The sequence below is a fragment of the Sorex fumeus genome, unplaced genomic scaffold (genome assembly GCF_029834395.1).
Source record: "Sorex fumeus unplaced genomic scaffold, SorFum_2.1 ptg000001l, whole genome shotgun sequence".
Classification (NCBI taxonomy): Eukaryota; Metazoa; Chordata; class Mammalia; order Eulipotyphla; family Soricidae; genus Sorex; species Sorex fumeus.
The window spans coordinates 7,637,356-7,781,534 of record NW_026606058.1 but is presented as its reverse complement, the minus strand read 5'-3'; the positions used below and the strand labels follow the sequence as shown (position 1 = coordinate 7,781,534).

Sequence of the window (144,179 nt, the reverse complement as noted above, 5' to 3'; positions counted from 1 at the left end):
GAAAGGTCGGACTATAGCTGAATCTCACAAAGACAATATTTATGAGAAAGTTTTTTTTCCTGACGTTTCATTTGCTCTCAACGGAATGACCATCTCCGAATGCAACACTTATGTGTACCTAGGCCAAGAAGTCAACATGACAAATGACCTGGCACCTGAGCTGCGCAGGAGGAAGAGAGCAGCTTGGAATGCCTTCAAGAGCGTCGAAGAAATAGCTAAGAAGATGAAGAACCTCCGGCTCCGGGCACATCTCTTTGATTCCACTGTTCTTCCTGCATTACATACGCCTCAGAGACCTGTGCCCTACGAAAACAGGATGAGAATGCTATTCGGGTCTTCTAAAGAGAAATCGAAAGAGCTATGCTTGGAGTATCACACTTCACTCAAATAAGAGAAAGAATTCAGAGTTCCAACCTCCATCGATGGTCAAGAATCAGGGATGCTGTCTCGTTTGCCAAGGCATTGAAAATCAGATGAGCTGGACACGTAATGAGATTTGGAGATGACCACTGCACTAGAGTCATTCAAAAGATTGTGTGGCCGCCCACCTACGAGATGGTCAGATTTCTTTGTCAATACCCTGAACGATTGGTTTGAGGCTCTTCCTAAAAGGAGCAGATGCCACTGGGCTACACTTGCATGTGACAGGGACGAATGGAGACATTACTGGCACCCGCTCGAGCAAATTGATGAGTAATGGGGTGTCAAGTGATCAAGTGCTTGCTATGAATAATATGAGGTGTCATGTGGCTGCAAAAGTGGCCATATGCCCCTGGAATTCTAAAATTTTTAAATATTTGGGGTCCAGATGCCTACCTCTGGTATGCTGCTCTCTTGATAGATTCATTTGTGAGTCTCTGAATCATTGCGTCAATGCGCTTAAATGGCTCTCAGAGGCAGTTTGTGGGCGTGACTGCCAGGAAACCAGAAGGATGGGGAAATGGGGGAGGTCACCCATCCCCGACTCCATGAAGCCTGGAGTTTTCAGTCACTGGTCCCGCATACCCAAGTTTTTCAGTGGATTTATTCTCATGTGTGAGAGGCTTGGGATGAGCCTGTAGGTCAGAGCCATGAGCGTGGCAGCAATTGGGTTCTGGAGGTTTGCAGCTGCCGGGATTCATTTGAGGCAGGCGGAGGGACACACCTGCCCCCTCCGAGGTGCCCTGGTGAAATCAGCCTGGCATGTGGTGGGGAGACATCTCTGTAGCGTGCTGCTCTCCTCCGAGATTCATTTGTGACTCTAAATCATGGTCTTTAGTGCACTTAAATGGCCTGCTTTTGATCTCTTTTGAGATTTACTTATGGGTGTCTGAAGCAAGGCTGATAAATGAGTTATGAGTTTGTATAGTTGAGTTGGAGGTGGTTTGTGGGTTTGACTCCCACATACCTAACTTTTGGCTGTTTAATTTCTTGGGAAACTTGGTCCCAAGTCGTTGGGGTCAGGCCAGAAGCACAGCGGTAATTTTGGGGTATCAGGAAGCCTGAAGGCACTGTCAGGCTGTTGATGCACTTGCCTCCCATGTACAGGTCAACTTACTGGGCAAAACCGTACCCCCATCTGATGGTTTTTTGTTTTCAGTTGTTCTTTGTTTTGGTTTGGTTTATTGGTTTTGGGACCACACCTGGCAATTCTCAGGGATTGCTCTAGGCTGTGCACTCAGGAATAACTTCTGGCAGTGCTTGGGGGACCATTGGGGTGCCAGGGATTGAACCCAGGTTGGCTGCATGCAATAGTACAGCCTTACTGCCATACTATTGCTGATAGCTTGGATATTTTGAATTGAGCTGAAGGGTCGGATATAAAATATGAGATGCCAGTGCCTTAGACTGATGTCTGCTCTCTGACTTGTCTCTAAAATAGGGTGCCAGCCCAGATGTAGAAGGGAGCACCAAATTGGGGGTGTTGGGAGGATCCCCCTAGGATGGGAGAAGCATGCTGAAAGTAGACTCTAGACCGAAGATGATTGCCACTCAATGCCTCTTTTACAGGCCACAGCACCCAAAAGTAGAGAGAGAACAAAAGGGAATGCCCTGCCACAGAGGCAGGGTGGGATGGGGGGATGAGGGGTGGGAGGGATACTGGGATCCGTGGTGGTGGGAAATGGGCACTGGTGGAGGGATGGGTATTTGATCATTGTATAATTGAAACCCAAGCACAAAAATGTGTAAGTCTGCAACTGTACCTCATGGTGTTTCACTAATAAAAAAAAAAACACCGAAAAAAATTAATTCTATAGATGACCCTGTTAATAAAAGAAAAAATTACGATGACACCAAAGAAATAAAACAATAAAATAGGGTGCCAGATGAAATCTAACTGGGTCAGGCAGGTTGTGTTGATTTGCCAGGCCCTTATTCTGTCACATCTGCTGTTTGGTTTACATATACTCTTGGCTGTGTTGTTGCCTGATTTAGGATCTGTTGCAACAAGAGAGCTCAAAACAGTTATGAAATTTCCCTACTCCTCCTCCCCCAAAACTATTCTGGTTGACTTCTGAAATGCTGTACTAAGAAATATGTCAGGCACCTCTGTATCAGTGGCTCACTGTAGGGTTTTTCCTCATTTTATGCTTGGGCCATGAGTCCTTCGAGAATGCAGGATCTTCTGCAGAATACTTTTCTGCGGCTACACTCTCATGGATTTCAGAGAGATTGTGGACTGCAAACCGTCAAGCTGAGAACCTGTGTCCAATAAAAACAACATTATTCTCTTTACAGGCATGCATAGCACTTGCAACTCCAGAAAATGCTAGAAGCTGACAAAAAAATGGCTCTGGAAACTGACAAAAATGGCAAGTGTGGCATTCACACTGCGAATCAAGTGTGGATAGTGTCCCCTGCCTGAACACTATCCCTTCCTTGTTGAGAGTCACCATCAGTTCCGGGATGAAATCTGTGCTCTGTGGGTGCCTCACGCAACACAGACATGTGCTGCACCCTTGACTAGAATGGACAGTAACAGCTGAGAGCTTTGGTTTCTAAGCAGAAGAGAAAATGAGCTATTCTCTGTGTAATGTGCTGAGAGTCTGCCTTTCTGGATATCCTCAGAGTGTCTCAGAGAAGGATGTTACCTTTGAAACGTCTCTGTTTGAAAGTAATTCTGTTACTTTGAACATTTATCTCATTGGGATGACGTCTTCATAAATTACCCGTGTATGGTTTTCCTTTTCATCTACACAGACAACCACCTCTTATTCCCCTTTGAAGATCATTCTGGAGATGATCTAAACCTGGTGGATGCATCTCATCTCCACAGTTAGCCGTCCCCTAAGATAAACGAGTCCTTTCGCAGGGATGCTGTAGCCAGGACCAAGTCTGGACCAAGATCAGACTTTCTTCCCTTTTGTCCTAAATGTTGAGTTTTGAGGCTGTTGATGAAATCAAGCGAACACCGGTGGTGGCAGTATTTTCCCGAGAATTTTTTAAGAATATGGAAGTGAGGACAGTGGACACAAGATTCTGATTCTGACTTTGGACGCATCAGCAATTCCCCCAACAGAAATAAAGAGTCAGAAGCATCAAACCACAGATTCTTTATTTTTTCCTTCTCTCTCCTCCTGCTCCATTCCCTTGGGGCTCTGTTCAGATTAAGCATTTGTAACTGTTCCTGCTTTGACATACTTCGTAAAACAGGCTGTTCCTTCTGTGGGTATCTAACATTTTACTATTATCTTCTTAGAACTGACAAAATTATAATCAACCTTATGTTTTTTAAAAAATTCAAAATTGCTTTTTAAATCTTAATTAAACTTTGTAAGTTTTGGGTATAAGTACAAAGATTCATAAGGCAGTATAAAATAGAAGAAATATATCACCATCTCGTCTCATCTGGGATCAGAAGTATCTGTGTCTCCTGACCACAGCACTTTTCTATAATTCCTAACATATGAAGTAAATTCCAGACATGTCATTTAACCTGTAAATATTCCACTGTGTATCTCTTAAAGATACACACTTTCTGTAGACTTGATCCCAGTAGCAACACCTTTTTGAAAATGAACAATTTCTTTATACTAAACCAGTAACATTAAACATGTAATCACTGTGTCATAGCTCAGTTATCTTATCATTTGTTTCTGGTGTCTGTTTATTTGAGGACGAGGTTGCTGGATCCCTCTTAAGTGTTTTGACCAAGAAATATTCCTGCCTACTATTTATTTCCTTGCCATATTTTTGGTTATTGCTTGTGGAAGAAACCGGATCAAGTATCTTCCAGTTTCCTATGATCTGGTTTGTGTTAATAAGCCTTAAATGAGAGTAGCACAAGTATATAATCTTTACAGAGATGTTTTAAAGTGCATGTAAATGTTTTACTATGTTGACACCCATCTCACTAAGGAGTTTAAATTTTAATCAGTCAGGACATCTCTACACTTTTTTTTTTTATTAGTGAAACACCATGAGGTACACTTGTAGACTTACAGATTTTTGTGCTTGGGTTTCAGTTATACAGTGATCAAGTACCCAACCCTCCACCAGCTGCCATCCTCCACCACCACGGGTTCAAGAATCCCTCCCACCTCCCATCCTCCCCCATTCCACCCTGCCTCTGTGGCAGGTCATTCCCTTTTGTTCTCTCTCTCCTTTTGGGTCCTGTGGTTTGCAAGAGAGGCATTGAGTGGCAGTCATGTTTGGTCTATAGTCTACTTTCAGCATGCTTCTCCCATCCTGGGAGGATCCTCCTAACACCCTTTATTTGGTGCTCCCTTCTCTAGCTGAGCTTCCTTTTCCCCTAGCACGTGTGGCTGGCCTCCAAGTCAAGGAGCAAAATTCCTGGTACTAATCTCGGCCACTCCTGGGTGTTAGTCTCCCATTTTGATTCCTACATTTTTATTCCTGCTCCCTGTCATAGGAAGACACCTTGGCAGGTGACATGCCTTACTCACTGCTGAAACAAGCTGGGCTGGGACATGCCAGTCATTCTTCATCAGAAATGCCAAACAGTTATTTTGGGCAGAGAAAGAATTGGATGAACAGTTTTTTCTGTTGGCTGTACAATGAGAAACTGGGGCGGGTGGATGTATGCCCCAACCTTTTGCTCCCAGGGCTCCTCTATTTGTTGCAATGAACATTCTTTTGAAGAGTCACAGATCACAGAAGCAGCTTGCTTGGAAAAGACTCCCTGAGGTCACCTGGCCCATATGCTTGACATAGGATTCCAGCATCAACTCTCCCAGAACAAAACCCTTAATAACTCCCACATCACACGTAGCCCCACCCCTGTGCATCCTAAGACAATTTGTTTGTTTGCCCTTCAGTGAAATTGGCGATTAACTTGCATCTCTTTCTGCTGGTTGTGGGGGACAGACAGTGCCTGAATGCTCATGTCTGTGTATTTTTCTAATCGAAACTTTTCTCAAATCTTCTCTACTGACCTTTACTGTGCTTATACCTTGAGACCCCATTCAACTCTTCATATGTACTAAGGCTTTCAATGAAAAAAAAAATAGATATTTTATGGATTTGCTTGAGCGGGCCCAGTAACGTCTCCATTGGAGACTTTGTTGTTACTGTGTCTGGCATATCGAATACTCTCGGTAGCTTGCCGGGCTCTCCGAGAGGGGCGGAGGAATCGAACTCGGGTTGGCTATGTTGGCCGCTTGTAAGGCGAACGCCCTACCGCTGTGCTATCTTGGTGTTTGATGGTATGATTGCAAAATTGTGTGTGTGTGTGTGTGTGTGTGTGTGTGTGTGTGTGTGTGTGTTTGGAGGTAGGGTGGGATAAGCTAGGGAGGTTTTGAAACCTCTCAGGAGTGACCACTGGTAGTGCTCAGGGTACCATATGTGGTGTCAGGATTTGAACTGGGGTTAGGACCTTAACCTTCTATCTCTCTGTCCTTGCAGACTTTTCATTAACTACAGTGTATCTTATGCTTAATCTTATGCATTAATATGGCAGGGCCTGTAGGTACACAGATATTTGGTCAAGCATTTTGAGTGGTTTTTGTCATAATTTTTAGATGCGATTAAACAACTTGGTGGTTGTGCACTGAATCAGATTGCCATCTCTCATGTGATGGGCCTTGTTCCATTGAATGCCTTAATATCATTAACTGAATGATCTCCCTGAGCACGGGGAAATTTTCTAGCAGATAATTTTCCTGCACACCAACTGTGGCATCTGCTCTTCTGGGATTTCATCCCGCCGGTGGCCCCCCTTTCGATTTTGAACTTGCTCGTTTCCATAGCACACAAGTCAGTGCTTTTCACTAGATCTCATTCTCTATATGCATCCTTCTTCTTGAGTCTCTTTAGTATCCTGTCAAATAGTGTGCAATAGAGACAAAAAGACTGGAATGTCTCTGCTCCTGACTTATTTGAGTGACTCTTTTTGTGGTTTATAACAAGGAAATGGAACAGCTGGTGATAGCATCAGAACATTAAATTTTGTCTACAATTATTCTAGCTAACTGCCTTTTCAAGCTCCCTCCCCAATTCAGTTTCCTGCCTCTAGGAGGACCCTGAGCTGAGTCCAGATCCAGGAAATATAGAGGTTGACTATTCGAGCCAACTGCTAAGGAGTTCTCCTGAGGACTTCCCAGGGGCTCTGGAAAGCTGAGCTTGTCATGCCAGGAGTGGTAGCAGCACGACTACAAGCACAGTGGAGGAACAGAATGATTTGCGGATGGAATGATTTGCCAGGCATCAAGTAGAACACTCAGTTAAGAACGTGTATGAGTGGGGCTGGAGTGATACCACAGCGGGTAGGGTGTTTGCCTTGCACGCGGCCAACCCAGGTTCAATTCTCAGCATCCCATATGGTCCCCAGAGCACCGCTAGGAGTAAGTCCTGAGTGCATCGCTGGGTGCGACCCCCCGCCCAAAAAAAAAAGTGTATGAGTGAAAGCTTGCATGAAAACCGTTAGCTTCTGTGCTTTCTCATTTGAGAGCAGATGGTGCAGCTTGGAGGGCGCTTAGAATCTGTCTCTGCATTGCAGTAAGTCTTGTTTGGTGTGGGAGGAGTAGGGTGCTGGCAAGGGCTGGGAGGGTCCCTCATCAAGCTGAATATCCCTGACCCAGCCCATAGGACATGTGTGACCCCAAGGACATGCATGTTCTCCTAGACCACCGAGATTACTGGTCTCAGACTAGCTCTGGCGGATGCGGCTCTAAATTGGTTTTCTATGGCCTCAATTTTGAACTTTCTCTGTTGTCAACTTGAATTCCCCTCTCCAGGTGAAAAAGCAGTTGCCAGCAAGGAAAAGCCTGTGTTCTTTTAGCTGTTTTTAGCTGGAGAGTGGTCAGTGCGTAGCAGCAGGCATCCGGAAGCTTTCTCTGTTGGAAACAAATGTTCATTTCATGCAGCACTCCGTGGGATATTTGGGGTTTGGAAGGTTGGGAAGGTTGGCATGCGTGCCTGCCTGCGAAGCCAGCTGCACCCTTTGGATAGGGACACCTTCTCCTCATGCCCTGGAGGCATCCCCTGCAAAGAAGGTGAGGTGCATTCTTCCCTCCCCCGCTGGGTTCTTTGTGATCACAGTCTCACCAAGAGGTGGCAGGACCCTGACCGCTTCTCCACTTGCCCTGGGAGGCTCTCTTGACTGTGTACTTAGCTACAGCTGAAGATTGACAAATGATTAACCCCCCGGTTAATCCCTGGTTAGACCCCAGCCACGGTCATGAGTTTAGTCTTTTGAACCACAGACTTAAATTGTTTTTCCAGCCTTTCTCCCCAGTCCGAGGGTCCTGCTCCCGGACTGGGCTCTGGAGAGACTCCCCTGGGAGAGGAGTGTGCATGCTGGGGGCGTGGGAAGGGCAGGGAGGAAGCCCAGGCTGCTGGGGGAGGACAGAGCCGGGAGCAATGAGGTAAGGGCCAGAGCATGGGAGAGGAGGCCGGAAGGGAGCTGCTGCCCAAGCAGGGTGAGTGGAAACTACTGCTGCCCGGGGCCCTGGCCACTTCCTTCCCCTGTCCTGAGAGCGGGGCTGGGCACATGACTCTCCCATGTGGAACCCTGCAGGGTGGGTGGACATTGGGCTGGGGATAAAAGGGGGCTTGTCCTGGGATAGCTGGGTGCAGAGAGATGCTGGTCCTGACTGGGCCTCGGAGCTCTGCCACTTGGATCAGGACTTGCCGAGGCTTGGTTTTCTTCACATGTGAAACCCAGTTGATTACCTGTCTTGCCTGCAGGAGTTGCTGGAGTCCAGTGGGAAGGGTTTGCACCCCAACACTGTAAGATAGGGTTACCAGAGGCCCACAGGGCCTGCTCCAGCCCTTCATTCATGCCAGGAGGGGATGACAGCATGGGATCCTATCAGCCTTGCCTGTTGGCTCCGAAAAGGCAGCCTGGTTTATGGGTTGGCCACTGGGCAAGAAAGGAGCCCTGTCCACTCTTCTACCTATCCAGTCCTTTATTTGTTTTTATTTGGGGGGGTGGGGCACACCTAGTGATGCTTAGGGCTTCCTCCTGGCTCCACTCAGGGATCACTCGTGATGAGGCTTGGGGGGGCCATAGGGTTTGCTGGGGAAGGGACCCAGCTAGGCAAGTGCCCTACCTGCTGCGCCCTCTCTCTGAGCTTAGAGATTGACCAACTTGGTTCTGTCTCCAGTCTCCATTTGTCTAAATCAAGCCCAGGAAGATGGGCTGAGAGATAAGCTCTTATCTGCTGCAAAGCTTCACAGCAGGTCCGGTTGAATCCCCGAAGCAGGGGGCTCTTGCTCTCTGTAAGGGGCTGGTCGGTTTTTGCAGGAGGGCAAACGTGGCAGCAGACCATCAGCAGAAGGTGCCCTGTTACTCACTTCACTTCCTTCCCCCCCCTACTCCCTTTTACTCCCTCCCTCCTTCCGTCTAACATGCGTCATCACATTTATTTCCACTCTGAAGCAGTACCTTCTATCTAATCTGATTAGTCTTTCAAATGGGATTGAGTTTGTCCTCTAGGCTACTTGTGTATTCAAAAAATAAATTATGAAAGGCCGCGATGACTCTCTCTCTCTCACCGCCTGCATTTGGTGGTCTCATGCCACTTCCCCCACCCCGGGAAGGCCGGTGGCAATGAAGGAGGGATGAAGGAGGGATGAAGGAGGGAACGAGGGCCTGATAGATATCAATTGCAGTTTATTCCATTCCCATCTCCTTTCTCTTCCTCCTCTAGATCCCAGTTCCCCGAACCCCCTCATCCTCCACTTGAGTCCGGCTCCTTCATACTTCTCCTTCCTGATTCTGGATTCTGCCTCCCCTTTCTGCCTCCCCCAACCCACTCTTACCACCTCAGTTAAATCCCAAAAGCATGAGGGGGTGGGGTAATAATTACACGGAGGAATGGTCATACAGTCAACAGAGGTAAAGTCCTTCCCTCAGGGGAAGCTCCTTCTATTCTCATTCAGTAAAACGACCCTCCCAAGAGGGAAATTCCATCTATGGGTGCATTTCTCCTTTCCTTAGTCCAGCAAACATACACTCATAATAGTCATTTTGTATGGACACAGTAAGAGATACATTAAGCTTATAGGATTGCTCTCCTGGGGCATCTCGCCGTAGTTCTCAAACTACAGTGCTCAGGCTAGATTAGTCTTTCCGAACCCTAGCAGGGTCCTAATCTTGTCATTACTTTTGGATCATGACAGAATTTGTCCATGACCATGCTCTTAACTTCACTGTCACTGTCACTGTCCTCCCATTGTCCATCGATTTGCTCGAGTGGGCCCAGTAACATTGTAAGACTTGTTACTGTGTTTGGCATATCGAGTAAGTACATCATGGGTAGCTTGCCAGACTTTGCCTAGTGGGCGAGATACTCTCAGTAACTTGCCGGGCTCTCCGAGAGGGGAGGAGAAATCGAACTCGGGTCGGCTCTGTTGGCTGTGTACAAGGCAAACACCCTAGCTGCTCTGCTATCGCTCCAACTCTTGCTCTTAACTTAAGTATTGTGGTGCTTGGGCCTGGCCCATTTAGATGCCATGGTAGTTCACAGCTTTCCCTGGGTTCTCAGTTCCTCGTCGAGATTCTGCCTTTGATGTGCTAGGTACTAAGGGCAACTGAGGCTTAAGTCAAGAAAGCAGATGCCCAGGAGTGAATATTGTTTGGAGTCAATTAACTCCCAAGTTACAAAAGTATAATATTAATGTCTTCCTGTGTCTATGCAAAAATGGCATTGCTTTAAAATAAACTATGCAAAAGACATAAGGAGAGGAGAATTGTCTACAATTATTCTAGCAAACTGCCTTTCAAGCCCCCTCCCCATTTCAGTTTCATATTTCTCTCATGAATGCAAGTCAAGTGTCCTTAGAAGGATCTGACCTTACAAGTTTGATTAGGAGAAAAAGGTTGGGGAAGAGAGCAAAGAGAAGTTACAGATAAGCAAAGGAATGGGAGTGACTTGGGAGCACTGTGATAGGTGTGACCCGATAAACTTCTAAGCTCCCTGTGGCAAGGGAGAAAGCATAAGCCGATGTTAAACCTAAAATGTTTAGAGCTATATTCCAACAGGCACAGAGCATTCTAGTGACTTATTCAACAAAGCGTTCAACAAAATTCTTTTCTGATGGGGCTTGGGGAGAGGAAGAAAGGACAGAGGCATGTCAAGCTAATAAAAAATGACTGGAATTTGAGCACTTTTTCTTGGTCACACCCTGGTGGGTTCTGCACCCAAGAGAGAAGGCTTGGTGATGGAGGGGTTGGGTGGAAAGGAGGGCATTTGAGAGTAATCAGCTGTGGTGCTAATTGAAGAATAAATAAGCCTGACTGAAAAAAAAAAGTCTCAGGAAACTGATAATGGCAACTCCCTGGAGAAGCGAGCAGAAAACATGAATATACTCAAAACTAGCCTCACCACTCAGCAGAAGCCCAGAGGTTCAGATGCTCACTGAGAGTCACACAGCATAGTAAACCATGTTGCTCCCTATGATGGCTACTTCCCAGGCAGAACTAATCTCCTCTGTCTGTGTCCTCCTGTACACATTTATCCTCTGAGGGGAGGAGAGTGCCTTTATGGATTGTGTAACTCATGGTTTATCTTGCTCCCTGTTCCATTTTAGACCTGAATTCTGTATACGGAATCGATTGGCTACACACCAATGTGAAATTAAGCCTTTCTCCCTTGCTCTAGTCTTCCTAGGCAGCTAGTCCTGACCCGGTTCTTATATCAACTTGTTAGTTATTAATAAATGATTTAGTGACTGAGTCAGGGAAGCTTTGCTGTACTTGTCAAACACCATTATTAATGAATATGTGTCTGTCACTTTAGGAGAGACTTGCACGTGTGTGTGTGTGTGTGTGCGTGTGTGTAGTGGAAGGAATGCTTCCCAAGTATGCTCAGTGGTGCTCTGAGGTCTCTGGGGCTGTATCCAAGATGTGTGTGTGGTGGTGGTGGGCAGGGGTGGGGGTGGAGGGGAAAGGGGGATTGGAGGTGGGTGGGGCATTTGGTACTGGGGATTGAACCAGGGTCATTCCTAACCTCTCTGCTGTTTCCCTCACTCCAAATATCTGGATGTTTTAAGTCAAGAGTTTGGCTAAACTTTTATTACTCTGTGTGTGTGTGTGTGTGTGTGTGTGTGTGTGTGTGTGTGGCAGGATGGTGGGATGGTGGTGGTGTTCACTGATGTGTGAGCTGCTTTTATAAACATTAATCTTATAGAGAGCCAGCCTTGTTTTATTTTTTATAGGGATCACCTGCTAGTGACACTTGGGTCGGCAGCATCCCTGTTTAGGGATGCAGAGCCTGAGAACTGGCCAGGTTAAATAACTTGCAGAAGGTGAAATAACTCACAAGAATTTGAACCGAGTTCAGCGCAGCCATGGTATCAGCACGATGCCCTGCTGCCTGGTCCTGAGCCTTGCTTAGGGAAACTGCTAAGGATTGAACTTGGCTGAGAGAGAGGCTGGAACAAAATGTGCCTTGATAACTACTAACTGACACATCAGTTATGCCACAGTGTCTCTGAAAAGTCAAGTCTTTGAGAGGGAAAGCATCACAGTTTCCTGCCCTGTCTTCCTTTCTGTTGCTCATAGCATAACCAGAGGGCTTCCTTTCTTGATAAAATACAGAAAAGGAAAACACAGGTGGCTTGTTTGCTCTTGTAGGTGTGCACAAAAAGGAAAGGTCCTCCCAATCAATACACTAGAATGTAGGCTTTATACTGCAGGGGCTTAACCCGTGTTCTGCCGTTTCAGAGTGGGAAACCTTGAGTTAGTCACTTAATCTCTAGACCCGTTTCATCATCTGTAAAGTTCAATGTAATTCCCTGCTTTATTTATTTTCATTTTCTGGTTAAATGTGAGAGTTCTAGAGATGACCAAAAGATGTTTAACGGTTTAATACCTATTTTTATTTTCCATTTTCAACTCGTGTATACGTGTATAAATATATGCTGCTGTGCAAATAAAATGTTGTTTTGGGAGCTGGAGTGATCGTACAGTGGGCAGGGCACTTGCCTTGCATGAGGCTGTTCAGGTTCAATCCCCAGCGTCCCACATGGTCCCCCATACACCCATGCCTGTTCAGGTCCCTCATGGAATGTCCGTGAGTGCAGAGCCAGGAGTAAGCCTTGAGCATTGCTGGGTGTAGTCCCAAAACCAAAAGGAAAAAAAAAATGTTATTTTCAAACTAGCTAGTTTTCATCTAATAATATATCAAGACTGCCTCTCCTTACCTAGAATAGCCTTCTTGTCTCCTTGAATGCTGCCTGGAGCCCAGGACGTGGTGGCACAGGAATGGAACTGAATCCTTATGTTACTGGGGTTGCATTGTCACGCACAATGCTTCTTTAAGACGGATTTGACGCCATGTCATGAATGGTGTCTCTATAGGTGATAGACCATGGGCTATTTTCTAGTTTTTCTCCCCTGTCCCTCCCAGGTGTGGATTCGGATCTGCTCTCTCTGAAGGTGCAGAACTCCCTTAATGCTGCTCGTGGGCCCACTCTGAACTCCAGCCCTCGGTGGGGAGCTCAGATTCTGGCTCACGCCTTCTCTCTTTCCCCTTAAATTTAGAGAAAATCATGTTTCCTTATTTGATTTCACTATTCTATATGATCTCTTGGCTCCCAAGAAATCGCCAACCAGGATTGCTAACTACTGAAGTACTAAGAAAATGTTGTTTCCTGCTTAAAAAATCTGGTGTCAGGGCCAGAGAGATAGTACAGAGGGCACAGTACTTGTCTTGCATGCAGCCGACCAGAGTTTAATCGCCAGCACCTCATATTGTGTCCTGGCCCTTGCCAGAAGTGATCCTTGAGTGCAGAGCCAGGATGAAGCTCTGAGCATAGCTGCGCGTGAATCCAAGACAAAACAAAACCAAAAAATCTGATGCTGAGAGATAAATAGTATAGTGGTTAGGGCACATGCCTAGTAAGCATATATGACCTGCATTCAATGTTCAGCACCACGTGGTCTCGAGCACGTCTGGGTTACAGGCGTCACCAGTTTTTCATCCTTGGGCTGTTGCATCAAACCAATGGTCTGGTTGGCTGAGAATCACAGGTAGAGCCCCCGGGCCTCCTAAGCACTTCTTGGGTGCTCCACCCTACCCCCCCCCCCCCCAAATATCTTAGTGATGAACCTATCTTCCTTGCTTCCCAGGTTAGATCTTTCAGGGTGGTTGAACTGAAGCCACCTAGGCACCATTCTGGACCTTATCCCCTGCCAATTCCCATTTTAGATTTGAGTTTCTGGTGACACATTTGAGTTTCCGATTTCTTGGCATGACTGATGTAATATTCCTCTTGGTGGTCTAAGATTGACAAAAGAAAAGAAAATAGCCAAACCCATTGATTCTTTGCCTCACCCAACCACTCTGCAGTTTTCAGCTCTAAGCAGGCCAGCAAGTTAGGGTGTTAACATGCTCCTCTGACCCCACAGCCCTCACTGGATGCGTCATACAGACAGACACGGGGAGCCTACGCTCCAGCAGGCAAGAGTGAGGGGGATGGGAAGGAATTCAAGGTCAGTGGGAGATGGGAGAGATTTTTGTGGGAGAGATTTCTTGGACGGTTATAGCTTTAAGGGGACTTTCTCTTAGCGCCAAATAGGAAAAACCCTGAGTGTCTACAACCTGGTGTTTGAAACAGTTTACATTCTCAGAGAACTCAGCTGCATAGCGGGGCATTGTTGACAGACCAACTGTGGACACAACCGTCTTCCTGTGATGTTTGAGCACAGGATTGAGTTTTTACTCTAATCTCAGGCCTATCCTGTTTCCAAGAAAGGTTGTAAATGTGCTATTCAGGGCCAGGAGTCAGCCAGAATTTTTTTTTTGGGGGGGGGCAAGTGTGGTCTGGAAGTGTGTAGGAGTGGTATTAGTTCTGGGATTTAGAAATAATATGTCCATTGTACATTATGTTTGCTCTGTGGTACTGTCCTCCCGTTGTTCATTGATTTGCTCGAGCGGGCCCAGTAACGTCTCCATCCTGAGACTTCTTGTTACTGTGTTTGGCATATTGAATACGCAACGGGGAGCTTGCCAGGCTTTGCCATGCAGGCGAAATACTCTTAGTAGCTTGCCAGGCTCTGAGAGGGGACGTGGAATTGAACCCGGACCCATCGGGTCGGCCGCGTGCAAGGCAAACGCCCTACCGCTGTGCTATTGCTCCAGCCCTATTTCTAAAATTCAAAGTGTTCATTATTTTTCTGTTTTTGTTCCCCTAAAGTGCTTTTATTTTAATTTGGTTTAGTTAAGTAAAATAGTTTTAAAGAAATTTACTCTGAGGGTTGGAGAGATAGTACAGAGGGTAAGATCCTTGCCTTGCACACAGTCAACCAGGGTTCAATCCCTAGAACCCCATTCGGTTCTTCCCAGCATCTCCAGAAGTTATTTCTGAGTGCAGAGCCAGGAGTAAGTTCTGAGCATCACCACTGTGCCCCTTGCTCTCCCTCCCCCCAAAAAAAGTAGTGATGGGGAGAAAGAAAATTTATTCAGAGAAATGTGAGGGGAGAGAAAGAGGATATGTATGGACCTCTCAAGAGGGGGAAAAGTCTAGACTGGCTTTTGGGAGAAGGCTATATATCATTTCTCCAAACCATCTTGGCCTGGAGCTCTCTGCGTGCATAGTTAATCTGCGTGTTGTTACTGGGAAAACCTTGGGCTCTGAATGGTCCTTTCCTATTTTTATCATGACCTTTTAGATTCTCCTGTAAAGTGCGTTTTTACTGCTTCCTCTCGGTGCCCTCCCTTGAGAAGGTTAAATGCTCTCCTGGCAGTGATGAGGACACAGGCAGTGAGAGGCTAATTGGCTTGCCCTGGGCTTTGGTGTGACTGCCGCTGTCCTGCCTGCTGTCTGCTCTGCAGAGCCCAACTCCCAGCTCTCAGCAGAAGATGGGGCTTCTTGTTCACTCCAGCGCCCAGAACGGGGCTTCTGATTCAGTCCTGTTCTTGCAACTGCAGTTTCAGTGCTGCCTAACGAGAGTCATTTCAAAATCCTGATGTAAGACCCTTCACCTCTAAACTATCTCACTGCCTTGAACTGAGCTGCTCGAGTGATGGGTGACAAGTCAATTACTTTCGGTACAGTTGCTTTATCGTGGCGGGTCCTTTAGATTTAAAATGTCAACCTGACCTCTACAAAAGGTTTAGAAATCGGATATCATTTCCCTCCTACAGTTCACATATCCAGGGGCTGAACAGGGGTAGAGAAATAGGCTGCCAAAGCATGGAAACATACAATAGACCATAGTCCAGGAATCCTGACTGCTGCCTCAGAATGAATTGTCACTATTCCTTCATCACCCGGAACAGCCTCCTGTGCACTTGATTCAACCTTGCAGTGAGGGGCTGGAGATTCGCTGCCTGGGCTTGGAATCTGTACATGGATCTGGATGGCACATGCTTTTCATGGGAATCCCAGCCCCCTATAGTGAGGGCTCAAGGCCAGACTGGCATGGCCTTCCTGTGTGTTACCTGCTCCAGGGATCCACACACTCATCTCCCTTGTATGGCTCTTTTCTTACTAGATGGAACAAGAAGGTCAACGGAAAGTGTGTGAAGTTCAGGATTCAGAAGACAAAGGAACAGGTTCCGGTGGTGAGAACTTTGAGGAGAGAGAAGAGGACCCAGAAGGAGAAATGGGCCCAAATGCACACACTGCAGACCAGACAGGCGCCAGCCCACAGGCTTCGAGAGAGGGCTCAGTGGAAAGGGCTCTGGAGTCTGGCATCTGCACAGGTGAGCACTGGAATTCCCATGAAAGTTGCCCCGTTCATTTTGAACTGCGCCAGTTCAGTGAAAATGTGGCACTACTTGGGTCTGCAGTGCAGGGGGGTTGGGGGAGACTTCAGGGCCACTCCTGGAGGGGTTGGAGGAACCATGTGGTGCTGGTGATCAAACCAGGGTGAGCCACATGGGAAGGCAAACGCTGTAACCTCTATACTGTCTCTGTGGTCTCAACAAGAGGGCATCTTAAACTTTGGCACTGTCAACTCCTTTTCTCACCTGAGACATTTTGACTTGACCCCAGGCATATGAACTTAGCATATCAATCAAACGGTTACTGACAATAAACCATGCATTTTGCTATTTTATTTTTATTTATATTTTATTGAATCACAGTGAGGTATAGTTACCACGTTGTTCATGAATGGGCTTTAGTCATATAATGTTCCAACACCTATCCTTTCACTAGTGGACATTTCTCACCACCAGTGTCCCCATGAATCATGCATTTTGAAGCGATTTTTTTCTTGAAGCGAATTTTTCAACCCCTCCCATTCAGTTTCGCAGCTCCATCCGATCAGGACCCACAGTTTCACTGCCACCGTGTAAGATTGTTGTCTTTGTGTGGGTGGTTCTGCTGGTGAGGAGGGCAGCTCTCTGGGCCTGTCCTGGATACAGAATTCTGTCAGTGACCTCTGGAGCCTGTATGACAGCCTGCCCGCTGGGTGGGCGGGGTGGTTTGAGCTGCTGCAGAGTTCTAAGTAGACACCTCCAGATATTTTTAGTCACGAACTTCATCTCTATGTGTAGACATGGTAAACTCAGTGGTAAATGAATCGCTCAGGTTTCCTGTGGCTCATTGACCCATTTCCACATTGGGGAAAGTGCCCACAACCTTTACTATATCTAGACCTGGAAAGTATAAACTCTGGGTCTCCACTCCTTTCTTGGTTCTCTCTTTTGGCATTCCTTGCTTTGTTTTGCCCTGGGCATGTCTAGGACGCAGAAATGAGCTGAAACTTTCGCCAGGACTTCAAGGTAACATTCCTTCCCTGTGACACATCCCAGACGTCCTGGTGCCCCCTCCCCCCCTGCAGTGACCAGTGTGTGGTCTCTGCTATCTCAGAAACTTTCTGGAATGCTCTCAGCTTGGAGGAGAACAGGTGTGTTATGAGTCAGCTGTAGACTCTGTGCTCACTTCCCCGTTCCCTGAAAGGCTCCCAGCCCATTCATGGTGAAGCATTCCAACTGGAGTATATTCAGCTTGTTCAGTAGAACTTAAACGGTTCCAGACTAACCAATTGGCTTTGTAAAAACCAGTGCAGGGGTGGACACGGTGGAGCCGTAGCACGAAGGGCTCTTGCCTTGCACGCTGCCAACCTGTGTTGATTCTGGCGTCCCATCTGATCCCCCAAGCCCGCCAGGGGTAATTCCTGAGTGCGCAGCCAGGAGTAACCCCTGAGCATCACTGAGTGCGGCCAAAAAGGGGTAAAAAAAAAAAAAGAGCAGGGATGCTAGACAGGACCCACGGCCTTTTTTGGTGGTTGGCTGCAGTGGCCCTGCCTTTTAGGCCACGAAAGCGTGGAAGGTATGGGTAACTCCGAGAGCGGGCAAATCTTCGAAGTGCCGCTGCACCCGGCCCAGAACTGACCCTGTGACGCCGCCAAGACGGGTCTGCCAAGGAGGCCTCAGGTGCCGTGGGCGCAGCAGAGAGCCATCCACCCGAAGGAGGAAGGCAGAGGGGCGAGCGTCCCCCAGCACCCAGAGCACCCCCGCCCCGCCTGCGTGTCTCCCTAGCAAGGAGGCCTGGTGGGAAAGAGACTGGGGTCTTGGGGCAGCCTCGGAGGGGCCCCCCCGAGCACGGCCTGATGCTCCTGTGCCTTTTTCCTTGCAGAGGGGTCTCCGAGTGAAGCAGGGGCCGCGGCCCGTGAGCGCGATCAGGACCCCCTCGAAGTGTTCCCCGGCTGCCCAGAGCCCGACCGCGCCGCCCGGAGCCCCCGGAGCCCCCCGAGCGAGGAGGAGGAGGAGGAGGAGGAGGAGGAGGGGGCGCATCCGCCCCCCGCCGTGCTGCCCTGGAGGCGCCACCTGGCCCTGGGCAGCGGCCGGCCCCGGGGCGAGCGGCCCGCGCACCGCCGCTTCCGCCGGCCGCACCCGCCCGTGGCCGCCGCCGTGGACCTGGGCGACCTGGACAGCCTGGTGGCCAGCCTCATGGACGCGCCCACCATCTGCCCGGACTGCGGCGAGAGCTTCAGCCCGGGCGCCGCGTTCCTGCAGCACCGGTGGCGCGCGCACCGGCTGGCCCAGGCGGCGGGCGGCGGCCCGGGGGGCGCGGGGCCGGGGGGCTTCCCGGCGGCGGCGGCGGCCAGGCCGGCGCGGGACAAGCCGTTCCGCTGCGGCGAGTGCGGCAAGGGCTTCAGCCGCAACACCTACCTGAGCAACCACCTGCGCCTGCACTCGGGCGAGCGGCCCAACCTGTGCGCCGACTGCGGCAAGAGCTTCAGCTGGCGCGCCGACCTGCTCAAGCACCGGCGCCTGCACACGGGCGAGAAGCCGTACCCGTGCCCGGACTGCGGCCAGGCCTTCAGCCTCAGCTCGCACCTGCTGAGCCACCGGCGGGCGCACGCGGCGGCGGCCGGCGGCGGCGCCCCGGGGCCCGCGGCGCCGCGGCCCTTCGCGTGCGCGCAGTGCGGCAAAGGGTTCGCGCGCCGCTCGCACCTGGCCAACCACCAGCGCATCCACACGGGCGAGAAGCCGCACGGCTGCGGCGAGTGCGGCAAGCGCTTCAGCTGGCGCTCGGACCTGGTCAAGCACCAGCGCGTGCACACGGGCGAGAAGCCCTACATGTGCTCCGAGTGCGGCGAGACCTTCAGCGTCAGCTCGCACCTGTTCACGCACAAGCGCACGCACTCGGGCGAGCGGCCCTACGTGTGCCGCGAGTGCGGCAAGGGCTTCGGCCGCAACTCGCACCTGGTCAACCACCTGCGCGTGCACACGGGCGAGAAGCCCTTCGGCTGCGCGCAGTGCGGCAAGCGCTTCGGCGACTTCTCCACGCTCACGCAGCACCAGCGCACGCACACGGGCGAGAAGCCCTACACGTGCCTCGAGTGCGGCAAGAGCTTCATCCAGAGCTCGCATCTCATCCGCCACCGCCGCATCCACACGGGCAACAAGCCGCACAAGTGCGCCGGCTGCGGCAAGGCGTTCCGCTACAAGACGCACCTGGCGCAGCACCAGAAGCTGCACCTGTGCTAGGGCCGGCCGGCGCGAGGTCTTGGGTCGGTCGGATGCCGCGGGGAGCAGCGGGCCCGGGCCGGAGGGACGATTGCGAGGGACGATTGCAAGCCTTCCCGTGGTGGTGGTGGTGGTGGTGGTGGTGGTGGTGGAGGTGGAGACGGGGTGTCCTAAAGGGGAAGCGAGCGCCAGCAGGAGTCGTTCTTTCGGGGGTGCTGGATGTGACCGGTCTCTCGCCCCCAGCCCCAAGCTGAGAAATGCTCATTGCATGAGCTGGTGACTTGTGGACTATTCCACACCGCCCCCGGGCAGAGCACGGAGGAGCAAGAGTCTTGAGGAGAGGGAGTTTGCGGGGTGGGGAGGACCGGGAAGGGGCTGCCTGCTCCGTCTGGGATGCCGTCCCAAGAGACGGTGTGCCAGGAGCGATAGCGCTCAGGTCCAGCGCAAGTCAAGGCCCAGTCTACACCCCCGGAGCCTGGCTTCAAGTGTTAAGCCAGTGACGGACCCCGCGTACCCACAGAGGTAGGGGGACGTTGTCAGGATGTTGAATACGCTCTTCCCGCTCGCTCAGTGGCAGCTGCTAATTTGGAGGCTCCGGGGCAAACTGGGCAGGCAAACTCTCACCCTCGCTTGAAAGGTGACACATCTTGAGATTTGGAAATTTACTCATAACTGGTTCTCTTAGGGAATTCCGGTCCTGGGTGTCGGCTCTTCTTTCCTTTAAAGTACTCAGCTTCATGCTGTGTGAAGGTGTCTTTGCGGAAGATCAGCCCCTGGCACCTGGTGGCCACTGAGCCCAGGATTTCCTGGTGGTCTCACTTAAGTGCAACTAGATGTGGTGATCCGGCTGTCTGGCTTCCCTTTCTCCAGCCTGGTGCATTTTCCCATCTGAACCCTAACCGTTGCCCTAGTGAGCTGCACCATAAGGCAACTGGCTTGGTGTTTTGCTGGCCAAGTGTGAGCAGTCCAAGAAGGCCCATCAGTGTTCACACATTGGGGAACAGTTCTCCCTTGTCTCTCACTTCCTTTCACTCTCTCTCTTTCCCCATTTGTAGTTGTGGGGGAGACCATTGACTCTCCAGCTCAATCCATGTCGATACTAGCTCTGGTCTGAGTAGAAATCGCTTTTCCTACGCGGGGAGGCACCTTATAATTCCCACGGCTTTTTACACAGAGAGGGCTCCAGTCAGGAGAGGTGGAAATGCAGATTGCCAAAATAGCACAAGCAATGAATGTCTCTGGTTGTACAACTGCCAAAAAGCACTTTTATGTTTGCAAAGTGCTTTATGTGTTTGAAGGATTCCTCTTTGTTCCTTACATCTTTGTAAGGCAGATCAGTGTTATGTTGTCTCCCCTGTCTTAGGGAAGGCCTGGGGGGACAAGGGGGTTGCAGGCTGTTCTGCAGTGATGGATTGTCTGACCTTTTGTGCCCTCCAGCTCAGCTGCTAGGAAGACTTACCTGTCGTGTTTTATAGGATAAGAGTGGGACACTGGAAATGTTTATGCTTGATAGAAAGTTTAAGACTAGTCAGAGGGCCAAAGATGTCCTTGCTGACAAAGCTGGTCTTTGTCATGTAGCTCGAGTGTTGGCTAGAGAGATGTTCTATTTCTAGTTGGGGGCTGTAGTTAGAAGACTCTTGTATAGATTCAGTGACTTGTGCCCGAATCCCTCCTAGGGTAGCCTTTAGAAGTTAGCGTTGTGGGGATAGGGATTGTTTTCTTCACTGGTGAGTGTTACCTTGTATTTTCCGTGGAAGCCTCTTCACAAACCGTTGGACACACTTGAAGAGAAAAAACAAAGAAATCAGCTACCACAAAACCACAAAGATTGTTTTTACACTTCTAGACAATTTTTCTGTGGATCCTGGTAATTTTATACTTGATCATTGTAGCAAAAATCCTCTCTGAGGACTTTAGGGGGAAAGCATGTTTTTGTCATTATAAAAACAATTCAGATTTGGAAAATTGCAGGCTTGTATGATGCCTGTTGCTCTTGCTTTTTATTCAGTTTCTTGTTATTGATCAATGCATATAGATTTTCAAATACAGTTTTAGAAGACACTGATTCCTTTTTATTTTATTTTAATCCTAAATAATGTGAGTGATGAGTTTATTCTGATTCCTAAAAGTCTAAACACAAAGCATTTAAGACTCAAGTGAAAATAATACAGCCGCTTTTTATTCCTTTGTGGGTTGTTTTTGTTTTTTTCCCCAGACATCTACCTCTTCTAGCTGTTTTAAGTTAGCTCAAGTGTATGCCTGAGAATTCTCATTCTGTTTCTGATCATTCTGGTTGATTAGCCCTTTGGGGGTTATTTGGCCTGGTGGTGCCATTACTATACTGTTGCACAGTGTCTGCATCAAGTATGTTCAGTATCAGCAGCTTCTGAAAAAGGGTTTCATGTAAAGAGAAGATTGACGCTCTTGTAAGGTAACAGTGTGAGTGGACATTTTTGCATTTCATTGATGTCTCTGTATTGCCATGAATAAGATAAAAGAGTCTTTTATCTTTTATACTACTCCAGCATTCCTTCTGTGAAGTACATCTCCCCCACTGTCCCGTCCCCCGACTCCCAACACAGTACATTTGAAATGTGATAACAGGGGCTAGAGAGATACTATGGTGCGCAGGTGCTTGTCTTGTGGGCAGCCAACCTGAGTTCAGTCCCCAGAACCCCACAGGATCCCCTGAGCCCAGTTAGGAGTTATTCCTGAGTGAAGAACCAGAAGTAACCCCTCAGCATCACTGGTGTGACCCCAAAACAAAAAAAATAAATGTGACTCCATTTTTACTTAAAATTCTTCAGGGAACATATTTGCAGTAAATTAAATGCTTTCAGGAACTGTTTCTTGTGTCTAGTTTTAGAAAAAACTCTTGAGTGTGGTTCACCCTTAAACATGTAAATCTGAAAACTCCTTTCACCAAAACCTCAATGGTGGTGAAGGCAAGTGTTTTGGTTGTTTCCAGTTGGGGGAAACCAGGGGAGGTGGTTGTGGTGGTGGGAGTATTGTCCAGGGCAGGAGCCATTACCCAAGAAGAACTGGAGCCATTGAAGGTAGGTTTAATGGCAGAGTTACACCTTGAGTTCTGAGCTGAAGGCGAAGAGAAGACATGAGCCTTGTGCCACATGGGCTCTTCGAGATGAAGAGGCGGTACATGTGTGAAAAGTACAAATGGAGAATCTGTTCATAGACAATCTGAGCTGTGTTTCTGACGTGTGTGCACATTTCCCTTCATTGTAAAGTTATGTCACAGTTGTTTGTTAAAATGGTGAATAATTTAATGATCCTAAAAGTGACAGGTTTGGTGTGAGTGTGTGCCTGTGTTTGTAAGCCTTTGCCTTATTTTTCTGGTGGCATTATTTAATGATGGTCTGTTGGACAGCAGCCTGGTGTCCAAATGCAGAGTGTTTGTCATTAAATTCATATCAGTCTTTTAAATCCATGTCATTCTTTATTTGTCACTCATCCGTGCGTGGAAGCTGTGTTCCAGTAGAGCAGGGGTCAGCAAACTACCAGACCCAGCCTGCCTGTTTTTGTAAACAAAGTTTTATTGGGATACCGTCCTAGCCATGTGGCTACAACTGACCTGACCTCTAGCTACTTTCTTACCAAAGCAGTGAGGTTGTGTAGCTGTGACACAAGATACATGACCCACAGTTTGCTGAGATGTTTGCTGCCTGGGTCTTTAGAGGAAGTTTGCTGAGTCCTGTGTCAGAATGTTCGGACGCCCTACTACACCGTCTTAGAGTTTATTCTAAATAGTGTGTCCATGCTGCTTAATAATCCTGTGCACCCTACTGCGTTAGTATAGTTTTGAAATATTGGGAACGTGTTCATATTATCAGGTTGTGTGTTTTCCAAAAATGTGCACCTTCATTCCTTGTAAGTCAATGTGTGAGAAATTTTGGTGGGAGGCAGGGGTTGGTTCAAGGGGAGGGAGGCAGCCTTCGGTCTCATCCCTCATCTTAGGGCATATTCCTGATGTCTGTATTCTGGGATAGGACTCAAGGCCCTGAATTGGCTCCCCACCACCTGCAGATGGCTCCCTCACCCCTCAGCCCCCCCGCCCAGTGCCCCAGGCCCCAGAACACCACCAGATGTGCCCTTTCCCAGATGTGCATACTAGAATCACATAGGTGTGATATATAAAACATATGCATTTTCCCGTGTTCTCAGAAAGCTAGTTTTTGTCATGTCAGTAATGCAACAAATAAGAATGAAAGAATTTATTGCTTAAGATAAAGCTTAAGCTACTTTTGCTTAAGATACTAGTTGATGGGTTTCAGCCTAACCTCATGGAAGCAGAAAGACAGTGGCCTCTAAAGAAGGGCTTCTTAAGGAATCAAAAAGAGGAAGCATGAAAAGCACTTTTTTCTTTAATTTTGATCACCGCAATGACTTTGCTTTGTGAATGTCCACAAACTCTCTCCCTACTTCACAGAGAATGCCAATGCTGGTCATGCCTGGAGAGAGAGAGAGAGAGAGAGAGAGAGAGAGAGAGAGAGAGAGAGAGAGAGAGAGAGAGTGTGTGTTGCTGCCTGTACTCACAGCACCCTCCCTCCCTCCACCTGATTCTTCCAGTTTGAGGCAACTACCAGACTATGTTCATGAAATGCCTGTTCATGGTTCCTGGGAAACCTTTAGGTGTCCCTGGGAAAGAATATGAAGTCAAGCATTTTGTTTGTTTTGGGGTAACACCTGGCTAGTGCTCTGGGCTTACTCCTGGCTTTGCACTCAGGGATCACTCCTGGAGGTCGTTGGGGTCTATTGGGAGTGTTGGGAATTAAACCCAGCTCAGTACATTGGAGGCTAGTGCCTTATCCTCTGTACTATCAGCCCCCGAAGTCAAGCATTTGAAATACTTGTTCAGTGCCCTGTGCGGACCCACCTGTGGTTTTGGGGGCTACCCCAGGGAGAAGTGCCTGCCTTAATTTGTTATTGAACCGAGCCTCTGTTTTTGTTTCCAGCTAGAGAAGCTCTCTGCGGTCAACTTTGGAACTTTCTGGGCCTGCATACTGTCAGCATACAGTGGCCTTACTGTTCACTGCAACATAGGATTACCTTGAGAGTTGGTTTTAGTTTTCTGTTTGTTAATTCTGTTTTGTTTGGGGGCCACACCCAGCAGTGCTCAGGGCTTTCTCCTGAGTGAACTCAGAGATCACTCCTGACAGATGGGGCGGGGGCACCATATTGCCAGGGATGGAACCCAGGTTGGCCACATATGAGGCAAGTGTCCTACACACTGTACTATTGCTCCAACCCCTGGGGCTTTTAAAAACTTTTGGAGATTTATTATTGGTCTGGGGTGGGGCACAGTTGCATGCCATTTTATGAAGACTTTCCAGATAATTGAGATAGACAATCAGGGTTGAGAAATCCAAGACCAGGGAGGACCAAATCTAGGACCTGCTTTCTTATTACTTCCCACTGGTAAGTAAAACTGCTAAGCCTCAACTCTTCTGCTAAAGGGTATTCAGCTGGGATGGGGAAGCTTCTTTTCCATCAGAAGTCAATTGGGTATTTACATCATTTTCAGGCCATACAGTACAGAGTGTTGAACTGTGGGCAGCTGTCCAGAAGCATCCATGTTTATCCCCGCATATGCCAAATACAGTAACAACAAGTCCCACAATGGAAAGGTTACTGGGACCCGCTCAAGCAAATAGATGAACAGGAGATCAGTGCTACAGTGCCACAGTCCCAGGGCAAGACATGCTACAGCCTGTAAGCTAGACATTCCAGACCTCTGATATGAATGAAGGGCATTGAAAAGGTGCATCTGGCTTTGCTGCCCGACCACTCCTGGTCAGTCCACCTGTCACCAACACCTGTATAGCTCTGGGTAAGGGCCAGGGAAAGGGCCTGTCTTTGCTCTTCATCAGGTGAATTAGCCAGATGGGCACTACCGACTTCCCTTCTCACCTTCCTCATCCATAGCCTGTCTGCCTTTCCATCTATTTACTTCATCTTCCTTTCCTCCCTGGGCCCTCTCAGCTCAAGCATTACTCCATTTCTCTGTGAATCTGGTGCTCAGGTTATTTCCTGGTGGGAAGTACAAGGAGCATCCCCACCAGTCTGCACTGAACAGCTGAGGGAGTGTTGGCTCTGAATGTCTGCAGATTACAGTTCCCCACTGCCTGCTGATGTTTCCAAGGTCACCCCTGCTAACCCAAAGCACATTCATTCCAGTGGTTTCAGTTTTCAACTGCCCCAGTGGAATCCAGGCCACTTTTCACAGCCCTCTCTACCTAGTTTTCGCCCTCATACAGCAGCCAGGATATTTTGGGAACAAACCAGTAAGGCAGATGGCAGGAAGCTTTGAGTACTGAGTTGTCCTAGTGCTTGAGCAGGTTGGCAAAAGAATCATTGCATAGGCAATGCTCAGCACACGTATTCGGAGGAGTTTCATGTAAGTGAAAAGATTCATGGGCACCATGCCTCACCCGTTACTGGAGAACAGGAACTCACTGACAGTAGTGCAATGCAATTATTTCTCCACAGAAAATACTCCCTTGCGATACAATCCTTGACCCATGAAGGTTGGTGTGGTTTTTCTGCAGACGTGTTCTAGAATGCCCTGTGTATTTTTCTTATCAACGGGCAGCCTCCCTCTGCCCAAAATTGTGGCTCATTGAGCACAGAAACCCTCAGAGGTTCTATCCATAAACTAATTGATGCTGCTGTACTCAGTTGGTGCTGATGTCTTATGGTAGAGGTATGAGAGAAACATGTGCCCGTGTGTTCCAACTCTGGGGGAGGCATGCTCATTTTCTTTCCTGCCTAACATCTAACCTAACTTCCTTGTGGTGAATCATTTTGCAAACTCCAAGTGTGACTTTAGGGATGTAGCCCCTGATTTGGTGGGGGAAGGGAAGGGAGGTGAAAAGGAGAAGCATTTTCCTACCAAGGTTTTGGATTTCTCTGCTAGGACCTTTACAACTAAGAGCCAGACTCAACACTACTGTTAACTGCAAAAAGTTTGCTTTTTCTGGCTTTGGTGGATGAGAGAAGGAGGCAGTGCATGATGCTCGAGGGACTCATAAGACAAAGAACTGCTCAAGGCCATGGTTAGACATTTCTTTTGCTGGGTGTAGTATTAGGAAGTGTTTAAGTAAAATCAGAACCTTTCCAGATAAAGAACACTTCAAGGTGTTTGCAGAAGCCCCTCTACTGCTCTGTGGGTTGAAGTGAATAGACATGGTAGGAGGCATGACGACAACAGTGAAGACACATAGCCTGAGTAGGCCCTGGGATGACTTGCTGCTGTCATAGTCAGACCCAATGGGCAGACTTGAGCTTGGCCTCCTGTACCCAGGAGAAAGATGCATGTGTGAGGTGTTGGGAGAAGAGCTAATAAAATGAAATCAGAAAGGTTCTCAGAAGGTTTAGGGGTCATTCAAAGTAAGCAAGGTAGTCACAGGGTACCTGTCTTTCCAAATTCTCCCTAGCTGTCTAGGAGGACAGAAGTAATACCCATGAGAACTGTGCCCTCCTGAATTTTCAGATACCACAGTAAAGAGACAGAAGGGATGGGAGGTCTAGACATGTCTAGCAGGGTCTGCAGCACTGGAGAGCAGGTGGGCAGAGTCCTGGAGTCTACTGCTCAGGGTTTGAGTCAGGCTCAGATTCCTTTGGGTTCCTGTTTCCTCTGTAGAAGGGATTGCCACTGTTTACTCCTCCTACTCGAATGTCTAGTGAGTGTCAAAAAACTTAACACATACTGGGAAACACCCACGGCTCAATGTAAGAATGGCATGAGAACTCATTTAAGGTAGCATTGGATTCTGCAGTCACATCTATCTTGGAATTTTCCAAGAAGACAAGATCTGGGAGGCTCCTGGGTAGTATGAGGCAATGATCCATCACAACTAGGGGAGTGTTTTGCCCTCTATGGAGGAGGGTCCAAGTGTGAGTAGACCTGAGACAGGACTTGCATGACTTCCAATATAGGTGAGCATGGTGGCTAACTTCCTATTGTTTTGCAAACACTAATAACTGAGCAACCATCACTTTAAACCATTCTCAGTTTGGGCTTCATACAAAAACCACTGGAGAAGACTGTTCCCCTGAAAATGAGCTAGAGATTCACATTCCCAATGTCGTTGGGAACAGGATTTAGAAACGGCCCACAACCTTCATTTTACAGGTAAGAAGACATCTAGGAAAGCAAAGGGATTGGTATACTTCTGACAGAAAATTGAAAGAGAATCTGGAATATTTAATATTATTTATGGAGATGGTCTATTTTTTTGGTGGGGTGGGGGCATGCCCAACTGTGTTCAGGACTTAGTAATGGCTCTAGGCTCAAGGATCACTCTCGGTGGGGTCAGGGAACCATTTGCGGTGCTGAGAATCAAACCCTATTCAGCCACATACAGGGCAAGCACCCAACTTACAAGCACAGTACTATTCCTTCTACTTGACCCCTACTTCTTTTTGGAGGGGGGGGGGCTGAGGGCATACTCTGTGGTGCTTAGAGGTTAGTCATGGATCTACACTCAGAAATCACTCCTGGTTGGTTCATGGGACCATATGGAAAGATGGATATTGAACATGGGTCATCTGCATGCAAGGCAAGTGCCTCGCCTGCTATTCCATCACTCTGGCCCTGCCCCTCTGCATTTTTTTTACATTATTTTCAATAGAATAATCATGATTCGGTTCAGTCATACCATGGTCTTATACCCTTCCTTTCACCAGAGAAAGGAAGTCCCTGGTTTCCCTCCCACTTCCCCCCAGGGCCCCTCTTCCTTATGTGAGAGAGTGCCTCTCTTTCTTTCTGCCCTTCCCTTCCTCAGACCCCCAGGAACATTTGTTTCTTTGCCTCTAAGACCTGCCAGCCTCTATTCCTGAGTCACGGGAGGGCTGGCATGGGAGGCCACCTCAGAAGGCCTGGGCAGTCGACCTGCTTAAATTCTGCGCTCTGCCCTTATTCCTGCCTGCCCCCGTAAGGGATCTAGGGAAGGTCAGTGGTATAATGCCAGTCTTGCAGAACTAAGACTGAAGGTTCAATTGCAGGCACCACTCCAAACGCCATCCTAGCAGCACCACCTCCAGTTATCATCACAACCAAAAAGGGGAAGGAAGAAGAAAACCAAACCCAGCATGCCCAAGTAGGAAGGAAGACTTTCCTGACTCGGTCCCTTCTGCCTCCTCTTCCCCTCTCTCAACACACACTCCTCAGGCCCTGTACGGGGGCATGGAGGCTGCCTATGTCTCACTTAGAGTTACTTGTGCCAGACAACCATGACTCTACTGCCCCAAGTACTTCCCTCCCAGCCAAGACTTCCTCTCATTAAGAATGTTGTCTTCCTTACTTCAGTCCCTACGTTTTGATTGTTTGGCTCTGGAAGAAACACAGGTACCAAGGTGTACATGGGTAAGATCTCTACCGTACCTGACAGGGTAGAGGTGGAGAGACAGACAAGGAGCCTCACAGGCCCTGTGGCAGGTGCCTGGGGGAGGGAGGCCCTGGCCAGACGCTCCCTGGGGAGCGCTGCTTGAAGCATGAGGGGTACTGGCTGCTGGACACTGCCAGGTCCAGCTGGAATGTGCTGCAGTCGGGAGGGGCCCTGCGTAGAGGAGTCTTGGTGTGGCCGGAATGTGTTCAGAGGATGTTTGGTTATAGGGCAGAAGTCGCAGTGCCGTTCCCACCCCATCCCATCTCACTTCTGTCTGATTCAAAGTCTGAGCGTCCTGGCCCCCAGGTCCAAAAATTTTTCTCTTTGATTTGCCCAGGGGATTCTTGTGTCATAGGAAGGAGTGATCTGGGGTCTCACCTTGCTTCCCGAGAGGAACTCATTTCACTTTAGGGTGTCTGCATTCTCATTTGTGAAAGGAGGGAAGGTTAATTGCCAACGGTCAAAATCTGGAGACTCCGAGGCCTTTTTCAGTTCTAAACAGAACCCCAAAGCTCTTGCTCCCCTCTGGAGCAGGGAGGAAGCAGCCCTGCATACTGTGACTGAGTGAGAGTTGTTTCACTCCTGCTGAGAGATGCTATCATCATGACAGGCAAGGCTTTGGTGCAAACTGAAATGTAGGGTTTCCGGATAGTACATGAAGCCAAGCATGGGGCCTGAGTGTTCACAGGCTCCCTGCCCATGAAGTCACCAGCTCATAATTATGCCAAGGGTTTTAATAGACTCAAGTTGGTTAAGGAAGAGTCTGGATCCAGGCTCTAGAAGGGATACTCCTACCTTTATTTAACACACTGCCACTGGCATTGCCAACTTGTGTTAATGAAACTGAACTCAAGTGTGAGTCACTCTTCATGTGGTCCTTGCCAGAGTCTACAAAACTTGGCCTTGGTCCCTACTAGGATGATGTCAGGCCTGCAGCCCACCTCTGTCCCCCACCCCCTGTCATCACTGGCACTGATTTGGACAGACTGACTTTATTTTTTATTTTTTTTGCCATTCTATATATAATTATTTTATTTATTTATTTTTAAATCATTTTAATTGAATCACCATGAGGTACAGTTACAGACTTACAAACTTCCATGCTTCTGTTTCAGTCATACAATGATCGAGTACCCATGCCTCCACCAATGCCCATTCTCCACCACCAATGATCACAGTATCCCTCCCACCCCCTCACCCCCATCCCTCCACCACCTCTGCCTCTGTGGCAGGACGTTTGTTTCTTTTCTCTCTCTCTCTCCTTTGGGGTGTTATGGTTTGCAATAGAGGTATTGAGTGGCCTTCATGTTCGGTCTATACAGACTGACTTTAGTGGTGCACCTTCTTCAGTATTGTGAGAAAAATCTTCACGAGTTAAGAGGGGAGCTTCAGGTTTCTAGAACAGACTGGTAACTATTCCACAATCTGCAAGTGGCCCTGGGCCTCCTGCCCTTGGGGATAGAATGACCTCTCCAGTTTCTGTTATCCCTCCCTTCCCCGCTACACTCTGTTATAATGAGCCTCTTTCATGCCTTCAGACCCTGATTCTATGCCCACTTGTTAACTTGTGAGGGATCTTGGACCACAATAAAGGAAAATAACTCACAAGTTTCCCCAGAATCCCTGGGTGCTTTAAGAAGTACTTATTGTAGCTAGAAGAATTATGTGGCTCTCACCTTGGGTCATTTAAGGAAGGAAGGGAGGAGGATATTTCCTTTTGAATTCAGTTCTTAAAATTGACTTTCATTTTTGTTGTTGTTATATAAAAAATATCCAAGCATTACCTTGTTTCAGATTTCATAGATAACACCCTATGTGATTTCTTCTTTTCCCGATTCTTATAATGATGTTCTGACTTTTTCAGGCTCATTTGTACCTTGAAAAGATTTGTTAGTTTTTCAGCCTTGCTTTTAATTCCTTCTGACTTCTTTCCCTCCTCATCACAGCAGTTCAGCTTGTGACTTTGTCTGTTTACCTATCCATCTAGTCTCCTGTCTGTCTGTCCATCCACCTGTCTATCCACATCTTCCCCACCAGTGTGCCCATTTTGTCTCAAGTATTGTAAATAAGGCGTTAGATAGTAAATACGAAATTTAAACGGAAATATTGGCAGGAAAGGGGGTGAACTCTAAGAAGAAACAACATGCATTGGCATGGGAATACGTCAAAACCTGATCATGCAGGAAGCACCCACCTCTTGTTGGAGCAGAAAGTTGGAGAATATGACGATAGCAAATGAATTAGTTGGAATTTAGTCTGGTGAGGTGGGCAGATGCCAGGTTTTTGGCAGGTCTTAAATGCTATGCCATGACACCTAGGACTATCCTTAGAATAGTCCTAAGAATATCCTAAGAATGCCACCGAGATGATTTTAGGGAAGGAAATGGCATGGTCAGATTTTATTTTGTCTGGAGAACTCTGACAACACTGCTGGGAGGGGATTTCATGGGTAAGGCAAGAGATAAGGAAAGCCAGTACTAAGACTTTTACCAGGAAGGAAAAGAAAACATGCAAAAAGTATTTTTTTTTTTTTGGTGAGCCACACCTAGAGATACTCAGAGATTACTCCTGGCTCTGCAATCAAGAATTACACCTGATGGTGCTTGGGGGACCACATGAGCTGTTGAAGATCAAATCCAGGTTAGTTATGTACCAGGAAAGCACCTTACCTGCTGTACTATCTCTTCTGCCCTTTAGGAAGTTTTCTGGAACTGAAATTGGTAGGACTGTTCGATAATGGAAGGCAAGTGGGGATGGCATGATTCTGGTTTGAGAAAGTGGGTGCATGGGGTGTGTGGGAGCACTGTGACCACATGCAAGCATGCCCCTTAGTAGTACTCATTTTGCCAAGCTGGCCTCAGCTGCCCCCTGCATTCCATTTTGTTAGCGCCATGTAAATCGGACTCTTAGTAGATTCTTGACATGTTCTCTTACTCCTCTGATCTATCCCCACTCTGCTGCCAAAGCAGCTTTCCAGGGCTAAGTAAGAATCTCACGTGGTTTCCATTTCCTGTTGCACATTGGATAAAGCTTGACTTCTCTAGCCTGATCATCAATGTTTATTACTAGTGGGGAACAGAGAGATGTTTTTTTTCTCCCTAAAAGGTCCTACTTTTTCAGAATGATGAGGCATATTCAAAGTAATTAAGTGTGAAATGAACTTCTAAAGGGAATCAGAATTTCTGCATCAATGATACATAGAAAGAGGAAGGTAGTCTCTCCTGATGGGACCCCTGGGGACCCATCCTGTATTTCCCATATGTTCTTCTTTCCTTTCTCCACCTGCACTCTGTCATAAAAACACTGGTCCCATGGTTGCCTTAAAGTGAGTCCTTTTTACTGCTTAGCAGTCTATATGGCCTGCATTTGATGGTTTTCACATGGCTTCTCTTGAAGTCCTACCCATTTTTCAATATCTAAGGCAAAGGAATATACTATTCTGGGTCTCCTTTCTACATGGGATCCTCAGGAAGTTCTTAACTTTCTATGGGACTTAGTACGTTTTTTAGCTTATAGTACTAAGCAGGCTTTGTGTTCTATAGTCTCCATTAGATACGCAAAACTAGAAGTTCTAGACTTGATCCTTTCTACAGATGTGTTTTATTCATTTTCACTTTTCATTTTATTTTATTTTGCTTTTTTTGGGACACACCCAGAGATGCTCAGGGTTTATTCCTAAATGTGAACTCTGGGATCACTCCTGGTGGCCTTGAGAGACTGTGTGGATGCCGGGGATTGAACAAACGTTGGCTGCATGCAAAGCAAGTGCCTCACCTGTTAAATTGTCTCTCCGTCCATACACTCTTCATTATTATTATTATTTTTAAAATGTTCAATCACAATTAGTTCTTATTATTATTTTTAAAATGTTCAATCACAATTAGTTTACAGTCATAATTTCTTATTCATTGTTTTTCTGATCTTAGGCTTGTGAATCACAGATCAAAAACACACATTACGAGGAACAGACAAGTGGGAGAGCACAGGACTAGCTTGTGTGAGACCCTGAGCTCAATCCCTGGTGCTACATGTGCCTCCCCAGCACGGTTGGTATAGCCCAGGTGTCCCCCAAGCCCCGCTTGGTCAGCACCCCCTTAAGGAATAGTCCCTTCTAAAAAATACAAATTATATAGGTAGGCCTATGATGGTTATGTCTGTATGGAACACTTATTGATATTTTCCCTGTGTCATTATTTTATAAACAAAACAGTATAAGAACGATTTATGATGTTTTGATTATATGCAAATATCACACCATTTTATATACAGGGCTTGAGACTCAGCAGATATTAGTATTCACATGGGTCCTGGGTTCAATCTCACAAAGGATTGTGAGTGGTATTTAAACTGTTGCTATATTAGACTTTTTCTTTTTAATGTAGGAGTTTTGCTATTTATTCAGCCATTGATTAGCTGATTGCGGTGTGGGTTTTATGGCAGAGTTGAGGGGGGTTTATGATTCCATACTGTCCTACATTTTATGTTTTCAGAGATCTTCACTTTCACTTTTCACTTTGGACTGTTTTTGGGGTCACACCCGGAGATGCTCAGGGGGTACTCCTGGCTCATGAACTCAGGAATGACTCCTGGCGGTGCTCGGGGGACCATATGGGATGCTGGGACTCGAACCTGGGTCGGCCATGTTGGCTGCGTGCAAGGAAAACGCCCTACCTCTGTGCTATAGCTCCAGCCGATAGCACAGCGGGTAGGGCGTTTGCCTTGCACGCAGCCAACATGGCCGACCCGAGTTCGATTCCTCCGCCCCTCTCGGAGAGCCCGGCAAGCTACCGAGAGTATCTCGCCCGCATGGCAGAGCCTGGCAAGCTACCCGTGACGTACTTGATATGCCAAACACAGTAACAACAAGTCTCATGATGGAGACGTTACTGGGCCCACTCCAGCAAATCGATGAACAATGGGAGGACCATGACCGTGATATTATACATACATAAGAGCATAAAATATCATATAATACATACTCAGGTCTTCCAGCCAGAATGAGCAGATTGCCAACAACTTGCTGCCCACTTTTTTTTTTTCCCCTTTATTTTATTTTATTTTTTTTAAAGTTGTAGATTTACAATTTTTTGTGCTTTGGTTTCAATTATACAATGATCAGATACCCATCCCTCCACCAGTGCCCATTTTCCACCACCATGGATAATATCCCTCCCACCCCCATCCCCCCATCCCCCCGTCTCTGTGGCAGGGCAATCCCCTGTGTTCTCTCTCTCCTTTTGGGTGTTGTGGTCTGCAAAAGAGCTGCCCACTTTTTAAAGACTAAAACGTTACATACTAAAATGATGTAAAATTGTACATCAATTTGAATACCAGCCCACAGAACCGCCCATTCTCATAGCTGATCTTCACGCTGTTTTTTTAAATTCTAGAATTAGTTTCCAATATTTAGAAACCAAGAGATATCACAACCAAAATTCTTAAGGTTTGGCTTTCCTTCAAGACTTGAAAGGCGTGGTGACTGGGTGAGCATTTTGGAATGAATCAGCAGGTTCCCAAAGCTGCTGATCCAAGAAGCCTCAGAACAAGCCATGTGCTCTTCAATGGACCACATTCCCAACCTTCCTCCTTACTGGTCCCTTACCTGAGACTGCCTCACCTGCAGAAGTGTGTTTGGTTCCTGCAGACAGGTGCATTGGTCTTCTTATACATTCGTATACAATCTTTATAAAGATTTTAATAAAGTCAAAAATCTTTCTGATCACAGGAAATAAACTGCTAAGCAGCAGATTTAAAGCAAGTTATTTACCTCCATTTACTGACAAGTGAGGGTAATAAAAGCATCTACTTTAAATTTGTTGCAAAGATTAGTAAAAGCATTTAGAATGACATCTGGCACATAATTCTGCTTTGAGAACTTTTAGAGCTGCACAAATTTTTTAAAATTATTAAACCACCACAGGACAATGGGACATCCCACAGTTACAAAGTTGTTCATGATTAAGTTTCAGTCATAAAATGTTCTAAACACCCATAAATTTTCTGTTACCAATGTCCCCAGTTTTCCTCCCAACTCCCAGTCTGCTTCTATGACAGAAACTTTTCTTCTTTCTCTCTCTCTCTCTCTCTCTCTCTCTTAATTTTTTTATTTTATAAAGTAGTTCACAATATTTGATTACATTTAATATTCAAACATCAATCCCACCACCACAACACCTTCCTACTACCATATTTGGATGTTTCCATCCGAAACCCCAATCCCTGCCCCAAAGCAGAACCGAAATAATATATTCTGTATTGTTTATTATGAAAATCTGCTGAGAACGCTAGAAAAAAGTATCCTTAGAGAAAAGAGTGTGAGGATTGTTGTACTTCACCCAGGGGCCATTAAGCCCTTCTATAAGAGATCATGCTGTTAAAGGTTAAGCCTTGTGTGTTTTATATAATATATATATCACCCACCACCTGGCCCCCTGGCGCCGTGTAATCCCATCAACGGCCAAGACTCAGAGACTATAAAATCCAGCTCCCGGACGAGAACAGTGCAGTCTTCTGCCCCCGTGCCTGGCTGTTCCTCGCCGGGGCCCCTTGGAGGGGAGCGGGTTGAGCTTTCCTCCCCGCCCCGACCAGGGTTCCGGCAGCCGAAGACCTCCAGGACCAGCCACCACCATGCTGAGACCACTCTCCGCGCACATGAAGGTACTGGCAGAGGGAAAAATCCACGCGGGTTCCAGGGCCGAGATCTCCAAGCCTACACGGATTGGAGTCGAGCATCCTCCACCCAGATCCTCCAAATTCCAGTAGGCGGGGGTCACACCCACCACCTGGCCCCCTGGCGCCGTGAATCCCATCAACGGCCAAGACTCAGAGACTATAAAATCCAGCTCCCGGACATCTTATCAGGACATCTTTTTATGACATCTTATTATCTCGTTCCTACTTTGGACAAACTTGCAGGCTATCGAATGTAGCCTGCCCACAGGGCAGAGTCTGGCAAACTCCCCGTGGCCTACCAAATATGCCAAATACCAGTAACAATGATGGGTCTCATTCTCCTAAAAAGCCTTGAATATAATCTCAGGGCAAGGATGAAAGAGACGTTACTGGGGCCTGCTCGAGGCAATCGACGAATAACAGGATGATGAAATGAAAAAATGAAAATATATCTGTAAAAAATGTATATTCCCTCTAAGATTGGTTGCCTCCTATTTTGAACCCTGTCAAATGTGGTACAGTAATCCTGAAGTATGGGTAGAGTATTTGGTTTGAAGTATTGTCCGGCTGCATTTGCGGCCACACAGTCCAGGAATAGATTTACTATTCCTGGTGAAGCTCTGCTTCAGCATGTCAAGAGCGGTCATGGTGGCAGCTGAGTTGTGGAAGTTTTTGGCTGCTGGGGCTGGGTCCTTTGAGGTGGGGAGGGGCCTCACCCGATCCCCCGCCCAGGGGTTCTCCAAATGAAACAGTCTGGCTCAGGGTCTCTCTCTCTCCCTCCTGTTTCCCTTTAAGGCACTATAGTTAGAGATGCACAATATTTTATCTAGACTTCTTGAAGCCAGATATATTTTGAAATTCATACTTATTTTAGAATCTTATGTAACAAGTACGTAACATATGACATAAACCTACAGTAGTATTTGAGTTAGTACTTTATAATTAAACACATTAAAATTCCTCAGAATAAACATGAATATTCACAGGTAGTGCAATAAAAATAAATATATAAGAAGAAATGTTACACATTGGATGTACTCTCAGATGGAATAAAACATACACAAAGAAAAGAAAAGCAGGAGCAGAGAAGTTCTTCGCCAAAGAGATTAAAGCGACAAAAATTCTAAATAATGCTGGATGTGAAAAACACAATGAAATAAAAAGTTCCATGAGAAATACAGGAAGAAGTTTTGATCTTGAAGATGAGGTAGGGATATTAAAGATAAACGTTCTACTTGGTGCTGGTCTTTTGCGTTTTGAAATTTGGATGCTCTATGAGATTTTTGAACTTCCCTTTGTTTATTTTGTTTTGGGGCCACACACAGCAGATTCAAGGCATGCTTCTGGCTCTTTACTCAGTGATAACTCCTGGTAGGGCTTGGGGGACCACATGGGATGCCAGGGATCAAACCTGGGTCAGCCATGTGCAAAGCAAAAGTCTTACCCACTGTCCTATTATTGTTCTAGGCCCCTGTTTCTTGGACTTCTATGAATAGTTCCTTCTTTATATTTGCAAAGATCTCAGCTACTCTTTTGGAAAATAACTTCCCAAATCTAAAGTCTAAATTCATAATCAAAAGAAACAGATCAAATGGATGGATAGTACACACACACACACACAGACATGGGATTGAGGTCCATGCCTTTTATGTGGTTTAACTCCATTGATCTCTCAACTCAGTTTGATCCCCAGCACCACATGGTCTCCCAAGCATCGTCAGGTGAAATCCTAGAGGCCCTGGAACACAATCAGGGTGCCCCAAGTAATCCTCAGAGCCATAGGCCTGAGCATCAATACATCCTTAGTATTGAACTACAAGCACAGTCTGCCTAGAATTTCAACATTGCAATGCAGACCCACAAAGTAAACAACTAAAGTATCAGATAAATAATCTAACCTTTTAAGGACCTAGGAAAAAGTAAGATAAATTCAATAGTCTGTAAAGAGAAAAGGAAGGAATTAATAAAAGATAGCTTGGAGACTAGAAATAAGTAAAATCAAAAGAATAATACAAAAGGCCATTAAAATCAGGAATTCATTCTATGAAGAATGAGAAAACATGACTAGAAATAAAAAATAACTGCAGGAAGGTAGCAGGATTGAAATCAATTTACAACTATCAGTAAAAGGTAAAGGTAAAGGTAAAGGCCCTCCCGTTGATCGTCGATTTGCTCGAGCAGGCCCAGTAACGTCTCCATTGGAGACTTTGTTGTTACTGTGTCTGGCATATCAAATACTCTCGGTAGCTTGCCGGGCTCTCCGAGAGGGGCGGAGGAATCGAACTCGGGTCGGCCATGTTGGCCCCTTGTAAGGCGAACGCCCTACCGCTGTGCTATCACTCCTGCCCTATCTATCGCTGTGCTATCACTCTTGCATATAGAAATCTAACCATCAGTTAGATTTCTATATGCAAGCAGTGAATTAGAGGAAAGAGAAAAGAAGAAAATGATCCCATTTATAGACACAAAAAATGGGTAAAGTACCTGGGATTGCATTTAACAAAGAAGATAAAAGACCAGAACTCTGAAAAGTGTTCTTTTTTCTTTTCTTTTAAAAGACACAATGGAGGGGCTGGAGCAATAGCACAGTGGGTAGGGCATTTGCCTTGCACGCGGCTAACCCGGGTTTGATTCCAAGCATCCCATATGGTTCCCTGAGCACCACCAGGGGTAATTCCTGAATGCAGAGCTAGGATTAACCCCTGTGCATTGCCGGGTGTGACCCCCCCCCCCAAAAAAAGACACAATGGAAATGGAAAGATAGCCCATGTCCATATATATGTCTATATCACATATATTTAAAAGATATACATTGTTAAAGTGGTCATATTACTTAAAGCAATTCATAGATTCATTGTAAGCCTTATAAAAATCCAAGTGCATCCATTCTCTCCTGCACCAAGGAAATAGAACAAATACTTGTAAAATTTATGTGGAACCACAAATACCCTGGATGGTAAATAAATTCCACCCTGCCCGAGAAAAACGGAGAAATCCTTCTTCTTGATTTTAGACCATAATATCTGTAGCGTTGTAGCACTGTCCTCCCATTGTTCATCGATTTGCTCGAGCGGGCCCAGTAACGTCTCCATCGTGAGACTTGTTGTTACTGTGTTTGGCATATCGAATACATCACAGGTAGCTTGCCAGGCTCTGCCGCGCATGTGGGATACTCTCGGTAGCTTGCCGGGCTCCCGGAGAGGGGCGGAGGAATCGAACTGGGGATGGGAAGACTGCATAGGGCTAGAGGATATTCTCCATGTTTCTATCTGCAGTACTGTATGATCCCCTAAGCACCAGCTGGAGCGAAGCCCAAGTAATGGGGTCAGGATGGCCATCAACATTACTGAGCATACACCAAGACCCCCAACAGAACAGATACTAATCAGAACAGTATGCTATTGAAACAAAAAATAAATAAACAGAACAATGGAATAGAAGTGAGACGTGAAGATAACCCCCTACATATATGCACGTCTAGATATTTACGATTCAGAAGTCAAGACCCTCCCGTTGTTCATCAATTTGCTTGAGCGGGCCCAGTAACGTCTCCATTGGAGACTTTGTTGTTGTTACTGTGTTTGGCATATCGAATACGTCACGGGGAGCTTGCCAAGTCAAGACCATGTTGAGGAGATAGGAAAAACTCTTTTATTTATTTAAAAAGTTTTTAATAGTGAGACATCATGAGGTACAGTTGCAGACTTACACATTTTTGTGCTTGGGTTTCAATTATACAATGATCAAACACCCATCCCTCCACCAGTGCCCATTTCCCACCACCACGGATCCCAGTATCCCTCCCACCCCCCAATCCCCTCATCCCACCCTGCCTCTGTGGCAGGACATTAGGAAAAACTCTTGAACAATGCTTTTAGGAGTCCCGGCAGGTCTGTGAAGCAATAAACTAACACTAACAACAGCAATCCAAACAACTGTTCCTCAGTTATTCCATGCACAAAAATGAACTCATCAAATGAATTAAAGCCTTGAATATAAGAACTGAAACCATAAAATCTATAAGGAAATGGACTCAAATGTTAAAGGAAACAAAAGTGAGTGTCTATAAGTGGAACTGCATCAAACTGAAAAGCTTTTGTACAGTCAAAACAAATAAAAAACTAACTCAAAAAACACCACAAAAATTTTTTTTTTGTTAATCAGATTTGGACACCTTTTCAAAAAATGGAAACATATACTCAATGGGTTCCTTATTAAAAAAAAAAAAAGCAACTACTTTTTACAGTGGGATATTATGCAGCCACTAGAAAAAACAGTAGTCGTGCACTGCTGGCAACTTGGATGGGGGGAGAGTCTCATGCTGAGTGAAATAAGCCAGAGGCAGGTGACGAATACAGGATGATCTCACTCATCTGTAGCATATAAACAAATCAAGAATGGGCGATGTGGACCTATCATAAATCTAGGAGCTGGGATACAGAGAGTGCCTAGGGGGAGAGGGAAAGGAATGAGTATGTTGGCAGGAAGCAACATGGGAACATAGATGGAGGGGCTGGAGTACGTGGGAGTTGCTGAGGGAGGGAGCAGAGCACACCAAAATAACATCGACCGGGGCAGGGGTGAGCAGTGACTTTGAACCTCACTGTCAGAAACTTGAACACTGTTGTAACCGTATTACCTAAACTACAAGAAGACATTTTAAAAAGGGCAGCTTTATGTCGAAAGTAGACTATGGACTGAACATGTTTGCCACTCAAAGCCTCTTTTGCAGACCACAACACCCAAAAGGAGAGAGAGAACACAAGGGATTGCCCTGCCACAGAGACGGGGGGGGGGATGGGGGGATGGGGTGGGGGGGATATTATCCATGGTGGTGGTGGAAAAATGGGCACTGGTGGAGGGATGGGTATCTGATCATTGTATAATCGAAACCCAAGCACAAAAAATTGTAAATCTACAACTGTACCTCATGGTGTTTCACTAATAAAAAAGGCAGCTTTACTTACTTATTATTGGGGAAACGCAAATTAAAGTCGCAATTAACTATGACCTCATCCCTATGAAAATATCCTACATTCAGACTGGAATTGACGTTGATGAGAGCACAGGGCTAAAGTAATCCTCATACACTGTTGTGTGGAGGAGAACCATCTCTATCTATGGAGCTTCCTAAAAAAATGAAAATTAGATGCTCTTCCTGTTCCAGCACTGGGGAAGCCACAGTCCTGGTGCAGATGTGGCCAAATCCAAGAACCACACACACACACACACACACACACACACACACACACACAACCAATCTCAAAACCGGCACAGACATGGCAGTCAGAAACCCTGATCACAGAGATATGGAATCTCTTCAAGGGCTGGACCCCAAATTTCTAAGGAACATGTGCTTTGCCAAGAAGTACAACAAGAAGGGCCTGAAGCAGATGCAGGCAATAGTGCCAAGGCCGTAAGTGTCTGTGCCGAGGCCATCAAGTCCCTTGTGAGACCCAAGCAGCCCAGACACATGTCACAAAGAACAACAGTCACAAGCTTAGTGGTTTGCATACATTGCTTACCCAGGCTCAGGACAAAGACTCATGTCCACATTGCCAAGGTCCTCAGACTCTGCTGGCCAAAGACCAAGGTTGGAACCAAGGGGTAAGCCAAGGGTAGAGCCAAGGTTCAAAACAAAGCTAAAGTCAAGGTCTAAACTAAGACCAACACTGACTGCACTTACGGCACTAGCTCAAGCTCCAAAAGGTGTCCAGGCCCCCTCCAGGGCTCCGTGGAGGCTCCTGTGTGCCCCTGTAAGGGCAGAGGGACTGGTGTGACCTCTGGGCTGTTTCCTGCAGAGATTTTCCTGTGCTATCATAAACAAAGCCACGCGGGTTCCGGGGCCGAGACCTCCAAGCCTACTCGAATTGGAGTCGAGCATCCTCCACCCAGATCCTCCAAATTCCAGTAGGCGGGGGTCACACCCACCACCTGGCCCCCTGGCGCCGTGTAATCCCATCAGCGGCCAAGACTCAGAGACTATAAAATCCAGATCCCGGACATCTTATCAGGATTTTTTTTTATGACATCTTATTGTCTCATTCCTATTTTGGACAAACTTGCAGGCTATCGAATGTAGCCTGCCCACAGGGCAGAGTCTGGCAAACTCCCCGTGGCGTACCAAATATGCCAAATACCAGTAACAATGATGGGTCTCATTCTCCTAAATAGCCTTGAATATAATTTTAGGGCTAGGATGAAAGAGACGTTACTGGGGCCTGCTCGAGGCAATCGACGAATAACAGGATGATGAAATGAAAAAAAAATGAAAATCATAAACCTGAGAATAGAAGGGGGAAAAAATAACATCTAACCCAGAAATCTTATACGAAGAGTCTGCAAACACTAATTCAGAGATAACTCTATTATTCACAATAGTCAGGACATTGCGTCGGGCCCAGGACCTGGCCCTACGCAAACAGGATGAGAACGCTATTCGGGTCTCCCAAAGAAGAATTGAAAGAGCTATGCGTGGAATATCACGTTTCACTCAAATGAGAGAAAGAATCCGGAGTTCCGACCTCCATCGATGATCAAGAATCAGGGACGCTGTCTCGTTTGTCAAGGTGTCCAAAATCAGATGGACTGGTCACGTAATGAGATTTAAAGACGACCGCTGGACTAAGCTGTTACCGACTGGATTCCACGGGATGTCAAAAGACCGCATGGCCGCCCACCTACCAGATGGTCAGACTTCTTCGTCAAGATCATGAACGATCGGTTTGAGGCTCTTCATGTTCCCGGAGCGAACAGATGCCATTGGGCTACACTAGCACGCGACAGGGACAAATGGAGACGTTACTGGTGCCCGCTCGAGCAAATCGATGACTAACGGGAAGTTAAGTGATTAAGTGATTAAGTCAGGACATTGAAACTATCCTTATGCCCACCCGCCGTGCCTGGGGGAAAAGGCAGGGGGATCTGTGTCTATCCTCTGTGTAATACTACTTGGTGAATTAAAAAGATGAAATTTTGTCTTTTGCAGAAGCGTGGATGAAGCTTGAGGGGACTGTGCTAAGCCTAGTAAATCAGAAAGTTAAAAAGCCATCCTGGGTTGTTTTTTTCCCTCCTGTGTGGAATAGAAATAACCAGTGAAGAGGAACTCAAACATCCCAACTAAAATCAGACTGAAAAAATGGCACACGAGGCAGGGCGAGGGATGACAAGGCACCAAGGCCAAGGCTGTCCAACTAATCAGGAGATTGGCACAGTGCTTGCTTTGGTGTGTGACGATCGCTGCGTATGGAGTTGTAAACTGTTCTCCCCCAACTTATATCGCATTGTAAACCCATGGTAAAGCATTTCCATGAAGAAAGTCTTAATTAGCCTCCTGTGTAGGCTGGTCAGGGTGCTGGGAGCAGCCAGGCCTAACAGCACTCTGCTCCAGAAGGCTCCCCCAGCCCCACCACTTTGACCCTCAAGCAACTTAGAAAAGGAGAAACTGAGATCACTTCTGTCTTATTGTTCTAATGAAGTGATTTCACAATTCTTAACTGGGAGCAAAGACCACAAGCTGGCTCTGCTTCCTGTGGGGATCCCTGCTCCTGCCCCCTTCCACCTGCCTACAGACCCATCACCCCAGCAGGCATGTGCTCTGGGCCAGCTTCAAGGCCTGTGTGGAGTCACACCTTCAGTTTTCCACTCCGCACTATTGCATGCTTCTCCCGGTTGCCTGTGCACCTGGACCACCGCAGCCCGAGGATGGCTCCAATGTTAGTGCTGTGCTCTCAACTTACTGGCCAAGTAGCAGACTAAGCATGGGCTCCTTCACTTCCTTTGTTGTTTTGTTTTCGGGCCACAGGGGTTACTCCTGGTTCTGCACTCAAGAGTCACTCCTGGCGGGCTCTAGGGAGCCTGTGGGATGCCAGTGATTGAACCCAGTAGGCCAAGTACAAGGCAAACGCTCTACCCACTATGCTATCAGCGGAGCCACTGCCTTCTTTCCCCAGAGGAGATCCAGGTGGGGGCAGCGGGAGGCTTCACGTTCCCATCCAGCCTCTGCCATGCAGTGCAGCCCTGCCTGGACCCGGTAGCCCTGCTCCTAGCGAAGTGAAGACTGCTGGCTTCCATGGCCAGAACGTTCCCAAGCTTTCCTGCTTGCTTATGTACTTGAGACCACCAGATGGCCAGATCCCTTGTCACTCCCCACCACCCGCCCTCATTTTGGGGACATAAATATCCTTTCCTTAGCAGTAAAAATTGCTCTGCTGCTTTCTAGGTCTGGGATTCTGCTAGGTAACGAGCAGGGGTGAGGAGGGAGCACCTCATCCTGCCACCTCCTCTTTTGCCTTTGCTGCCACATACACGCCCAGAGGTATGCACACTTACAGTGTCTGGACAGACGTGGGCTCTTGTGTTTTGTATAGTGACAGAAGGTAGGAGGGGTACCTTCTTCCGCTGCACATTATTCTGCCCTCCTTTGCCGGGGCATTCCCGCCTCATGCCTGTGGCTGCCTTCTGTCCCTAGAGTTTTGAAGGTGATGGAAGCCTGTTCACCTGAGCCAGATGCTGTCTTCTTTCATCTCCTTAGGAGTGAGTGCTTAGTCCATTCGGTGTTGCGATTTGGCGCTAATTCAACCATGTTCAAGTGTGAACCGTTGGTGGTACACACCAGCATCAGTGTGTGAAATGGTCTCATCTGTGGTCATCAAACTCATCTGAGTTCATCGACCATAAAGTCTTATGGTCTCTATCCTGTGTTACACATAGGAAGGAAACTGGAGTGAGTGGAACTCTCGTGGGAAACTCCCATAGTTTACGGGTGTCAATTCTGGCAGCCACATGCTGGCCCCCACATCCTCCTCAAGTGCTTCCTGTGTGATGACTTGTCTTGCTGCTTTGGACTGCGGCCTCTCCCCTCAGTTAATGTGCCACTAGGCAAGTCACTATGTATGTTTTGGTTGGTTTCTTCTTCTCAGGAGAGTTGAGGAAAATGGGAGGTCAAGTGACTGAGTAGAATATTGAGGGGAAGGAAAAAGAATAAAGGTAGAGAGGGCGAGGTGGACATGATTGGTATTAGGAGGAGATTTGTGAATCTGAAGGGAGGGCTGTGTCAGCGTGGGGAGCATAGGGCGCATTACCATAAAAAGTCGCATGAGATAGGCTGATCTGGCCCCAGCACATGCTGAGAGAGACATGGACATTTCTCTTTCATTGCCCAGGGCTTATCAGTCTGTATTATATGTCCTGTGAATGATGTTTTAAATATCCAAATGGCCATTGGCAAAAAAGAGGCTTCCCAACCTTGTTTGTAGAGATCAGTTTCCAGGGGAATCCACATGCATTTCTTTAATATCTCTAGGAACCCGTGATGCACCTTCCTAGTGTAATGAGAGATTTGAATAGAGGTCCATGAATTTGCCTGAGTGGCCAACACTCATATGTCCAGGTGCGTTTGGAGATTTTGGAAGGTCCTCACCAGTGGCAGCATTGCCTCTCCCCTGGTCCCTGTGCAAATCATCTAATTGCAAGAAATTTGTAAGAAAACTGAAATTGCAAGAAAACCCTCATGGGTGCCTCTCAGGATCCTAGGAAGTGCCATGCAGAGGACTAAGCAAGAAGTAAGCGACCAAAAGGATCTTCCCAGCACCAGCACCCAATGATCTAATCTGCTGTTGTGTTCCTCTGCTTTCACCCAGCAGCGTCGGGCATTTGGGGCAGTTTGGTCTGTGTAATTCAGTGACAAGCTATGGGCTTTCATGTCAATATGGATCAAAGGATCTGGTCACTTACCAGTTAGTATGGCTATGAACAGGTGAACAAGTTTACATATTGATCAGACGGGAAGAGTCAACAGTTAAACCTAGGGTTCTGGTGAGGATCAAGCATGAGTCTGGATGGCTTCTTGCCATCCAGTGCTTACCTGAGACCTCGTAGACACTTGGTCAGTTTTAGTTCTAACCTGCCAAATTTCTGTTCCAGGCTGTGTTTTCTAAATTCTGCATTTGGAAGTAATGATATCTGGAAATGGAGGCGGGGGGAGGATTGTACGTCTTCATACCAACCACAATTAGCCATGAAAACATTTATTCATATTTTTATTCAGCTGCTTGAAGAAATAGTAATTTTAGAGAGGAAAAAGTGCTGTTTCATTTGATAAAGTAAATGGAACTAACGGGCAAAATTCTGCATCAAAGGGGCTCAAGCTCAGAATCAACATACAAGATTTTGGCATTGGCAATAATAGTAAACAGTCTTGTCTGTCTTTGGGGCGGGATGGGGGACAGAAGCAGAGAGAATCCTAGTTAAGGAAGAGACAGTACTATGGCCACCTAATAAAAGGACGGCAGCAGGTTTTCTATCTCCATGTCATGTTTTGAATGAAGCAAGGGGTAGGGTAAGAGAGTTAGACAGAAACTCCCTTGGCCCCACACACATCCATCCTTGACACCCCCAGATCACTGCATCTTTGTCTTCAGGGTCCTGTGCTCTTTCACCAGGGAGCCAATCCAGTCCGAGGTCTTCTGCTTGGCTTCCTCCCAGCTGAAGAGTGGCCTGTATCCCAGGTCTTGCTTTGCTTTCTTATAGGAGAAGGTGAATGTACTGTTGGACAATGCCACCAAGTGGCGGGTGAAAGGGGGATCATATTTGTAAATTGGATAGAGGAGAAAGCTCACCATTTCTAGAAGGAAAGCGATCCAGTGAGCCAGAAACACAGGACAACTCATTCCAGACTGAAGACTGAAACCCCATTCTTTGCTCAAATTGTAGTTGAGGTCAACATAGCTTTGGTGTGGTGTATCATCTGAGATGTAGTAGAACTTTCCTTGGATGCGTGGGGCCCTCTTGGGGTCCCGCAGGGCCCTTAAGGCCAGAATGTGGGCCCAGGCTACATTGCCAACATAAACTGGGTTGACTACAGAATATTGGCCAAACTTCTCCAGGGTGTTGTTGTTCTTCAGGGCCCTGTTCATATGGAATAAAAGGAACTGAGACCCTTCCCCATAAATATACATGGGCCTTAAGGCACATGTGGACAGGGTACCACCATCTTTAAGAGTCTGTCCATTTGCTGCCAGCACAGCCTTCTCGGCAAGCTTTTTGCTGTATGGATATGGGTTTGTCCATGTCGTTTCTCGATTCTCTTCTTCGTGACCATTCTGAACAACCTCTTTGTAGGAGTTTGGCCCAGCCACCTCTAAGGAGCTGGTGTAGATGAAGATGGGCACGTTTTCCTGAGCACTGGTCTCCAACATGAGCTGGGTACCTGCTCGCGGGAAGCACCTTATTAGTTCAGTCATCAATCCTGCCCCCAGACCATGTACAGACTCCACCCCCAGCAGGGAGAGGGTGCAGAGCAGTGTGGTCTGTCTCTGCCGGGCATGTGGCCATCTTGTGGACACAGAAAGAGACAAAAAGGAAAAGATCCCAGCACTTGACTTTGGAGAGCAACACCTCACTAACGACTATTTTAAAATGAAAACTTAGTTAGACAGCTCTTAGAATATAGAAAGTCCTAGTAATTGGTTAAAGAGGGCAATATAAGAACTCAACACATACAGAGTCATGCCTATAATAATTTTTGTATTTTTCTTGTTTTTGAGGGTCAATAGAAACTTTGACACAGGACTTTTATAGAGAGCGATTCAGAAATTATCGGTGAGTTTTAGAGATAAGTTGGAGGTCCAGAGTGTGTTCTTTGCGGGGCTGGCGGGGGGGGAGGGGGTGGTGGAGGGTGGTGCTCCTGGATATTGGACTCATGACTTGCACGAGTGAAGTAAACATTCTACCACTGAGTACATACTCAAGCCCCAGGCTATATTATTCATTATGTTTTCCCTACAAAGACAACTCCTAAAACCGGACTTAATTTTCTTCACGCACATATGCAGCGATAGCACAGCGGGTAGGGCGTTTGCCTGGCACGCGGTGGACTCTGCAGGCTGGGTTCAATCCTCCACCCCTCTCGGAGAGCCTGGCAAGCTACCAAGAGTATTTCACCCTCACGGCAAAGTCTGGCAAGCTACCCGTTGCGTATTCGATATGCCAAACACAGTAACAACAAGTCTCACAATGGAGATGTTACTGGGCCCGCTCGAGCAAATCGATGACCAACCAGAGGACAGTGCTACTGTGCTAAGTACCGGGGAAATTGACACTTCCAACCGTCCTTAGCCTCATGAAGAACTTGGAGGAGGAGTGCGCTCTCTAGTGGCAATTCCTATCATGGGACGATTTTACAAACATTTCAGCCCCTGCAATCTAGAGGTCCTTCCCAACAGTTTCCTCGACAACGTTTTGTCTTATTTATTGTGGGGGTAAGTGGTGCTCCAAGGAACAATGCAGTACTGGGACTCGGAACCAGCGCCTTACAACTTGAGCTCTGAGCTCTATTCTTTGAGTCACATCTGCAGGCCCGCAATGGATTATTTTTACTTTTGGTAATTTTTGTTTCTCTTTTAAGCCTAGTGTGTAAATTGGATTGGAGGAGACACAAGGATCATATTTAAAAATAAGATCCATGGGGCTGGAGCGGTATCACAGAGGGTAGGGCATTTGCCTGACATGTGGCCAACTTAGGTTCGGTCCCCAGCATCCCATATGGTCCTCTGAGCATGGCCAGAAGTAATTCCTGAGTGCATAGCCGGGAGTAACCCCTGAGCATCGCCGGATGTGACCCCTCCAAAAAAAATGATATCCAGAGACTGGAGAAATAGTACAATGAGTAAGACACTTTCTTTGATGGGGTCTACCTGGATTTGATCCTCAGCATCTCATATGGTCATCTGAGCACTGCCAGAAGTGATTCCCGAGTGCAGAACCAGTAGGAACCCCTGAGTATCTCTAGGTATGGCCCCAAAACCAAAAAAAGAGAGAAAGAGAGAGATGGAGAAAATTTGTAGCTAGTTTGTTTGCAGAGTAGGAAATGACCTCGAGGTGAAGTAATTTCTAAACCTGGCAGTGAAACTGGTTTAAATAAGCTGATGCTCCTTTGGTCCTCAGGGAGTTGGAATCACCTGTGACTGGGAGCTGTGATGAAAAGGACTCATCAGAGAGGGAATAAACACTAAAAACAGACTCATTTTAGCACCCTCTTCAAGGGGGGCGGGGTTGGTTAAGGGTGGTTACAAGAAAGGAACTTTCTGAGATTGTGCTTGTTTAGACTGGAGACCCCACAGTGATAAGTCGCGTTGGGAAGGGGGTCTGAGTAGACTGACTTGGAAAGGTAGATGGGGACCTGGGATCTAGAGAGACTGGCCCAGGATTTGGGGGAATGAGATTACATAGCAACTAAATGAGGTCCTTAAGCAAGTGTGTCTAAAGTGAAAAAAAAAAAAACCATAAAAGGCAGAAAGAGCCATCTGAATGAGTATTGAATAAGGAGTATGAACCATTAGGTACCTGGTTAGGAACTGCTTGTTAATAGGGGTGGAGGGATAGTACCATGGCTAAGGGGCTCGCTCGCCTTGCACATGGCTGGCCCAGGTTTAGTCCCTGGCACCCCGTATGGTCCCCCAACCCCCACCAGGAGTGATCCCTGAGTGCAGAGCCAGGAATGAGCTCCAAACACTACTGAGTGTGGCCCCAAAACAAACCAAAAACGAAAAGAAAGAGAACTGCTTTTAATAGCAGACAGAACTGCAAGCTGAAGAGATGATATTATGGACAGTGATGAACGGTTAGGAAACTGTTACAGGGGAAATAAGTACTGGGTGATTCTATTTGGCCTCATTGCCATGGACATGTTTTGCTACTTCCCTTCAGAGAAATCCTTCTGGAGGTGGCCAGGAGGGTGCTAAGGTCCCTACTAATCTTGGCGATCCTGCCTGCGGACCCAGGCTGGAGTTCATACCTGACTTGGAGCATCTTGGATCGAAAGCAGTTTATTCCTGGCTTTACAGTAGAACCACCTTGGAGAACTCAGGAGGGCTACAGTGAGGTGGGAGAAAGCATTCCTAAGGCCTGGTTCCACCTCCCCCATACCATGCTATTGCCCCTCCTCCCAAAGCTTCCACTTGGCCCAGGGCAGCAGGACGTGACTGGACAGCAGACGAGAGAAGTTGGGTTTTGCCTAAACCTTGATTGGAACAGCAGTAGCAAGCACTGTCCTGGCCTTTGGAAGGTAGCTGGGGCTACCTTCTAGTCCTTCTGCTCTTGCCAAGCTTCCTTGGGCAAATAAGTCAAACTCAAAATCACAGGAGAGCCACTTTGAATCTCCTCGTTGGTCACGAGGAGAAAAAGACTGGGGACAGAGCCCAAATGGTTTCCAAAGCAGGGTCCTTCCCTGCCTTCCTCCTCTTGTTTTCTGATTCTTCCTGTCTCAGCTTTCTCCACGTGCCCCCCGAAGGACTCTACCTTGTAAGTTGACCTTCATGATACTGTCTTCTTGGGTGATACTATGAACATTGATGATAGAGGCCGTATGGATGACAGCGGAGATGCCCTGGCAGGCTTCCCTTAAACACTGCTTGTCCAGAATGTCTCCTTCCAACACCGTCACCTTGACCTTGCTCCGCAGCTCTGTGAGAACAGGGGGCAGGTAACATCACTTAACTCTTCGGACTGACTGGGAAGCTTCCTGATAAAGAGAGCATTTTACCAAGTCTTTGAGGATGGGTAAAGTGGGAGAATGGGGAAGAAGCCTGCTTCAGTGAAAGCATAGAAAATAGAATGTGTAGCGCTAAATGGACAAGAGCAAACACCTGCTTCCATCCCCAAGTCATTTCCTCCCTCCATCCCCGAGAAAATTGAACTGTGTGAAGTCGAGTGTGCCTGGAACATAAAACTGTTCAAGGGAGTCAGACAAGTGCATCTGACTTCTTGCGAAGAGCAGGAAGGGTGATTGTGGGAGAGGGTTAGCAGAGGAAAGACTCAGAATTTAATTGTGTCAGCAAATGAAGGATCATGTTCAGATTTGGAATGAGAGGCAAGACACAGAGGATGGTGGAGTGGGCGCTGGCCCTGGCCACCTTACGGAAGAGAGATGAGAGATGATTGGTGAGAGGTGGGGAAAAGAGGGATGAATAAGAGAAATCAAGGAGAACAAGCTATTAATCAAAATGTAGGTGCACAGTGCCCAGGAAGAGGAAGACGCAGCCTGAAGGTTTCCAGTGCGGGTGAGAGGGCGTCAGCCTGAAAGACAAAAGGAAATAAATAGGTGGAATTTATTAGCTACAATCAAAGCAGATACTGGGAGTGTTGGGAGATCGGACCCAGGTTTGATTCCCAACACCACAGAGGCTCTTGAGTATTACGGGGTGCAGCCCTGGAACTTCCCTGTACTACAGGATTTAAGCGGCATCACATTCAAACTAGCAGCTTGCATGATTGGCTGAGAATCACCCCCAGGCCTCCTGAGTGCAGCTTGGCAGGCCCCCCCGCACCCCCATGCCAAAAACCAAACAAAAACCCGAATAGATTAGATATGCCGTTGTGGTCAGTCAGCTAAGGACAGTTGGTGGACATCAGGTCTTGAGGCTCCTCTAAAGCACTGTGAAGTGGGGCTGGAGTGATAGCACAGCGAGGAGGGCGTTTGCCTTGCACGCAGCCCGACCCGGGTTCAATCCCCAGCATCCCATATGGTCCCCCGAGCACGACCAGGAGTAGTTCCTGAGTACATGAACCAGGAGGAGTAACTCCCGAGCATCGCCGGGTGTGACCCAAAAAGCAAAAATAAAAAATAAAAAAAATAAAGTACTGTGAAGAGGCATCGATACCTCAGATTTACCCATGACTTCACGTCACACGCCGGGTCACTGGGATTACCACCCTACATAGGTGCCTCGCACTTTGCACACACCTCTGACAGCGGACTCATGAGGTGGGGTTTGTTCTGAGTTCCACTGTACAGTCACCGAAGCAGAATCGTAGTCGTGAAGTACAGGTCCATGTCACATTCTACTAGCGATTCAAGCGTACAACCCCTTGTAACCTCTCACTCGCTCCTGTCACCCCGGTGCAGGGCTGGTTTCTTTCCGAGGTAGAGTCGGCCAAGTCAGTTCAATTGGCAATGAGAAAGCACAGTGGAAAAGTGCAGGGCTGGAGTGCGAAGTGTGCTCTCCTCTCTCTCCACCGACAGGGAAGAAGCTGCTGGAATCAGCCCGAGAAGAGAATTTTCTCTAATTACACGTTACCTCTCCCTTCTTCTGTTTTTCCCTGTGGCTCGCCTCAAACAGACTGCCTCAAGGGAGTATGTCACAAGGGCCAGGGAAACCCCAAATCAAGCAAGTGGAGAAAGGATTCTTAAACCAGAAGCTTGGGTTTCTGGATTCTTAAACCAGATTCTTAAACCAGAACCAAAGAGACCGCAAGGGGGCACTATCGGTGCGGGGTCTTTGCCCCCTTCTCCACCAAGTCTCGAGCCTTAGTTTTTTCTAAGGATTAAATGTGCAACTACTTCTGTGGCATGAACCAGGCAGAAGGGAGGCCTGGAGAGAAGCAACTGACAAACAAACCAGTGGCCAAGGGAGTCAATTCGACCGCCTGGTCTCAAACCCAGCTTGGGTCTTAAACGAGTTCAGTAATCTCAGCCAGGAAGTGTGAGTGCCAAAGCCTATCCTGGAATCCTAGTGCCAGTGAGATGCTGTGAGGCACCAGGAGTCTCGGGGGGCCCTAAAGGGTCAATCCCTTCGGAGTGTCACCAGTTCTCAGGAAAGAGACCTCAGAGAGTTTGCTTATTTCTTCCACTGTGTGACTCTATGGCTGACCCAAGTTCGATTCCTCCACCCCTCTTGGAGAGCCTGGCAAGCTACCGAGAGTATCTCACCCAGCAAAGCATGGCAAGCTACCCATGATGTATTCGATATGCCAAACACAGTAACAATCGTCACAATGGAGACGTTATTGGGCCCACTTGAGCAAAGCGATGAACAACAAGAGGACAGTGACAGTGACAGTGTGACTCTATGGTAGGAAGGTGCTTCCACAGACAGGAAGGCAGGCTCTTACCCCTGATCGTGGACTGCTGCCCCCAGAACTGTGAGAAATACATTCATGATTTGGAAAGCTACCCATACCCAGCCAGTGTGTGTGTGTGTGTGTGTGTGTGTGTGTGTGTGTGTATGTGTGTGGGGGGGGAGGGGGGAAGGATTATACTGTAAGTGGGGTGGTGGTGGTTGTTCTAAGTTGCTGGAGGAACTAAAGATGAAGCTTCTCTAGCATGCTGAAAGTAGACTATAGACCAAACACTATTGTCACCCATTGCCTCTTTTGCAAACCACAACACCCAATAAGAGAGAGAGAACAAAAGGGAATGCCCTGCCACAGAGGCAGGGTGGGATGGGGGGATGGGGGGTGGGAGGGATACTGGGATCTGTGGTGGTGGGAAATGGGCACTGGGGGAGGGATGAGTATTTGATCATTGTATAACTGAAACCCAAGCACAAAAATTTGTAAGTCTACAACTGTACCTCATGGTGTCTCACTAATAAAAAAAAAAAGTTGGAGCTTCTCTATGCCTTTAGCCTTCACTTAAAATGGAGGATGATTACCTTAGATGCCAAACTGTTTTGGAGAGCAACAGATGAAAACAGCACAGAGAGAGGATGAAGTAATCTGTTAGTCCCTGCTCCTTTCTGGCACACCCAGTGAGCTACAATGGGACCATCCATCTAGACCCTCTGGGGTCACCTAACTGCATGTGGGGGTTGGCAGAAAGAAATTAACATCAACAAAAGATTTCCAGAGTGGCAGTGAATGACCCCAAATTCATTCCAAGTCAACTGCTTAATGAATGAATCCAAGCTCTCTGTGGCCACAGTTCCCCGGATTGCATTTCTAGGTCAAAAGGGGGCACCGGGAGAACAAGTTTGGGAAGCCCTGTGTATCACCTGTTCAGGGTGAAGATAATGACATCAGAATTCTAAACAGACTCATCAGTGATGCTGGTCATCTGTGAATGGGCAGAGGGAGGAGGAAGTGGAGGTTAGAGGAAACTGAAAGGGAGAAAGGAAGGGGGCGATGGGTGAAAGCCAGGGTGGCATGGGGGGGCTTCTGGAGGGTCTGAATCTGTAGATACTGAGGCTGTCAAAGCTGAGAAGGGGGAAGAGAAGTTGGTTTGGAGGTACACAAAGAGGAAGTAGAGGAAATACAAGAGAATGATGACTCACTTTACCAGGAGTCATCCCAGGCTGAGGTGTGGAACTTTCAGTGCTGGGGCCAATGGTCCTGGGGGCCCGCGAGTCGGGGGCTCTCGGGGGCTCTCGGGGGCTCGCTTTCCCCCTGAGTTGCATGCTCCAGTGTCCCCACAGCCCAGATGGATGTGGCCTCACAGGCTTACTCTGGGAATGTGGGTGATAGCCTATAAATCCAACTATTCTATTTGTTTGAGACCAAACAATGAGCCAAGCCAACTCTCCAGTAACTCTCCTGATTGCTAAGCGGATCAGAGACAAAGGACCCACGGTGAGCTCTGGCCCTGCTCCTGCCTTCCCGCCCAAGCCCACTCGTGCATTTGTATGTCCTCACCCTTCCTCTCTCTCCTATGAAACTCCTAATCTCACATTCTCTTTCTTGGCAATTCTTCTTTTTTTAAAAAATATTTTTATTAGTGACAAACCAAGAGGTACAGTTGTAGACTTACAAATTTTTGTGCTTGGGTTTCAGTTATACAATGATTAAGTACCCATCCCTCCACCAGTGCCCATTTTCCACCACCATGGATCCCAGTATCCCTCCTACCCCCCATCCCCCCCATCCCACCCTGCCTCTGTGGCAGGGCATTCCCTTTTGTTCTCTCTCTCCTTTTGGGTGCTGTGGTTTGCAATAGAGGTATTGAGTGGCAATCATGTTCGGTCTATAGTCTACTTTCAGCATGCTTCTCCCATCCTGGGAGGATCCTCCCAACCCCCTTTATTTGGTGCTCCCTTCTCTATCTGAGCTTCTCGGCAATTCTTGATCTCTCTCTCTCTCTCTCTCTCACACACACACACACACACACATGCATGCATGCATGCACACATGCACACATGAAAGCACACACACACAAACACATGTTCACATGCACACCCCAGTCAGTTCCACCCTTCTGCCTTTTATGTCAGCTTTGCTGAATCCATGGGGGCAATAGCACTTGTTCAGTCTTTTCAGTTGTTGCACAGCAATCCCTAAATCAAAAGTCTTGACATCAAAGAGTAGTTGACAAGGAGAGAACTGATAAGGGATTTTACAGAAAAGAAGAAAAGAGGTCTGGAGCATGATATGGCTGGTCCAAAGCCGCCCTCGCTAGCTCTAGGTTGGGCTGAAGCAGCCTCCACCACCCAACCCAGCGTCCTTCATCCTTTCCGATAACTCTGGTTTTAGTTGCCACATTGCTTAATTTGCTAGAGAGAACCTCCTCCCCATACGAATGCACAGATTTTAGGCTAAAATGCCCACGACCCAACTCTACTTACTAGAAAATTGCTCCAGCAATTCTGGTTTGAAGACTTTGTCCAGCACCCTGATTTCCTGCAGTTCCTTTTCCTCCGCCAGCAAGTGGACAATTCTTTGCCCCAGAAATCCTCCTGCTCCTGTCACAAGGCAGCTCCATGCAGCCATGGCCAAACCTGGGCACAGACACGCACAGGAAGCAGAACTTGCTGGAGAACAGAGGGCAGACCTGGAAAGGAAAACAGCAGAAATCCGTTGTCTGTCAGCTCCCCCATGCCCTCCAGTTTCCTCCCTCCATCCTGGCAAAGATCCGTGTTCCCCCCACCACCACCACTGTCTCTGCAAGCCCCCAGAGGAGTTGAAAGAAAGCGGAAAAGAACTAACCTCTTACTTTTGTTTTTTGAAACGTTAAAAGCCAGCAGAAAGCGAGTGGGTTCTGGTCTCCTTCGCCACCGAAGGCCGGATGGGAGTTTTAGATGCTGTTGCCTTTGACACAGCGTCTTTGGTCTTCATGTCTTCACCTTGAATCCTTTTATCACTGTTAGCTCCTCCCCCACTTCCTTTCTCCCCCCACTGGTGACCTTAACTTGTGATTCTCACTCCTCTCAGACAAGAGACCATAAAATGGGTTTCAAGGCTACAGTGAGATCCAGACCACTGTGGATACTTTCAAGGAGATCTGGTGGCAAAAGATGGCCCTGGAGGGAATAAGCGAACTTTAACTTAGATTGATGGAATCTCTCTGCCTAATGAGAACTTTTCCTTGTGTAATAAACCCATTTGGGAAGGTGGGGGAGACATATATCTACATCAGTGTTTTCTCCGAGTGTTGTTTGACTCGTTCCTGCCAACTTGCACAGTTTGGACATAGGCAGTGTGTCAGTCAGTTCAGTCCCAAGTTCAGGGCCAGAGCAAGCATGCAGCTAATCAGAAGCTTGCCTTGCCCAGATTTGATTCCTGGTAGGCACCACAGGCGGTCCTCTGCTCTGTAAGCAGTGATTCCTGAGTGCAGAGCCAAGAGTTAGTCCTGAGTTGTGGTTCACACAACCAAAACATAAACAGAAAGTCCAGTGACTAATTTTTATGGGGAATGGCCCTTTTCTGTGCCATGAAAGTGGCACCTCAACTGAATTTTCACCCTTCAGAGTATGGTTGAATGGGAATTCTCTAGTGACCCCCTACCTAGCTCTATCCGGAATCATGAGAGCAGAGTGGGGTTTGTTACTGGGAATCACAGTGGCTCTGTTTAGGATTATTTGCACCCATTTTTCATTTTTTTGTGGCAAAACCAATTTTCACTGAATTTAAGAACTAAAAACGCTGTGGCCTCTCTTTGAAGCCTATACCCAGAGGTGACATAAGATCCTCAAGATGGCCCTTTTTCTAATTTTAAAAACTGAGGTGTTTAATTCGTTAAACTGAAGTGTGTAGTTCAGTGAGCCTTGACAGTTATATAAATCCAGAGAACTACCAACCTAAACAAGATATGAAATGCCTCCTTCACTCCAGGTTTTGATTGTCTCTTTCCTGTCAGGGCTGGAGCAATAGCACAGCGGTAGGGCGTTTGCCTTGCACGCAGCCAACATGGCCGACCCAAGTTTGATTTCTCTGCCCCTCTCGGAGAGCCTGGCAAGCTACCCGTGACGTATTCAATATGCCAAACACAGTAACAAGAAGTCTCAGGATGGAGACGTTACTGGGCCCGCTGGAGCAAATCGATGAACAACGGGAGGACCGTGACCTTTCCTGTCAATTCCCAGTCCAACCTTACCAATCCTTCCCAGAAAAAGAGTACTTTCAGATATTTAGTCCCATAGATATTTTCCTAAAAGCTTTGTGGCTCTTAATAGTTAAATAAAGAGTTCATCTAAAATTGTTTTTTTTTCTGCGTCATGCATAGATGTAGAAAAAAATACTATTAATTTAACTGTAGCATTGTAGTACTATCGTCCCATTGTTTATAGATTTGCTTGAAGAGGCACCAGTTACGTCTCCATTGTGAGACTTGTTGTAACTGTTTTTGGCATATTGAATATGTCACGGAGAGCTTGCCAGGCTCTGCTGATTAATTTAACTATTGTCTGCCAATTTTCTACTTCACTTTACCTATTACTCCCTTTTCCTTCCTTTGGGATTAATTAACTCCTCTTTTCCCCCTAAGATTTTTGTGGTTAAAAATAGGGGGGGCGGGTATGGTGCCGCCAACGGGTTAATCTGTACCTGCGGTGTGAGTGCATCAGCAGCCTGATGGTGCTTTCAGGCTTCCTGATACCCCCAAATTGCCATTGTGCCTTGGTCAGACCCCAATAACTTGGGACCAAGTTTACCAAGAAACTAAATAGCTAAAAGTTAGGTTTGTGTGGCCACGCCCACAAACCACCTCTGACTCAGCTATGCAAGCTCATTTATCAGCCTATTTCAGAGACCCATAGATAAATCTCCAAAGAGATTAAAAGCCATAGTAATCTTGGACCCACACTTGGCCGAACAGAATGGGGTAAATCAGAGGGGTGGGGCTGGGTTGGCCTGGTGTCCCATCCAAGCAGAGACCCCAGCAGCCGCTTGCTTCCACAATCCAAAATCACTGGCATACCTCCGGTCAGACTCCACCTTCTCAGAATATAATCTGATCAGGATATAACACCAAGATATAATCTGCTGAAAATTCTGGTATGCGGATTTTGTGACGGAAATCTTCAGGCTTTCTCAGACTTGGGGTGGGGTACCTTCACCCAATTCCCAATACACATGGAAGCACTGGCAGTCACCCCCACGAACCAACACTAGCACCACCCTGTAAATTCTACTGCTGGCCATGTTTCAGAGACCCCTAAATAAATCTCAAAAGAGATCAAAAGCCACAGTTAAGCTCAGACCCATGCATGGCTGAACAGACTGCAGTAAATTGGAGTGGTGTGCCTATTTTATCACCTGATCACTTGACTCTCCATTAATCATCGATTTGCTCGAGCGGGCGCCAGTAACGTCTCCATTTGTCCCTGTCGCGTGCTAGTGTAGCCCAATGACGTCTGTTCATTCTAGGAACAAGAAGAGCCTCAAACCGATCATTCATGATCTTGATGAAGAAGTCTGACCATCTGGTGGGCAGCCACACGGTTTTTTGACATCCCGTGGAATCCAGTCGGTAACAGCTCTAGTCCAGCGGTTGACTCTAAATCTCATTACGTGACCAGCCCATCTGATTTTTGACACCTTGGCAAACGAGACAGCGTCCCTGATTCTTGATCATAGACAGAGGCTGGAACTCCGGATTCTTTCTCTCATTTGAGTGAAACGTGATATTCCAAGCATAGCTCTTTCAATTCCTCTTTGGGAGACCGGAATAGCGTTCTCATCCTGTTTGCGTAGGGCCCAGGTCTCTGAGGCATATGTTAATGCAGGAAGAACAGTGGAATCAAAGAGATGTGCCCGGAGCCGGAGGTTCTTTGTCCTCTTAGCTATTTCTTGGATGCTCTTGAAGGCGTTCCAAGCCGCTCTCTTCCTCCTGCGCAGCTCGGGTGCCAGGTCATTTGTCATGTTGCCTATTTTATATACCTCTATACTCAGAATCATGTAACAATTTCTGGGGTAACAGGGATTATCAGTGAAAAATGCTAACTGTTTTACTTTTGGTCAATTAGTCTTTTCCCTTGGGGTCTTCTCCTGGCCTCTGTTCAGCTTGCTCCCTCATCCAGCAAGGGGTCGCTGCTCAGGGTCCTGACGACAGGGCCGAGCTTCCCTCCAGCTAAGGGGAGGGGTCTGGGGAAAAGAGCAAACCTTGCCACCGCCACCTCCAAGAGAAAAGAAATGAGCACATGCGCAGGGTGGGGGTCCTGTACAGTAGCTCCACTTTATTGAGAGACATCAAGTCTTACTATAGGTTGAGGAGGGTGATGGGAGAGTGCAACTGGTCACATACACAGGGGGATCAGAACAAACATGTTTTCTGTCAATAGGGTCACACCTTCACCACACATTTTCCAGAAACACCCTGTCCCCAGGTAACACTGACCTGCAATAAGTAGGCGTTGCAACAGGCTTCCCTTCAAAGCAGACCAAAATGTGTTGCTGATCCCAGGGATTAGTGTTACACTTCAAAGCAGACCAAAAGGGGCTTTTCTCCCAACATTTTCCTATTGTCAACCCATCAGTAGTGACACCTAATGCAACCTCTGAGTCTCAGTTTTATAGACTGTCCTCTATTCTATCAATCAGTCTAACTAGCTTTACTCTCCTTCTTCTATCACGTCGATTTTTTTTCTGTCCTGTTTAAATCAGAACATGATTGATACTATTTTTTTAAAAGGTAAAACATAGGATTTGTTTCTATTTTTTTAAAAAATCTATACAGAACTCCCCTCCTCCAGATGGAACCCTGGTGTCCATGAACCTCTACAAGCATAGCTCGAGTATGCAGGAACCAGAACCTGGACTTTTCCTCCAAACTGCTGGGACAACCCCGGCCCCCCAGGTAACCTCTGACTCCGGAAGTCATGCCCACAACTGGCCCCCCAGTGCCATCTTTATAGCACACAGCCACAGAGAAGAAAGGCCACGGGGGGGCGGGGGGCTCCACAGCTCCTGGAGAAGGTACCAGGTCCCGAAGGGAGCCGAGATCACCGGGAAGTCCCAGATGGGGTAGGTGCCACATCCCGCCTCCTCCAGATGGAACCCTGGTGACCCTGAGCCTCTGCAAGCATAGCTCAAGTATGCGGCAACCAGGACTTTTACTCCAAACCGCGCGGCCGCTTACACGGCTGTGCGACATCTCCCTATATGCAAGGTGATCAATGGAAAGTAAATCATCCAACGTTTCTCCCTGAAAACCAGGCTTAACTCTTATACAGGCAGGCCACAACACCCAATGGGAGAGAGAGAACAAAAGGGAATGCCCTGCCACAGAGGCAGGGTGGGAAGGAGGGGGTGGGGGGTGGGAGGGATACTGGGACCCGAGGTGGTCGGAAATGGTCACTGGTGGAGAGATGGGTATTCAAAATAAATTAATTAATTAATAAAAAAATAATAATAAATAAATAAATAAATAAATAAAATCTATACAGAACAGAACATATCAGGGATCAAGAGGAAACATAGGGGAACCAGTACTGAAAGGACATTGGTTTTTAATCTTGTTTTCTTCTTGTTTCCAAGTATTAGATATAACAAACAGTCCTGCTCTAAAAATAAGTTTCAACAGATAATATTATAGCACAGCGGTAGGGCGTTTGCCTTGCATGCAGCCAACATGGCCGACCCGAGTTCGATTCCTCTGCCCCTCTCGGAGAGCCCAGCAAGCTACCGAGAGTATTCGATATGCCAGACACAGTAACAACAAAGTCTCCAATGGAGACGTTACTGGGCCCGCTCGAGCAAATCGGTGATCAACGGGAGGGCCTTTTTTATTCTGGTAGATGTATATTTATTTTTCTAGCTCTTTATTAATTCACTCTTCTACAAGAGTTATGCTGCTAGATGACAATTTCAGTATCGAGTATGTAGTTTTTTTATTTTCAACTGGTTATATAGTTTATTTATGAAGAGAGCCATACACGTAAGTAATTATAATTATAATCAGGAGCATACTGGTGGAAAATGCAAAGTGCAACAGAAAACATTATGCAAGTAGCCAAGGGTAAGAATAGGTGATATTTTAACAAGCTCTTCCAAGATTAATGTGAAGTTTCCAAATAATAATAATAACGGCTGATATTTTATAGACTTTCTACAGAGAACTAAGCATTATACTCTGGATTTTATGCACATTACCTCACTTCACTTTTTTCCCAACCTAGATAGCCAGCTGGCAGAAAGAACTTCTCTAGAGAAGGAGATGGAACCACAGGGAGACTGAAAAACTTTCCCAAGTCATGTAGCTTATCAGAAGCAATCCGAAATATCAGCATGCCTGTATAGCTCCAGAGCCTGGATTCCAAAGTGTATTATTTTCCTGGTATCTATAGACAGAGTATTTTAATTTTTGGTTGGGGAATAATTTATGCAAATCACTTTCCTGTCCAGATTGCCAATTTCTCCCCCCCCCCACCTTTTTGGCAAAGATACGCAAGACATGCTAAAATATGATCCATTAATTTTTTTGTTGGTATTGATCCACCCTTTTGAGGTCGTTTCAGATGATTTCAGGTAAGAGTGGAGCAAAAAAGTAGGAGACCATGCACATTGAGAAAGTTAAGGGGTTTAGGGTCCCCAGCCATCATGGAAGAGTGGTTTAGGGTTTCGGGTTGAGCCACTGAGTGAGAGAGGGTGTGAGCGAGAACAGTGTCCTTCTGTGCTGAATTGTTCTTCTTCCATTGGCAACCTTAGTGGTCCAATTATTCACTCTTGTACTTTACAACCTGGAGAACTGGATCAGGTCCCGATTGATCTCACTGACAGACCGACAGCCTAAAAAACAATGCAGTAAAAAAAAAAAATCTATTTTATTTATTACTGTATCACTGTTCATCGATTTATTCAAGCGGGTGCCAGTAACGTCTCCATTTGTCCTAGCCCTGAGATTTTAGCAGCCTCTCCTTACTCATCTTTACCTGGATTCTGTTCCAGACTGTTTTCACTCAGGGTACCCCAGAGGGGGGTGAGAGCCCTCGCCGCCCCAAGGGACCCAGCCCCGACAGCCAACCTCCACTACCCAACTGCTGCCACACTCCAGGCCGCTTTCCACATGCTCGGGCCGAGCCTCACATATGACCTCACTCACATATGAGTGAACATATTCCTGGACACATCATAAGACACTCCCTACCCATTTTCCATAATTACTACACCATATTTGATGGTGTTCACACAGCAAGCAATAAATCATAGAGGAAAATAAATATATGCCTCTCGGAGGGCCCGGCAACTACCCAAAGTATCCTGCCTGCACGGCAGAGCCTGGCAAGCGACCCATAGCATATTCAATATGCCAAAAACAGTAACAATAACGAGTCTTATGCCATTGACCCTGAAAGAGCCTCAATATTTTATCTATACCACTAGTAAACTACCCCATCATGAGAACAGGTCTATGATTGGGAAAAAGCCTACTTTGATCTCTGTGGCTCACCTTGGTAAAATATTACGAGTACAAAATGGCCTAGCTTTTTCTCTGGAAGGGGAATACCTGGTGATGCTCAGGGATTGCTTCTGGCTGTGCATTCAGGAATCACTGCTATTCTATCTCTTTGACACCAAAATGCTCTAATTATGATTGCACTGGGAATTACTTTGCAAGCCTGGGTTCATGCTCTCCTTTATTCCAATTATCACAACATCACGATTACGATCATGATCATCCTGTTGTTTGTCGATTGCCTCGAGCAGGCCCCAGTAATGTCTCCTTCATCCTAATATCTAATATCCTTAGGGCAACTGCCTGAGGTTAAATAATCAAAGGGGGAAAATGCAGCTGAGCAATTTGCAACCAATAGTTATACTTCTACTTTACAACCTAAAGTGATCAAAATGATTTGCAAGCTACCAAGAGTATCTCGCCCACACGGCAGAGCCTGGCAAGCTCCCCGTGACGTATTCGATATGCCAAACACAGTAACAACAAAGTCTCCAATGGAGACGTTACTGGGCCCGCTCGAGCTCTATTCATATATATATGCATATGTATATATATATGTATATATATATAATGATCACTATCATCCTGTTGTTCGTCGATTGCCTCGAGCAGGCACCAGTAACATCTCCTTCATCCTAGCCCTGAGATTTTAAAGTGCCATATTCAAGGTTCTTTCAGGGTTAGGAGAACGAGACCCATCATTGTTACTGGTATTTGGCATATTGGGTACACCACAGGGAGTTTGCCAGACTCTGCATTGTGGGCAGATTGCAATCAGTAGCCTGCCAGGTTGTCCAAAGTAAGAATGAGATAATAAGATGTTGCGCGGCTGCAAATGCGGCCGCGCACTTTCAGGAGCTGGGTTTTATAGTCTCTGGGTCTTGGCCATTGATGGGATTACACGGACCGGGGGTCAGTTGGTGGGTGTGACCCCTTCCTACTGGAAGATGGAGGATCTGGGTGGAGGATGCTCAGCCCCCATCTGAGCAGGCTTGGAGATCTCAGCCCCAGGACCCGCATGCCTTTGTTCCTCTGCCGGTACCTTCATGCGTGTGGAGAGTCTCCTGCCCCTGTGCCTGGCTGTCCTCACTGGGGCCCCTTGGAGGTGGGAGGGTTGAGTTTCCCTCCTTGCCCCGAGCAGAGCTCCAGCAGCCGAAGACCTCCAGAACCAGCCACAACCATGCTGAGACCACTCTCCATTTTATTTTATAAAATAAATATTTTATTTATAAAATATTTTATTTATTTTATAAATAAAATAAATTTATTTATTTCTAAATAAATTCCTATAAAATATCTTGCTTCATTAAAAAAAGCACCTTGTTTAGTAGAGGATCTTAATTAAAATGAAAAATTAAAATTAGCTGGGTTTAGACAGGGAATAAAATGAATTAATCTAGATAAGGAGTAAAAAGAGAGAGGCCATAGTAATAGTACAGCTGGTAAGCTGATAGGACATTTAGCTTGTACACAGCTGACCTGGATTTGATTCTTGGCATCCCATGGTTCCCTAAGCATTGCCAGGAGTAACTCTAGGTGCCAAGCTAGGAATAACCTCTGAGTATTGCTGGATGTGGCCCAAACATATATATATATATATATATATATATATATAGAGAGAGAGAGAGAGAGAGAGAGAGAGAGAGAGGGAGAGAGAGTGCTGGAAAGATAGTGTAGTGGGTAGGGTGCTTGCTTTGCATGCAGTTGACCTGCGTAAGCTCCCCTGCACCCCATATGATCTCCCAAGTCCTACTAGGTGTGATCCCCGAATACAGAGCTAAAAATAAGTCTTGAGTGCCGCGGGGGGCGGGAGGGGGGAGCGGAAGAGAGAGACAGTGATACAGATATAGAGAGATAAAGAGAGAGAGCATCCAAGCTGGAAAATTGTGGACATCACATACAAAATCTGTGATGATAATGATAAGGGTGAAAAAATGTAATAAGAAGATGTGTAATGTTTTCTTGGACGTTCTTTTCACCTCTATGTCACGTGTTCTTGTCTTCCCCAAACATACTTTAGTGAGATGGATAACTCACCAAAATACTATTCACAGGGGGTTTCCTCCTAAAAATGCAAAAAGTTGAATTTCACGCAAGGGTTAGAGTGGACAGGACCAACAGGCACAGGATACACAAGTAACCCATCAAAATATACATAAGTCATGGAATTAATTCGGCAGAGATAGGAATTCAGAGTCAGAAGATCTTCTCTGAGTTGACAATTATTTTGAAAAGTTTGGGATTTTTAGGCAGCAGGTGGAGAGGTTTCAGTGCAGTGAGCCCACTGTAAAGTAATATTTGAACTATGGAAAAGTAATCTCACATCAAAACTTATGATTCCGGCTTGAGACAGTTTCCTATCTTTCCCTTCTTCCTCAGTCATGTCCTCTGTCTCTCGTTTGGTTGTGATGACTGATCTGTCCATCCACTTAAAGCTGTCTATTCCCAGTGTAGAGCTATGAGAAGGCAGAGGCCCATAAACAGGCAGGCCTGGGACCAGAGACGAAGGGACTGAGATGGCCAAATGGAAAAATTGGAGAACAATTCCTTCAGCACCAATATAAGGAGCACATCAAAGTGGAGTTAAAGAGAATCCTCCAGGCCCTGTTGCAAAATCCACTGAAGCACCCAGCATCTGTATGTCCAAACAAAATAAGCCCAAACAGAAAAAAAACACACACAAGATATAGAGTAACCAAAATACCAAAAACCATTTGTTAGAGTTCCAGGGTTTCCTGAGGTGCAATATTGTCTGCTGGGGAGCCCACTGTAACAATCCAGGGGGCAGTAGCAGCTTCAGGTACAATCGTGGTGGTGGTGGGTGCGGGGACACTTTCTCTCTGATTACTTAAAGACAGTAGATTTCCAGATGTTGCTGAGTGATTGCTTTTTATCTGATAACTCCTGGGGAGGCACAGGGGATGGTTTGGGCGCTGGGGATGGTCCCAGCTCAGCTCTGTACAAGGCAGATGTCTTACCTGCTGCACTATCTCTCGGGCCCCATGTTTGGGAACCTTTGAAGAGGGTGTCAAGTTAAGCCATAGCACAGCGGTAGGGCGTTTGCCTTGCACGCAGCCAACAAGGGCGACCCGAGTTCAATTCCTCTGCCCCTCTCGGAGAGCCCGGCAAGCTACCGAGTGTATCTCGCCCGCATGGCAGAGCCTGGCAAGCTACCCATGATGTATTTGATATGCCAAACACAGTAACAACAAAGTCTCCAATGGAGATGTTACTGGGCCCGCTTGAACAAATTGATGAACAACGGGAGGACAGTGACAGTGACAGTCAAGTTAAGCAAAATAAATAAGAGGAAAGACATGTCAAACATCTCATTCATATGTGGCATATAAATCAATAAAGCAAGGAAACAGACAGTACCCAGTGACAACAGACCTTGGGACTATTACTACAGAACTGAGTTTTCCAGGCCTTAGAGAATGTAGTAAGTGAATGGTGTACTAAAAGGGACATAAGGACAGTGACGGAGGGCCTGTGGCACTTTGGTGGTGGTGGAGGTGCCGTTTCTTTGTACACCAAAAGCGAAATATTTAAGATTATTGTAACCATAATACAATATTTTTCAAAGGGGTCAGACTCAAAGGACTTGAGCATAAGCTTTGCACGTCGGAGTCTTGTAAACGCTGGCCCTTAGGGACCCTCTTGAATAGCTCTGTATGAGACCCTCAGGCTCCACGAGGGAGTAGCCCCTGGCATGCCACAAACCCCCAGACCTGATTTTTTTAGTGTGGCCCCCAACAAAAACTAATTTAAAAATGACATAATTACATAATATACATAATTGAATTTCTCTTCAGTTGGAGTAATTTCTGTTTCCGTATGGACTATTATTTGAAAGAGTGGTTTCTGTCCAGCCAGTCTCCTGATTTTCTTTATTTCTTTATTATTCATTGTGTGTAACTAGGACCCAGAAGTTGCTAATTACCTTATAGGGAACTATCTGGCTCTGTAGGTTGCTTGGAGTTGGAGCATGTCTGACAGTTTTAGTGACCCTGACCATGCTCAGAAAGAACCAAACAGAGTAGTTTCTTCACCAGTGGCATTAGCATAGGCTAGTTCTGATTTCAGATCTTCAATCTGGCTTCAAAGCTTTCTTCCATACCACTACTCTGCAGTCATTCTAAATGCCACTATTCAATGTGTGCTTCCTTTCCATATTTCTCAAATGTCCATTGGGATGAAACAGCTAAAAACCTATATTATTTTGTGGGTGAGCACTATTTTACATTTCATTTTGTACTAGAATACACCTGCATGTATCTTTGAGATCTTGTCTGTCTCGGTGCAAGGCAAGTCTTTTTTTCTTGTCTCCTGATTGTTCCTATCTCTCTCCCAGTTCCGCTGCTGACTTCTTTGGAATACAATTCCTTGATTCTTTGCAGTCCATGAAAACACTTAGAGGATGACACCCAGTATTTAGTATCCAACAAGCCTAACTATTCTGCACAGCCTAGCGCAGAATGGGACCCTCAAAATCAAAAATTGCATGTGATTTTTGTAGGCAGATACACTGGATTTTGCATTTGGGTGCAACCCATATTTTTGGTGGTGGGAGTGGAGGAATCTTTGGGCTACAAAGGCTTTGTGCTTGGGATCATTTCTGGCAGTGCAGGGAGGGGGACCTTAAACAGTGCTGGATATTGAACCAGGGTTGGCTGCTTGAAAGTCTCTCCAGTGTACTATCTCAGCTCTGGGTGTGGTCTCTGAGCCATCCTATCCCTACAATCTCTTCCTGACAGCACCAGGCCAAGTAAAACTGGATTAGGACTTTGTTCTCTTTCAAAATCCCACTCTCAGCTCTGCACCAGAGTAAGAATTTCTAAAACTTACCAGTCAGAGTCATGGAAGTGCGAAATTCATTTTTTAAAATGTTCAGAACTTCTTCAACACCGTGTTCACCCTGTTCCCAAGATAGGAGGGGGTGGGGGGGTGGGGGCAGGTATTGGAAGGGAGCAAGACAGAAAAAAAAAATTATGATCACAATATGAATGAAAATTCTCTGTGTTCTTGGAGCTGTGAAATCAGAACGAAGCAAGAAAGCAAGGAAAAAAAGAGAGGGCAAACCTACAAAACCCACACCCAGAAGCAGAGGAAGCTGAGGTGTGTGTGTCTGTGTGTGGGTGTGTTCTCAAAACATCTGAACCTCTCATTACTTATCATCAGAGAAATCCAAATCAAGATGACAATGAGATACCATTTCACACCAAAGACAATGACATATATCAAAAATAGTAGGAACAATGTGTTAGTGGGGATGTGGTGAGAAAGGAACTCTCATTCACTGCTGGTGGGAATGTTGTCTGGTACAACCGCTGTGGAAAACAATACAGAGTTCTCAGTAAACTTAGAATTGAACCGCCATAAGACCCAGTAATTCCACTTTGGGGCATCTACCCCAGGATATAAAAACACTCTCCCCAAAGGACATACACACATCATTATTCACTGCTGCACTCAGTACAAAGATACGATACAGAATCAGCCTACGTGTCCAGAGAGATAAATGAATTATGAAGATGTTGCAAATATAAATAATGGAATACTATGCAGATGCAAGAAATGATGAAATCAAGCAATTTGTTGCAACGTGGTTGGAACTGGAAGATGTCATATTGAGTGAAGTAAGCGAGAAGAAGAAAGACAACAAGACGATTTCATTTATCTGTGGTATACAGTGTAGTGGATGAGGAGATGTGGTAAAAGGGGATGCCTAGATCACCTTTGACCCCAATTTTTAGCAAGGACAGAGAAATCAGAGGGGTGGGAAGGAGAAGAGAACTGGAAGTAATGGGTGAACAGGCATCAGGGCTCCAGTTATACTGGTATATGGGTGAGTCGTATAGTCAAATATCCAAAACACAGACTCAACAAAATGAAAAACATCGCCCCCAAGGCAAAGCCTGGCAAGCTACCCGTGATGTATTCAATATGCCAAAAACAGTAACAACAAGTCTCACAATTTGTTGAGTGGTGCCCACTCAAGCAAATTGATGAACAATGGGAGGACAGTGCTACAGTGCTACGGAGCTCTCAGCTGCAACCACTGAAGCTTTGTAATGTGCCTTTCAAGTGGACAGGCAGGGACAGGGTGGGGTTGGGGAGAGAATATGGGAACACTGGTGGAGGGAAGTTGGTGGTGGTGGTGGGGTTGGTGTTAAAATATTATATGCCTAAAACCCAACTGTCAATAACTTTACAGATCACAGTTCTTTAATAGAAAAAAAATATATGAAAAAAGAAGAAAGAAACTAGCAGCTGAGTCTGGAGGTGAGATCACAGAGAAGCCTGGGAAGAGAGAAGTTGAACTACCTTGCAGCTGGTTTTCACACTGCCCCCTCACCTGGCAGGCAAGACCCCACAGGATTGGTCTCCCGACGAACACACACTTAGCCCCGAGGGCCAGCGCCTTGAGCACGTCGTTGCCAGACCTGATCCCACCATCCACGTATACTTCAACACGTCCCTTCACGGCAGCCACCACTTCTGGCAAGGCATCGATCTGTAAAGGAAAGACGTGTAGGGTTTAAGATGTCTCTGATGTCTCTGTCCGCACGCTCCAGGCCTATAAGCCCAGGGGACCCCCTCCGTGTGGACTGGGACTAAGAATTGGTTCAGGAAGTGGTGAGGAGTGTGTCCAGTCGTGCCTGCCTGATTCTGGCTTGAATAGTGCTGCTCTTACCCAACTGCTGCCTCGTTTCAAGTGTCCAGGTTTTCTCTCCTGGCTTTCCTGCCTGCAGATCTCGGCTCTGACCAAAGGGCAGCTTCAAAGACACTCGTCACAGTATGACACCTCCTCAAATTATGGAGGAGATGTTTTTCATTTACACTAGTCACTCCCACAGCTTCATTTGAAAAAAAGAAACCAGGTAATTGATTTTTGCTTTTCTTTTTGTACGCCTGCTGTTTCTTTCTTTTGTTTTAATTTTTCTTTCTTCCTTTTACTAAGGGTCTGGGATATACAACATCGCTCATAATTGAGCTTCAGGCATACAGCGTTCCAGCCCCAATCCCACCACCAGTGTTAACTTCCCTCCGCCAATGTTACCAGGTTCCATCCCACCCACCATTCTGCCCCCTTGAAAGGCACATTGTTAAGTTTGGTTGTTGTAGTTTGGGTTTCATGCTTCCAGTGTTGTTGACTCTGGCTCAGGTGTATAGATGTAACACATCCTACCTTACTGCCAACAGATGTGCTGATGTGCCTGAAACCCTGGACCCTACCTCTGCTACTTCCAATCTTCCTTCTCTTACTCCCCCCTCAATTTCTTGTATACCCTGTCATTCTCATTTCTATAATCTAAAAGGAAAATATACATTGTTGGGGACGGGCCTAGGCATTCCCTGCCTCTGTTCCTATACACAGGGATGGAGAAACTTGGTGTGAGAGTGAGCCATCTCCTGACAGCAGACCTTGACAGGCAGCTGAAAGGCCACTATGCTCTGGTGGCCAGCCTGGAAAGGAGGTCGAAGGGTCACTATGCTCTAGCAACTGGACTTGAGAGGAGGCTGAAGGGAGGATTGGCTCATATCTGCCTTGACCAGGTCCGAGGCCACATCTCCATCCTTGTTTCTCAGGGCTGAGATAAGGAACCAAAAAACAAGAAGCAACCGTAAAATAAGTAATATTGGTAAAAATAAAGTTGCTTGCACAGCATGATTAATATTGTTAATGAAGCTTATGTAGGGCTGGAGCAATAGCACAGCGGTAGGGCGTTTGCCTTGCACGCAGCCAACATGGCCGACCCAAGTTCAATTCCTCCGCCCCTCTCGGAGAACCCGGCAAGCTACGGAGAGTATCTCGCCCACACAGCAGAGTCTGGCCAGCTCCCCGTGACATATTCAATATGCCAAACACAGTAACAACAAAGTCTCCAATGGAGACGTTACTGGGCCCACTCGAGCAAATCGATGAATAATGGGAGGACAGGACAGGACAATGAAGCTTATGTAACCTGCTGATCATTGCTAAAATAAGACTATATAGACCAGCATGGATGAAAATAAACTAGCGGTATGCTGCATATTGCATGCAGTCCTCCCTAGCCCTGGTGAGCTCTCACTCCCTCACTCCGCCCAAGGTTCAAGTTGGCCGTGCGGGATGCGGCAATACATATCTCTCACCTTTGGTATTTTGCATTCCCTCATCGAGTTATTTTATATGCTACGGTTAAGTGAGATCACCTGGTATTTGTCCTGTTTCTTCTGACTCACTTCACCTAACATGATTTTCTCCAGTTCCATCTAAGTCTCATAAAATTGCACGATTTTATCATTCCTTACAGCTGCATAGTATTCCACTGTGCATATGAACCATACCTTCATTATCTACTCTTCTCTCATCAATCATCTAGGTTGATTCCATATCTTGGCAATTGCACTGCAATCAGTAATGGTGTGCAAACGTTCTTTGGGATGAATGCTTTTGTGTCCTGGGGCTAGATGCCAAGTGGAGTTGCTGGGTCATCTGTCACCTCAATTTTACTTTTCCAAGAAATCTCCATACTATTTTCCATAGGAGTTAAACCAGACAACATTCCCATCAGCGGAGTTCCCCTGCTGTTTCTAGGGTGGGAGAGCCAGAAATGTTTTCCATCACTAAGGTACTAAGTCTTTTTGCAAAGCAATGGGGATGGGTCATGGGCAGCACATTTGGAGCAGTCTGGTCATGTCCAACATCACTCTCTATACATCGTATTTGAGCAACTTGTTCCTGACCCTCAGAGGGTATCTGAGGTAAGATAACAGCAGGGCAGCTGCATGATAAAACAAACGAATTGAAGCCTCTGAAGGCCAGTTGAAAGCAGATTATTAGTCTGAGCCAGGCTCAGCAGAGCCTGGGAGGTGGGTCCTTGGGTTAAAGGTTGGAAGGAACTGCTTTGTGCTTCTTTGGGGGACAATCCAAGAGGAGTTCTAGAAACCTAATGAGCGTTGGCAAAGACAAAATTCTTCCTTCTGGATTCTGCCAATACTCATTTTCTGTTCAGTAAGCACACAGGGAGAATTATTTAGCTTCTTTCCAGATCCATTATTAAGTCCTCCCCACAAAAGCAAGACTAGCTACAATAATTTATGAGATTGAGCCTATTGTAAAATATTGTATTAGAATTGGTTTGAGATTTAATAGTGCATCCTATTTGCTGCATGTTGGTGACAGGCTCATCTGTGCTTTATGATCCAACTTTGTCAGCACTGTTGGGACAAACCAGGGTCTGCTCTACTCTTCCATATTCTCTGTTCTGTGTGAGAGGTGGCATGTGGGAACCCCTGAAGGACCCCCAGGAAAAACCTGGAGTGTGTTCTCTGTCTTCTACAGGCCTGTTCCTCCTGGATTACAGGTCAAGAGCTGGACTGAAGAGTAGAGGCCTCACCATTCCCTTTAATTCGGTTCTTGTGGAAAGCTACAGTAAGTGTTCCTCTTGTTCTCCATGTGGGCTTTTATTTCCATGTCTGTTTTCTCTCAGAATCGGGTGGAGAGGAGAAAGCCAATAATTCATACCTTAAGCTTCATAAGCCTTGGAAAATACAAAGCAATTGATGCTGTTTTTCTATTTCTTGGAATTTGTCTTAGAGAAGTAATTGAGAATGTGTTAAGGATTTAAGGATGGTCCCCGTTGCATTGTTTAAAACAGGGGAAGATTTCTCTGGACAGTCAAAGTAATCCCCAAAAAACAAAAAGGAGGAAAATGGAGGCACCTTCTTTTCTGACTTCAAAGTGTACTTATAAAGTGGCCAGGTTCAAAACAGTTTAACATTGGAACAAAACCAGGCACAAAGACCAATGGAATAAAACTGAACATCTTACATGTATGGAGACTTAATTTATGACAAATGAGTCAAGATCATGCAATGGAAGAAATCAAGCCTCTTCAACAGATGGTGCCAAATAATTAGACTAAATCCTTATTAAACAAGCATTAACGAAAATTAAAGTCTTTATCCATTAAATTGTCATAAAATCCTTAGAAGAAAATATGGATAATAATCATAATCCTTGTTACATTGGCTGCAGAGATGCCTCAGTGAACTAACTCTAATAGCTAAGAAAACAAAAATGAAACTAACTAAAAGAACTATATAAAATTAAAAAGCTTTTGGTACAGCAAAAGAAACCACCACAAAAATGAAATAGCACTCTACTTCTTGTCCATTTTACACCAAATGAGGAATTAATACCCAACATACATCAGGAACTCATACAACTCAACAACAAACAATCTAGTTACAAAATAAACAGGAATTTTAGTTGCACACTTCTCCAAAGAAGACATACAGATGGCAAATGGCCTCATGAAAAAAAATGCTCAGATTTCACTTAGAGCTAGGGAAATGCAAATCAAAATCACAGTTAAATATTCTCGTGCATGTGAGAATGGCTTACATTGAGAAGACTGGATGGAAACAACATGTGTTGGTAAGGGTTCAGAGAAACAAAAACTCCCATATAGCATGTAGGAATATACATTGATGTAGATTCTATGGAAAATGGTTCCTTAAAAAACAAACAAAAAAAAACAAAAAAACCAAACTCAGAATATAGGGCTGTAGAAATAGTACAGCGGGTAGGGCATTTGCCTTGCACGCAGCCAACCTGAATTCGACCCCCAGCATCCCATATGATCCTCTGAGCACTGCCAGGAGTAACTCCTGAGTGTAGACCCAGGAGTCATCCATGAACATCGTCAGGTGTGACCCAAAAAAACAAACAAAAAAAACAAAACCCACCAATTCAGAATATAGTAAGTAGGGCACTTGCCTTGTATATGATTGAACCTAGTTCAAATCCTGACATTCCATGTGGCCCTCTGAGCACTACACCAAGGGAATCCCTGAGCATAGGTAGTAAGCTCTGAGTATAGTTAGGTGTAGGCCCCAAACCAAAAACCATAACAAAAATCCTAGAATAGAAATACCACCCGACCAGCAACAGCACTCCCAAATATTTACATAGAAATAAACAACACGACACTAAATCTGTAATCACTCTACATTTGTAACAAAGAGTGTGGCCCCAAAAGAAAAAATAACATATTTCTGGTGAACATGCTTAATTAAATACAATTTATCTATAATGAAAGGGAAGATCTTGCCTTTTTTAACAGCACAGATAAAACTTGAGGGGGTTATGCTTACCTAAATATGACAGAAAGTGAGACTAGTACAGGATAGTTTCTTTTTTGGTAGAATAACCAAAGCAAAGCCATCTAAAGATTGCAATGGGACTTTAAGAGATAATACAGCAGGTAGGACACTTGGGTTGCATGCATTTGGCCCAGGTACAATCCTGCCAGAAGTGATCCCTGAGCACAACTGGGTGTGACAAAAAAGCCCAAACAAATAAAAACCAGGAAGCATTGTTGTCCCGTTGTTCATCAATTTGCCCTAGCAGGCACTAGTAACATCTCACAACACATTGTGAGACTTGTTACTGTGTTTGGCATATTGAATACATCACGGGTAGCTTGCCAGGCTTTGCTGTGCAGGGAGAGACTCTCAGTAGCTTTCCAGGCTCTCTGAGAGGGGCAGAAGAATCGAATTCGGGTTGGCCGTGTGCAAGGCAAATGCCTTACCTGCTGTGCTATCACTCCAGCCCAGTAAAGTAAAAGTAAAAGTAAAGGCCCTCCCATTGATCGTCGATTTGCTCGAGCGGGCCCAGTAACGTCTCCATTGGAGAATTTGTTGTTACTGTGTCTGGCATATCGAATACTCTCGGTAGCTTGCCGGGCTCTCCGACCCCAGGAAACAAATAAAAAAATCACACACACACACACACACACACACACACACACACACACCAAAAACAAACTCTGAAAGAGTAAAAAAAAATGCAGCAAAGGAGGCGAAGAAGGTGGAAGTGGAACAAGGGACCAATTTGATCATGGAAGTGGTACTGGTACCGGGTTCAGCAGGGTGTGTACATACATGAAGTGTTGGAAATCAATGATAAATCAATTAAATGTAAAATGGAATGGTGAAAGTTTGGACACATCCCAGGACTTTCAACAATAGAAAATTCATTATATAAATTGTTCACTGATTAAAAATAAGAGGAGCCTATATATTAAAATGTAGTGCTGCATATCGTACATTGATAAGTATAAATAATAAAATATTGGCATTTTTAAAACTAAAACAGTATTTTTATTTTAAAAGTTGATTAAAACATACCCAAATATCTACATAAATGGTAGCAATGACCTTTTTATCTTTACAACTTCTCATGGCTTGGTTATATAACAAAAAAGCAAAACAAAATAACCCAAAACCGAGGGAAAATCCTCACTCACTTTTCTTTTTAAAGTAAAAAATAACTCCTTTTGCAGTGCTGCTCTCAAGTAGTGTTCAGAGATCCTGGAGATGACCCCCAGCCAACGAGCCTGATGAGTCAACAACAATGGTCAGGGCAGAACAGCAACACCAGTACCACTTCCATGATCAAATTGGTCCCCTGTTCCATTTTATTTTACTCTTTCAACTCTTTTCAGCCCTGCTGTGCCCTGGCCCACATGGGCCACTCCCAGTGATGCTGGCACAGGGTAGGAGGAAGGGCATGAAGTGCCCTGAGCCCAGGTAGCCTTACTCCCTAGTTTGGTTTTGGGTCACACCAGCTGTGCTCAGAGCTTACTGCTGACTCTGCTCAGGGATAATTCCTGGCATGTTTGAGGGACCATAAGTGGTGATGGGGATTGAACTCAAGACTGCCGCATGCAAGGCATGTGTCCTGACCATAGTACTATCTCTCTGACTATTATTATTATTATTATTATTATTATTATTATTATTGTGGTGTCAGGGATCAAACCCTGGACCTCACATACTCAAGGCAAGTGCCCTACCACTGGGCTATATCCTGACCTCAGGGCTGGAGCGATAGCACAGCGGGTAGGGCGTTCGCCTTACACGCGGCCAACATGGCCGACCCGAGTTCGATTCCTCCGCCCCTCTCGGAGAGCCCGGCAAGCTACCGAGAGTATTCGATATGCCAGACACAGTAACAACAAAGTCTCCAATGGAGACGTTACTGGGCCCGCTCGAGCAAATCGACGATCAACGGGAGGGCCTTTACCTTTACCTTATTATTATTATTGTGAGCAAGGAGCCCATGAATTATATGGGGACCTCACACTTACAAGGCTCTACCTTATAACTATCACTTGAGCTATATCTACAGCTCCCACTTCCCTTTTCTCTGGGAGGAGCCTTCCTAAGCAGTGTTCCCGAGGGTCTGGAGACTGCTTTCAGTGGCACTGGGTCAGTGGGGCTGGGGATTCAAAGCTAGAGGCCAAGGATGCAGAGATGCTCATGCCTTGTGGTGCTGGGACCACCAGGGCCATCATGGTGGTGCTTGAGGGTCCTTTAGGGCTATACCCAGGGTTCACACTGGGTCTTGGTTCAAGCAGTACACGGGACCCTAATTGCTGAGATTTCTTCCCAGTCCTCACTTCTCTTTCTTAAAATGAGTCGAGAAGTAATAGAAGAATCACTTGGGAAAAAAGGTTACCAGCATATCCCATAAAAATTAACAAATAATTTAATTAACATTTTTTCCTGATCTGTCTCCTCTTCATTTCCTTTCCCCAAATATAAAATAGACATATATTCATAATTAAGGGGGAAAACCACATACTCTCAGATTTCTAGCAAATATTTCATAGATCATTTTTAAGTTTGGGGTTATTTATTATCTGAGAGGCAATATTCCTTCTGAGGGTGTGTCTTTGAGAAAATATGAGTTACAATCCATGTATAGAGGCGAGTTTCAAACTCAGTACTTTTACAGTAAGGCAAGAGATTCAGGATTTTCAGAACTTTTTGCTTTTTGAATTTCACTTTAGCCACTTATTGATTGTACAAACATGGACAAGTTAACTCAGCATCTCCAAACCCAGGGATCCCACCTGCAAAACAGACATCCCAGCCTTGTGGACAGCAGGTATGAGCCGGGGGTGTGGGGGCGACTAAAACCTCATGGGAAGGGGGGCGTTCCAGTCCATCCTTCACGCCCTACCGAGGTCACCAGTTGCCTCCCACGAGTGGCTCTCCAGCACGGCCACAGCCCCAGAAGCACAAGGACTTAATGCAGAACCCAGCAGCTTGGAGCAGAAAAGTGAAAGGACTATGCGTTAATCCAGGCCATCATGTCTGCCCGGAGGGGAAAGGGTGTTGGTCCCTTCTGCCCTCCTCCCTCTGGAAAGAAAGATGGCGGCCACATGGGAGCCTTGTGGACAGCAGGTATGAGCCGGGGGTGTGGGGGCGACTAAAACCTCATGGGAAGGGGGGTGTTCCGGTCCGTCCTTCACGCCCTACCAAGGTCACCAGTTGCCCCCCGCGAGCGGCTCTCCTGCACGGCCACGGCCCCAGAAGCACAAGGACTTAATGCAGAACCCAGCAGCTTGGAGCAGAAAAGTGAAAGGACTATGCGTTAATCCAGGCCATCATGTCTGCCTGGAGGGGAAAGGGTGTTGGTCCCTTCCGCCCTCCTTCCTCTGGAAAGAAAGATGGCGGCCACATGGGAGCCTTGTGGACAGCAGGTATGAGCCGGGGGTGTGGGGGCGACTAAAACCTCATGGGAAGGGGGGCATTCCGGTCCGTCCTTTACGCCCTACCGAGGTCACCAGTTGCCCCCGCGAGTGGCTCTCTAGCACGGCCACGGCCCCAGAAGCACAAGGACTTAATGCAGAACCCGGCAGCTTGGAGCAGAAAAGTGAAAGGACTATGCGTTAATCCAGGCCATCATGTCTGTCCAGAGGGGAAAGGGTGTTGCCCCAGTAGCCTTCTCCTCTCTGGAAAGAAAGATGGCGGCCGCATGGGAGCCTTGTGGACAGCAGGTATGAGCCGGGGGAGTTGGGGCGACTAAAACCTCATGGGAAGGGGGGCGTTTCGGTCCACTCTTCACGCCCTACCGAGGCCACCAGTTGCCCCCCACGAGCGGCTCTCCACCACGGCCACGACTCTAGAGCACAGAAACCAATTTCTTAACTATCTGACTTTCAGTAGAAATACTTCCAGGGTCAATAAGTAAAATAGCAGAAATCCAAAACCAACATTTAATTCTTGAACCCAGCTGTAGAAAGCAAATCACTTCACAATGCTTTTTCAGCATGTCTGATTTGGGGGGGGGGGGTAAACTCTAAATAATAGTGGTGAATCTTTTATTGAAACAATGAATCTAATCAAAGCAGATAGAGTGTTAACTAGAATTCATCTGCCTCACAGGGACTGGGAGGGGTGAGGGGTGGGGTTTTATTGGGGTTCTTCATGGTAAAAAATAAGTATTGGTAAAGGGAAATGTGTTTGATATTTGCATGACTGAGACCTAAACCTGAAAGCTTTGTAACCTTTCCCACGGTGATTCAATACATAAATAAAAAAAATTAAAAAAAAATAAATAAATAATAAATAAATAATAAAAATAAATTACCAACAACAACAAAAAAAAAACAGACATCCCAGCATACTCATCCTGAAGAACTATTGTGTGATTTGGACATGAAGTTAAAAAAATACCCTGGCACTTATTAAAGCTCTAATTAAGGATTAGCCCTCCCCCATCCCCATCAGTTTACAGGTAGATAGGATCAAATGTGGTAATGGGGGAATGTTCATCAGATTACAAAGATTTGTCTGTTATGGTCACACACACACACACACACACACACATCATTCACAAGCATCACGATCACGATCACGATCATCCTGTTGTTCATCGATTGCCTTGAGCAGGCACCAGTAACGGCTCCTTCGTCCTAGCCCTGAGATTTTAAAAAGTGCCATATTCAAGGCTCTTTCAGGATTAGGAGAATGAGACCTATCATTGTTACTGGTATTTGGCATATTGGGTACGCCACGGGGAGTTTGCCAGACTCTGCCATGTGGGCAGTCTACATTCGGTAGCCTGCCAGGTTGTCCAAAGTAAGAATGAGATTATAAGATGTCATGCTGCCGCAAATGCGGCCGCGCCCTTCTGGGAGCTGGATTTTATAGTCTCTGGGTCTTGGCCATTGATGTGATTACACGGCGCATACCCACTCTATATTACCCTACTTACAGAAGCAGAAACCTCATCAAGCTGCCTTCCACCATGGTTGGAAACGATGATGCCATGGACATTGTGCTTCACAGCTAACTCTGCGTCCTCTTTGGTCAAGATCCCTTTAAGGATGATGGGCAACTGAGTTATGCTCTGAAACCAGGACAGATCATTCCAGGAGATGGATGGATCAATGGGAGTCATTTGGAGATTAGGCATTATGTTTCCCTGCTGAGAATAAAGAGAACCTGAGTTTTTAAACATTTCAATACTGCTTGATCCATTCCAAAGATGAAACAATGGTGGAGTCCCCACTTAGAAGTGTGAAAGAGGAGCTATAACATCCAATCTGACTTCTCTCAGCAGCTTTTCTTAACAAAATTGATGCAAAAATAATTTTTATTTTAATTGTATAATAATTATACAATTACAACTTTGTCAGGATTGGAGACACAAATGCAAATAAGAACTAGTCCCAGGCCAGAGCGATAGTACAGTGGGTAGGGCGGTTGTCTTGCGTGTGGCCGACTTGGGTTTAATCCCCATGGGCTGGAGCGATAGCACAGCCAGTAGGGTGTTCGCCTTACAAGCGGCCAACATGGCCGACCCGAGTTCGATTCCTCCGCCCCTCTCAGAGAGCCCGGCAAGCTACCGAGAGTATTCGATATGCCAGACACAGTAACAACAAAGTCTCCAATGGAGACGTTACTGGGCCCGCTCGAGCAAATCGACGATCAACGGGAGGGCCTTTACCTTTTTACCTTTTTATCCCATATGGTCCCCCAAATACTGCCAGGAGTGATTCCTTAGTGCAGAGCCAGGAATAACCCCTGAGAGTCGCCGCTGTGACCTCAAAAGCTAAAAGAAACCCCACTTTTTAAAGAAAAGAACTAGTCCCTATTTAAAAAAAACACAGTTAACACCCCCATTTTGGGGAGAAGTGCTTGCATCTCAGTCTAAGATGTAAAATTTCTTTCTCCCTTTCTTTTACTTTTTGGGGTACCCTTGTCTCTCTTCCCTTGGAGGTCACTGCATTCTCTCCTGAACACATAACACATTCTTTCTCTCCTTCCTTCCCTCCTCAAATCAAAGATTAACAGGATGACAAGTGATACAAGTGACAAGTGAAGTGATTCCCTCCTTATAATCCATAAATGAAGCTATTTTACTTCAAATAAATTAAAAAAAAAACTCCTTAGGATTCAGTTTGTGGAATAAGCAAAATGATGTTTAGACCCTGTCTCGTTAATAAATCATCAAATAAAGCAAAGAGAAATCAAATACATAGAGTTGAGATATTCTCAGTGTCATAAGAATGAAGAAATACTTCAGTAATCCTAACAGGGTATTATGTGCTATTTATCCTTTATCTTTTTACCATGCATATCAATTAACTACAAACGTGCTTTGAAATTTGAGATAAGTAAGAAAGAATTTCTTCCTTACAAATGGCTGTTTCATCATGGCTGTTTCATCATGGCTATTGAGTGTAACCACCGAGTCACATGGTTGGTCATCACTGATGCCCATTTGCTGGAGAGGGCTAAAAGCACTGTTTCTATTGTCCAGTGGATGAAAACTTGGCTTGCTTCATCCATCTAACTGTGGGGTTTAAAGGAGAAAGTACCTCATTCAGAGATTCCAAGCAAGTGTGATCTACATCCACGGTGAATTCTAGGTGTGCAGAGAGAGTTCGCAAGGCAAATGAACTGGGCCTAAGCTGGTACGCTGCAAAGGCCAGTCATCGGGGCTCAGAATGTCTCCAGGGGGTGGTTAACCAAGTGGGCCACCCAAATTTGTCAGTTTGCTGGGTGTTCCGAACTTGCTTCATTACTTTCCTACACCATGCAAAAAATCCTTTCCTTCCTTTTCCTATTTCCCGGCTTTCCCATTTCTCCAGCCAGAGCAGTTCTGGGGGCAGGTTGGGCAGCTGCTAGAGTGAGAACATTTTGTTTCATGTTCTGCTCATCTGGAAGGTCTGGGGAGCAGGAACCTGATCTGCCTCCTGAGCTGTTGCATCCTCACTGTCGGACACAGAGCAGATACTGAATCCATTTTCATGGCAAGAAACAAGGGGAGGACGGGGTGGAGATTTGTCTCCCGTAGTGCCTGCCTATTTGCTTTGGTGTGTGTTATCTCTCCTACCTCTTTAGGGGACCGGAGATTCTTTAGCAGTAAGTTTGACTTCAAGTCCAGTTGGTTCCGAATGTCGTGTCGCCTGTTGCCAAGTGTGGGGACATCCACCGTGATCACCAGGGCTTTGAAACCCAGGGATTCTACTCTCCGGATCAGCTGTTTGTTTAGCTCCCGATCGGGCAGCACGTAGAGTTGGAACCAGCGTAGGCCTCTGGGGGCGGTCGTGACAATGTCCTCCAAGGTGCAGCTGGCATAGGTGCTGGTGACGTAGCAGACATCAGCGGCTTGTGCAGCTGCAAAGCAAATCCACAGCTCTGTAGGGCGGCGGCGTCTGTGCTGTCAGCAAGCCTAGTCTGTGCCGCCTTGCTCTGTAACTAAGACCAGTCTTGACGTCATTCTGCTTATCTGGAGGGCAGGAACGGTGTGGCGGTGGGGATGTGTGTATATGTGTGTGTGTGTGGGTGGGTGGGGGGGAGGTGTGCGTTTCATCAGACTCAGGTCCCTAAATCTATCTAAGTCGACAAATCTGCGGGCCATAGAAAAGCAATTATAACTTGAGATGTCATTTCATCCCCATGCCACGTTGGGCAAGCTGTAGTTTTCAGAGCAAAAATATTTATCTTCTCATTTCTGAAACAGAATGGATTAAGGAGGGCGGGGGTAGTGAGGAAATGTGATTCCAATGGAGAAATCGGAACTTTGTGGTTTGAAAAAACACTACATCTGAAGTGGGAATGTCCATAGTACCACTTTGCGGTGAGTAGCCTGAGTCTCACTTTTTTTTTATCTGTGAAATAGAAAAGTAATATATATATATATATATATATATATATATATATATAAAGGTCTCCAATGGAGACCTTATATATATATATAAAGGTAAAGGCCCTCCCATTGATCATCGATTTGCTCGAGCGGGCCCAGTAACGTCTCCATTGGAGACTTTGTTGTTACTGTGTCTGGCATATCGAATACTCTCGGTAGCTTGCCGGGCTCTCCGAGAGGGGCGGAGGAATCGAACTCGGCTCGGCCATGTTGGCTGCGTGCAAGGCAAACGCCCTACCCGCTGTGCTATTGCTCCGGGCCATATATATTTGTAAATTTGGGAGATTAAAACTAGACATGGTAGGGGATGGGGGAGTGGAGCTGGAATGATAGTACGGGGGTAGGGCAACTTCTTTGCATGTGACTGACCTGGGTTCAATCCCCAGACCTCATATGGCGCCCTGAGCACTTCCAGGAGTGACCCCTGAATGCAGAGCCAGGAATAATGCCTGAGCACTCCTCTCCTCTTTTCTCTCTTCGTCCTCTCCCCTCTCCTCTCCCCTGTCCTCTCCTTCCCTTCGCTCCTCCCTTTTCCTCCTCTCCTTCTCCCTTCCCCTCTCTCTTCCAACCCTCTCTCCTCTTTGTTCCTGCCCTGCCCCTCTCCTCCCTTGTACTCCCCTCCCCTTCTCTTCTCTCTCTTTTCATTACTTTTTTTTTTTTTTTGCTTTTTAACCCCTGGCGATGCACAGGGGTTACTCCTGGCTCTGCACTCAGGAGTTACTCCTGGCGGTGCTCAGGGGGCCATATGGGATGCTGGGAATCGAACCCGGGTCGGCCGCGTGCAAGGCAAAGGCCCTACCCGCTGTGCTATCTCTCCAGCCCCATTCATCCATTCATTACATTTTTAGTGGGGAAGTTAAGGGAGGAGGATGAGAAACTGCTTAGAAGGAGAAATAACTCAATTAGCACTTTTTGTGGGGTTGGGGAAGATACTTCAAAGGGTCAGCAGACAGAGGTCCCAAGTTCAGTCACCAGCACTGCGTGACTCACCCCACTCCTGGTGGCCCTGAGCAATGCTGGGAGTGGCCCCTGGACCCTCTGATTATTGCTTTGTCTCCCCTCCCCACAATCTTTCAAATAATATAAGAAAGTCAATGGAGGAGAGGAGAAATGGACCTTCTGAGCTTGTATTAAGACCTCATAGCACGTCCTTGTCGTTCTAATTTCCTCCCCTTTATTTAGTCATCGAACGGGCCCAGTAACGTCTCCATTGGAGACTTTTGTTGTTACTGTGTCTGGCATATCGAATACTCTCGGTAGCTTGCTGGGCTCTCCGAGAGGGGCGGAGGAATCGAACTCGGGTTGGCCATGTTGGCCGCTTGTAAGGCGAACGCCCTATCCGCTGTGCTATCGCTCCAGCCCGCTCGAGCAAATTGACGATCAACGGGAGGGCCTTTACCTTTACCTTTACCTTTACCTTATTTAGTCATATCCCGTGATAGGCTGGGGAGAGGATCCTCGAGCCATTTGAAGCATCCTTAGTTCCACAGTGGGGCTAGATCCCCTCTTATTAGTGATGGATTGGTGGGATTTTCACACTCCTCTCTTTGCCGATAGCCCCTTCCCGCTCTAACCATTTTTACTGTGAAAAATGGACGTTTTCTCAACCTTAGGTGTAATGTTATGCCAACGTAGCTTTAAGCATTCTTCTTCCAGCCTCCTCAATTCTGACCATATTTGTCCTGAATCCCTTTCCTAGGAAAACCCTGGCACTGCCTGCCTCTGCTCTGAGGTCACTTACTGCACCTTGAGGCCGTCGGAAAGGACCAGCAGGTGAGGCGGTTGCATACCTCTGGCTGTGCTCATTTCTCCATCAGGCCAGGCCAGGCAGTGAAAACCTGTGGGTGAGATGCAAATGGGGGCGCTGACCTCCTGCCCTTGGATTGTGGTCCTGATGTCCACCTTGGACATGTCCTTCAAGTAACGGGGACGAAGGCGAATTCTGTGCTAGACAACAAAGATATAGCTTGTTAGTGGGGTTACTTTTTTTTATTAGTGAAACACCATGAGGTACAGTTATAGACTTATAAATTTTTGTGCTTGGGTTTCAGTTATACAATGATCAAGTACCCATCCCTTCACCAGTGCCCATCCTCCACTACCATGGGTCCCAGCATCCCTCCCACCCCCCATCCCCCCGTCCCACCCTGCCTCTGTGGCAGGGCATTCAGTGGGGTTACTTTTCATCATGGAGACACTCCTGCTGCAAACTCCAGATTCACCTGGCAGGTCTGACCACAATGGGTGTTGAGTAGCCTCTGGTGGGTCAGTTAGGTGGTATATACTGACTGGAGACTCTCTCTTCTTACAAGCTTCCTTTCTTTAAAAGATGGATTGTTCATTTAACAACATTATAGAGGGGTAGAGACTAGCACCCCTTTATGGTGTGAAACATACTGAAACTGCACCCCCCAAAAAAAAACTTCTTGAAGTGCCCTGATCTGCATTAATCCTGTTAATTCAGTGAATCCCAAGAGTACACACGCACAACACCATCTGCTGTCTTGCTCTGTCTTGGTCTGTGTTTCAGAGCCATGCCTCCCTGACCAGATTGCATTTAAATGCTTTGGTTAGTTTTTAATTTTTTTTTCAGGGGGAGGCACAACCTGTGGTGTTCAGGGGACAATATGAGGTTTTGGGGATCAAACCCCAGGTTATCGGTGTGCAAGGCAAGCGCCCTATGCACTGCACTGTCACTGTGGCCCCTGAATGCTTTGGTTATTTAATCAGAACAAGAGTTAGAATGGAAAGGGACAAGCAGGAATGCATTTTAGGCTATTTCTCTCAGGTGAGAAAGCAGAAATAGCATATAGATATTTTAGGCTTTGCAGATCATATAATTTGTGACAGTAACTCAGCTCTGCTGTTTGAAGGCAAAAACATATTTTTTACATGTCATAAATGCTTCTTTTGACTTCTTTCCTGAACAACTTTGAAACAAACACAAAAATCTCCCTGGCCCTCATCTTTAGTTTCTGGGCTATGCAGAGACAGATGATGGCTAGACTTGGATTCTGTGCTACTTTTGCTGATCCCTGCTCCATCCCACTCTCCTGGTCCAATTCTTCTGCCTTAAATGAATGTTGATCCCCAATACTTCATGGGCCATCTTTCCTCTAACTTTAAGCCTCTCTCCTGTGTCCAGTCTCTCTTTGAAGCCAGCAGTTTAGGAATTCCAGAGATTTAGGCTTATTCAGCTGGTGTCTCTCTGCTCAGGGCAATATTATTGCGGACCCCAGGACTCCTGTCCTTTGGCAGGTGGCAAGTTGCTGGGATGCAGAGAGGAGTGGGGGGTTGTTATGGTAAAAATTATTCTATGTACCTTTGGTTTTATAGCTTATTTAGATGGTTTTGCTACACAATGGAGTACTATGTAGCTGTTAGAAAAGATAAAGTCATGAAATTTACATACAAGTGGTACAACATGGAAAGTATCATGCTAAGCGAAATGAGTCGGAAAGAGAGCGATAGACATAGAAATATTGCATTTATCTGGGGAACATAAAGTAACAAAATATGAGATTAATACCCAAGAATAGCTGAGATCAGCACCAGGAGGATTACTCCATAGCTTAGAGGCCAGCCGGGTATTCTAAGGGAAAGGGCAGCTCAGATAGAGAAGGGAGCACCAAATAAAGGGTGTTTGGAGGCTCATCCCAGGAGGGGAGATGCGTGTTGGGAGTAGACTATGGACTGAACATGTTTGCCACTCAATGCCTCTTTTGCAGACCACAACACCCAAAGGGAGAGAGAGAACAAAAGGGAATGCCCTGCCACAGAGGCAGGGTGGGATGGGGGGGATGGGAATGGGAGGGATATTATCCATGGTGGTGGAAAATGGGCACTGGTGGAGGGATGGGTACTTGATCATTGTATAATCGAAACCCAAGCACAAAAATTTGTAAATCTACAACTGTACCTCATGGTGTTTCACTAATTAACAAAAAAAAAGATGGTTTTGCTTGTGGGTGGAAAGTTTTAAAATGCTGCCCACTCTGTCTGCATTTGGAATGAACCTCCCTGTTCCAAGCTGAGAAAATGCTGATTTTAGAAACCCTTATAAGATGCCATCATGTATGGGTGCCCACGATGCTTGAGCATGAAGCAAAGTGAAGATGACTTTGCAGTAATGCCCAATACAAACAGCTCTTGGACTTTGAGCTTAGTCTAAAGTTAATGGAGCTGGCTAGGCTAGACCCATGGGTATGATCAGCTGGTGTAATAAAGACCTCCTTGGTCCCCCACCATGAATTATCTCCATGTGCCTGATTAAGTGAACACCCGGTTTCAACAAGGTGACTAACTTGTACTAGTTCTGCAGCAACATGCAGATGAATTCTCTCTCCATTCATCCTCTTCTTAGTCAACTACCCCAACCCCCAAGAAAACCCAACACCATCACCACAAAAACAATTGTTCTTTCTTGAGTACTCTTTAGTTTCTCGAAAGCAGCACCACTCCATCCAAACTCTCACCCAGACCACTTTAGTTCAGGAAGAATACAGAAAACCAAACTTTTTAAATGCTGCAACGTTGTCATCCCGTGTGATGCCGTCACCAGCTCCTCCATCAATATAATCCCAAGATGATTTAGACAGACGCTCCCGGGCAAGGGCCTGGAAATCTGCCAGACACACCAAGGACATTTCTGGATCTTCAAAGAAAAAAATCCAAAATGACAGAATTCAGTAAGAACACTTTCGACAGAGGGGAGAGGGTGAGTCTAGCATGAAGCTGTTATACTTTGATATTAACTTTGATATTAACCTATATTCTTTATCTCAATGCAGTCATATAAGCCAAAGCAGCCGGGGGTGATGCTGTAATGCCTCCATTATCCCCTCCCCTCCCACCCTAAGTCCTGATTATTTGGTCTTCGAAATATCCCTCAACATTGTTCCCTTATCATCACACCCTCTGTGTAAGATCTAGTTGAGAATTCCCCACCTGTTCAAACATGATTGCATAACAAAGTCTTGGTTGCCTTGTCTTCAAAAAATTCACATCAAACTGTCTTCGTCAAGTTGACAGTGTCCTTCCTAAAGTATCTCATGCCTCTTGGCTCTGAATACATAGATCATAACATTGCCAGCTTTTTAAGACCTGACTTTAGATCCATTTCTTGGTCAAAATGACCCCGAGCATTCTATTTTTAAAAACAAACAAACTTCCTCTTTAATCATCGTTATTCATCGATTTGCTCGAGCGGGCCCAGTAACTTCTCCATCGTGAGACTTGTTGTTACTGTGTTTGGCATATCGAATACGTCACGGGTAGCTTGCCAGGCTTTGCCGTGTGGGCGAGATACTCTTGGTAGCTTGCCGGGCTCTCCGAGAGGGGTAAAGGAATCAAACCCGGCTCGGCTGGCTGCCCGCAAGGCAAACGCCCTATTGCTGTGCTATCGCTCCAGTCCCCTCTTTAATCAAGGCTTTAAAATGGAACAGTTCTTGACTAAAATAGAAAGTTTCCAATGCATTGAAACACAGATTGCCATGTATCACAACACTGGGCAGGAAAAGAAAAAAAAATATACGTTGGCACAATCCCTGTAACAACAGCATGGTCCGAGTGGCGCCAGCTGCCAGCAGGAGACAGAGCTCTTGGGAGGACATTCAGGAGAGACTCAGACCCAGGAGCACTCATATGCCTGGGCTGTGCACTCCTGGCTCTTGTCAAGAAGCAAAGCAGCCACCAGCATGTTCAGTGGGTTCAATCTCTTAAATAGCAAAGTGAGAAACAAGGCCACATAATAACATCAGGGGGGAAATGTTCTCAAATAATGGCTGTGCAATGTTTCAAACTGAAAAGTGACTGGCCAGATTCACTCATTTGGCTTCTTGGAAAGTGGTCTCCAGAATAGCACGACCTGTGGTACTGGTTCATAGATCATATAACGGACCCATCCCTGACTCTTCTGAACACCAACAAATGTCATTCCGATTCAGACTCCAAACGGGTTTTAGGGGCCAGCAGGCTATGTCCTTGGGCAACATGACAACAAGCTGGTACTCCAATTCCTTATCGTTGTAACTGCCCTAGTGGAAATTTGTGCCACATAATCCTTCTGCCTTACAGACTCCTGCCTTGCACTGCCAATCTGCAAACAACTCCCAGAAACAGCTGCCACCAGAATTATTGAACATACTGGAAGGCTTTTTCTTGTTTTCGTGATTTTTTCTTTTAAGCAGGAGATCTATTAGAATGGTAATATTTAAACTCTATTGACAGTCATATCTAAGAGTTTCTGGGAAACTTTAATGTCTGAGTTGCCAGGGACTGTGGTTTATGTTGAAGAGGGTTTTTTTGATTTTTTGTTTTTTTGTGATTCCTTGGCATGGTCATTGGGAATGTTGTAAATTTTGAGGCCAAGAAAACATGTCTACAACATGTAACCTCCATTCAAAACCTTATGAACCACTCCTGAAGGAAGGAAAAGGAGAGGGTTTGGGTAAAATTCCTCAGTAGCTGCTGGCTGCACTCAGTCACAGCTCAGAGAGCTTCTGCATAACAGGATAAATACAGCTAAGACTGTATTTATAGTTCTGGATCTTTCCTTCATAGCTGGAAGAAGGGTGAAAATTAGCTGAAGGCTTGGGTAAAAATGGAATGACTTTTTTTCTTTTGGTCACATTCAGCAATGCCCAGGGATTACTCCTGGCTCTGCACTCATGAATCACTTCAGTTTAGCTCAGAGTACCATATGGGATGCAAAGATTAAACCAGAGTCAGCTGCATGCAAGACAATCACCTTCCTCATTGTACTATCACTCTGGCTACTGGAATGATTTTTTTTTGGTGGGGGCACACCCAATTATGCTCATAGGTTACTCCTGGATTTGCACTCAGGAATTATACTTGGTAGTGCTGAAAGAATCCATATTAGGGCATCAAATTTTTACGTGCTTCAGCTAACTTGCAACATTGCTTTCTGTAAAACTGCTTGGCTGCTTTGCACCTGGGGGAGAGGGGACTTGGAAAGTGAACAGGGCATAACTTCTTTCTAAACCAAGTGTGACAGGATTCAGGTGTATTTACTGTTCCTGAAATGTATTGTCTCAGTAAAGCACCCTGCAGACTTGGGTAAAGGATAACTCAGGATGCAGTGGTTGGGGGAAATTGCCCTTTCCTGGAGTGTATTGTCTCACTAAAGCATCCTGCAGACTTGGGTAACTCAAAATGTGGATGGTCAAGGGAGATTACCTAAGGCTTAATGGTTCCGGCTATAACCCTGCTTGTGCTGACAATCGATGTACATAAATGCTTATCTTTGAATCTATAGGCTAAGGAGTGAGGTACTTTTAAATGGATTGGTTAAGAAAGTATATGTTGTTACAAATCTATTGGCTATGAAATGTGCGGGCCTTGCTGTAACGGCCAGTGAAGGCCTATATAAGATCCCCTTTGAAGAAGTTCGGGGCTCTCAGCCACTGCCCACTCTGGCCTATGCTGTGGAGCCCCAGCATGCTGGTCTAAATAAACCCCGTTTTTACTCCTGCAGGAATTGTGTCTATCTGGTCTCTCCACGCCTCCCAGGGCTAGGGAACTCCCGATCCCAACAGTGCTCTGTGGACCATGTGGGATGCTGGTGATCAAACTCAGGTTGACTGCACCGAAGGCAAACTCCCTACCCGCTGCGAAATTGGTCAACCCCATTTTAAAACCAAATGAAATACTTCCTAAAGTGTTCATGAAGGTCATATGGGATGGGGGAGTTTTGGTGGGAGTGGAAATGAGGCGGTTCTTGCCTAAGGGCCAAAGACTGTCTCTAAGTCAAAGAGATGAACAACCAGAAACATCTATCTAAGGGGCTAAGTAGACTGAATTTATATTACAGACAGAACTGAGTTTCTGGGATGTACAGGATTCTGGATGAAGGATCAAAGAAGAAATTTGAACTGTACCTATAGACTTTTTTTTAAGGAAACGCATATTACTAGTAGGTGAGAAATTATATATGGGAATCTGAGTTGATTTTGACTGTACAGCAATCACATCTAATTTATCTCATTCCTATCCAAGCTTTGAGATTCCATAACTCTAGTTGAATGACTTAATCATTGGATTTATCAGACTTTATTGTGATCACTTATCTATATCACTGTATGCATAAAAAGATATGTTAACAAACAAAAGAATTAAAGAAGACTGTTATCCGCTGAAACACTGTTTGCAAGTATGGACCTTGATTGGAGTTTGAATCTGGGAGTTTGACTTCCAGAAGGTCTCCTCACCACATTTGCATGTAAGAATGACCATTGTACAGTCTAAACTGTACAAACAGCATGCCTTATGCTAAACATCTGCAACCACTTTGGGAATCTGGAATTTTGGTATGGCTTAGATTAAAATGGTCTATATGACCAGCAACAAAAATCAAGATTGAGCACTGAGTCTCTAAACAGAGGTTCCTTGGTAGACAAACTCTCACATATGTTGTCACAACTCATTGCTAGGAGAATTAAATGAACCCCCACTTAATTCTGCTAGGAAGCTTTACACTTTATTTTCCTGTAGACTTTTGCCTCCTGAGTCTTTATCACTTTTGCTTCAGATTTTTTCACTATCATAAATCATAATTTAAATTATATACTGTCCTCTGAATCTTTCTAGTGAGTCACTAAAACTGGAACTCCCACATACTTTGTGTTCCCAGGAATTAGAGAATGTGTGCCATGGAGTTGCTGTTCAAAAGTGTTTAAATCTGGCGTTCTACATTCCAGTCTGTCATATCTCTGTCCTACTGAATGAAAATTCTCTACTAGACTTCCACTTCTGGTGCTTCAACAAATCTCTGTGCCATATACATGACATACAGAAATGTTTGCCTGCAGCTTTTTAACATGAAAATTCAATGATGCTTTGTCTAATTTCCAGACGAATATCTTAGACTCATAAGGATGACCTGTCCCAAAGATGAAAGCGGCTTGAAAACAAAGGGTTTCTCCCAGAGGTGCACAAGGAACCATGTGGTGCCAGGGACTGAGACTGGCGTTCCTGTATGCAGAGCAAACACTCAGCTTGCTGAGCTATCTCTCTGGTTCCAGTAAAGGGAATATCTTGTAAAAGAACTGATCATAAATTATTATATGGAAAGGTTCTGGAATTATGTCTTTTTATAGAAAGACAGACATTCTCCAATCTCATGGTAAAGAGCAAATTAATCAGTTCACAAAAATTACAAACATTTATTTATTTTGGTTCTGGATATTGACTCCAGGACATTAGACATAGAAGGGATGTGTTTGACTATTGAGCTACAATCTCAACTCATAAGTCAGGAAGAATTTTATAGGTTGAAAATATGTTATGGGCACTGGAGCAATAGCACAGTGGGTACGGTCTTTGCCTTGCACGCAACCAACCCAGGTTCGATTCCCAGCACCCCAAATGATCCCCTGAGCACCGCCAGGAGTAGCTCCTGAGTGCAGAGCCAGGAGTAACCCCTGTGCATCACCAGGTGTGACCCAAAAAGCAAAAAAAAAAAAAAAAGAAAATATGTTATGATGCTTAGGAGAATACTTTACCCATCATTTTTGTTAGAGGTTTAGTATGAGGTTTATAGTTTGAGGCTTTCCCAGGATTTCAGGAGAAACACACCATAAACATACATACACACATACATGTATATGTGTATGTGTGTATGTATGTTCATGTAAATAAATATACATATTTACCATTTTTATTGAGACAATGGAATTTACAATACTGTTAACTATACTTCTGTACATGGACCATTCCAACCCACAAGAGATTCCTCTTCCCTCCATTAAGCCCCACTACAGTTTAAGCTCGGATCTATGTGCAAAAATCTCCAGTTCTGAGGACTTTTGACAATTTGTTATTCCCTTACTATTTTTTAATATCCCACATATGAAAGAGATATTCTTAAAAAATTATTATGGAGGTGGTGAAGTAAATAAGGCTAATCTAAAATTCCACATAATTGAAAATTAATAAGTTGATAAATGTTTTTAAATGATGAATTTTTATAAGACATATAAGGCTATCTTTACATTTTCCAGGACATGCCATATATTTTTATGCATTTAAGTTTGAAACATACCAGACTTAACTTCACCAATTAAAAACCCAAATGATCTAATTTTTTTCTTGCACTCCCCTTTGATTTTATCTCGATTCCAGAATTTCTTCTTTCCTTCTCTACCTCAGAGATTACCTCCTCTTTCCTATTTAAAAGGAGAAAAAGTGGAAAGTGGAAGAGGATGATAAAAGTTTCTTGTGCTCATGTCAGCTCACTTAACCTGTTTAGACATTTTTCGTTTCCTAGTCATCATATCGTCCAAGTGAATTAGAGTGATCATGCCAGTGTCATGAAGGTAAAATCAGACAACAAAGACAACCATTGGTTGCTAATGATTTAAGGTTGAAATTGCTTTTCTGACTCAGGAAGGGGAAGGACACAGACTGAAACTGGCAAACATTTCAAAGAAGTCTTCTCTGGCATGTGATCTAACTTAGTCCAGCCAGATAACAACGGCTTTTTTCAGAGATTTCATATGACTTATGATGACATCGGTTTAGGTGGCATAATCTAAACATGGGGCTTCTAATCTCAGAAGTTATCAGAGCTTCAAATATTTATGTGACCCACAGGCCTTCTGCACCAAATCCCCGTCTGAAACTCATAGGTCAGGTTATGGAAATATTAAGGGGAGGACCAAGGCTACCATTGATTGGCCTCCAGGTTCAGTTACTTGGTGCCACAGGGTTGGTTGTCCTTCAAGACCCTCCGGCCTGGTCACCACCCAGGAACTTGTGACCTTGTGTCAAGTTTTCAGAAAAGAAAATAGCAAAGCTATCCTTTCAGGCCCTGGTTTGAGAGATTACACTTTTCAAGGTTGCTGGGGAACACTCTTTACTCACTGCTTTTGGTAACACAGTTCCAAAGAGAGAATGTGAATCTTTGACTTCATCCCCGGAGCAATATAACTTCGGGGGAGGTGATGCTAGAGCTGGAGTTTTGGGGGAGAAAGTGGGTTGGGCCAGAGAGAAAGTTTGGAGCTTCTGGGGTCCTGGGGACCCACGTACAGAAGCTGTGTCAGGACCAGTGAGGATGTACATGTATAGACGCCCCCGAGGGCATGCTTTGGGAAAGGGAAGATCAAGATACACCAGGTCAGCTACCAAGAGTAAACCCAAGACAGAACGTTCCAACATCAGAGTGGCTCAATAACCCAAGGATAACGTCTGCATAAAAGTGAAGGAACTAAATGAGTCTGATCCATTTGGTTAAATGTAGCAAATCCTGGATTGTTCTCTAGGCCTAGGATCAGGTCAGGCCTCTTCCCAACACATTATGAACTCAGGACCCCTTCCAAGCTACTGTGGCCATTTTGATGCTGCTGCTTCCTCTTCCTCTTCTTCTTCTTCTTCTTCCTCCTCTTCCTCCTCCTCTTTCTCTTTTTCATCCTCTTCCTCCTTCTCTTTCTTCTCTTCCCCTTTCTCCTCCTCTTTCTCCTCCTCTTCCTCCTCCTCTTCCTCTTCTTCTTCCTCCTCTTCTTCCTTCTCTTCTTCCTCCTCTTCCTCCTCCTCTTCCTCTTCCTCCTCCTCTTCCTCCTCCTCTTCCTCTTCTTCCTCCTCTTCCTCTTCTTCCTCCTCTTCCTCCTCTTCTTCCTCCTCTTCCTCCTCTTCTTCTTCCTCCTCTTCTTCCTCTTCTTCTTCCTCTTCTTATTCTTCTTCTTCCTCTCCTTCTTCTTCTTCTTCCTCTTCCCCTTCTTCTCCTCCCACTTCTCTCTCCTTCTCCTCCTTTTCCTCCTCCTCCTTCTTTTTCTCCTCCTTATTATTATATAAGTAAAGTAAAGTAAAGGCCCTCCCGTTGATCATCAATTTGCTCAAGCGGGCCCAGTAACGTCTCTATTGGAGACTTTTGTTGTTACTGTGTCTGGCATATCGAATACGTCACGGGGAGCTTGCCAGGCTCTGCCGTGTGGGTGAGATACTCTCGGTAGCTTGCCGGGCTCTCCGAGAGGGGTGGAGGAATCGAACTCGGGTCGGCCATGTTGGCTGCGTGCAAGGCAAACGCCCTACCACTGTGCTATCGCTCCAGCCCTTATTATATTATTATTATTATGTTGTTGTTACTGTGTCTGGCCTCCGCCCCTCTCGGAGAGCCCGGCAAGCTACCGAGAGTATTGGATATGCTAGCCACAGTAACAACAAAGTCTCCAATGGAGATGTTACTGGGCCCGCTCGAGCAAATCGACGACCAAGGGGAGGGCCTTTACCTTTACCTTTACCTTATTATTATTATGTAATAGTAGTCTCTCTTCTCCACTCCTCCACCTCTTAATTATTCTCATTAGCCAACTTTTCCTTCTCAGTAATAAATTTATCTCTTGATTTGTAAACAGGTTCTACATGAGGTGAGGAAGCTTGGGTTTTTCGAAATCTGCTATAATAAAGGGCAGTGACTCATGTCTGTCTTACTATAGGATCTTTGTCACTGGTTGAAGACGTTCTTGAAGTTCTGGGATGAGGTACACTTATATTAGGGACGTGCTGTTTTAGAGCTATGGAAACCTAATTCGATCATTAGCTACTCACAGACCCACCACCCCAAACCATAATGACAAGAGATACCGCCCAGAGGGTGAGATAGACACTGAGTGATGGAACTAGAAGAGGCATTAGAGCTATGGCTAATGTGCACAAATTTGTATGAGAGCAAAATTTAAAACTGAATCCAGTGAAGAAGCTACAGTATATGTTCTCAAGGTGATATTGATGAAATCATGTGAGAAAGATGAAATCATGCCTTCTGAGAAAAAATAAATGGTATTTGAGGTGACTGTGCTGAGTGATATACATAGTACAGCACACAGCACAGTCCTCCCATTGTTCATTGATTTGCTCGAGCGGGCACCACTAACGTCTCACAACACATTGTGAGACTTGTTATTACTGTTTTTGGCATATTGAATATGCAATGGGTAGCTTGCCAGGATTTTCCATGAGGGCAAGATACTCTTGGTAGCTTGCTGGGCTCTCCGAGAGGGGTGGAGGAATTGAACCCAGGTCAGCCACGTGCAAGGCAAACGCCGCTGTGCTATTGCTCCAGCCCCAAGTGATATACATAAGTAAATGAAAAACAATTATCAGATAGTTTCACTCATATGTAGAATATAACTAACTAAAGCAAATGAAGTGGTAAAAAAGTAAAGCTAACTACTGAAAGCCAGAAGGGGTGGAGAGAAGATATGGTTAGAGGGGACTTAGGGTGGTGGAAGGGTGCTGGAACACTGGTCTTGGATGTAATGGATTATATATATGGACACACACACATATAGATATACATATATGTACATATATGTATGAATGTATGTTTAAGCTATCCTTAAATATGTATTCCTTAAGTTTTGTAATGTTGTAAATAAATCAGAAATACCTTTTAAAGTTTTTCAAAGGAGAGGGTTAGAGAGATAGTGCAGTGGTTAGGGTACTGGCCAGCTTTAGATGCCTGGCTAGTTAGATATACTGCAAATGGTGCCCTGGACACTACCAGGAATGATTCCTGAGTGCAGAGCCAGGAATAAGTCCTGAACATTGCTGTGGGTATGCCAAAAACAAACAAAATAGTTAAAAAATAATCTAGCTTTCAATCCCAGGAATTCAGTGTTTCTGAGCTCTTTCTGACAAAATATGTGATTCTTACAATTATTTCTGGATAATAGCAATTGCATATAAGGGATTCTTTCTCCTTATTTGTCAGTGTGGATCTGATGTTGCTTGAGAATTCATTGACTACTTATGCTGGATTTTTTCATTCCTCCTTCTCCACTGCTTCTCTCCCTGTCTAGTTAGTCATACAAGCAAAGGGCAATGTTAGAAGTCAAAGAGAAAGCCTCAGTTTCTCCTTGCCAGCAAGAGGGGAGTCCACAGTTTCCCCTCGCCAGCAGTTCCATTTCTCTTCATTCCCAAGGCCCTTCTTTAACATTCCTGGAGTTCCCCAGGACCTATTCTTCTTCCCCAGAACTTGGAGTCACAAGACTAAGATAATGAACAGTACCCATGGCAGGTGACCAGAAAGACAAATCAGCCAGATCACCCTGTAATCCCCTGCATTCTCTGTAACACCGGTTTTCCTATAAAAATCTCACCAAAAGGGTCATAGTTAACTTAGTCTTATATTAAGTTTCTCCCCACTTGGGGATCTCCTTTTCTTTTCTACTTTCCAACTCTGAGTTTGAGCCACTATCACTGTCACTGTCCTCCCGTCATTCATCGATTTGCTCGAGCGGGCCCAGTAACGTCTTCATTGTGAGACTTCTATTACTGTGTTTGGCATATTGAATACATCACGGGAGCCTGCCAGGCTTTGCCCTGTGGGCGAGATACTCTCGGCAGTTTGCCCGGCTCTCTGAGAGAGGGGGAGGAATTGAACCCGGGTTGGTCGGGTAGGCTGCATGCAAGGCAAACGCCCTACCGCTGTGCTATCGCTCCTGAATTTGAGTATCTTTATTATTCAATGCTTTCATTCTTGAAAATATTGAAGAACCTGGAGGTCGTGAACGAACACAGAGAGCCACTTCCGCTTCTGCCCACATCAGCAGCACACAGAACACTTGCTCTCCAGGAATGTCTGTGGCTTAGAAGAAGATTTCAGGGATGTAATAAAGTACCTCCCATTTATTAATTGATAAGGGCACAAGTTATTTATCTGTTTTTGGTTCCTGATTTGAAAAACTACAGGATTTGTTTCTTTTAGTTTAGACCATGTTTGAACCCACCCCAAATTAAAGATTGGACTCATGTCCTTCAGATGTGTCTCTCACCCATAAATGCAAAGACGATGTTTATTTATTTCATTTTTAAAATTTTTTTTTTTAAGGGAAAAGATCTTGGGGGAATGTAGCTGGAGGAACTTGGGGTTTACTTCTGGTTCTGTTTTTGAAGGGCCACTCCTGAGAGTACTCAATGGATTCCACGTAGTGTTGGGGTGTGCCTTAATCTCTATACTATCTCTCCAGCCCCAAAGACTCTGTTTGTACATGGTCTTATCTACCTTCTAGCTCAGTGCCCACTTTATGTCCTGACTCAACAGAATCATGAAGGGAAGCAAATGTGTGGTCGAAAAGTGCAGTATCACCATATTATTTGGCTTTATTTCCTAACACCTACCTATGATCCTTATGTTCTTCTTTTCCTCTTACCTGACAGCCTACAGCCCTTGTTGTACAGATTGGTCTCCCATGTGGCCTCACCTTAGGGCTTCGGTGGGGACTGTATGGTTTTTGCTGTCACCATTTTCCTCTTACCAGGTGTTATAATTTATTACCAAAACAGCACTTCTTGTTCCCTATTTTACTACATACAAATATCTCTTCCTTTTTCCTCAGTTTCCACAAACTATTGGCTAATGTTTTTAGGGAAATCTCTCATTTCTTCCTTTTCCCCAATTTCTCCCATTTATTTTTTTCATTTACAAACTGTAAGAGACTCTATCATATTGCATAAGATTCATGTTTTGTCATCATTTATGTCAATAACAAAAAAAGGGAAGGTAGTTGAATTTACATTAAACCCAGTAAAGATTCTCTAAAGCCTTTGAAACAGTTTCAGAGTCACCTTAAGATCAATTTGTTACTTAATTCTCCATGAAATTCTCTTCCTCAAATTAAATCTGCTTTATTTCATAGTAAATTAGTTAAAATTCTTTAAATATTTATGGTAAAATTTTCTGGATTTTAAACTTTGCCCAGTGACTTGCAATACAAAAGGATTCCTTTATACAGATTTGCATTGCAAATATACCTATTTTCTGATACTTTGTGAACTAAGCGGGTATTTTCGGTCACTTGGGAAAGCAGTCACTATTTTAATAGCATTCCTTCTATGGGAAAATATGTTTTGAGCTCTGAATAAATGATTTCCAAGTAGAGTTTTGGAGTACAGCCATACTGTGAGATATCTATGTTGTGTTGGGAACCACATAGGGCATTCATGGAAGATATTGATTCAAGTTCACATATGGTATTTTGAAAGGTTGAGAATTTTCGTATTGTGTGGACACAAAGGAAAATTTGATTATGTAAATAATTTTGGGACAACATAAAGTTCCCTTAATAATAACATTAAAATTGCAACAATTTATCGAGTTCTTCTTGATGTGCCATCTACTGGGTACATTATTTTATGTACATTTATGTCTCATTCTTTAGAATTATCTCCAGACACAGATATTATACCTGATTCACAGGTGAGAAATGTCATAAAAGTTAAAATTCTGTGTCCACCATCACATGTTTAGCAATATGTTCTGACACCCTTGGCCTGACTCTTCAGCATCATGAGAAAAATAAATACCTGCAATCTTGTGTGGTTCATAGAATGAGCCCAACGTTTCAAGTGCAGCGTGCAGAGTCTGCTTTGCTTCATTCCTTCAACAAGATCACTCCATCAGAAAGTAAAAATATGTTACACTTTAGTTGTTCATAAGCAACTCTCTTGCAAATTTGTTCCATTTGTTGCTAATAATAACCCAGTGTGATAAAGACAGTTCATCGATTTGCTCCAGTGGGCCCAGTAACGTCTCCATTGGAGACTTTGTTGTTACTGGGGCTGGAGCAATAGCACAGCGGTAGGGCGTTTGCCTTGCACGCAGCCAACATGGCCAACCCGAGTTCGATTCCTCCACCCCTCTCGGAGAGCCCGGCAAGCTACCGAGAGTATCTCGCCCGCACGGCAGAGCCTGGCAAGCTCCCCGTGACGTATTTGATATGCCAAACACAGATAAAGACAGTAAATGGACAAAAAGTCCCATTATACAAATGAAAAATTAAAACCCAGAGAATTGAGGTGACATGTCCAAGCTCACATGATGAAAGTGGCAAAGCCAACTAGGGATTCCTCTGACTTAAGCCAGAAAGAACGGAGTGTCAGTGGAAGGAGGGGTGTTCTGGTCTCTGTGTTGTGAAGTTGCAGAGCTGCATCCTGTGAGCTTAGTCAATTCCCATGAAAGCTAGGAAATTAGGAGAGTTCCTGGATGGAAGTCAGAAAGGAGAGAATGAACAAAACAACCTCACAAATCTTCAGAACAAAGCTTGAACTGCATTTTTTCCAGCACTTGCTTTAGAGCTTGTAGATGTAGCCATATTTATGTGTCTTCTGCCTCATCTTTTTTTTATTAAAAAAATTTTTAATAGTGAGACATCATGAGGTACAGTTGCAGACTTACACATTTTTGTGCTTGGGTTTCAATTATGCAATGATCAAATACCCATCCCTCCACCAGTGCCCATTTCCCACCACCACGGATCCCAGCATTCCTCCCACCCCCATCCCCCCATCACACCCTGCCTCTGTGGCAGGGCATTCCCTTTTGTTCTCTCTCTCTTATTGTCTTATCTTTTACTATGATAATACTCTATATTTCAATTCCAACAGTCCTAGTTTTCAGCTACTTACAATGTTCCATGAGCCTTTGTTTTGGAAAAAAAACCTGAAGTTTCTCTTTCTGTAGGGAAAAGCTCCTTCTTTCCTTTTCTGTTTTTCCTTAACTATACACACAAAACTCTTCTCTTTTGACCAGATTGATGGTATAGTAAGTAGGGTGCTTGCTTTGCATGCAGCTGACACGGGTTTGGTCCTCTGCACCCCATATTGTCCCCAAATCCCACCATGAGTGATCTGAGTGCAGAGCCAGGAATGAACCCTACCACAGCTCACTCCCCACCCCCAAACAAAAACAAGCAAACAAAAAATATCCTTCTTCACATCTAGTCTTCTGTAAGCAGGTTTGTCCCATATCCTTATGTATTCTTTGGAATCGATGGTATGATTTATAATTGAACTCAGTTTTGAAGGAATATCTAATCTAATCTGAGGATCAGATTAGATAGGCTGAGGGATCAGTATAGCAAGAAACCAGCACTCAAAACTTCAGATACTAGTCCAAATTGCAAACCCAGATTGTTATCTGCATTTTTGACTAACAGATTAGAGGTTCCAATGAGTCCCTTCCTTGAACTTTAAATGTCTGTCACAAGGCCAGGCTGTTATCTCTGGCTTTGATGTTGGGGCTACAAATCGGAAGTGCCTAGAATCCCTTAAAAATTTCAATTAATTTGCTAGAGGCTCAGAGAAACACTTCACTAACTAGATCACTATTTTATTATAAAAGGATTATAATTCAAGAATATAATTGTCTATAAACCTACATGTGTTCACCAAACTAGAATCCCTAAACCACATGGTGTTGGGGTTTTTGTATAGGTTATATAAGATAGACATGGCTAACCAATCATTAGCTCTTTTTTGTTGATGTTGTTTTGGGGCCACCCTGGTAGTGATCAGGGCTTATTCCTGGCTCTGTGCTCAGGGATCACTTCTGATGGGGCTCAGGGACCATATGGGTTGGTCATGTGCAAAGCAAATACCTTACCTTCTATTCTATCACTCCAACCCTAACTCTCTTTTCTTTCTCAAGAGAATGGAGTGGAGAGTGGAGGTTGAAAGTGTTAAGCTTCTAATCATGGCTTTGTCTTTCCAATTGACCAGGAATCAGTCAGGAATCCATCCAGAGTCACCTCAATGAAACAAAATATACTTCTATAATTCAGGAAATTATAAGGATTTCTGTAGCTCTTTGCCAGAAATCAGGGATAGAGATCAAAGGAGAAGGAAGGTTTCGGTGACTCATTTGCTGTTAACTATGATATAGTATGTGAATCCTTTCCTAGAGAAAATCATCCAAGCTTTTGGGATATTACTAAAGTTTCTCAAGTGGTATCTCAGAGGAAATGTGCACTCTATCTGATATAACACACCCTTGTTTTTAATTTTAGTCATGTGAATGAACATATGACTGCCTATCTCGCAGAGAACTTGTGGGAATCAGTGTTGTACCATGCAAACAATCTAGTGATTTAGGGCCTTCAGAGTTTTGCATGGTATCAGGAAATAGAAAATATCAAAAAGCTTTTGATCCAATTTCAAGACGTGATTCTGCCTTATTGATATGTTTTCCTTTTTATACTATGACACCCTATATACACTATACTTAGCAACTCTCCCATTTTTATTGAAGGAGTCAACCTTACCCAATCACAGACTCTTTGTGAGAGAAAATTATTTTCTAGTTCCAAACCAATTTTTGTAGTTCTTTTTGTTTGTTTTTGTTTGGGGGTCACACTTGTCAGTGTTCAGGGCTTACTTCTAGCTTTTCATTCAGAGATCACTCCTGGTAGGCTTGGGGGACTCAATGGACCCAATTGAACCCAGAACAATCGCATGTGAAGCAAGTGCCCTACCCACTATATCAACATTCTGGCCCCAGTTCCAAACAAATGCATCCCCCCAAAAAATGACACCTCTGTGATTATTTGAGAGCATTCACTTCCAGCAGTAGTGGTGTCAGTTTCCCTGGTCTGTGGCCAGGAAGCAGTAATCAAGATATAATGTGAATGGTATATTCACATTATACCATTCATTGTACCATATCCTTCAGAGATCTGAAGGAGGAACTGTCACTTTTAGATTCTCCAGGTCTTTTTGAGGGGATATATTTTGACTCATTTCCTCTCCAAAGGACTTGTATTTCATCATGAGATTGCATGTTTTTGATGACTAAATTTCACTGGACATACTCTTCTCCTGTAGGGTCTTTTGAAGTCAGCCTCTCTACCAGTTCACTGATGGTCTCTGCATTCCCTCTTTTGTGCCAGAACTTTTACCTGTAAACCCAGTTAGTAGCTACCATGACTCATGCCAGCCCAACTCTGATTTTAATCTCCCCTCTGCTGCCTCTCCTTTCCCAGCTCCCAGTACATAAAAAGCACCCAACACAAACCTGATTTTAGGGTCTTTCAGTCCTTCGGTAACGTGGTGCTCAAGGCAGCTCTTTAAGGTCTGGCTCTTGCAGGATATGTTAGAAAAGGGTTGCTCACTCCCCAATACTCCATGAATCCAGATGAGATTCAAGGCGAAAAGTTAATCTTTTCATAGGAATGACACCCTGTTTGGGAGTAAATGAACAACTCAGCCACAACAAGGTCAATTTTGAAGTGAACTTTGTGTTCTTTGCAGTTACCTCAGAGTTAACTGAAGGTCATTACAAAAATTTAAAAGAACAGGGGTTTATTCTTAAGCCATGCATTCCAGTGATTCATCAAGGGAGTGGGAGATTTTAAAATCTTCTGGGTTGGGGGAAAAGGAGTCTATTTGGGAGATAGTTAAGGGTGGGTCAAGAGCACCCGTAGCCTAGAAGCTGATGAGCAGAGACTAGTGGGGAGCCAGTCAGGATGGCCACAGGGGTCTGCTGTGGAGAGCCCTGAGGCTGAACTTAGAGTCTACATGGTTATAGAAGGAAGAGAGCCACTGAAACTTTGGAGTGGAGAAATGATTCAGTAATGTAGGAAGGATAGGAAATAGAGCATAAGATTTCCTAAAACCAAACTCTTAAAAGTAAAATCCTCCCAAAGTCTACTTGACAGGTCCTTTGCTCTGCTCCTGTCTCAGCTCTTGTCCTGTCTGTCCTTTATATTAGAGACACTAACATTTATGAAGTGCTGACATACTTCATTTGATCTTCAGTAGCTTATATTTTTATTTATCTTTATATGTTTATGAGAAACAGCCTCATTCCTGACGCTCCATTCGCTCTCAATGGAACGACCATCTCCGAATGCAACAGTTATGTGTTCCTAGGTCAAGAAGTCAACATGACAAATGACCTGGCATCCGAGCTGCGCAGGAGGAAGAGAGCGGCTTGGAACGCCTTCAAGAACGTCGAAGAAATAGCTAAGAGGACGAAGAACCTCCGGCTCCGGGCACATCTCTTTGATTCCACTGTTCTTCCTGCATTAACATATGCCTCAGAGACCTGGGCCCTATGCAAACAGGATGAGAACGCCATTCAGGTCTCCCAAAGAAGAATAGAAAGAGCTATGCTTGGAATATCACGTTTCACTCAAATGAGAGAAAGAATCCGGAGTTCTCACATCCGCAGACGATCAAGAATCAGGGACACTGTCTTGTTTGCCAAGGTGTCAAAAATCAGATGGGCTGTCACGTAATGAGATTTAAAGACGACCGCTGGACTAGAGCCGTTACCGACTGGATTCAACGGGATGTCAAAAGACTGCGTGGCCGCCCACCTACCATATGGTCAAACTTCTTCATCAAGATCATGAACGATCGGTTTGAGGCTTTTCATGTTCCTGGAGCGAACAGACACAATTGGGCTACACTAGCACGCGACAGGAACAAATGGAGACATTACTGGCGCCCGCTCGAGCAAATCACTGATTAACGGGAAGTCAAGTGATTAAGTGATATTTTTACACTTGATGTCAGTACCACCTCAGAAATGTCTTGAAGATGTCTATATTCTGGGATCTTTGGGGTAGGGGATTTGGAAGGTTGAGGAGAAGAGTTACAACTGGCAGTGCTCAGGGCTTACTCCTGGCTCTCCGTTCAGGATCAATCATGGTGGGAGTCAGGGAACCATATGGGACTTAGGAGATCGAACATGATCTGCTGCATCTTGTTGTACTATGGCGTTGGGCCTATACTTTGGAGTCTTAAAGTTCCTTTTCTCTAGCAATTTCCACCCCTCCACAATCAGCCTCTAGACTGTACCCAGGCCAACTCATACATCCCTTGACCTACATGTTATACCTTGCTCCTGATTGTCCATATCTGCTTACACCTGTATCCCTTCCTTCCAGAATATATTTTAGGATCATGGTCTAGACCACAGACAGAGAGCATAATGATCAAATTTATAATCAAATTTATAGATTTACACTCAAATTTACAAATCAAATTTATAGATTTACACTCACTTATTCCTTAATTCTTCTGAGACTCTGTATCCACTCATGAAAGTTTTCAATGGGATGTTAAGGTAAAGGTAAAGGCCTTCCCGTTGATCATCGATTTGCTCGAGCGGGCCCAGTAACGTCTCCATTGGAGACTTTGTTGTTACTGTGTTTGGCATATCGAATACGTCACGGGGAGTTTGCCAGGCTCTGCCTTGCGAGCGAGATACTCTCGGTAGCTTGCCGGGCTCTCTGAGAGGGGCGGAGGAATGGAACTCGGGTCGGCCGTGTTGGCTGCGTGCAAGGCAAACGCCCTACCGCTGTGCTATTGCTCCAGCCCTGAATGGGATGTTAATGAAGTCATACTAATGAATTCATACTCATAAACACTAGTAGATAGAACAGGGGTGCAGGGGACTTCTGCAAGTTTGGGCTAATTATCTTCCAGAGACCTTTGGATGCTGAGCCTGCATTGAGCTAAGTATCCCCTTTTCCAAGGCGACACATTTCAGTCACTTTAATGTCAGCCTCCAGTGCTGCAGCCTATGTAAATGGAGACACCAAGGGCGCAGGCAGAGTTAATACAGGGGTGTCTTTTGTAACATCTCTTGTATTCCAGATAACTCTGGATCCAACAGCTGTCTTTCTGACACCAGAGGCTCAGAGACTGCTCCAGGAAGAGGTTGCATGGAGATGGTTTTATTGATGAGACAGCTGCTGAAGAAGGCTCTTGCTTAATTTTTTTTTTTTTTGCTTTTGGGTCACACCCAGCGATGCTCAGGGGTTACTCCTGGCTCATGCACTCAGGAATTGCTCCTGGTGGTGCTCAGGGGACCATATGGGGTGCTCAGAATCGAACCTGTGTCGGCCATGTTGGCTGTGTGCAAGGCAAACGCCCTACCTGCTGTGCTATCACTCCAGCCCCTCTTGCTTAATTTTTAGGAAGAGAAACTATAGGTCATTCTTGAGGAGCTTCTCAGGGAAAAAAACGTTCCTCCTTGAGCAGAAGGACATGCTCCAATCTCCCGACCCCCACATGCAAGGTCTTTTAACCTGCCTGGTGACGGCACTGCTCCCCACCATCCTCCTCCCCAGCCCCCACCCAGCCATCACACATGCTTGAGCAGGTTCCAAAAGTTGGGATTAACCCTGGACTCTGAGGTCTGCTTCTAACCACACGTGGCACTTAGGCAGTTTAATATTAACATTGGTTTGTTGAAGCTCAGTGCCAACCAGGCATGGTGGGGCTGAGTGAATCTGTGGTGAGGGTAGGGGGCAGGCTGATTTTTGTGTCTTTATTCAGCCACTGGATTCCTTATAGGCCTTGAACCCCAAGGGAGTACGGATGCAGAGTGATTTACAGAGATAACTGGAGAGATGTCTGAAGAAGGACTTCAGCAGAGCATGGGTGTAGCTTAGTGATTTTGTCAGAAAGGTACATTTTTTTGTTCTGTGTCAAAGGGTCTAAAGCAGCAAGAAAAGAATCTCTCTAGGTGCTGAGTTTGCACGGAGATCAGATTTGACTGGAAACAGATGAAGTTTCTGGGTGTGGAGGGGAGCGTAGCCAAAGCTGAGTGTGAGGGACAAGCCCAAAATGGACTACCACCAGAATTAATTTAGCTTAGCTTAATAGGAACCTGCATTGCAAAATAACTTGTTTTTCAAGGAACAGGTCTAGATAAGCTTTTTCAGATCTGCTTTATAGGAGCCTGCACTGCAAAATAACTGGTTTTTCTGCCCCTGAGCAAGGAATTCAGATACAGGTACTAGAAGGGTGGGGGTCAGACCAGATAACCGGATGTCTCTCACAAGACCCATGTTGCAAGACCCAGGACTGCCTTAAAAACCTGTCAGTTCCTAAGCACTGACACAAAATACTGATCTTTAAACTATAGGCTAAGAAGTGATGTATCCTTAATTGGATTGGTTAAGAAAGCATATGTTGTTACAAATCTATTGGCTATGAAATGCGCGGGCTTTGCTGTAGCGGCCAGTGAAGGCCTATATAAGATCCCCTTTGAAGAGGTTCGGGGTCTTGCCTCACCTAACTGACATGCGTGTCTGTGTAGGCGGCTTGACCCTGGCTAGCCAGTCTTACAATAAACCTTGCTTGCTGTTTGCAGTCTCTGGAGTCTCTTTGTCATTAAAGGGAGGTCACGATCCGCGCCCTAACACTGAGATCATGAGTTTTCTCAAGATCTTGGAGAAAGCTGGGCTTGAGATACTTGACAAGAGTTCAGGATCCCAGAATCTTCCGAGTATCTGGTCTCAGGCATGTGAAATGACATGGGATCCACAACAGGCTTTGTGTTCCTCAGAAAGTGGGTTTATGGAGCCGGAGCGATAGTACAGTGGGGAGGCATAGTATAATGGAAGGGTGTTTGCCTTGCGTGCAGCAACGGGGGTTCACTCCCTGGCATCCCATCCAAGCACTGCTAGGAGTAATTCCTGAGTGCCGAGCCAGGAGTAACCCCTGAACACTGCTAGATATGGCCCCAAAAACCAAAAAGAAAGAAAGAAAGAAAGAAAGAAAGAAAGAAAGAAAGAAAGAGGAAGGAAGGAAGGAAGGAAGGAAGGAAGGAAGGAAGGAAGGAAGGAAGGAAGGAAGGAAAAAAGAAAGAAGAAGAAGAGAAGGAAAGTGTGAAAAACTATGCACGTTGAAGGTTGTGAGTTCGCGGGCTCTCTGGACGGCTCTGTCTCATTGCCCGTGTTCGGTGCTCTTGAGCCGCTGTGTGTGGCCTGGATCGGCTGTTGGCCAAGGGCAGACAGAGGAAGAAACGAGAGCCTGGCTGGTTGTCTTAGTTGCAGTTTATTCCAATCCTCTCTCCATTCACTCCTGTCTCCCATTCTCTCAGGCCTGTGTTCCCCTTGCTAGTCTCTCTGAGGTCGGTCTTGCAGCCCTGCTCTCTCCTCTCTCCAGCTCTGCAGTTAGGGCTGACACTGCACCCAGTCAGGTAGCAAAATCAACATAAGAAAGCCCTTCCTGAGGCCTCACCAAGTTCAAAGGGAACACCAGGTAGGATATTCCAAAGTCCTAGCTGACTGCCCAAGGGCAATATACCCCTTAAGGTGTTTTTCTCTTTTCCTCAGTCCAAGAACTATCAACATACCAATACTAGCTATTTTTGTATGGACACAGTAAGAGATAACATTGAGGCTTGTAGGGCAGCTCTCCTGGGAATATCTTGCCACAGACTCAGACTACAACACTCAGGCCAGATTAATCATTCCTAACCCCAGCAGGGTCCAAATCTAGTTACTACTTTTTGGATCATGACAGCATTTGTCCATGCCCAAGCTCTTAACTTCTGGTTAAGCATTATGGCTCTTTGGCCAGGTCCATCTCAATGCCAGGGTAGCACACAGCTTACCGCTTGCCCTGGTTCCATCCAGTCCCTAGTCGGGACCTTGCTTTTGGGGGCGCTAGGCAGTAAAGGCAGCTGAGGCTTAGGTAAGGTAAGGTAAGGTAAAGGCCCTCCTGTTGATCGTCGATTTGCTCGAGCGGGCCCAGTAACGTCTCCATTGGAGACTTTGTTGTTACTGAGGCTTAGGTGAGAGAACAAATGCCCAGGAGGGAAATATCACTGAGAGTCATATTACAAAAGCATGCCTTCTTGTGTTCATACAAAAAGGACTTTGCTCTAAATAAACTATGCAAAGGATTTAGGGAGAAGAGAAAAACAATATTTACAAGTCAACAGAACACAAAGAAAGAAGTTTACAAATAAACACAGAGGAATGGGAGCACTGTGATGGGAGCAACCCAATAAACCTAAACTACCTGAGGCTATGCGGCAAGGACAAAACAGTGTTATCCTACAGAAAAGAATGAAAGAAAGAAAAAAGAAAGAAAGAAAAAAGAAAGAAAAGAAGGAAGGAAGGAAGGAAGGAAGGAAGGAAGGAAGGAAGAGAGCGGGTTTAATCCGGTTACATTTCTAGAACCATTTGCTCTTACAAACATCACTGGGCGCAGCCCTGGACGCCCCATGCATGGCAGGGTCCAAGCAGCAAAGGCAGTGACCTGCCTGTGTGGCTTGTCAGGAGGGTCCCCCGCACCCCTGGCCTTCTAAATATTGCTTTGGAGTTACCCACATTAGAATTGAATTTACACTCAACAAAACAAATGCATTTTAAGTGTACAGTTTGATGAGTTTTGAATAAAATGGTGTAACCACTGTCACATTAAGTAAGTAAAGTAAAAGTAAAGGCCCTCCCGTTGATCATCAATTTGCTCGAGTGGGCCCAGTAACGTCTCCATCGGAGACTTTGTTGTTACTGTGTCTGGCATATCGAATACTCTCGGTAGCTTGCCGGCTCTCCGAGAGGGGCGGAGGAATCGAACTCGGGTCGGCCATGTTGGCTGCGTGCAAGGCAGACGCCCTACCCGCTGTGCTATCGCTCCAGCCCTACTGTCACATTATCCCATAAAATGTCTTTATTTCATTTTATATATGGCCTCCCACTCACATGCGTCATGCGTATCACTGTCTGTATCCTTTCTCTCTCTCTCTTTATTTTCTTTCTCTCTCCTTTCTTCCTTTCTTCCTTTCTTCCTTTCTTCCTTTCTTCCTTTCCTTTTCTCTTTCTTTCTTTCTTTCTTTCTTTCTTTCTTTCTTTCTTTCTTTCTTTCTTTCTTTCTTTCTTTCTTTCTTTCTTTTCCTCCCTCCCTTCCTTCCTTTCCTCCCTCCTTCTCCCTCCCTTCTCCTTTTCTTTCTTTCTTTCTTTCTTTCTTTCTTTCTTTCTTTCTTTCTTTCTTTCTTTCCCTTCTTTGCCACACCTGGCTGTGTTCAGGGATTGCTGCAGGCTCTACACTAGGGGTCATTTCTGGAAGTGATTGGGGGCCATATGGGGTGCCAGGGTGTCTAATTTGGGTTGATCACATGCAAGATAAATGCTCTTTCTACTGTACTATCAGTCTGACCTCACAGCTTGGATTCTTGTCGCAAAACTTTAGTTTTCATTGTTTGTAGAACTTAAATTTTGAGTTCTCCAAAAAAATTATTGTCATGAATGGGATGATTATTCATGTGTATACAGTTTTTTTCACTCAACTAATTATTTCTGCACCTCATTTATGTTGTTGCTTGTGTGAGTAGAGTATTTTTTTTTTCTCAGATCTGTTCACCTATTGGTGGACACGTGGGTGGTTTCTTGCTTAGGGATCTCAGATGAGCTACTATGAATATTCTCAGACAATTCTCTTGGTAAACATTTTTTTAATTTCCCTAGATTAGATGCCAAGCAGGGAAGCTGCTGAATAATAGGGTAGGTGTATGTTTAACTTTGTGAAATTGAAGGAAGTGATTGTACCATTGATGCTCCTGACCCAGAGAGTCACAGTCCGATTATTTTCCTTCACTAAGGCTTCATTCTATTTGCTCAGAGTCACTAGCTAAACAGCTCAAAGAACCATAAAATTGGCTCTTATAAACAGATTTCACGGAACAGCCTGTTCCCGCAAGATGCTTCATGACTGAATACCCTTGATAAAAGTAGGGCTTCCTCTCACAGACCTGAGACCCAGCAAGTAAAATTAGCAAAGATGCTCAAAAGCACAGAGGAGAAAAGAAGCCTAGCTCAGCCCACCATGCAGGATCAAACCAAACAATCGATTTGATGACAGATGTTCTACCCAGATCACCCTCTTATCCAAGGGTGGCTTTGAAACAAGTCACTATCTCATCCCTGAGTAATTGGAGAACTTATATGCAATCTGTTAACTAATTGTTCCCATACTGATCAGAGACCTTAACTAAAATGCCCTATGTAACATTGAAATTTCTGGTCTCCATTATGAAACAGATAAATTATCACAGTCATAGCCTGCCATTAGAGCTTAATTTAATTTGTTTTAAGATTGTAGCTGATTTCTGAAGGTTCTAAAACAGGATATGCAGTCAATGCCAGAGGGAATGATGTAAATTCTCAAAAGGTATGAAGTTTGTTTCAAGTACAAATGCCACACACCAGCTGTTCCGTAAGCCACATCACTTCTGTTGCTTTTGAGTTACTCAAATTAAGTGAGAACAACGATTCCTCTTTCTGCTCACCTACCTGCATGGCTGGTATGATAGTCTTAGGAGACACAGTTATATTCAAACCCTAACTCTGTCCTATTCCACCCAATTAACTTAATGATGAACTGTCCAAGTTGAATAATAAAACAAGTTTTTATTGGTAGGTAAAGCGATAGCACAGCGGGTAGGGCGTCTGCCTTGCACGCAGCCAACATGGTCGACCCGAGTTCGATTCCTCCGCCCCTCTCGGAGAGCCCGGCAAGCTACCAAGAGTATTCGATATGCCAGACACAGTAACAACAAAGTCTCCAATGGAGACGTTACTGGGCCCACTCGAGCAAATCGACGATCAACGGGAGGGCCTTTACCTTTATTTATATATTATATATTTATTTATATATATTTATATATTTATTTATATATTTATATATTATTTATTTATTTATTTCCAAGCCTACTCGGATCAGGGCTGAGCATCCTCCACCCAAATCCTCCAAATTCCAGTAGGCGGGGGTCACACCCACCAACTGGCCCCCTGGCGCTGTGTAATCCCATCAGGGGCCAAGACTCAGAGACTATAAAAACCAGCTCCCGGAACCACGCGCCCGCATTCGCGGCTGTGCGACATCTTATTATGACATCTCATTATCTCATTCCTACTTTGGACAAACTGGCAGGCTACCGAATGTAGCCTGCCCACACGGCAGAGTCTGGCAAACTCCCTGTGGCATACCCAATATGCCAAATACCAGTAACAATGATGGGTGTCATTCTACTAAAGACCCTTGAATATAATCTCAGGGCTAGGATGAAGGAGACGTTACTGGGGCCTGCTCGAGGCAATTGATGAATTTATTTATATGCTGTTTTTGTTTGGGGACTATACCCAGTGATGCTCAGGGGTTCTTAGGGGTTCCTCCTGGCTTTGCACTCAGGAATCATTCCTGGTGAGGCTCAGGCGACCATCTGGGATGCTTAGCATTGAACCCTGGTCAGCCTGTGAAAGACGATTACCTATTCACTGTATTATTACTCAGGCCCCTAAATTCCACTTTTGAGAGACGTCACATCTGTAACTTTTAGATATTTCTTTTTTTTTAATGTAGGAGTATCGCTATTTATTCAGTCATTGATTAGGCTGATTGAACTGGGCAGAGTCTGGCAAACTCCCTGTGGTGTACCCCAATATGCCAAATACCAGTAACAATGATGGGTCTCTTTCTCCTAACCCCGAAAGAGCCTTGAATATGGCACTTTTTAAAATCTCAGGACTAGGACGAAGGAGACGTTACTGGTGCCTGCTCGAGGCAATCGACAAACAACAGGATGATCATGATCGTGATTGTGAATTGGGCATGAAGTCCACCCTACTTTCCCCCCCCCCCTTTTTTTTTTATAATTTTATTGATTGAATCACCGTGAGAGCAGTTATGAAGGTTTTGGGTTTAAATCTCGGTCATACAATGAAACACCCATCCCTTCACAGTGCCCATTTTCCACCACCCCAAAACCCCAGTATACCCCCGTCCCACACCCTCCCCTTCCTGTGGGGCAGATGATTTCCACGTTACTCTCTCTCTACTTCGATTACATTCAATATTTTGACACCAGACCCACCATTATTATTTGAGATTTTACCCCAACACTTAGATCTGCTGAAAAGGCAACAGTAGACAATTTGTTTTCTGTTTTCAGTTATGAATGACATATGATGTCGTGCGGCCACTACTGTGGCCTCGCAATTTTGGAATTCTGAAATTTTAACAATTAAATCTGGAGGGATTTCTGCCAAAATCTACTGGGTTCCGAGATTTGTTCCTGAGTCTCTTGGATCATGGCCATTAAGCAGCTTGATCAGGAGCCAGAGAGGCCATTCGTGGGTGACAACTCAAGGTCTTGTTAGGGTGGGGAGTAAAGGGCCGGCTGCACCCCCATCCCATGAGGCCCCATGTGTCTCGTCATTGCGTGCCCAAACCTGACTATCCAATGGCCTCTGGAAAATGGCGGTCACCAAGCTGCCAAAGGGGAGCAGGCATAGGGACAGCACCCTTTCCCCCTAGGGAAAGGCGACAGTAACCTACTGCAGGGTCCGGACACATTTCTGCCAAAAGCCGCTGGGTTCTGAGATTTGTTTCTGAGTCTCTGGGATCATGGCCATTAAGCAGCTTGATCAGTAGCCAGGGAGGCCGTTCATGGGCGGTGACTCAGGGTCTCGTTAGCGCAGGGAGGAAAGGGCCAGCTCCACTCCCATCCCGTGAGGCCTCACGTGTCTCGTCACTGTGGGTCCAAACCTGACTGTTCAACAGCCTTTGGAAGATGGCAGCCACTGAGCCACTAAGGAGGAGCAGGCAAAGGGACAACACCCTTTCCCCCCTGCGCTGGTCCAGCACCAGTAACCCATTGTGGGGACCAGACGCATCTCTGCCAAAAGCTGCAGTGTTCTGAGATTTGTCTCAGAATCTCTGAGATCATGGCCATTAAGCAGTTCGATCAAGAACCAGAGAGGCCTTGCCTCCAATTATATAGCTGAGCTGGAGGTGGTTTGTGGGTGTGTCTCCCATATACCTAACTTTTGGCTGTTTCCTTTCTTGGTAAACTTTGCCCCAAGTTGTTGGGGTCTGGCCAAAGGCACAGCAGCAATTTTGGGGTATCTGGAAGTCTGAAGGTGCCATCAGGCTGCTGATGTATTCGCCTCACAGGTAGATTGACCTGCTGGCGGCACCATACCCCCAGAAACTTTTAGATATTTCTTGAGCTTTTGCTTCTCTAACAAGTTTGTTTAAATCTCAATGATTGTGTCTTGCCTCTTGCAGCTGTTTTCCTTTTTTCATTCTACATTTAATCCAAGTATAAGACGCCCCTCCTTTTCTCTTTTTATTAAGATTACTTTCTTTTATTTCTGATTACATATGTGCAACAAATCTGGTCTATTCTTTCTTGATAGCACAGCGGGTAGGGCATTCGCCTTACACGCGGCCAACATGGCCGACCCGAGTTCGATTCCTCCGCCCCTCTCGGAGAGCCCGGCAAGCTACCGAGAGTATTCGATATGCCAGACACAGTAACAACAAAGTCTCCAATGGAGACGTTACTGGGCCCGCTCGAGCAAATCTGCCTATATTTCTGCTTTTACCTCTCGCTCATGTACAGAACAGTTTCCAATACGCTTAATTTCAAGCTTCATTGTGTTTTGTAGGTGCAGCATGTGGTTCAAATTATGTTGTATGGATTATTTATGTGTGAATATACACATTTCAGAATCACATAGTAATTTACTCTTTGTATTCAAGGTATTAATATGTGTATTTTGATAAGGAGCACAGGTAGCTGATATATCTAGGAATTTAATCTTCAAATGTGGAGGGAAAATACTAAGTCTATACTAGAGAAACAGGACAATGTGCCGATAACCGCAGCTTTCCATGCCTATGGCTTTTCCCTTTTTGCTGGCAACTCCTCTGACTAGAACAGGAGGCGTCCAATTTGAGGCCTGCAGTGCTCACTGTGGTCCCTCAGGGTGGAACCTTCTCTTGGTGAGTTCCACGTAGCTGCATGCCAGTCACTTCTCTGAATTTCCACTAGATGCCAGTAGTGTAGCAGGAGACTGACTGGATGGTGGCACGTACCCCTTTCGAAACTCTCAGAAATTGCACAGAGAAGGTTGCTTCTGCTCTAAGCAGTCTGCACTCAGTGCACTGGAACACTGCAGAGAGCATGGTACTCAGTGCCCCACCAGCTCTGGTTTCAGAACAATAGCAGGGTCAAGTTTAAGTGCACAGCAGCAAATCAAGTAAGATACAGAGGACAGCCATGGAGGGGATCCCAGCCCCTAGCTGCTGGCCTCACTAACCCACCCACTGACCCACCCACCCACAGAGTACATCTGTTGGAGACTGACCGTAAATATTTACCTTTCATTAAACATGTCATCACTGTCACTCACTCAGTCTCCAGTGCACCCGCACAGAAGCGGGGGCGGGGCTTGGCACTGTCAAACAGCGAATCTTGTGATCCTTCTAATGTCCCCCAAACAGAACTCTCAAGTTCTGCCCCAACTGAGGCCCAGGAGAAGGCTCTGTCTGTGCTGAAGCACGTCTTGGTCTTGGATGTTGCTGAATGGAATGGAAAAAGAATGAGCACGTCCTAAAAGTCAAAAACACGCCTCCTCTGCATTTCTTAAAATAGACGATAACATGAAGAGATATGGAAAGACACAGAAACAATTGATACTTCTGGCAACTGAAATGTGTCCAGAGACTGTTAAAATATTCATGCACAAGATGGTAGACATAGGACACACTTGGTAGAAGGACTTGAAACTTAGAGCAGCTGAGGAAGCGAATTCATTTGATAGTAATTTAAATGTAAGTAGTCATTTTGGGTCAGAGCAATAGTTCAGCAGATAAAGCACATGCTTTGCATGTGGCAGACCCAGGTTTGATCTCTGGCACTTTAAAAGGTTCCCTGAGCCAGGAGTGATCCCTGAGCACAGAGCCAGGAGTCAGTCCTGAGCACTGCTGGGTGTGCCCCCAAGGGCAATCTTTAACTAGAGGGGTACTGTATTGAAAAGTTATCAGGAATCAATCCTGAGCTGAATGTATGTATGTCTAGAGGGATTATACATCACATAGGACATGTGTTGCTCACATTATCGTTTGTATGTGATTTAAACTGGTGAAAAATTAAATATGGCTAAAGTTGGCTGCTTTTTGAGAGTGGACTGGGGGACAACTGGGAGAAGAGAATTTGTCTTCAGAGAAGAGTATCAGCCAAGTGATTGGGTGCAGGGTGTTTCTAAGATCCATAGATTAAAAGGAGTTCCTTCTCATCTGGAAGAAAGGAGTAAGGACACGAGAGTGAGTGTGTGAATAGAGAAAGGAGACTGTGACCAAAGAGGACAGTTGTTATTCTCAAGGTCCTTCCTCTTCACTGTCAGAGGGGTTTCAGGGCAAAGTGGAACGTGGCAAGTGGCAGTCTACTTTCCATTGGGAAAGTAGATGTTGCGAGGATGACTGAGACCCAGACTTCTGCAGGCTGTAGCACTCTGTGGGGAGTAGCCCCTTCTCAAGGCCAGGGATCAGGACAGACAGAGGCCGATGCTTGGGCAGAATTTTCGAAGACCATTGAAGTCTCCTGAACTAATATGTATACCATGAAATTTCTCAATAACTGCACTCTTTTAGTCATTTCTCATTAAGGCTAAATTAAGGTGTAAGGCCAGAGCTATTCAGAGTAAGAAAGCAAGAACACTGGGAGAGAACCCACTAGTGCACTCAGAGTAGGAACAGCTCAATGATATGATCTGTGCATTGTGTCTCTGATCTCCAGAATAACATTTTGTGGTTGATGTCAAGAGTTTTATAGTGGAGGAAACCATGACTCGTAAAAGACAAACAATCTCCTGAGGTCATGAAGCTAGGAGGAGGCCAGACTCAGTTTTACACTTGGTGTGTTGTGCTCAAATTCAATGTAATAATTAAACCCATTCTGAGCATTCTAAAATGCTTAATAATAATTCAAGAAAGTGCTCAGGAAAGGAGAAAATAGATTAGGTTTTATATACATTACTCTTACAATGATCTGACTAGTTCTACTTTTAGATAGCAAACAGTTTTGCCTCCTATGTTTGAAATTTTAGTTGCAGGAAGGTAGTGTTGAGTCATGGATCTCTGAGCTATGCACCCAGCACCCTCCTTTCTTAATTTTATATGGTAATTACTTATACGTAACAATGGGCTAAATTTCAACTCTAGTAAAAAATTGCTAATATCCATAATCGGCTTTTTGGAGGGTGGGTAGGGTGGGGTGTATGAGGGTTAGGAATGGGGCTTCCAGTGACTGACCATGAGGCCCTCATGCAATAGTCAATCAGACCAGATGATCATTTGGCCACCGAAATAGAGCTGCTGAGGCTTGCAGTGGTGGGGACCAGACTTGAGTCCCTATGCATGGAAAAAAAAGTGTCCCTGATCACCAAGCTATTTCCCTGGCAATGCTTTTGCTTTAAAGAGGACATAACTTACAATCTGTTTGCTCTAGCTGAAGCAAAGAAACATGGACTGTCCCAAGGTGGGTCATTCACTCAATGGGTGGACACTGGTGCCTCTTGTGTGATGGCTACCACTATAGATACCATTTAGACACTCTTGTTTCTCTTCCCTTTGTTGTTCCTGTTGATTCAATGATTGAGTGTAGGGGTGTGTGTGTGTGTGTGTGTGTGTGTGTGTGTGTGTGTGACTCTCACATATACACATGGCTCTGGTGCTTGCACACTATAGTTGTGTTCCTTCCTGGGGGTCACACATCAGGTTCTGATGACAGAATATGTGCTTGCTGGGGTTTCAGTAGTAACACTTTCACACACTGAGCTTCAGTCTGGTTGGAAAATGAGACATGGGGCTCACAGAGAACAGAGCTGCTAGGCACAAACGATTGTCAGCACCTGCAGTGGCACAAGGGATTAAACTATTGTCCCAATGCCTGCAAAGCATGTGATCTCAGCCAGTGTTTCTCAGCTGGGGACCATATGGCCACCTCAGGATGTTCCAAACGGGTCAAAAGTGAAAAATCATGTCCTTGGGGGAATTGTATCAGGAGACTACTAGGGAGCCAATTGGTAGGGCAAAAGGATCAAAGAAAGGAAACGGCTGAAAAGGGGCTGTGGTGGAGAAGAGGTTGATCAGTTATTGCAAGTAGCCCATCCATCACTTGGTGTCTATGGTCTTGGGGAACTTCAGTAAGTTTGACTCATATCTTAATTCCTTGAAGATATGATCTCTGTGTAGGGTTTCTTAGTCTTATATACTCTCCGAATTCTTTTGTATTGATTATTGCATTACCATTGAATTTATTTTCTTCACTCTCTTGACTGTCCTCTAATAATCTCAGATGTATTTCTCAATTCCACAAGAAATTCAATTGTAATAGCATGTCCAGGAATGGGCAACTATTGACAATTTTAATCAGATCAATAACAACCATTTATCTCAAACTACTTCTCCTGTCCACCAAGTCTCCATCATGTCCTCTGGTCTTTTTGTATTTTAATTCTCTCCCTATTTGGTCTTCTTCTTAATTATATGCCCCTAGAAAGTATGACTCCTTCTCCAATTTACCCTTTTGGTTGCTTCATTTGTTATGAGGAAACTTCCTACTGTTGATCCAATCTGCTCAACAGTTTTCCCCTCTCAGTGTGTCTTCAACTTCACCTAGAATTCTGGTGGAAAATGTTCTTAATCCAAGTATATCTTGTTTTGAAACCAAAAAATTTTTAGCTTGTTCCTATTTGTGCCAACAAATTAGTTTGTCTAGATATTAGTAAGAAGAAGACAGGTTTTGTTTACTTGTAGTATCTGTAATACTGACCCACTCCTCCTCTTCAAGTTCTCTGATGAGGGGAGGATGCTTTACACCATCTGCTGAGATCCCAGTTCCCAAACTGGCTTCATTCATCCCATTCAGGTAATCCTGAGAGGGTCCTGGCTGGACCAGCACACTGGATCAAACATGGTACTACTGAGGAGTCTGGTGATTTGGAGGGTAGGCTGGATGGATCTTCAGCTGTGTCTGCCACTGCTCTTCCTGTACCCCCAGCAAATGGAACCTAACCAAGTGGCATGGCAGGTTTTCTCTCTCCCACCTGGAAGGTCTCTGTATCTAATAAGAGGAGAGGAATATGTGCGTTTATCCCTTTCTTCCTTGGGTTGGAACATTTCCTTACTCTGACTTCCTCATTTTCCAGCTATGAGTTCTGGAGTACTCATAAATGCAGCCTTTCATGTGCAGTCTACTCTTATCATGACCAAAATGAATGGTTAGGGAATCCCTCTCAAGGTTTGGAGCAGTTGTCTTTTTCAGAAATCTACCTTTCTGTGCTGGGACTTGTTCGGTAGTGAAACTGGGTAATATGTAGTCATACATTAGTGATTACAGCCTCTTCTTGGCTGGATCCCAGAACTCTGGTGCCCACTGGGACTTCAATCTCAGGCGCCTGAGTTACATACACAACTTCTTTCCACACCACACTGGTACTACAGTTTCTACTTGGCATATGGACCTTGTTACTATACACACTTTTTCTCCTTTCTTTCTGTTCTGGTGAAGACTAAACCACTTCAGGCAGCTCATGCTCCTCAACTTAACCTTAGCCAAATAATTATAATTTTCCAAGATTAAAAGGATCAGATTTTTCTAGGAGAACTCATGGCCCACTTTATTTCCATATTCTTCATTAGCAAAGATTAATGAGATTATGACTCTAACTTGAGTTTTCTTATCTTCCTCTATTAAGGTAAAGGTAAAGGTAAAGGCCCTCCCGTTGATCGTCGATTTGCTCGAGCGGGCCCAGTAACGTCTCCATTGGAGACTTTGTTGTTACTGTGTCTGGCATATCGAATACTCTCGGTAGCTTGCCGGGCTCTCCGAGAGGGGCGGAGGAATCGAACTCGGGTCGGCCATGTTGGCCGCTTGTAAGGCGAATGCCCTACCGCTGTGCTATCGCTCCAGCCCTTCCTCTATTAAGTAGAAATATTTGAGAAACACTCTATAGGAAATATGAGAATATTTCTAACACTCTATAGGAAATATAGGAAATATGAGATCACCTGATTTAAGCCTCTAACTAAGCCTTAGGTCAGAAGCAAAAATGAGTTGTGTTCATAAATATTCCATATCAACAGGACACTTAATGAATATATAGGTCCCAAAATCTAATATCCTAACAACCTTGTTTGTCTCAGATTCTTGTAGACATGGACCCTGTGGAAAGGTTATGGCTATTAGCAGAAACTGACACAATTCTTTCTCTGATATTCACTAACCTATGGCAAGTTACCAAAGTTATCTAGAAAAGTCCCTGAGCTTTGATTTCTTCACATGCAATGTGAGAAGAATAGTTTGCATGTTGGAAGAACTTTTATGAGGACTAAGTAGGATAATGTGTGAAGATTTCTTTGGTGCCTTGGAAATAGAAGGTCTTTAGTATTGATGTTTTTGTTAGACTTCACATTGCATTTACTCTTCAGCAAGGAAAAATCTCATGCTCTAAACCTTTAGTATTTTTTCTCTCTTTTCATCAAAACCTCTCTAACTTCAATCTTTTTTGGGGGGACCACTCCAAATAACCCACTCAGGGGTTATTCTTGGCTCTACACTCAAGAATTATTTCTGGAAGTCTCAGGGGACCATATGGGGTACCAGAGATTGAACCTGGGTCTGCCGCATGCAAGACAAACATCCTATCCACTGTATTATCACTAAAGCCCCTCTAACTTCAATCTGACACCCTCAAAACTCTGTTCCTAGAACTGACCAAATAACTTAATTCAAGGTCATGTGAGATTTGCTAAATATTTCTATCATGTGTTACTTGATCAGACACTATATGCTACATAGACCAAATTCATCCTCTCACCCTTCCTCTGACATCTTCTTTGTCATGGAACCTGATCTTTTCCCCCTCTTATCATGTGATTTCTTTCATGCAGTGATGTGCTTGGTTTCATGACAACCTCAGGAGTAAAAGTTAATTATTCTGATCATTCTCCTCATAATGCTTAGTTAGAGGCAGTAATGGAACTGTGGTACGAGGAAAATATTGTTGGGGGGTGTGTGTGCTGATGAAGCAACTAAGAGAAATTTCCTTGACCTTTCAAATAACTTTCACGGGAGATCATCATGTCTGTGATTAATGACGTATTTAGCAGCATGATCAGAGCTAACCCATGCCATGAGCCATTACACTGAGGTCAAAGGAGGAAACCCAAGGGAGACCTTGAATCTTTGATAAAGTCATTGAGCTGTTGTGTTTCTCAATTGTGGGGTTTCTTTACCTTGAAACCTCTTATGTAAAATGAGAAACTGTCCTTCAATTGAAATGCACAAGTCATACTATTTTTGTAGCAGCACCCTGACTAATACGGAAAGGTACTGAATATGATTGAAATGGACAGATCAATATGGCAGATTATGGTAGGGCGTTTGCATTGAGTGCGGCCAGCCCGGCAGAGCCGGGTTCGATTCCTCTGCCCCTCTCGGAGAGCCCGGCAAGCTATCGAGAGTATCTCGCCCACACGGCAAAGCCTGGTAAGCTACCCGTGACGTATTCGACATGCCAAACACAGTAACAAGAAGTCTCAAAATGAAGACATTACTGGGCCCGCTCCAGCAAAATCCATGTACAACAGGACGCCAGTGTGACAGTGACTGGTTCCTGGAAAATGTAAAAGACAACTGAAGAAGGAATATAGGAACATTAAGAAAGAATTCTAAGAAGCACTTCAGTGAGGGTGTTTAAAATCAGACTAGGAGCAGACATAGAGGAGAATAACCACAGAAGGACTTGCAGATCCACGATTTTCGGAAAGTGAGCAACAGCACAGTAACATGTATCTCTGACCCTCAACTGGCGAGAAGTTGATGTAGGAGTTAGAGAAGATGGAGGTAGGGGTGGAGGGAAACAATGTTTTCCAGCAGGATTTCTGTAACCAGTGGCCGAAGATCACTCTATGATCTCAAAGCTTCCTTCTCTTACCCCACTGCCTTAATCCCAGATTTAAGTCTTCCTGCTTGCTTATTCTTCAAGAAATATAAAAATAGGCAGAATAAAGGGAATGATAGCTTTGAGTCTTGTCTTGGTTCCAACAACAGACTTTGTTGTCAGAGAGCATGAGCATTGGTGAAGGGACCGGTATTTCCTTTCCCCAAGGGCCTGGTCTCACCTGGTATCTCTTATTTCATCTGCCACTGTCAACTCTAGCATTTCACAAAGCTCAGGTGCAATTCTATGGCCTAGGAAGTTCCATGATACAGAGAAGAATTCAAGAGATAGTTTCATGAGCAGAGAAAATTAGAACTTTGGTGAGCTTCCTCAGTCCTCCACCCTCTGTTGCTGCAGTGACCAGACATGAGTGGTTGCCAGTAAGACAGACATTGGTGGAGAGAGCACCAAAAGCTTAAAAGCACGAGCCTGTAATACTACATAACAAGGCAATGAAGGTGAGAGCATGGATTCTAGAAGCAGACAAGCAGTACTTGGATTCTGTTTCTGCTTTTTACTGGCTACAATGCTTTATTCAAATTTCAGTGAACTTCTTGGTGCTTCCTTCCGTTTCCTCACTAGTGAAATAATTATAATCATAGTAATCACCTGAAACAGATATATGGATTAACAAATAAGTAATGTGCAAAGAAGGTTGCAAGAGTATTTGGCACTGAGTCTCATTATTATTCTATAAAACTGAAAACCTGTAGAAGTAGAGGGAGATAATTGTACTACAGCATCAAAATGATCAAGTAGGGGCCCCAGAGATTATATTGTGGTTTAGACTTCCTGTGTTGCTAGCTGAAGGCCATGAGTTTACTCCTGAGTGCTACCACAGGCCCTGTTACCTGTGACCATAGTAGCTGTGTTATTTATGAGTCCCAGGTCCTCAAGTTATTTTCAGTCACAGTTATGTGTGACCAAGTATGTGTGAACTAAATCACACAATTCCCCCATGAGCACCATTAAAAAAATGCTTGAGCATCTTAGCCAGGAAGTGCTATTTCTGTCAAGCTTGTATGTTACTGCCAGTTTTCTCCCACGAGCATTACAGCTAAAGTTCATGTAAGCAACACAACTAAAACGTGTAACCCCTGAATAGTTTGAATGCTAGCACCACAAGGAACTGCAACCCTCAGTGGTCACACAGCCAAGTATGAGTGCACCATAACTGACACATGAGTCCTGGGGAGCCCCAGAGCTAAGAATGCGTGCAACTCCTGGTCATTTCAACAACATCTATGAAAAAGGGGGGGAAAGAATTTTTTAAAAGTCAAGTAGTTGAAAGCTTTACCTTTAAACACTGAAAAATCTTCCTTAATTTTATCTACATAATTTTTTTCCCAGAAAAGTGGTCTCTAATCACTGCATTGCTTTCTCTTATATTGTTCTGTTTCTACTCTTGGACTTCCAGGTCACCCCTTTTAAAGCAGGGTTTACTTTTCAGTTCTCTTGAGCTTTTGAAATAGGAGGTAACTACTTTCCTTAAACTCTTCATGCTGTGACTTTTATGAGGCAATTCTCTCTCAGTTCACCCCTCTCCCCTCACTGGCTGCTCTTTCTCAATCTCCTTTGCGGGTCTGCCCTCATTTTCTTGACTTTCTAAGATTGGCATCTCCCAGGACTCAATCCTGCAAGTTTCTTTATCTCAGTCAGTGGAAAATTCCCTTTCTGGTTTCTCAGGATCTTGATCCCAACAATCTGCAAGAACATGCAGAACTGCCCCCTGACATGTTCCACACATGTCATCAGCAGGCCTGCGGCCTTTTTATGGAGCTCATTCTAATCATGCTTTGATATCCTCAGGACTAGAGAAGCTGAGAATTGGGGTGATTTGTGAAGGAAGAGTTCTCTATGACAGTGGGAGCATTATGCTGAGATGTGTTTCATTTCTCCTCTCTTCATCCTTCCTACTTTTCTTTTTATTCTTTTACTCTTCCATCTCTGTCCTGGCCTATTCTGTTTTTAAATTTCTTACTTATAAACTGTGAGTTTATCTAAATCCTTAAAACACTCACCACAGGAAGAATGCCTGTTGAAAAAAATAGATGGGGGTTCTTTAAGGATTTACTCTCAGCTAAAGAATCCAGACTCAAAGCCTGGATTTTGATGAAAATGACAAAAGAGAGGAATGAGGAGAATGACTCACACCATCCAGAAGATATGCTTGTGAAGAGGAGAGGGGAGCAGAGAAAACAGACATATGGTTTGGCTGATTCTACATGCCAGCAAACAACCTCAGCATCCCCTATCTTCATTCTTGTTTATCATGAAAAATGAGACTGAACTGAAGATCATCAGGACCTCAAATACTAAGTAAACAAGGAAATTACTAGAACGTTAGTATGCGGGGTGGAGTGGAGGGTGAGGACACAATGGAGAAGGTGAGAAGTCCAGTTTTTTCTTAACCATGAAAATCACAAAGTCAGATAAAAATCCTTACTTCTGTTTTTCCCCCATTTGAGGATCCTGAGAATATCCAATTCTTGCAGTGCTGAAGCTTTATAGGAGAAATTGTAGTCTTATAAGCGAACATCATGTCCACAATGTTCCATATGAAAATGAATTTAAGGACCACCAAACTGGAATAGGCCCCATGCTGCACGGTGCCCTGATGAATGGATAGAACCACATTATAAGGTTCTCCAGGGAGTGGGGCGAAAGGAACCGATTGTCTCTCTGAAATATACCAGCAAGAATGCAGGTCTTAATTAACAAAGTCCAAGGTTGATTTTTCTTGCTGCCTTTTTCTCTGAGAGACAAATAATAAGAAATGAATGAGGTTGAAAGCAAATGAGAACCATATTGGGAAAGTGAAACATAGTCAAACTTTGACTGAGCTGGTCGCAAAGAGCTAAAGTTCTTTAATCATCTCACTGGAGATGCAGCCAAAAAATGCAATTTGAAACATAGACACACAGGCACACAAGAGCATGCATGCACACATGTGCACATGCACACACACGTCTACACCACAACCTCCTCCTTTTCTACTGTAGATGAATCAAGATAGTGGGGACAGGAGATGATAAGAACCATCCCTGCTCTCTGCCTATTTTTTGAAAGCGTTTGGCAATCAGTAATCCTTGCTGCCATCATTTGGGGAATCCATCTATCAATTCTAATGCTTTAAACATTCACTGCGCATTGTACACTGACCAAAAGGAGCTAGGAGCCAATATATGGAACCATGCTAAGACGGTAACTTATTTAATATACTGATTCTTCCAACAGGTGGTTTTTTAAGAAGATAAACCAGTTTGGGCCTAAAAAATTTACCTCTGATGGGGAGGGGATAAGAAAGGGCACCTTCATTAAATTAAGTTTCTTATTGGCTAAAATAATGATTAAACAGAGAGGATTTACTCTGGCCAGATTTATCCAGGCCAATTTATACACAGACCAATAGAACTGAAAGTGGAACGTGGTGGCATGATTTCAGAGTGACTCAGCACAAACTCCATCTCATGCCTCTGCACCGAGAATATAATGCTTAAAAGTGAGTATTGTTTTTGTTTCCACAGAAACCGAGACAGAGTTATTTTTTATTTATTTATTTATTTATTTATTTATTTATTTTTTAGGATTTGTGTATTTACATTTATTTGTCTTTACCAAGCAAAGTCTCATTAACTTGCATTGTTTTCTATTTCACCAAATATTTTAAAAACTTTTTTTAATTTATTTTTTATTAGTGAAACACCATGAGGTACAGTTGTAGATTTACAAAATTTTTGTGCTTGGGTTTCGGTCATACCATGATCAAATACCCATCCCTCCACCAGTGCCCATTTTCCACCACCATGGATAATATCCTTCCCCCCCATCCCCCCCATCTCCCCCTGCCACTGTGGCAGGGCATTCCCTTTTGTTCTCTCTCTCCTTTTGGGTATTGTGGTCAGCAAAAGAGGCAATGAGTGGCAAACATGTTCGTCCATAGTCTACTTTCGACATGCATCTCCCCTCCTGGGAGGATCCTCCAAACACCCTTTATTTGGTGCTCCCTTCTCTATCTGAGCTGCCCTTTCCCCTAGAATGCCCGGCTGGCCTCTAAGCTATGGAGTAATCCTCCTGGTATTGATTTCAGCTATTCTTGGGTATTAATCTCATATTTTGTTATTTTATATCCCCCAGATGAATGCAATCTTTCTATGTCTATCCCTCTCTTTCCGACTCATTTCGCTTAGCATGATACTTTCCATATTGTACCACTTGTATGTAAATTTCATGACTTCATCTTTTCTAAGAGCTACATAGTACTCCATTGTGTAGATGTACCAAAGTTTCTTTAACCAGTCATCTGTTCTTGGGCACAAGTTTCGAGACAGAGTTATTTTGTTCTCTGGTGAAATAAGGGTTTTTATCATGAAATCTTATTGAGATTGATATTAAATAAATCTGGTATATTTTAGGGGCATTTTTACTCATGGTGTTTCCATTTGATAAGGGAGCTCATTTCCTATAACTCCTGGGCTCTTCCTCTCCATTGTTCATATTTCCTCTGTGGAGGAAAGAAGATCCGAATTGACTGATGCATCTGGGCCTGCTAAGGTCTACCCATTGTCCTCTTAGAAATGAATTTCTCACAGGGAAGAAGCATTCAGTTCTGCTCTTTCTAGGGAGAAATCCTTTTGCTCATTGGAGTTCAGTGTGGCAGGTCTACTTGGCTAAGAGAGCTTTTGGTCTGGATTGGACAGTCCTTTGTTTTATTTGTCAATTTAGTTTATTTGTTTGGTGTTTGGGCCACACCTAGTGGTGCTCAGAGCTTCCTTTTGGCTCTGTGCTCAGGGTTCACTACTGGGAGTGCTCTGGACCATTTGCTGTGCTGGGGACAAACTCAGGTGCGGCAAGGCCATATGGCTGTATTATCTCTATGTCACTGCCAATTTTGTTTGTTAGCTTGTTTGTTTGGGGATCACACCATATTTGGGGACTCCTCCAAACTCTGTGGTAGGTGGTCTTATGATACAGTGCTCAAGGGTCATGCAGTATGGGGATTAAACCCAGTTCTCCTGCCTACAAAGAGTGTACTCAGTGTACCGTAGAAGATATCTCTTTGATTCCTTGTCAATTTGTACAGAAGTACAGTAAAGAGGCAGTAAAGAGGGGTGACATTTATTGGACCCCCTCTCAATACCAACATACTTCAAGAGTCAACACAACTGGAATGAAATTTATTTCTGATCTTGGCTCCATCTTTCTTTGGGTGCTTTAATCAGCAGAGATACATAATCTTTTGGTGCTTAAGTGTTCTCCTATGTAAGAATAGTTGATATAATCATTTCTCTATCAATACAGTGTCTTTCCAAAACCAATTTATGTAATGGTGTGTATTATCAGAAAAAAATTTTCTAGTCATAGAGGTTTTTAGGGCTCTGTTAGAAGCAGTTCTGGAAGAATCTCTTATTTTATTTACATAAGAGTTACTGGTCAGATTATAATTTTCCAAGAGAAGGAAATAATTGAGGATTCAATATTTTTGAGAAGTCATCAGGCAGCTTATCTCCTTAGGAAGAACTTTGATAAAAAGTTATAAATCATTTGCAAAAGAATCCTATAGGCCTTATGGGAAAACAGAGACTGAAATCTCAACACTGTTACAAAGGATCAAAGTTCAGGTGATCCACTGGAGACAGACAAGGCTAACCCTAACTAACGCAAGGGACAGAAAAGATTTATGAGACTTCTAAAAATGAAGTTATTTTGAAGAAAGAGAGAATTAACATTAATGGCATAAGCTTATTTCAGAGGACAAGTCAGTTAACAATAACCACATTAATGCAGGACAAAGGCCCTCCTGTTGATCGTCGATTTGCTCGAGCGGGCCCAGTAACGTCTCCATTGGAGACTTTGTTGTTACTGTGTTTGGCATATCGAATACTCTCGGTAGCTTGCCGGGCTCTCCGAGAGGGGCGGAGGAATCGAACTCGGGTCGGCCATGTTGGCTGCGTGCAAGGCAAACGCCCTACCGCTGTGCTATCGCTCCATGCCAGTTGCAAAGAAACGCTAATTTAGCTCAGGAGTTTGCCACTCAACAAAGGGTATTGATCTTTGTTGTAGCTTAGTTAATGTAGGCTGGCTCTCCTCAGTCCCAGAAATAAAAATACATGAGGGCTTCTTTCTTCTTATCTTAAAGAACAACTATTAATTGATTCACCTGATCAGTTGACGTCCTGTTACTCATCGATTTGCTCAAGTGGGCACCAGTAACGTCTCCATTTGTCCCTGTCATGTGCTAATGTAGCCCAATGGCGTCTGCTTGTTCTAGGAACACAAAGAGCCTCAAACCAATCATTCAGGGTCTTGACAAAGAAGTCTGACCATCATGTAGGTGGACGGCCTCGCGATCTTTTGACACCCCATGGAATCCAGTCGGTAACGACTCTAGTCCAGCGGTCGTCTCCAAATCTCATTACGTGTCCAGCCCATCTGATTTTCGACGTCTTGGCCAACAAAACAGCATCCCTGATTCTTGACTGTGGATAGAGGTCAGAACTCCGGATTCTTTCTCTCACTTGAGTGAAGCATGATACTCCAAGCATAGCTCTTCCGATTCCTCTTTGGGAGACCCGAATAGTGTTCTCATTCTGCTATTAATTGATTACTTTTTATTATAAGTAAGTAAAAGTAAAGTAAAGGCCCTCCCGTTGATCATCGATTTGCTCGAGCGGGCCCAGTAACGTCTCCATTGGAGACTTTGTTGTTACTGTGTCTGGCATATCGAATACTCTCGGTAGCTCTACACCTATGTAAAGGTAAAGGTAAAGGTAAAGGCCCTCCCGTTGATCGTCGATTTGCTCGAGCGGGCCCAGTAACGTCTCCATTGGAGACTTTGTTGTTACTGTGTCTGGCATGTCGAATACTCCGGGTAGCTTGCCGGGCTCTCCGAGAGGGGCGGAGGAATCGAACTCGGGTCGGCCATGTTGGCTGCGTGCAAGGCGAACGCCCTACCCGCTGTGCTATCTCTCCAACCCAACTTTTTATTATAGTTGAAGTAAAATGGTCACAGTCATGTTAACATTTATGCTCTTGATGCATTTACATTCGACCACCACCAAAATTTTTGTGTACATCATCGAAGTGCTAAAGGTGCGTCATCACCGTTCTTACGTCACTTCTGGACAGTCTTAAGTTTCGCCCTCACCCCCAAGTCTTCTTGCCCCACCACTTGGAAATCTTAATTCTATAGTCAAAGCTTTGATGTAATCCAATATTATTCAGTCCCTTTACTTCGTTTCTTTATGTATCCCAGAAAGGGTTATATTGTCCAGTATTTTCCCTTCTCCCTCTGACTTATTTTACTTAATATGACACACTCCTGTCCCATTAAGGTTGTAACAAAAGGAAAGATTTCCTCTTTTGTTATAGTCAAGTAATACTGCATGATATATATATGTATATATATATATATATATATTTTTAATCCACTCATCTGTTGCTGGACATTTGGGCTGTTTCAATATCTCAATTATTATAAATAGTGTTGCGATGAACACAGGTGTACATATATTTTTTGAATTAATGATTTTGTGTTTTTGACATAGATACCAAGGAGTAGAACCACTGGGTCACTTGAGAGCTCTATTTTTAATTTTCTTTGGAAGTTTCTTTCTATACTTCTTTCCATAGAGGTAACTATTTTACATTTACGTCAACAATAAAGGAGGATTTCTTTTGTCACTGGATCCCTGTCTTTGGTCTTTGTGATAAACGCTATTCTCACTGGTGTAAGATACTATCTTACTGTCATTTCAATTTGCATTTTCCTTATAATTAGTGATTATGAAGACTTTCCCATATGCTTCTTGGGCATCAATATGTTTTGAAGTGACTGTTTATCTGCAGGAAATTTTCTAAGGTCCTGATTTTAGAATTGACCCACCGTCATTGTTTTCAAGTCGAAATTTAAGGGGCATGTAAATATACTTTGTCCTTTTAGTGGGAAAACACAAAGAACATGGCTTCTTGAATGGGGTATTTAAACACGGCTAAGGCTTCTGTCTGAGATGAGGAAGGTAGGTTTGAACTCAGCATGTTTATACTGGGAGCTCCCCCAGACACCAATGTTTATGCTCTGGAAAGTGATGTTGAGCAAGGAAGTATGAGCTCAGAAGAATTAGTCCTTGTCATAGGACGATAGTGACCTATAGAAGGTTGTTATAAATTTATAGCAGAAGTGAATAATGGCTGTCTAGTCTTGAAGGGCCAATGATGATTACAGAGAATACTCAGCTCTTGTTCTCTCTCTCTCTCTCTCTCTCTCTCTCTCTCTCTCTGTCTGTCTGGAAGAAACTTATCAACCTTCTTATAACTGCCCAAGTACCTAGAACTCTTGGATAGTCTAAACTGTGGTGAGACACTGGGAAGAGGATTAAATCATGATATTATTTTGAATAATACCACGTCCACCAACAAGGAGTTAGTGGGAAAATTAACAGAAATAGGTGCAGCTAGATAGATATCCTGACTGATTACACAGATAAATTCATGTACTAAAGCAGATAACTCACTAATGAATCCATTCCATCTGTCTCTGCCACTCCTCATTCCCCTTCGTTTTCCTCTAAAATTTTTGCTAATTTTTAAAAGTTTATAATTATAGATATGAAGGAAAAACTCATGATTCCTATTTGAAAAATGGCCACTTTTGTGGGTAAGACATATAGAAATATTGTTTCTTTTCCTTATTGCTTAAATCAGGTTTGGAATTATCTTTTTTATTCCATTTCCAATGGTTGTACAGGTGGTAAAAATCTGACTTCCAAGCTTTTGTTTAAGCAGGACAGTGATTTAATGTTTCCAGTCCTTATCTGGATGCAGTGCCAGAAGTAAGATAAAGAATGCCTTCTTCATATTAAGGCATGAACACTCTAACAGGAAACCAGTGGTATAGCTGCCCATGTGTTTAGAGAAGAGCAGAGAATTAGAAACAAAATATATTCTTCTCCCTGTACTTGACATCTTCCAGCAAAACTCTCCCATAACTCCACTCTATTAGAAATAGAATCCTCTAGCACTGTCCTCCCGTTGTTCATTGATTTGCTCCAGCGGGTCCAGTAATGTCTCCATTGTGAGACTTCTTGTTACTGTGTTTGGCATATCGAATACGTCACTGCTGGGGAGATACTCTCGGTAGCTTGCCGGGCTCTCTGAGCGGGGTGGGGAATTGAACCCGGCTCTGCAGGGCCAGCCGTACGCAAGGCAAACACCCTACTGTTGTGCTATCGCTAATGGACTCATATAAATTAACGAGAAACTATTTTTTTAAAATTTGCTTTTTGAGGCCTCACCTAATGGTGCTCAGGGCTTACTTCTGGCACTGCATCCAGGGATCACTCTTAGTGGGGCTCAGGGAACTAAGTGGGCCCCCTGAGGTACAGGGATCAGCTGCATTCAAGGCAAGTGCCTTACCTGCTGTACTAGTAGTCTGGCCCCAGAGCAACTATTTTTTAAATTTTTTAAAATTTATTAATTTATTGAATCACAGTGGGAAAAGTTACAAAGCTTTCAGGTTTAAGTCTCAGTCATGCAATCTTCACACACATTTCCCTTCACCAGTACTTATTTTTCACCAAGAACCCCAATACACCCTCCCTCCTAACCCTCCCAGTGTCTGTGAGGCAGATGAATTCTAGTTAACACTCTATCTACTTTGATTAGATTCATTGTTTCGACAAAAGATGCATTATTATTACGTAGAGTTTACACCCCCCAAATCAGACCTGTTGAAAAGACATTCTGAAATAGTTTGTTTCTATAGCTGGTTACAAGAATCAAATCAAATGATAACGCGCGGCCGCAGTAGCGGCCACGCGATTTTGGATTTCTGATATTTTACTTATTAAGCCTGGAAGTATTTCTGCCGAGAGTCAGATAATTATGAGACTGGTTTCTGTGGCTCTAGAGCCATGGCCGTGATGGAGAGACGCTCATGGGGGGCAGCTCCTGACCTCGGTAGGGCATGAAGGATGAGCCCGGAACACCCCCCTTCCCATGAGGTTTCAGTTGCCCCTGTCGACCGCAGAGCAACTATTTTTAACAAGCAAAGAACTAGAGGTCTTTCAGAGCCTTTAAGGGTCTTCCTTCTCAAAATTTAATAGTCTTGTTTGCTCTACAGGGCAAGAAACCATCTTAGTCTATACTTCCTGACTGAACAACCACATTCAAAGAACAGTTTGTTCTGTTGGTCAGCAGTTTGGTTGTTAGGATTCAGTGCTTTATGGATACTTGGAAAAAAGAGATGAGAAAGGAATTCAATTATTGAAGTGTTGAGAAAATATGGAGACTGGGATCATATGTTGTAAAGCAATGAGCTTTGGTTTTATTATTTTGGTTGTATCTATTGTTACCTAGGCAACAATATAGTCAATTTGTTTAAAATTCAAATTTACAAAGGTTAAATACTATACTGGATAAGTTGTTCCTTTGGTCCTCAAAAATGTATGGTTTAGAATCACATAGATAATGATAAAATTTTGTTTTTTTCTGATCATTTGCAAGTGGGTAGGTAATCATTTGTGTGGTCTTAACATTGTGGAGACAGCCATATAATGAGGCTAAATCAGAAAAAGCCCTCATGTGGTACTCAGGTTCTACTCCCAGTTCAGTGCTCGGAGGTAAGTCTATGGCAATATTTGGGGGACCATGTAATACCAGGACTGAATGTGGGCCTCCAGCATGCAAAGTATACATACTATACCTTTCCGTTCTTTCCATGGCTCTTTTTGAACTTCTTTTGTTTTTAATCTTTTATACCAGCATAATTCCTCCTGAAGTCAAAGAGTTTAGTATCCTTACTCCCTATTTCTATAATGTTTGGGTTATTGGTAGCTATTAGGGATACAGTATTGTTTAATCTAGAATTAAATGAATCACTACATAGAATAGGATACTCAGTACAGTGCCAAGACCATATTAGGAAAAATTAGCATCTGCCATTATTATTGGAATCCTTTTTGATCTACTTCTAGTAATCAGAAAGTCACAGGACCTTGCTCCTTGTAAATGACTTATTTGGCATTTGACTGGCGAGCAAATATTTTCCCACCACTTGTCTGACAAAGGCTTTATGTCCAAGATATGTAAAGCACTTTTAAAACTGAACAAGGGAAAGACATCAAAGTATGGCAGGAGGGATGAACAGAAACTTCCTCAAAGAAAACATCTAGAAGGCTAATGGATAAGATGAAAAAAAAGTGCTCGCATGACTTTTCAGGGAAATGCAAATCAAAACAGCAATGAGATATCATCAATGAGACTGGCACACATCAAGAGGAGCAATCACCAATATTGACATGGGTTTGGGGATGAAGAGCATTCATCCACCGTTGGCGGGAAATCCAACTGGTTCAAGCTTTTGGGAAAACAATATGGACATTTCTCTACAATTGAATAATTGAGTTTCCATATCGACTCCACTTCTGGGCAACTACCCCTCCCCCCGAAACCCCAAAACTCTACTCAGAAAAGATATTTGCCCTCCCATGTTCATTCACAATAACTAAAATCTGGAGACAACCTAAGTGTCCGAGAACATATGACTAAATTAAAAAATAAGTATGGGATATCAATAAAATGTAATACTACTCAGCTATAAGAAGAAACAAAATCATGCAATTTGCCACTACATCAATGGAAATCATGGCTCTCATGCTGCGTGAAATCTTCAAGAAGGAAAATGAGAGACACAAATGATCTCTTTCATATGTGGGACTGGAAAAAACATAGTGAAGGAGTAACAAATGGCCAAAAGCAACATAATGGGGGACTGGAGCAATAGCACAGCGGGTAGAGCATTTGCCTTGCATGCAGCCGACCTAGGTTTGATTCCCAGCATCCCATATGGTCCCCCAAGCACCACCAGAAGTAATTCCTGAGTGCATGAACCAGGAGTAATTCCTGTGCATCGCTGGGTGTGACCCAAAAAGGAAAAAAAAAGCAACAGAATGTAAGAGTTTGTCTACAGAACTGAACCTAGCAGGTAAGGAGTAGGGTTCAGACCTGGGGGCAGGTGAGTACCCTGAAACAGAGCAGGAAAGAGGGCACTCTGGTGGAAGCTGTGGTTTGGGAATACTGTATGCATGAAACTCTCATTAAAAATATTATAAATCACAGTGACTAAAATAAATTAAATTTTTTTTAAATCTTTGCAAACAGCATTCTATTTTCTCTTCTGAGTGAGATGGAAATCCTCAAAAACATTGTCCATTTTTGTCTCAGTCGTCATTCAAAAACTCAACTGCTGTGTGGAGTTTTTACTGCCACTTAGTTTTCTCATCATCAAAATAGATTGTACTTACCCACACAGTGAATAGTTAAAAGAGTGTGGTAAGATCTTTAGCATATTACTTGACTCTCAGTTATGCCCATGTATAGATTATGCCACTAAAAGAAAATGACAATCCAGAAAAGTTAAAGGCTTACACAAATCAGTATAGTTGACTCTTCCAGGACCTGGGAGGCTCAGAGCCTGTGCAGACAGACACTGTCCTGGGCATGGCAGGAACAGCTGCTCCTCAAGGAAAGCAAGAGTTCTGGGGGAACTCAAAGACTCAGGATCTTGAACCCAGAAGATAAGCAAGAAGTTAATTTGAGACCGAGTGCTAATTCTTCAGTCAAAGAGGCAAGTGTTTCTACCTGATGCACGTAGCGGTCTCGTTCTGGGCACCAGAGAAGCGACTCAGTGCTGAGTGTGTTCACAGGGGAGGCACAGATTCTGTGTGTGTTGGGTGTGAGTACACAGGTTGGGGCTAAACTCCAGCCCAAAGTCTCAAATAAAAAAGAAACTCCAGCACACAAATCAACATGAAGTCCTAGGGCCAGAGAGGCAATCCAAAGTGAGTACCCATTTGAAATGGAAGGGAATCAAACAGCTCTAGAATGACAATTGGAGAATTCCTCATAGTAGGTGAAAGTTTAGGATCAGATGGGACACTGGAACACGGGGCTGGGAGAGCATGGGTCATTTGTACAAAGGCAGGGGAGCAAAATTGTATCTCCATGGTTGTCTACTGTAGTTCTTTTGAAGAAAATTTCTTCTCAACTTGGATCCTTCACAAATCATCCAGCAAAGCAGTATTTTGCACATTGCTGGGGTTAAATCTTCATTGATATAAATTGAAAGTCATTGTCCAAGGAACTGAGTTGGGAGATGTGCTGGGAATTGCCTGCAGTTCATGGAAGAGCAGTTACACCTTCAATTACATTCCAAATAGGAAGAAACTCTTAGAATCCATCATATAAGAGCAAGATACTTGTTTCAGTGTTCTAGACATAGTTCAAGGGATTGCCGTCTAAATTCTTCATGTTGTATGTTCATGATTCTAGCATTACCCAGAAAATCCATTCCCAGGTTGCAGTGGATTGTGAGATTGAGTTTCTCAGCTCCGCCACCAACTTCTGTACTTCTGTATGCTACTCCACCCAGGAAATGGAAATAACAGACTCTTAAAAACATGAATATGGATTTGAGTGATTACCCAGTTGTATGAGACTGTTTTATAGATGCTCTCAGGAACAAAGTCACACATATATAAAAGCCTTTTTCATTCTCCTGCAATTGAAGAAAATTATAAACCTTGAACTGTAAAAGTCATTATTCTAAGGTTTGGGAGAATATCACTAATAATCTATAAATTTGATCGTCGATTTGCTCGAGCGGGCCCAGTAACGTCTCCATTGGAGACTTTGTTGTTACTGTGTTTGGCATATCGAATACGCTCGGTAGCTTGCCGGGCTCTATCGCTATCGCTCCAGCACAGCGGGTAGGGCGTCTGCCTTGCACGCAGCCAACATGGCCGACCCGAGTTCGATTCCTCTGCCCCTCTCGGAGAGCCCGGCAAGCTACCGAGAGTATCTCGCCCGCATGGCAGAGCCTGGCAAGCTCCCCGTGACGTATTCGATATGCCAGACACAGTAACAACAAAGTCTCCAATGGAGACGTTACTGGGCCCGCTCGAGCAAATCGATGATCAACGGGAGGGCCTTTACTTACTTTACTTTACTATAAATTTAGCCATTGCCAGGTAACCAGTAAACATAGCCTTACATAGGGCATAAATACTAATGGAATCAATTGGCCTCAGAATGAGGTCTTAAAAATCTCAGTCTGCGGAACCCTGGTCTCGTCTCTGGCTCAATTCCCAACTCTGGAGCTTTCAATTAGGATGGGAAATGTTTGGTGTTTACCATCTCAGGGGCCAGTGGGTCTGGTAACTCTCTCTTACTCCTGCTCGAGACTACAGCTATTCACCAGGCACAGAAAGAACCCACTATGGAACCCCACCTCAGTCAAGGTGAAGTCTTCATGAACTGTGTCTTCCCTAAGCCTCGTGAAGGGCTTGTTTCAGGGTGAGCTCTTGATGATAGTTGGTGAACCACTGAATGCATGAGTTTGTTCTGGATAAATGAAGTTTCAGGCAGTTGCATTTATTGTCCTCCTGCAAGGAAACACAGCAGAGTGCCCGCTGATGGACTGTCCATGAGGTACTCAAAGCAAAAAAGGAGCTTTTATCGAACATATTAGGTATGGTGATTAGTTTTTGATGTTTTTCTTTTTGCTTTTATTTTTGTTTTGTTTTTATTTTTTGTTTTTATTTTTGCATTAACATATGCCTCAGAGACCTGGGCCCTACGCAAACAGGATGAGAACACTATTCAGGTCTCCCAAAGAAGAACAGAAAGAGCTATGCTTGGAATATCACGTTTCACTCAAATGAGAGAAAGAATCCGGAGTTCTGACATCCGTCGACAATCAAGGATCAGGGACGCTGTCTCGTTTGCCAAGGTGTCGAAAATCAGATGGGCTGGTCACATAATGAGATTTAAAGACGACCGCTGGACTAGAGCTGTTACTGACTGTATTCCACGGGATGTCAAAAGACCGCGTGGCCGCCCACTTACCAGATGGTCAGACTTCTTCGTCAAGATCATGAATGATCGGTTTGAGGCTCTTCATGTTCCCAGAGCAAACAGATGCCATTGGGCTACACTAGCACGCGACAGGGACAAATGGAGACGTTACTGGCGCCCGCTCGAGCAAATCGACGACTAACGGGAAGTTAAGTGATTAAGTGATTTTTGCTCTTCACCATGATCCTGTGAGATACAGTCTATGGTTATTAACCTCATCTTACGGATGAGACAAATAAAGACCACAAGAGCTCTCTACTCTGCTATCAGGATGTTTGGAGAAGCCTTTGGTCACAGTTTCACTCTCTAGATCCTACCTCCTTGATCATTCAGTTCTGGTGTCCATGGACCCCCAGGTTCCCACTGGGGAGCAGGGTCCTGGTTAAAGTGCAATGAACTCCAGGTCACTGTCCTCTCTGACCTGCTAGCTTAAGAATAGCTTGTAGCCTATGAGCATCTTTAAGGATGAAACAACATTGACCATGCAAGTGGAAGCGAACGTAAACAAATGGGACTACATCAAACCAAGAAGTTTCTGCACTTCAAAAGAAACAGTGACCAAAATACAGAAAGAGCCCACAGAATGGGAAAGAATATTGACCCACTACTCATCTGATAAAGGGATTAATATCCAGTATATACAAGACACTAGTAGAATTGTGCAAGAAAAAAACCTCCAATCCCATCAAAACATGGGGAGAAAAATGAACAGAAGTTTCCTCAAAAAGGAAATACAAATGGCCAAAAGGCACATGAAAAAATGCTCCACATGGCCAGCCATCAGGGAGATGCAAATCAAAACAAGAATGAGATATCATCTCACACCACAGAGACTGGCACACATGCAAAAGAACAAAAGCAATCAGTGCTGGTGTGGATGTGGGGAAAAAGGGACACTCTTTTATTGCTGGTGGGAATGCTCACTAGTCCAGCCTTTCTGGAAACAATATGAACAGTCTTTCAAAAATTAGAAATTGAGCTTCCATATGACTCCGCAATACCACTTCTGGGAATATATCCCGAGGATGCAAAAAAGCACAGTAGAAATGACATCTGTACCTATATGTTCATTACAGCACTATTCACAATAGCCAAAATCTGGAAACAACTCAAGTGCCCTAGGACAGATGACTGGTTAAAGAAACTTTGGTTCATCTACACAATGTAATACTATGCGGCTGTCAGGAGAGATGAAGTCATGAACTTTGCTTGTAAGTGGACAGAAGTGAAGAGTATCATGCTAAGTGAAATGAGTCAGAAAGAGAGGGACAGACATAGAAGGACTGCACTCATTTGTGGAGTATAAAACAACTTAACATGAGACTGACACCTAAGGACAGTAGATACACGGGACAGATAGATTGCTCCCTAGCTGAAAGCCTGCCTCATGAGCAAAGGGGAGAAGGCAGCTGGAATAGAGAAGGGATCACTAAGAAAATGATGGCTTAAGGAACCGGTCGGGGTGGGAGATGTGTGCTGAAAGTAGATAAAGAACCAATCGTGATAACCTCTCCAGATGTCTGTATTGCAAACCATAATTCCCAAAAGTAAAGAGAGAGTATGGGGAATATTGTCTGCCATGGAGGCAGGGGGAGGGTGAGAAAAGGTGGATATACTAGGAATATTGGTGGCGGGGAATGTGCACTGGTGGAGGGAGGGTGTTTGATCATTACGTGACTGTAACCCAAACACGAAAGCTTGTAACTATCTCACAGTGATTAAATAAAATTAAAAAAAAAAAAAAAAGGAATAGCTTATAGTGAGTGCCACTGCTTAGGTCCATGACATTCCAGAGTAAGAAGAGCCTGGTGAATCTGTTTCAAATGGGAGACTTAAGTGATAGAACAATTGGCACTCCCACTCTGAGTCATAAGAATGGGGGAGGGGAGAGCAGGGGCCAGATAGCAGGCCTATGAGCCCCCAGAATGGAGCCAAGATCCACCTCAGCCACCAGTCACCTGGTGTGTGCCCTCAGGCCACCTCCCAGCCCACCACCACCAGGCGCCTTAGCCCATGGGCCCTTGTGGCTGCCAGACTTGCCAATCAACGAGAAATCCCCACCCCTAAGAGGACCCTCAGTAGCAGGATGAAATGTCAGAAAGTGAAAAGATGTTGAGGGTCATTTAATCCAACCCTTCAAATGCAGAGACAGAGGCAACTTGTTCGAGGGCCCAAAACTATATGGTTATTCAATTTAGATTAATTGCTTGTTTAGGCATTTTTTTTCTTGCTAGTTAAAATTCATCAATTTAAGGTGGGGTTGAAGAGATAGTACATTGGGTGGGGCACTTGCATTGCATATGGCTGACCCAGGTTTGATACTCCCTACATCCCATATGATCCCCCAGGCTTGCCAGGAGTAATTCCTGAGCATCGAGCCAGGAGTAACCCCCGAGCATCACCAATGTAGCCCAAAAACCAAAATAAAAGTAAATGTGTAATCACAAAATAAAAAGGGGTGTGCTCTCTTTCTCCATAAAAAGAACAAAAACAAAACCAAAACAAAACAAAACAAAAAACTATATGGTAGTGAAGAGTGCAGTACAGGACACCCAAGTGCAGTTGCTGCCCTCCCAGGCTTTGCTGGCCAGGGACAAGCGGAACTCAGAAGAGCCTCTTCTCTCTGGCTTAGGAGACCTGTGGGTCTAAGGATGGCCTCTCACTTCACCCTTGCACTGTCAGTGCTCTCAAGGCCAATTTGCCCTGCGGGGTAAGGCACCCCGCCCTGCCTTGGGGATTCTCCCTTGCCCAGAGTCTTAAAATCCTCAGCAAATCATCTGTCCGTCCTGACCCTCCCCCCTCCCACTCCTCGCCTGAAACTTAATTAATCATGTTTGCATCTGGATCCAGACAAGACAATAGCAGGGATGTGTTTTTAGTTAGGAACTGAAACTGCATTCACAAAGGAATGTTGATTAGTTAGTGGTCGGTATCATTTTTCATGCCTTTTTAAGTTACAAAAAATTTTAATATCAAAGCATTTCTCCCTCCACCGCACGTATCTATTTCTCATAAGTGCATTCTGCTGGCATAATTTTCTTTTCCTTCCTGCAGGCTCTGTTTATGAGATGATCCATCAGGTTGTCTCCGAGCCTCCATTCAGCCCTTCAGCAACCGGAGGCATTGCAGGTGAGCTGTGAGCTACAGTTCACAGCCTCTCCCGCTGTGGAAGGGGAAGAGAAGGGCAGACTGAGGCCGTGCTGGTCGGAGACAGTCTTCACCCAGAGCAGAGAAAGCAAACTCTCCCGGTTGCCTGGAGAACCAGTGGGAGCCTTCACAAGACTTGCTGCGGCTCTTCAGAAGGTGAACTGAGGCCTGGGTAGGGCATTTGCCTTGCACATGGCTAACTGGGGTTCAATCCCTATAACCCCAAGGGATTGAGCCTGTAAGGAGTCATCCCTGAATGCAGAGCCAGGAATAAGCCCTGAGCATCGCTGGATATAACGTACTCCCCACCCCCCCAAAAAGGGCAGCTTCAACAACAAAAACCCAAACCAAAAGAAAGATGAACTCCCATAGGGAAGGGAATTTTCCAAATTTTCTCTAGTCCCATAGATGATGAGGACAACCCTGTCTTCATTTCCACACCAGGAAACCCTCCTCACACAGGAAGCATGTCTGAATATGTAGAACATGTCCTTGTGTGTAGAACATGTCAAGCCACAGACGATAAGTCATGGCAGTAAGTAAAGTTGGGAATCTGTGGCTGAGCTGGAATGTGTCATCCCATCAAGTCCCCGAGTTAGATGTCCCTTTCAGACAAAGATGGCAGAGGGTGGTTTATGGGAAAGGACCATTGTGGGAAAATCAGGGAATTCTGTATGTATTTAGGGCCACAGAGATCCCCAAAGAAGTTTAAACTTGCTATTCAAATTGGGCTGGAGCGATAGCACAGCAGTAGGGCGTTTGCCTTGCATGCAGCCAACATGGCCCACCCGAGTTCGATTCCTCCGCCCCTCTTGGAGAGCCCGGCAAGCTACCAAGAGTATCTCGCCCGCACGGCAGAGCCTGGCAAGCCACCCGTGATGTATTCGATATGCCAAACACAGTAACAACAAAATCTCCAATGGAGACGTTACTGGGCCCGCTCAAGCAAATCGATGAACAACAAGAGGGCCTTTTTAAATTTTTTTTTTTATTCAAATTACTCAGGTGTGGGACTGGAGTGGGTAGGGTGATTGCCTTGCACGGGCCAACCTGGGTTCGATCCTCGGCATCCCCTATGGTCCTCCAAGCACTGCCAGGAGTAATTCCTGAGTGCAGCGTCAGGAGTAACCCCTGTGCAATGCTGGGTGTGACCAAAAAAACCCAAAAATAAAAATAAAAGGAAAAACCAAAACAAATAAAAATTACTCAGGTGCTGACCTAAATGTTTACTGGATTTGGGAAAGAAGGTTTATTTGGGAAAAAGATGTTGGAGCTGGAGACTGGAGAACTTTAGTAGTTTGGAGGAACCAAGTAGGAAATTCACATTATCCCAATCAATTGTTTGTTCAGATAAGAAATAAAATGCCAATTAGGTTCTGGCTCACTCTCTCCTGAGCCTCTCTTGATTTGGTCCCATTTTTTTTGTCTCTCCATTCCATAATCTTGGAATTAATCAGCTTGGAATTAATCAGAGACTAGAGAGGATGCTTCCAGCCTCACCCCTAAAGAAATATTTTAGTATCTCCATTTTTTGGTGGGGCACAACTGAACCGCATCTGATGATGCTCAGTGCTTGTGCCTGTTTCTGTGCTCTGAGTTCACTGCTGGAAGTTCTCAGAGGACTCTGTGGTCCTGGGGATTGAACCAGGTCAGCTGCATGCAAGGCAAGCATCTAAGCATATGTGCTATCTATCTCCTGAGTCCCATGGTACATCTGTGTTTATACTCAGTATTGTCTGGGAAGGCTTGGAGGCTCTGCCAGTAGAATTGATTTGATAACACTGCGCGGCTTACAAATTCTAAAATACTTTCAATCTTACTCTTTACAGAAAAAGTTTGCTTTAGCTTTTACCTATTTCCTTCTGGAGAATTAATGGCCAAGCTGAAAATATTTTCATATTTCCTGATTTCTTCTCTAAGGCCCAAGTTGTAGGTTGGCTTCCTCATTAGAAAGTAGTTTTGTCTTTTATATATATATAAAATGCTGGAGCGATTTTTTTGTTTTGTCTTTTATATATATATATAAAGTGTCTTTTATATATATATAAAGTGCTGGAGCGATATATATATATATCTTTTATATATATATAAAGTGCTGGAGCGATAGCACAGTGGGTAGGGCGTTCGCCTTACAAGCGGCCAACTATGGCCGACCCGAGTTCGATTCCTCCGCCCCTCTCGGAGAGCCCGGCAAGCTACCGAGAGTATTCGATATGCCAGACACAGTAACAACAAGGTCTCCAATGGAGACGTTACTGGGTCCGCTCGAGCAAATATATATATAAAAAAATCATAAAAAAAATCTTTGCGGTTCATGTCCTTTGAGAGGGAGGGAGACTAAAATATCTATGTCAAAGAAGGCAACAAAAAAAGGTAAATGTCTAGTGATATCTGGCCCCATGATATTCTACAATAAAACAAAACTCAGGCAAACAGAGGAAGCCTGTGCACTGTTGGGACTTCCGGGGACCTGATCTGAATTCAGAATAAATTTAAACTATGTGTGAAATACAAAAAAATCAAGTTAATCTTACTTTTGCAGCATAATGGTCCCTCCTGAACTGTGGTTGGGTGTACCCTCTTATACCTGATTTTAAATGCTAGGAAGCAGGTGAAGGTGTAAATCTTAGCATCTCCTCTCCCATGTAGATCCTTTCAGAAACTAGACCATGACCTTAAGGAATGGGCTTTTATTTTTTTTAAAGGATTTTCAACCTTACCCCAGTCACTAGGCACGCATATCCCATGTCCTGGACGTACAAGCTTCCATGTTTATGAAGAAAGACCTTCACAGGGGCCTGGAGAGATAGTACAGCAAGTAGTGCACTTGCCTGGCATGAGGCTGACCAGGATTCGATCACTGGCATCCTTGAGCACTGCCGGGAGTAATTCCTGAGTGCTGAGTGCAGAGTCAGGAGTAAGCCCTGAACATCATGGGTTCCCTCTCAATTCTCCCTCTCCCCCACATACACACCACACGCAAACACCAAAAAGGAAAGAAGAAAGAAGGAAAGAAAGGAAGAAAGGAAGGAAGGAAGGAAGGAAGGAAGGAAGGAAGGAAGGAAGGAAGGAAGAAAAGAAAGAAAGAAAGAAAGAAAGAAAGAAAGAAAGAAAGAAAGAAAGAAGAAAGGTAGGAAGAGTGGAAGAGTGGAAGGAAGAAAGGAGAGGAAGAAGGAAAGAAAGAGAACACAAGAAAATAGAAAAGAAAAGAGAAAGAAAGACCTTCAGAGTGCCAGAGACTAGTACAGGATCAGGCACTTGCCTTGCATGTGGCTGACTCGGTCCCAACTGAGCCCACCGGGAGTGATCCCTGAACCTAGAGAGGTGTAAGCTCTGAGCACCGCCCAAACACAATAAAACAAACAAACAACAACCAAAAAAGACCTTCATATCATTTGATTCCCCAGAAACACTCAATCTAGACCACCCAAAGTCTCTTTCCAGGCCAAAGAGAAAGTGGCTCCTAATTCTGTCTCAACGAAAGCCAGGTTGCAAACACAAACATAAAACCGTGGCAAAGCCGTGAGCACTACAGTGACTTCAGCCGCCCCCGCTCCTTCTCTGGGATCACATTGTCCTCCCTGCATCTTCTTCTAGGCCAGCCTTGAGACTTGGCGTGGAACCGTCCTGTCTACAAGAATGATGCATGGCCTAGGTGGTGCTCTCGTTCTCGTTTGAAGCTGAGGGAGCAGAGGCGCGTTTGTGTGTTGGGGGTGAGGATGAGGTCACTTGTTCCAGATGTCCCTATCCGAGGGCCTGCGGTGTGGAGTCCCTGGGCCGCTTCGACTGCAGCCCTTTCGCGCTCGGGTCTGGTCCCCGCTGTCCCCAAGGGCTGATGGGTCTGGTCCCCGCTGTCCCCAAGGGCTGATGGGTCTGGTCCCCTCTGTCCCCAAGGGCTGATGAGTCTGGTCCCCGCTGTCCCCAAGGGCAGATGAGTCTGGTCCCCGCTGTCCCCAAAGGCTGATGGGTCTGGTCCCCGCTGTCCCCAAGGGCTGATGGGTCTGGTTCCCTCTGTCCCCAAGGGCTGATGAGTCTGGTCCCCGCTGTCCCCAAGGGCTGATGAGTCCGGTCCCCGCTGTCCCCAAGGGCAGATGAGTCTGGTCCCCGCTGTCCCCAAGGGCAGATGAGTCTGGTCCCCGCTGTCCCCAAGGGCTGATGAGTCTGGTCCCCGCTGTCCCCAAGGGCTGATGAGTCTGGTCCCCGCTGTCCCCAAGGGCAGATGAGCCTGGTCCCCGCTGTCCCCAAGGGCAGATGGGTCTGGTCCCCGCTGTCCCCAAGGGCTGATGAGCCTGGTCCCCGCTGTCCCCAAGGGCTGATGGGTCTGGTCCCCGCTGTCCCCAAGGGCTGATGAGCCTGGTCCCCGCTGTCCCCAAGGGCAGATGAGTCTGGTCCCCGCTGTCCCCAAGGGCTGATGAGTCTGGTCCCCGCTGTCCCCAAGGGCTGATGGGTCTGGTCCCCGCTGTCCCCAAGGGCAGATGAGTCTGGTCCCCGCTGTCCCCAAGGGCAGATGGGTCTGGTCCCCGCTGTCCCCAAGGGCAGAGGAGTCTGGTCCCCGCTGTTCCCAAGGGCTGATGAGCCTGGTCCCCGCTGTCCCCAAGGGCTGATGAGCCTGGTCCCCGCTGTCCCCAAGGACTGATGAGTCTGGTCCCCGCTGTCCCCAAGGGCTGATGAGCCTGGTCCCCGCTGTCCCCAAGGGCTGATGAATCTGGTCCCCGCTGTCCCCAAGGGCAAATGAGTCTGGTCCCCGCTGTCCCCAAGGGCTGATGAGTCTGGTCCCCGCTGTCCCCAAGGGCTGATGGGTCTGGTCCCCGCTGTCCCCAAGGGCTGATGAGTCTGGTCCCCGCTGTCCCCAAGAGCTGATGGGACTCCGAGAGAGCGCCCTGGCGGTCGGGTACCGGACCGCGGGACGGCCCCCGGGGCTCGGGTGAGACAGGACCCGGACTCCTTCCCCGGGCTCCGCCTGCCCGTCCCCAGGACAGGGCCCTGGCCGGGGTCCAGGGAGGATCCCCCACAAGAAATATATCGCGTGCTGACACTTTTACGACCCGGGCCGGCTTGCAGAACAGCGGCGGGTGCAGGCGCGGGCCCGAGCATCTTGCGCTCACGTGCGCGCCCCGCGCGGCCGCCGCGGATGCAGGAAGGCGCGTCCCTGCCCCCCGCCCGCGCGGGCCGCAGGTGCCGAAAGCGCATCCGTCAGCGGCCACCGGCGCGTCCATCCGTCAGGGGCGCTGTCAGCCGCCCGCCCTTGATCCACTTGAAAGCCGCCCGCGCGCAGGGCGGGGAGCGGGCTGGGGCGCAGCGGGCTCGAACACCTGCAGGGGAGCTGCGGGGCGAGTGGTGGGCGGGGGCGGGGGAGGGCGCTCCCCAAGTGTTCACAGCTCCGGGGCCGGGTCCGAGATGCACGGACCCTCCCCCGCCCGCACGCGCGCGCTCCCCGGGGCTTTGATGTCCCGGCGCTGCCCAGAGGGCTGCGGAGAGGCTACCTGGGGGAGCAGGACAGCTAGAGAGGAAGTTCGGGCGACCCCCCTGCTTCCCCTCCCCCCACCCCGGCTCAGACACCGGGGGGCAGCCCAGGCCTCCGTTCCCCCCCACCCTCTAGAGTGAATGGTGTTTCTACCAGAAAGTAGCTGCAAGGATGTGTAAGAATCATGCAGTTCCCAGCAACCGGGATGGAACTGCAGGTTAGGGGGAAGTTAAGGCAGAAGAAGGACAAACAAGGACCTCGCTTCGCTGTGGGATGCAGAGTAACTGGAGGAGAGAATGCAATAGGGTGTGATGCCCACACCACCCGTGGCCCCAGAGCAGAGGGAGGAGAAGGACAGAGGTGAAAAGAGATCTAGGGGGAGAGTAAGAAGAGGTGGAGGGAGGGGAGTCGGGGCCCGGGCAGAAAGCAAGGGCCTAGGGATACTGGTGCTGTGAGAGGGGAACAGATGCATGCCCAAGGTGCAGGGTCAACAACACGGAAAGCAGAGGACTCAAACCCCAACAACCAGACTTAAAAATGTGCCTGTCAAGGACGCAGGCTGGGGATAAAGGAGTCAGGGGGAGGGAACCTGGGGGCACTGGCGAAGGGAAGTAGATGCTGGTGCTGGGACAGGCACTGTGACATCGCATGCCCCAAACTCAACGGATGAATAACTTTGTCAGTCACAGTGTCTTAGTTAAAAAAAAAAAAAAGAGGAATCGCTATTTGCAACGGCATGGGCAAACCTTGAAAGCAACACACTAAATGAAAAAAGTCAAAGAAAAATTTCAGATGCTCTCATTTACATGTGATGTCTAAAACAGAACCAAACCACAAAACCAAACACACAGAAACCAAACCAATAACAGATTGGGGGCTGTCAGAAGCAAGGGGTGGGGGTTATGGTGTGGAATGAATGACGCGAGTCAAAAGGTAAAAACGAGCACATTTGGGGGATGTGAGGCACAGCATGTACACTGAATTGCACTGTGTCTTTGAAGCTATGTACGCATATTTGCTTATATAAGCATATATATATACTTAATTATGTTGTCTTTGTAATTGCCAAGAGAGTAGATCTAAAATTTATTACAATCTGCGGTGAGGTAAAAGACATACTTATTTTGTTCATCATTTCACAATATATACAAATATTAAATATCAATGCCATGTACCTCCTGAAATTCATGTTATCTGTCAATTATGTATGTCTTAATTTGGAAGAAAAGAAAACACTAATCCCACTTGTCCTTAATTGGTAGCTAATTTTGGAGTATCTGGCAATGCTCAGACTACTTTTTCCATATAAGTTAATGGCGAGAGTGTTCCTAGATCCTCCAAATTAACCTCCCAAATTATTCCACATAAAAACATTCTGCAACTGTACCTCATGATGTCTCACTATTAAAAATTTTAAAAAATAACATAAAAAACAAACAAACAAAATTCCACTTTTTATTATTATTTATTTTATTTATTATTTATTTTTAACGTTTTATTATTTATTTATTTTTAACATTTTTAGATTAGAGAGGAGACCTGTACTG

At 45.2% G+C, this 144,179-nt stretch overlaps 3 protein-coding genes across 8 annotated transcripts; 1 reads left to right on the top strand and 2 right to left on the bottom strand.

Annotated features, from left to right (window-relative positions):
* Positions 1-17,672: 17,672 nt before the first annotated feature.
* Positions 17,673-19,334, top strand: ZNF697 (zinc finger protein 697). Its single transcript, XM_056115833.1, has 2 exons — positions 17,673-17,676; positions 17,977-19,334. Exons 1-2 carry the CDS (start codon positions 17,673-17,675, stop codon positions 19,332-19,334), a joined length of 1,362 nt encoding a protein of 453 aa, XP_055971808.1.
* Positions 19,335-45,458: 26,124 nt separating this feature from the next.
* LOC130033045 (3 beta-hydroxysteroid dehydrogenase/Delta 5-->4-isomerase-like) lies at positions 45,459-54,907 on the bottom strand. The gene is made up of 3 exons (XM_056124779.1): positions 54,724-54,907; positions 49,688-49,852; positions 45,459-46,598 (listed from the first exon to the last, which is right to left on the bottom strand). The coding sequence occupies exons 1-3, from the start codon at positions 54,866-54,868 to the stop codon at positions 45,790-45,792; spliced, it is 1,119 nt and encodes a 372-aa protein (XP_055980754.1). The 5' UTR covers positions 54,869-54,907; the 3' UTR covers positions 45,459-45,789.
* A 5,167-nt stretch (positions 54,908-60,074) lies between these two features.
* Positions 60,075-100,727, bottom strand: HAO2 (hydroxyacid oxidase 2). Of its 6 annotated transcripts, none has more exons than XM_056122234.1 (8): positions 100,583-100,727; positions 85,291-85,429; positions 82,566-82,717; positions 79,960-80,243; positions 77,833-78,042; positions 68,128-68,286; positions 66,618-66,687; positions 60,077-61,102 (listed from the first exon to the last, which is right to left on the bottom strand). In XM_056122234.1, exons 2-8 carry the CDS (start codon positions 85,419-85,421, stop codon positions 61,047-61,049), a joined length of 1,062 nt encoding a protein of 353 aa, XP_055978209.1. In that variant the 5' UTR covers positions 85,422-85,429; positions 100,583-100,727; the 3' UTR covers positions 60,077-61,046. The 6 variants fall into 6 exon arrangements, with proteins under 6 accessions (XP_055978429.1, XP_055978486.1, XP_055978209.1 ...); XM_056122168.1 differs by having other exon boundaries at positions 60,079-61,102; positions 77,833-78,045; XM_056122454.1 differs by lacking the exon at positions 100,583-100,727 and having other exon boundaries at positions 60,075-61,102; positions 85,291-85,425.
* Between the last annotated feature and the right edge of the window lie 43,452 nt (positions 100,728-144,179).

Excerpts from the sequence above, each read along its gene's own strand:
- LOC130033045 (XM_056124779.1), bottom strand. The coding sequence starts at position 54,868 with ATGGCTGCATGGAGCTGCCTTGTGACAGGAGCAGGAGGATTTCTGGGG. Across the intron at positions 49,853-54,723 it reads ATTGCTGGAGCAATTTTCTA|AGCTGCGGAGCAAGGTCAAG; the intron begins GTAAGTAGAGTT and ends CTGTTCTCACAG. Across the intron at positions 46,599-49,687 it reads CATGAAGGTCAACTTACAAG|GTACCCAGCTCATGTTGGAG; the intron begins GTAGAGTCCTTC and ends TCCCGCGAGCAG.
- HAO2 (XM_056122168.1), bottom strand. The coding sequence starts at position 85,421 with ATGTCCTTGGTGTGTCTGGCAGATTTCCAGGCCCTTGCCCGGGAGCGT. Across the intron at positions 78,046-79,959 it reads ATCTCCGGTCCCCTAAAGAG|CAGGGAAACATAATGCCTAA; the intron begins GTAGGAGAGATA and ends CTTTATTCTCAG. Across the intron at positions 61,103-66,617 it reads CACTTCCATGACTCTGACTG|GCTGTCGGTCTGTCAGTGAG; the intron begins GTAAGTTTTAGA and ends ATTGTTTTTTAG.